This window comes from Pecten maximus, chromosome 19 (genome assembly GCF_902652985.1).
Source record: "Pecten maximus chromosome 19, xPecMax1.1, whole genome shotgun sequence".
In the NCBI taxonomy this organism is placed as follows: Eukaryota; Metazoa; Mollusca; class Bivalvia; order Pectinida; family Pectinidae; genus Pecten; species Pecten maximus.
In genome coordinates, this window is record NC_047033.1 from 1,430,744 (window position 1) to 1,533,315 (window position 102,572).

General features: G+C 35.0%; 3 protein-coding genes across 3 annotated transcripts; 2 read left to right on the forward strand and 1 right to left on the reverse strand.

Annotated features, from left to right (window-relative positions):
- Positions 1-702: 702 nt before the first annotated feature.
- LOC117317686 (zinc finger protein 26-like) lies at positions 703-10,891 on the reverse strand. The gene is made up of 4 exons (XM_033872559.1): positions 10,830-10,891; positions 8,856-8,966; positions 7,817-7,967; positions 703-7,286 (listed from the first exon to the last, which is right to left on the reverse strand). Exons 2-4 carry the CDS (start codon positions 8,943-8,945, stop codon positions 4,279-4,281), a joined length of 3,249 nt encoding a protein of 1,082 aa, XP_033728450.1. The 5' UTR covers positions 8,946-8,966; positions 10,830-10,891; the 3' UTR covers positions 703-4,278.
- Positions 10,892-14,342: 3,451 nt separating this feature from the next.
- Positions 14,343-33,858, forward strand: LOC117317608 (neuronal acetylcholine receptor subunit alpha-3-like). The gene is made up of 6 exons (XM_033872457.1): positions 14,343-14,506; positions 28,849-28,988; positions 29,522-29,566; positions 30,315-30,424; positions 30,818-31,350; positions 32,605-33,858. The coding sequence occupies exons 1-6, from the start codon at positions 14,464-14,466 to the stop codon at positions 33,072-33,074; spliced, it is 1,341 nt and encodes a 446-aa protein (XP_033728348.1). The 5' UTR covers positions 14,343-14,463; the 3' UTR covers positions 33,075-33,858.
- A 19,901-nt stretch (positions 33,859-53,759) lies between these two features.
- LOC117317610 (neuronal acetylcholine receptor subunit alpha-3-like) lies at positions 53,760-80,393 on the forward strand. The gene is made up of 6 exons (XM_033872458.1): positions 53,760-53,877; positions 75,268-75,407; positions 75,946-75,990; positions 76,748-76,857; positions 77,251-77,783; positions 79,158-80,393. Exons 1-6 carry the CDS (start codon positions 53,835-53,837, stop codon positions 79,625-79,627), a joined length of 1,341 nt encoding a protein of 446 aa, XP_033728349.1. The 5' UTR covers positions 53,760-53,834; the 3' UTR covers positions 79,628-80,393.
- Positions 80,394-102,572: the final 22,179 nt, after the last annotated feature.

Consider the following 102,572-nt stretch of genomic DNA (forward strand, 5'->3'; position numbering starts at 1 on the left):
CCTACAGTTTAGTAGTTTTACAGCTGTGATTAACCTACAGTTCAGTAGTGTTTAAAAGCTATGATTAACCTACAGTTCATTAGTGATTTAAAGCTGTGATTATATCACCAGCTACTTTTACGAGACTTTCACCAGTTACTACGAGGAAATTCACCAGCTACTATAATGTTACCCCAACCAACTTCTACAAGGAGACTCCAACCAGCTACTACAACGAGACTCTAACTAGCTACTACGAGACTCTCACCAGCTACTACAATGAGACTCTCACCAGCTACTACAACAAGACTCTCACCAGATACTACAACGAGACTCTAACCAGCTACTACAACGAGACTCTAACCAGCTAATACGAGACTCTTACTAGCTACTACATGGAGACTCTCACCAGTAGCGACAAGGAGGACAGAAGACTCTCACCAGCTACTACATGGAGACTCTCACCAGCTACTACATGGAGACTCTCACCAGTAGCGACAAGGAGGACAGAAGACTCTCTCTAGCTACTACATGGAGACTCTCACCAGTAGCGACAAGGAGGACAGAAGGCTCTCTCTAGCTACTACAAGGAGGCTTTCTTAACCAAAGGGACCCTCATGATCATAACCAGCTACAACGAGACTCTAAATAAAAAATTTCCTGTTTTTTTTGTCATGGGGCAATATATATAATTCCAGCAAACAATCAAAAACAAACAAATCACTGATTGCAGGTCTTAAGTTGTTTTCATTTATATATAGAATGTCATAAAATCACATTACAAACAAGACAAACAAGCAAATAAATCGATGAACAAGATTAATGGATTTCATAATTACATGTAAAGACCATCATATATCTAATTATAAATTACTGCAAGCGCCTTCTTTTGACAACACTTTGGTCCGATAGGTTTTTGAGGGATTGCATCTTATAATTCAATCTCGAGTCAACACTATCAGACCAAAGTGCCCTCAAAAGACAATGATGTTTTTAACACATCACACTTGCCCTTGACATTAATATTTCAATATTCAACTAAATATTTCACCACAGGAAGGCCTGTTAGCACCAGCAATGTTCATCATCTGCATCAATAAAACAGTAATAGTGACATTATGTATTTTGATTAAACATTCAAATTAAAGCACAACTCGTATTCAAGTTCAGAGGTCAAATTTAAACATTCAAATGTTTTCTTCTCATAAATTGTCTCTTCTTCTCACAGATTGTATACTATGCCTCATTGTCCCTAGCCTCATATATAATAAATAGCTAGAGCCAATCACGAATTCATTAAAATAACTCGGCCAAATGTAAATAATAATTGGTAAAAACATCATGGTAATTTTTCTAATTTATGCAAAAAATACATCATTGGTAACTAAACTGTAACATGATCAAGAGGCCCACATGGGCCCGCATAGCTCATGTACCTAGTATTCTCTGATTCACTTCTCTGATTTCAGTTAATATAAAGAACTTGAATCTAGGCCATTCTGTTAAGTCCTTCAAATGCCTTAACAAATTTTGACCCCTGTGACTATATAATGGGTCAAGGTCATGTCTTCTCACAAAGTTTGTTGGCTTTATCCCAGGAACCTACAAATACAGTGTATCATGATTATAGGCACCTTTTTCTTTGTGAGAAGAGATCATTTGAATGTTCAAATTTGACCAATGTGAATAGGAGTCAAGGTCACTCAAGGTCATTTCGTTTAGGAAACAACTTCATGGGGTCCACGAAATTAGGAAACTTCCAGCAAAATATTACAACTATAGCTATATATTCTATTGGTTTTTGAAGAGAAATAATTATATACATAATTTGAATGCTAAGCAAAGACCCTGTTATATAATTAACTTGAATATAGCTAGGTCAGGTTCATTTTATTATGGAAACTTTGTGGGGCTCAAGAACCTACCACTCAAATATGATTCAAGGCTTTTTGGTTTGTGAGAACTCATTTGAATGTTTTAACAAATTTGACCCTGTGACCTTATAAGTCAAGGTCATTTCTTTTTCAAACTTATTGGGGCTTCAACAAAGAAACCCATCAGTGAAATATCATGATGATTTTAGGCCTGATGGTTTTTGAGAAGTCGTTTAAAGAAAAAAGTTGATGTCAGGCAGAAAAATTTTGGGTCAGGTGAGCTAAAAATAACAATCACACAAATTATATAATACACATGTACACTCAGTTTTGGAAGCAAATCACATTATTTTGTATCTGTTAATATAACTAGCAACAAAAATGTAACAAGTGCATTGTACTACTACCATTTAATGTCCACAACTAGCTATAGACCACTGACAGGTCAGCATGGTTTCCATCTTATGACATTTTCCCTGGTCGGCCCAAAATCACCAAGAAACCATATGCATCTACCAGTACTCATATTACTGATGTTGTCATTTGAAATTCATATAATTAGACATATCTAAAACAACTGCAAGGAAGCAAAATATGCATTAAACATACGTACATCTACTATATAAATAATGTGACTCTAGTTTCCATTCACCTCAGTATTTACTGGGGTAACAAAAATCAAAATAACTGTGTAATCATTTATTAGCTTTGATTTTTTTTAACCTGAAATACAAGAGACAACATTGCTTCATAGTGTCATGAAATATCAATCAGCAGAAAGATATACAATATCTGAATTATGTAACCGTTCCTACATTAAAAATTTTCTGATTTTTAAAAGTCCTGATCCTCTGTATAAATAAGTAAAATGTTTTGTTTGAAAATATATCCTGTCAACCAAACTACATGCAAAATCTGATGACACAGGAAATTTGTAAATTATATACATCCCATTTGTCGTAACTACAGCGAATGCCACGTTAGGTCTAGATCTCCTGTATTACTATAACAGCTATTTGTCGTAACTACAGCGGGGGCCACGTCAGGTCTCCTGTATAACTATAATAGCTATTTGTCGTAACTACAGCGAATGCCACATCAGCTCTCCTGTATAACTATAATAGCTATTTGTCGTAACTACAGCGAGTGCCACGTCAGGTCTCCTGTATAACTATAATAGCTATTTGTTGTAACTACAGCGAGTGCCTCGTCAGGTCTCCTGTATAACTATAATAGCTATTTGTCGTAACTACAGCGAGTGCCACGTCAGGTCTCCGATATTACTATAATAGCTATTTGTCGTAACTACAGCGAGTGCCACGTCAGCTCTCCTGTATTACTATAATAGCTATTTGTCGTAACTACAGCGAGTGCCACGTCAGCTCTCCTGTATTACTATAACAGCTATTTGTCATAACTACAGCGAGTGCCACGTCAGCTCTCCTGTATTACTATAACAGCTATTTGTCGTAACTACAGCGAGTGCCACGTCAGCTCTCCTGTATTACTATAACAGCTATTTGTCATAACTACAGCGAGTGCCACGTCAGCTCTCCTGTATTACTATAATAGCTATTTGTCGTAACTACAGCGAGTGCCACGTCAGCTCTCCTGTATTACTATAACAGCTATTTGTCATTACTACAGTGAGTGACATGTCAGCTCTCCTGTATAACTATAATAGCTATTTGTCGTAACTACAGTGAGTGCCACATCAGGTCTCCTGTATAACTATAATAGCAATTTATCGTAACTACAGTGAGTGCCACGTTAGGTCTCCTGTATAACTATAATAGCTATTTGTCGTAACTACAGCCAGTGCCACGTCAGGTCTCCTGTATAACTATAATAGCTATTTGTCGTAACTACAGCGAGTGCCACGCTAGGTCTCCTGTATAACTATAATAGCTATTTGTCGTAACTACAGCGAGTGCCACGCTAGGTCTCCTGTATTACTATAATAGCTATTTGTCGTAACTACAGCGAGTGCCACGTCAGCTCTCCTGTATAACTATAATAGCTATTTGTCGTAACTACAGCGAGTGCCACGCTAGGTCTCCTGTATAACTATAATAGCTATTTGTCGTAACTACAGCGAGTGCCACGTCAGCTCTCCTGTATAACTATAATAGCTATTTGTCGTAACTACAGCGAGTGCCACGTCAGCTCTCCTCTATAACTATAATAGCTATTTGTCGTAACTACAGCGAGTGCCACGCTAGGTCTCCTGTATAACTATAATAGCTATTTGTCGTAACTACAGCGAGTGCCACGTCAGCTCTCCTGTATTACTATAATAGCTATTTGTCGTAACTACAGCGAGTGCCACGTCAGCTCTCCTGTATTACTATAATAGCTATTTGTCGTAACTACAGCGAGTGCCACGTCAGCTCTCCTGTATTACTATAATAGCTATTTGTCGTAACTACAGCGAGTGCCACGTCAGGTCTCCTGTATTGCTATAAACTCCCATGTGAACCATGGTGGCTTCCTGCATCAGAGATACAGCACTGATATTCTCCGGATTTATAGGAGGCAGACTAGCAGTTAGATTACCCCCTAGCGGGAGTGACGAGGTCACCATCTCATACGAGTCTGTCACGGAAGGGACCATCGGGTCCTGTGTCTCGCGAGGCAGAGGCTCCGTTTGAGTGATAACAGTGACAATGTTATCCACTGCTGGGACAATGGTTTCCTGTAGTGCTGTCTCTACTGTGGCATTGTCCAATAGAGGCACTCGTATTTTGTTGTTGTGTGATGCCATGTGTTTTTTTAAGTCTCGGTTAAACATGAATCCCTTACCACAAATCTGACACTTCTTAGACCGATCCCCGTTGTGATTTCTGATGTGTGAGCGTAAATTGCTTTTATCCGCGAATGTTTTTTGACAAATTTCACAACTGTAGGGTTTCTCGCCGGTGTGAGTACGCATGTGTCGTTCATGGTCCTGCTTTTCTCCAAACATTTTATTACAAACCTCACAAACATGAACTGACCACTTATACGACGCAACGTCCTCTGGCTTCAGATGGAAGGACACAAAATGGGAGTTAAGAGCACCAGATGACTTACAGCCCTGACCACAAACATTACACATGTGTGTAGGTTCATTGGAATGTGTGTGCTGGTGAGTTATAAGACAGGACTGCTGCCGAAACGTTTTTCCACAAGTATGACACATGAACTTTTTGAACTCACTATGCAGAGCCATATGATTCCTAAGTACATCCTGGCTACGGAAAGCCATTTCGCAAACCTTACATTTATGCGGCCGTTCCCCGGTGTGGATATACCGATGCTCCTTTAGTTGTTGTTGTGTACGGTATGCCTTTCCACAAACTTCACAAATGAATTCCTTTTTCTGTGTATGAACTAACATATGAGTGTCTAGATTTCTTTTCTCTGTACATCCTTTCCCACACACCGAACAGATGTAGGGTTTCACGTCCAGATGGTTTTTAGCATGTCTCCTTAAACTCTCTATAGAGTTAAACTGCTTCTGACAAGTTTTGCATGTGAACTTACCAGATGTGTCGTGAAGTTGTCGATGTTTGTACAGGGACAGGGACCTGAGGAATATTTTCCCACACAAGTCACATGCATACGGAGACTTTCCAGCAATGAAATGAATCTTCTTATGCTCTTTCAAAAACTGCTGTGATGGAAAATCTAACTGACATATTTTACATTTGAATTTCCGTTTCTTCTCATCATTATTTGGTTTGAGCTGGTCCGTTTCCTCAGTATTCGTAGTTTTTGTTCCCTCACAACTCTGGTTAGTAATTGTAGAGCTGATCTCTTCATTCTCCTCATTATACTCCACCCCAACGCACGACTCCAATACGGTCCCTACCTTATCACCAGCTGTTTCTGAGCTGTCTGTTTTTGTGACATTGTCTACGTCTGTTTCAGGTTCCTTTACCCGTAACTCCTCCACAGACACCACCTTACAATTGGCCATTTCCATGAGACTTCCCATCTTCTGTAACTGACTTTCATTATCCTGTTCGTGCCTGGCTTCGTGACGTACCAGGGTATGATAAGAACCCAGTATCCCCCCACAAAACTTACACTCAAACTTGTCCCTCCCGTACTTGCTCAGTCCTTTATCTCCGTGGGAAAATATTTTGTGCATCCTTCTGCCACTGCGAGACTTGAATGACTTTTCACAAATGTCACATTTGTATTGTTTATTGTCGTCTCCTTGGTGAGAGGACATGTGGGTTTTGAGATCCTCCCTCCGGCTGAATTCTTCCTCACAGATGTTACATTTGATGATGTTATTATCTAAATCTGTGTGACTCTTCATGTGATGTTCATATGATGGCTGACTCTTAAAATGCAGGAAACACAGATGACATTCGAAGTCTGACTTTCCCAATTTGCTGCTGTGCGTGAGCATGTGTTTCTCAAGTTGAAGCTGCATGGTGAACTTTAAACCACATTCCTGACATTCAGACTGATCCGTCACTTCCTCTTTGTCACCGTCTAACTCTGTATCATCACCATTGACAATACTGTTGTGCTCGTTTTTCTGGTGGTCAATAAGTTCACTTAATTTCAAAAACACAAACGGACATCTATTGCATGGATACTTGAGCACATCAAAACAATGAACAAAAATATGGGAATTTACCCCCTCTGTCTCTGTAAACTGACCACAAACTGGACATTTCTTGCTGTCTAATGTCCAAGAAATCTTCCTGGAGTTTCTCCTGCTTTTCTTCTCAAGTTCATGATCAGACAGAACATGTTTTACAAAACTGTCCTGGTTTGCCAAGACTGTGCCACAGGCAGGACACTCAACTGTTGTAGGATTAACATCTTTAGAATTTCTTCCTTCAGGACGAGAATTATCAGGATTGTCTTTGTATTTACTCTGTCGGCTGGTCTGTAGGCTTGTCTGTCTTCTCCCAGTCTTCCTACCCCCTGCTAGTCGACTAGATCTCCTCACATTCACAGTATCAACTTGATTATCAGTTTTCTTTATTTTCTCACAAATTTCTTTATGTTTTTCCTTTGCTAATGTCCTTCTGCCTTTTTGTGCTTTCTTAGATTTCACTTTAGTTAAAGTTTGACTTTCCAATTTTCCCTTGTTTAGATTAATAGTATTTATTATAGATTTTCCTTTTTCATCTGATTCATCAATATTTTCATCGCATGCATCCTCCTCATCGACAGTACATGCATTAGAATTGGAATTGCTTGTGTCATCACCTGTGATTTCCATACTTTGGTCAGCAATGTTGTTGACATGAAGTGTTTCATTTATTTGATTGTAATCAATATCATTTCTATGTTTAAAATCCTTGTTAACGGAATGCTTGACAGGAAGGTCAGAATATGTGTAGTGATCTTGACTGTCAGAAATCACCTGTTTATTTTCACTGATGAAGGTTTCCTGAGAATCTCCATCTGTTTGAGTATAGTATTCTGAAATAAAGTCAAAGAAACACCAGGTTAAATTGAGCATACTTATCAGTAACAAGGAAAATCCATTGTTAACTAATGAGAAAATCTGGTGACAAATTATTTCTATATGTTAAATGCTATATAAAGTTTAAGGTATTAAACTCGTCAAAATATATTATTTAAACTTTCTATCCTGTTGCTGTGGCAGGTAATTTTGTTTCAATAGAAGTCAGAATTGACAAAACACAGCCAAACTTTTTTATTTTCCAACTCTTATTACTTGAAGATCCTGCTTAATTTAAAGTAAAAATAAAATTTCAACAGAATTATATAATTAAAGTAGAAATTATTTAAAAAATATACTGAGTTAACTTGACTACTCAGAACATTAATGTGTTTTCATGGCCCAACTTACTCTGAGAAAACAAGGTAATTGGACTGTATTCTGTAGTGTTTTCCCAGATTACTCTTAGTATCCACTGAAGATATTCCTTTGTTATAATTATTAGAAACGAAAATTGCAGCTTTGTTACAAATAGCCAATAAATCACCTGCACAGAAGTTGATAAATTTTGTCAGGATCTCCGAGTTTCCATCAAGGAACATGGTACCGAGGGTGGAGCCGAATGTGGCTCCATCTCCACACTTCCTGTCTGCCGTGAGCACTACAAACTCTTTCCCAGTCACAGACAGTGTCTCCATCTGTAAGGAAGAAGTCCATTTTACGTTCAAGTGTTGCAGAGGGCTTGATAAATTTATTTCAACATCTCAACTGAAAATGTTCTCTCAAGCTGAATGCTATTTTGTAGCTTGTATATAACATACTCCCCCAACAGTGCAGAACTCATCATCAACCTTCCAGATGTTTAGCAATGCTTTCAAGCTAAGAATAATAAAATATGTCCATGAAAATGGTTACATCAAGATATGTCCTTGAAAATGATTTTATTGAGGTATGTCCTTGAAAATGGTTTTATTAAGACCTGTCCTAGAAAATGGTTTTATTGAGGAATGTCCTTGAAAATGGTTATATTAAGTTATGTCATTAAACATGGTATTACATTTTGTAATAAGAGCATTCCTTTTGTGTTTTTTTCACTTATAATGCTGGATTTGGTATACATAATGTGCATTACCAAACTGAAAAATTAATGTATTCTCCTCAAACTATCCCTGCGGTCTTAAATTATGCAATATTCACAGTTAATAGTAGTGCTAAGTATTTTCTCTGCCAAAGTTCACCATCAAATTAATAAGGTCTAAAAACTAGGCCATATTAAACTGTAGACTGCTGGAGCAATCTGGACATTTTAATTAATGCAAAAATGTTAAATGCATGTCTAATCATATTGATTCTATGAACACTGGTGGGAAGTTTACCATATCCATCCTCAAATAAGTCCTCTCTCCTAGTGTTGAAGTTAGTATCAAAGTTCGTGGAAGACTTATTTGTGAGTCACTTTAGCTGACTGTTTTACAACTGATGATTCCGCAGAAGAGAAGTGGCTTATTTGTTGGTAGGTAGGTACTTATTTGTGGATAAATATGGTAATTCAAATAAAAAATTATCGGGGTATTAGATATACCTACCAAACTTGTCCATATGTCGGTACTGATGGTGGGATCTGGTATAACTGAGGACTGTTGGTCAGCGAGTGGGGTTACAGTACAGACATCCATTTTACTGCAGTCTCAGCAGTTCTGTGAAGAGATCAGAGAGAGGATTAATACATTAAAATAACTTTCGTGACATACTACTTTTGACACTTACGGTTACCTGAAAATGTAAATTCATATTATTAGAGCAATTGTAGTATGTTTAAAGTGCTCATGAAGGTATTCTTCCCAACCTGAAAATGAATTAATAAAATTGGCACAGTTCATATAATAGCCAGGTCTTATACATATATGACCCAAAGCTCTACTGTTGTTTTCTTCCTAAATTTGTTAGCGAATCGGAAATATGAAAATGAAAATATCAGACATAGTAATGTTTTCTTTACTTAATCATCAGAATTTTTTTTTTATCAAATTGTTGATTTCTTATATAACTATTTTACTATCAAAAATGAAATATTTTCATTAATATCTAAACAAATCATTTTTTTAAGCATTGATAATAAATTATATAAATGATAAATTAAAATAATGGATTATCAATATTAATAAATTATCATTTATCAATATTATCAGATCATTTCTTAATTTCAATAAATAATCATTGAATGCTTAAAACCTTTTTTTATTATTGAAAGTTAATTATAAATAAATACAAAATGAATAAGTATTAATAAATGATTAATTAGTATAAGGAAATGATTTAACATTTAAAACCATTTTGATTCGTTAATATTAAATAAATCATTTCTTAATATTGATTATTCATTCATTGTTTTTTCCTGATTTTTCTTCAGGATTTGACAAAAGGCTTTTGATCATTTTACCCGTTACATTTACCAGGAAAGTAATGTGATGGAAAAATATGCCAGTAATTTATAGTTAAATATAAAAAAAAAATTAAAACAAAAAATAAAACAAAACATATATAAATATTATTATACAAGTTCAGCTAAGTCTCAGAAGCTGTCTTCACTGATATATAATTATATAATGTAACAGGAATCAGCAGGAGTTTTCACCAGTGTGCATCCACCCAGGGATCAAATCCGCAACCCTATACTTACTGGTCCGCCGCGCCGCTATACCGATTGGGTAAACGGGAAATTGTCCCTAGCAAGAATCTGGTAGTCGAGGCGACTCTTATCAATATAATAGTGAATATATTTATAAATGTAACGTGAACAGGGGGACAACGGAACGGTCACCCATCATAGAACTGACCACGCTCAACGTTGCTTAACTACGATACACAGACACGACACTCAACCGCACAGCCACAAAAGCTAGCTTTTGGACTATGCAGCTGAAATGCCCATATCCATGAACCATCACAAAAACTTGTCACCAAAGTACGAGTTACCTCCCTTACAACATTATCAATATGTTATCAATATTGTTTTATAAGCTAGGTTAAAATTTCATATTTATATTAAACTTGTAGCGTTTTATTATTGAAAAAAAAACTCTATTTTGTTTATCATGGTATGCATACAACTTCAATCAAATTGTATTAAATAATAAAATCTAAACAACAACCTGCCTGCTACTAGGCCAACCGTCACGGCGATAAATATTACGTGTAAGGCCACGGGCAAGAATGTCGTCAACTTACAAACAACCAAGCAAATGTCTATGGATATAATTTATGTTTTCTTTAAGGGAATATTAAAAGAGTGAGGATTTTTTTAGAATCCTATATTGTCCTGCTTCGACGAACCGAAAGCATCTACCAACATCACGAAGGCTATCTTAGAAATATCACGAGGAAGAAATGGGTGTGAATCGGGTTAAAAAACTGTCACGTCTCCAGTTCGACCGAGAACCCAGATATCAATTTATATGACATTTGCTATAAGTGTATGGGTATAAAATATTACATGCATAAACCATCGACAATAATGCACCGATTTCAATACACGGGGATAAAGAAAATAGCCGGACTACCTCTATATAGTTTAGTTCATTTCCAGGCAGGTTTCTCCGTCAACCAATATGGCGGCGGTGAAATTTGCAGGGTGCATTCGAGTACCGATATTCGTTGAGTGAGATTTTACGGTCTGTCCAGATTTCCCGTCAGTGGCCATGGCTAATCACAAGACAAAGAGTGTTCATAGAGATATGGGCTATGCAATTTTCTTTTTGTCTGGTAATATATTGCATAATTGATAACATAATTGTTGAATAAACTTAGATTTGTTTTATCTAACAAACCGGCATTATACAATGAACACTTGTATGAGTTTTAGCAGAGACCTAACATGCTATATTAATTTAGTAGGTCTCTGGTTTTAGCATGTATTGGCTTGGATATTCAGATCTACAGATGCTTTTACATGTCTTAGCTTTCCAAAAAGGGAAGAGGGGTACCAATGTCCTTATTTATTAGTAAGCAGTTTTAGTAAAGTTTGAGATAGATGGGTATGTAGAAGCTCGCGTAGTTCTACTGAAAAAATATTTATGAGAGATATAATTTGGTGTTCAATGTCAAAAGTATTACGCGGGCGAATTCAATAATAAACGATAAATATTTATTTGTTCGTGTGCTGGGTTTATTGCCCCCGAGAACAGCCGAGCACCTCTTGAGACGTGGTCTCCATGTAGTAGTTGGTGACTACCTCACTGAACAACATACGAGAAGCCCGTCGCACCTCATCGAGTGCAGTTCGGGTAAAGTGTCTTGTCCAGGGACACAAAAACGACAGCACACAATCCGACACTGGTTAGTAGCGTATGATAAATGTAATCATTATAAAAATAAATATTTTCCACACTCTCTGCATATGTCATGAAATCAAACGAGTAATGAACCATAATCTTGAAGGTGTAAATAAATGACCCAATAAATGATTAGTGACGTTTATTTCAATTAAACCAGACGTGTTATTTATTTCAACTATCTAAAAAGAATATAATTTGCAATTAATATTAGATGATAGTACTCTACATTTTTCAGTGCTGATACTAAATGGGATGACCATGTTGAAAATATTTGCATAAATGATACAAAAAGAATCTATGCCTAAGGACAATTAAAATATTGGTAAACTTGAACATTCAAAGTAAGATTGTATCCAAGCTCCTACCTATCATAGAATATATACGCACGTTGAACTTTGGAATAATCTATCAAAACTCACATTAAATCATTAGAAACAAGAAATATCTTTTAAAAAGATAAACGGCATGGTTTTAATGCTGGTAGTTATAATGTAAAACTGCTGGTGAAATAAATCAACGAACTAATTAATAAATGCACAGTTTCTGCACGGATAACAAAATGATATCAGTTTGAATCATTTTTGGTGATAAGAAGACTGCATTTGAATCAGGAATATGATTTTATTAATGTGTCATTTGAATAGATACATCCAATTATTCAGCTTGCATTCAATATTAATTTTGTTTCGTTTTTAACTGCATATCTGCATTTTGCATTTACCGCTACATTGACCAATCACATATTTCATCTTGACCAGTAACGCTACCTGTCGCGTCATATCCGGGAACAAAAGAAAATTATACGGCTATGCCGAAAAAAAACTTCAATTGGAAGCCGCCAGAGTAGTAACGGGCTAATTAGAATATGCATAAAGTAATCTCTGATGATTCTGAAACTGGGTGGGAATCTTTAAGTACAAGACGACAGCTGAGAAAGCTAACATTATTTTACAAAATGCATAACAAACTCCCTCCCTCATATCTGTTTACATTATTTTCGGGTTTAGCAGGTGACAGAACTCCTTGTCATCTAAGAAATAATAATAACTATACCACACATAACTATAGTCATATCTAATTGATACTAGATTATCATTTATACCAGCAACCACAGAAATTTGGAATAACCTTCCTGAATCTACTCTAAATAGTAGAGACCACAGTAAGACTTTTCACAAAAGTGCCATAGTCACAGATCATAATAATCTTCCTATCGTAGCCAACTTCATTATCACCTGTATCGTGTAAATTTATCAGAATCACCTTCCATCGTGGTTATTCATGTGAAAACTCTCTTCATTACTTTTTCTAATGTCCAAATTACATGAATGTTAGACGTGAAATATTTGATTAGCTGTTACACTAGCAGCCTAAACTTATTAACGTGTGGAAATGATGAATTGTCTACAGTTGACAATGAGTTTATTTTTGAAACAGTTCTAACTTTTATTCAATTAAGTGACCGTTTCTAAGTTAAACATTCGTGTGAACAGGTACATCTAAATATTTTTGCTTTTGTTTTTTCCCTACCTATGTCACTCTTAGAGTCTACAATTTGTCGATATTAATATTGTGATTGCTTTGTATGATAAGTATATAATTTACAAGCTATGATAGACCTCTGATGTATGGCATACGAATAAGAAATCTATAGAGTTCAGGAGTGACCCGATGAGGAATTTAAGAGATGTGTTTTTGTGGACAATGGATAAGTGACGTGTATTGCGTGTTTAGCAAGAACGTGTCATGCATTAGGTTACATTAGTTTTAATTAAAAGTTTAAAGATACATATTGTGGGCATCGTTTATGAACCTTGATTATTAGCATATCCTTACTATTTTTTCTTCCATTCTTCTTTGCTTTTCTTTCCTTATAATCATTATAAGTATACTGTGTCGCTATCACAATCTTTGTAATATATATTTGTGGAGAGGGCTTTTATAAGTTGTTAAAAACTTGTGCCTAATCCAATTGTGTTTAACAAAAAAATACGTTAAAATCATAGATATTTCAAAACATAGTCGAATTAGCAAAAGCATTAATACATTATAAACAGTTTGTTCTTATATCTTTGCGAAGCAGGTAGGGTTTTAACATAATCTCTGAACTAGAATATTATTTTCCTCCAAATAGTGTTACCACTATTAAAAGAAATTTGTTTGAAGGGACCATTCAATTCACTTTTTATAAATAAATCAAAGTGGTAAAGAAAAGAAAAAGTAGTAGAAACTTATATTGAATTCATCAGCTACATCTTCTGCAGAGAGCACGCTGTTGGGCTTGACGATTTCGAACACGTATTTGTGCTAATTCCGTATGTTTGGTGAGTAAGCTTTGTACAATATCCACGTGTGGTCAGATCATCTAACTTTGTCAACATGTATTCGGATCAGTTGTCGTTTAGTCGTAACGGTCATTAACATAGAAATTAGGATTATCATATGATTTTTTATCTAATGACATAAACTTAAATTTCTTTTCTCACGAAGTCGTTCCAGGTGAACCATGTAGACTGTTCTTACTGGAGAAAAAACGGATCCCTTTTAATGGTTTTAGAATATTTGTTTTATAGATTAAGCCCATTTTTAAATGGAAACATGACAGACAGATTCAAATAAATATCTTTAAAAGGAATGCATTCAACGACAGTGAAAATAATCTCTTGACCCATTTTGTCGTTAGTATATATACCTAATTGACAGTCGTTCTTTTTCATGTAGGTAGTGGACTGTATTTAAACTAACACATACATACATGTACAGATACCTATATACTACCGGGGGAGATACCAACACTCGAGAATCATACATAGAACAATCTCACGTGACTATAATGTATAGGTGATACGGAATTATCATCATGCATATTTCCAGGATATCAATATTAATACTGAGTTGTTTGGGTAAGTAAATTCATTATATGTATATTTTTATATTTTATTTCATTTTACCTATAGGATCAGGTCTACTCAGTTATTATTCTGTGGTAACACACAATCTTAGGTGTTGTTACATTTGATTTATTTTGACCATATGGAAGACTAGCTAAGTACTGATTGTCTGAATGTCTGAATTAACAATAATAATTTTGAACAAAGAAAAAGGGTGAAAAGATAGAAAAAGATTCAATTACATATATTCGTAAACATGATATGCGATACATCTATAATCAGATTTAAATGATATGTTATTCACAATATTGTGTGGTATCATAACAGTATGCATAGCAATACACATTATTGTGCTATTGTTTGACATTGGACAGGGACCAATCAGATATTGACTATAACATGACATCCATCATACTGACATTGGACAGGGCCAATCAGATATTGACCATAACATGACATCCATCATACTGACATTGGACAGGACCAATCAGATATTGACTATAACATGACATCTATCATACTGACATTGGACAGGGCCAATCAGATATTGACTATAACATGACATCCATCATACTGACATTGGACAGGACCAATCAGATACTGACTACAACATGACATCCATCATACTGACATTGGACAGGGCCAATCAGATATTGACTAAAACATGACATCCATCATACTGACATTGGACAGGACCAATCAGATATTGACTATAACATGACATCTATCATACTGACATCGGACAGGACCAATCAGATATTGACCATAACATGACATCCATCATACTGACATTGGACAGAACCAATCAGATACTGACTACAACATGACATCCATCATACTGACATTGGACAGGGCCAATCAGATATTGACTAAAACATGACATCCATCATACTGACATTGGACAGGACCAATCAGATATTGACTATAACATGACATCTATCATACTGACATCGGACAGGGCCAATCAGATATTGACTGTAACATGACATCCCTCATACTGACATTGGACAGGACCAATCAGATATTGACTATAACATGACATCTATCATACTGACATTGGACAGGACCAATCAGATACTGACTATACCATGACATCCATCATACTGACATTGGACAGGACCAATCAGATATTGACTATAACATGACATCTATCATACTGACATTGGACAGGACCATTCAGATACTGACTATACCATGACATCCATCATACTGACATTGGACAGGACCAATCAGATATTGACTATAACATGACATCCATCATACTGACATTGGACAGGACCAATCAGATACTGACTACAACATGACATCCATCATACTGACATTGGACAGGGCCAATCAGATATTGACTAAAACATGACATCCATCATACTGACATTGGACAGGACCAATCAGATATTGACTATAACATGACATCCATCATACTGACATTGGACAGGGCCAATCAGATACTGACTATAACATGACATCCATCATACTGACATTGGACAGGACCAATCAGATATTGACTAAAACATGACATCCATCATACTGACATTGGACAGGACCAATCAGATACTGACTATAACATGACATCCATCATACTGACATTGGACAGGGCCAATCAGATATTGACTGTAACATGACATACATTATACTGACATTGGACAGGGCCAATCAGATATTGACTGTAACATGACATCCCTCATACTGATATTGAACAGGACCAATCAGATATTGACCATAACATGACATCCATCATACTGACATTGGACAGAACCAATCAGATACTGACTACAACATGACATCCATCATACTGACATTGGACAGAACCAATCAGATACTGACTACAACATGACATCCATCATACTGACATTGGACAGGGCCAATCAGATATTGACTAAAACATGACATCCATCATACTGACATTGGACAGGACCAATCAGATATTGACTGTAACATGACATCTATCATACTGACATTGGACAGGGCCAATCAGATATTGACTATAACATGACATCCATCATACTGACATTGGACAGAACCAATCAGATACTGACTACAACATGACATCCATCATACTGACATTGGACAGGGCCAATCAGATATTGACTAAAACATGACATCCATCATACTGACATTGGACAGGACCAATCAGATATTGACTATAACATGACATCCATCATACTGACATTGGACAGGGCCAATCAGATAATTGACTATAACATGACATCCATCATACTGACATTGGACAGGGACCAATCAGATATTGACTAAACATGACATCCATCATACTGACATTGGACAGGACCAATCAGATACTGACTATAAAATGACATCTATCATACTGACATTGGACAGGACCAATCAGATATTGACTAAACATGACATCCATCATACTGACATTGGACAGGGCCAATCAGATATTGACTATAACATGACATCCATCATACTGACATTGGACAGGAACCAATCAGATATTGACTACAACATGACATCCATCATACTGACATTGGACAGGGCCAATCAGATATTGACTAAACATGACATCCATCATACTGACATTGGACAGGACCAATCAGATATTGACTATAACATGACATCCATCATACTGACATTGGACAGGGCCAATCAGATATTGACTATAACATGACATCCATCATACTGACATTGGACAGGACCAATCAGATATTGACTAAAACATGACATCCATCATACTGACATTGGACAGGACCAATCAGATACTGACTATAAAATGACATCTATCATACTGACATTGGACAGGACCAATCAGATATTGACTAAAACATGACATCCATCATACTGACATTGGACAGGACCAATCAGATACTGACTATAACATGACATCTATCATACTGACATTGGACAGGACCAATCAGATATTGACTAAAACATGACATCCATCATACTGACATTGGACAGGACCAATCAGATACTGACTATAACATGACATCTATCATACTGACATTGGACAGGACCAATCAGATATTGACAGTAACATGACATCCATCATACTGACATTGGACAGGACCAATCAGATATTGACTACAACATGACATCTATCATACTGACATTGGACAGGGCCAATCAGATATTGACTATAATATGACATCCATCATACTGACATTGGACAGGGCCAATCAGATACTGACTATAACATGACATCTATCATACTGACATTGGACAGGACCAATCAGATATTAACCACAACATGACATCTATCATACTGACATTGGACAGGACCAATCAGATATTGACTAAAACATGACATCCATCATACTGACATTGGACAGGACCAATCAGATATTGACTATAACATGACATCCATCATACTGACATTGGACAGGGCCAATCAGATACTGACTACAAAATGACATCTATCATACTGACATTGGACAGGGCCAATCAGATACTGACTACAAAATGACATCTATCATACTGACATTGGACAGGGACAATCAGATATTGACTGTAACATGACATCCATCATACTGACATTGGACAGGACCAATCAGATACTGACTATAACATGACATCTATCATACTGACATTGGACAGGACCAATCAGATATTGACGATAACATGGTATAAAACATCAAATGTCATAGCAAATTAACGTTTTTTTTTTCAAACTTTAGCAACATGTTGAAGACAGTTGCAAAGGTTGATATTAAAGTAGATAGAAATATATATATATATATATATATATATATGTCGAAATGTTACCGAGAGATGTGTGCTGTATTGTCTCGATGAGGATTGAGTTCTGGGCCTGACACAATATCTGGAGTAGAGACATGGAGTCGGAGCCAGAGTAAACTCAGGCTAGACAAAACTTTTATTCTGTCGGACCGAACGAAAGAGAAAGGAAGGGGGTTGTATTCGTTATTATACTAACAGTGAATGGTGTGCTACAGGAATATACCATGAACCACAAAGTATAAGATACTGTCAGTCTGGTGATCGCCAACATCATTTGAATGTTTTAATTTTACGTGAATGAAATGTAAGAAATGGTCAATCATAACAATCTACAAACCTGTAAACAGTGGAAAATATGCTGTATACGGTGGTATAGTTATAGTTATATATATATGATATCTTAGTAAACTTTATATCAATATTACAATAAGTTCATGTACAGTATGTCTAAAATAAATATCCTACTTTATTATTTTTTTTATTTAAAACTAATTTTATGAACAATGCGATAACCACAGCGAAGTAGTTTGATTGTCTGAAGGAATCGGAGACGATAAAGGACAACCAAATAGAACACTGTAAACTGAAAAGTAAATAAATATACAAGGTCGGGGACACGTCTCCAATTAAAATCTTAAATCCGTCAATACTGTTAACCAAATCGTGTGGTTGTTACTCAAATTACTCCCAACGCTGCCAATTAAGTGGTCCTTACCCGCAGGTCATTTAAAAAGCCAAATAACAATTGTAAAATGCTGTGATATGTGAGATTTTAAGATTATTGTACGTCGAATCAATATAGAGTTCTACCTGAATTATTTTTATCAAAACGTAATAAAGATGAAATCACGTGTCTTTTGTTGACATCGAATCCGTTATCCCCACATGTCTAATTTACACATATTAGACATATGTGTGGACATGTTGGTCGGCATCATACTGGTATCTACATGTGTATATTGAACATACACATGTATATTATCGACCTGTTATCATCAGTACGTACTGCTTAATGCTCACTGTATCCTATCATATCATTGTATATATCATATCACTGTATATATCATATCATTGTATATATCATATCACTGTATATATCATATCATTGTATATATTATATCATTGTATATATCACATCATTGTATATATCATATCACTGTATATATCATATCATTGTATATATCATATCACTGTATATATCATATCATTGTATATATTATATCATTGTATATATCACATCATTGTATATATCATATCACTGTATATATCATATCATTGTATATATCATATCACTGTATATATTATATCATTGTATATATTATATCATTGTATATATCACATCATTGTATATATCATATCACTGTATATATCATATCATTGTATATATCATATCACTGTATATATCATATCATTGTATATATCATATCATTGTATATATCATATCATTGTATATATCATATCACTGTATATTTTATATCATTGTATATATTATATCATTGTATCCTATTATATCATTGTATATATCATATCATTGTATATATCATATCACTGTATATATTATATCATTGTATATATTATATCATTGTATCCTATCATATCATTGTATATATTATATCATTGTATATATCATATCACTGTATATATCATATCATTGTATATATCATATCACTGTATATATTATATCATTGTATATATTATATCATTGTATCCTATCATATCATTGTATCCTATCATATCATTGTATATATCATATCATTGTATATATCATATTATTGTATATATCATATCATTGTATCCTATAATATCATTGTATATATCATATCATTGTATATATCATATCACTGTATATATTATATCATTGTATATATTATATCATTGCATCCTATCATATCAGTGTATATATCATATCACTGTATATATCATATCATTGTATATATCATATCACTGTATATATCATATCATTGTATATATCATATCATTGTATATATCATATCACTGTATATATTATATCATTGTATATATTATATCATTGTATCCTATCATATCATTGTATATATTATATCATTGTATATATCATATCACTGTATATATCATATCATTGTATATATCATATCACTGTATATATTATATCATTGTATATATTATATCATTGTATCCTATCATATCATTGTATCCTATCATATCATTGTATATATCATATCATTGTATATATCATATTATTGTATATATCATATCATTGTATCCTATCATATCATTGTATATATCATATCACTGTATATATCATATCATTGTATATATCATATCACTGTATATATCATATCATTGTATATATTATATCATTGTATATATCACATCATTGTATATATCATATCACTGTATATATCATATCATTGTATATATCATATCACTGTATATATTATATCATTGTATATATTATATCATTGTATATATCACATCATTGTATATATCATATCACTGTATATATCATATCATTGTATATATCATATCACTGTATATATCATATCATTGTATATATCATATCATTGTATATATCATATCATTGTATATATCATATCATTGTATATATCATATCACTGTATATTTTATATCATTGTATATATTATATCATTGTATCCTATTATATCATTGTATATATCATATCATTGTATATATCATATCACTGTATATATTATATCATTGTATATATTATATCATTGTATATATCATATCACTGTATATATCATATCATTGTATATATCATATCACTGTATATATTATATCATTGTATATATTATATCATTGTATCCTATCATATCATTGTATCCTATCATATCATTGTATATATCATATCATTGTATATATCATATTATTGTATATATCATATCATTGTATCCTATAATATCATTGTATATATCATATCATTGTATATATCATATCACTGTATATATTATATCATTGTATATATTATATCATTGCATCCTATCATATCATTGTATATATCATATCACTGTATATATCATATCATTGTATATATCATATCACTGTATATATCATATCATTGTATATATCATATCATTGTATATATCATATCACTGTATATATTATATCATTGTATATATTATATCATTGTATCCTATCATATCATTGTATATATTATATCATTGTATATATCATATCACTGTATATATCATATCATTGTATATATCATATCACTGTATATATTATATCATTGTATATATTATATCATTGTATCCTATCATATCATTGTATCCTATCATATCATTGTATATATCATATCATTGTATATATCATATTATTGTATATATCATATCATTGTATCCTATCATATCATTGTATATATCATATCATTGTATCCTATCATATCATTGTATCCTATCATATCATTGTATCCTATCATATCATTGTATATATCATATCATTGTATATATCATAAACACCGGGGCTATTTCCTATCATAAAATATAAAATAATGATAGTAAAAATATAACTCCATCTGATTCAAAAATAGCTGTTCGGAATAAGAGTTATGTTTTGCCTTTGTGCGTTGTGTATTCTGATAAGACTGGTAGTTCCGGTGTATATGACCACACTATAATGTAGAGCCAATGTATTGTGAAGATAGCTGTTCTTGTTATGACGTTTAACAATTTATCTGGGTTTACTTAGAAATGTAATAACGATATCCTTAATACAAACATCACAAAGACCGAGACGATGTGTAAACATTAACGGCCAATAGTCAGAATTACATTCTCTTTAATGTCAAATAATGTTTAATATTTGTTCGCGAGATGTAAAGATGGTCGATTACAATTACTACTTAAAGGGACATTTCTTCGTTCGGACATAAGAAACATATGACATTTCTATTGATGAAATCTATGTCCGAACGATGATTATATGAGTGTTTGTGCCTAAAGTTATGAAATCAACGCCAAAATGTACAGGAAAAATATAATGGTTATGTTTACTATAATGATGATAACCGGTAAATGTTTTGTTTTTCTTTGTCCCGATGGAAAACAGTATCTCCTCCCAACCACTAGTATAACTTAACCCTTACCTTCGGTGTTGAGACAAAAGTGAAATATTAGTAATATTAGCAGTATAACCTTAGTGCCTGGCCATTTGAGTAGAGAGTATCACATACATAAACCAGGAAGAAGGATTTATCATGACAATCGCAAACTTCGACTATTTTTCGTCTAGATGTATCCCTCAAAACCCCGTGGCGTAACTTGTCCCGTCAGCAGCTGTTATCGATTACGGTTGTCGTTATATTGAGAACAAGCTTTAGGGTATCGAATGAACTATGACACGTAAACATTATAGGGTGAGGAACCAGAGTTACATCATCAAACTTACGATAGCTTTGTTGTAACTTGTCAACGTAAGTTACGTTGTTTAAAAAAGATGAGGACACTTTGGTAAAAGTCCTTGATTTAATGCACTATAGATAATCCACATTTAGATAATAAGAATACTGTACTAATAATGAACGTCAGCCTAAAGTATCATAGCTTTATATATCTCGTTCTGAATTCAGTAAATTAAAATTCTGAACTTAACGCATATTTGATAATTGGTCGCCTGGTTTATGATAGTTTGTTTTTTAAAGTTTAAACATATTTTTATTGCTTCAAACTGTAAGCATGAGGATTGGGCACAAGTTATACAACTTATTAAAGCCCTCTCCTCCAAAATCTTTTTATAACATGTGACACAAAACAATGGACATTTACATTAATTTTACGATTGACAAATTAGAAAAGGACGACTAAAGAGAGAAAGTGAAGGGAATACAGATAATTATACAACATTTAATTTATGTCTAACAAAAATATTTGATTTCCACACAATAACATAATATAATATCTGCCTGGAACAAACTGACTACATATGCACGCTCCTTCATCTTATCATTGTCCTTTTATGCTCATTCCTTAATCGTTCTCCTTTAGATAATCAAGCTCCTGCTAGGTAACTTTTCATTGTGCCAGGCAGAATAATATTTACAGAACAAATAAAAAAAATTGGTGGACAGTTCATACAAAAATATCAATTCGTAACGTTCAAGAAAGGACGGTGATAGAATTGTGTAGGGAATTGATAGAAAGACAGGAATATAGGAGATGGAATACTAAGAGCATTTGTATGATATAATGTGTTTAAAATAGTCTCATAGTCTCACCTATTCTGCAGGGGTATATTTAAAATCTGTTACTAGCATGAATGTATTCTTGGACACTTTCAAAAATAATTTTGTTATAGTTTGTATTTCGAAAAAAAAATATATTCGACAAAAAAAGGAAACAGTGATTCGAATAAAAATCAGAAATCGATGATATATTATAGAATTGATGTTAAAGGGGTTTTAAAAAGTGACACATTTTCGTGATAACAGTCTAATTTGAATAAAGAGAAATCATATTTAATTGTATTTTAAACTAACCATGATAAAATCACGCGTGTTGAATGTCCTAAAATGGCGGTGATTAACAAGTTCCCATTCAGTCTTAAATGTGCTCATTCATTAAACACATACATCAGAACTTCAATCTGGTGTTGACAGTTATAGACACGAAATTGACATTTGTATTTAAAAACGTGACTTAAGGTTTAGAAATCAGTATTTATAAGCATCACAGGAACCTTGGTCGTATATGTTTACAAACAAACTAAACCATGATGATTTTCAAACTTTTGTAAGTCTAAATGTAAATTACACGTGTACGTTGGGTTTATTTTATTGCTGTTTTCTAATCGATCAAATCACACAGCGTAGCTCAGCACGAACGGATTCTGTACTCATTGTACTCAAGAGGTTTTGAGGTACTTCAGTACAAGTTCCATAGTGACAGTCTTATTGTAATCTAAACGGATATATATGTATGAGGAACACCTCTAACTACGCTATACATGTATATATCTGAATACTTCTGTTTGCACTTTCAAACAAGCTACAGAAGAAAGCTGGAGAGTAAATCAAAACGCAATTATAGTTCAAAATTTAAAAAATGACGAAAATTTTGAACAAATCATAAACTCAGACGAAACAATATTGATGTTAAAGATCTCGAATTTTCGTGATAATAGTCTAATTAGCGTGTAGAGAAATTATTTGTTATGAACTAACGTTCATAAAACCATTCTACAACCACGCGTGTTACATGTCCTAAAATGGCGATGATTAACAAGTTCCTATTCATTCTTTAAACGTACATATTTATAGAACACGTGGTGGAGGTCTTCAGGCTACAGAAATCGACACGAAATTGACATTTGTATCATAACACGAAAGACGTTACTCATGATTTAGAAATCAGTTCACCATTGAATACAATGTTTAATTATCAGTTCTCAGCATGGATATTTACATAGGATCCATTACGATTTTCAAACTTTGACACATACAACTGTATAGGTAATACTGTTTCGCCTGTATTCGATTTGTGTTGATGCTGGGACGTTAGTGTTGTCAAATCACCAAACGTAACTCCACCCGAATTTATCTTAGAGGATTTGAAATAATTATGATTAATAAAACCCCATAGTAGTTCCCTGATATTAACCTATACGGATATATAAATGTATCTAAATTCCACGTTTCATACTTAAAAAAAAACAAACAGGAGAAAGTCGACAGGAAAACCAAATCGTAATTATGAATCAAAGTCAATAGAACGAAGATAAAGTGCAAAAAGGACAAAATAAAAAAATTAAAAAGAATAAATTAAAATGAAAAACAAACAAGAATAAGCCCAGGTGTCTCGGAAGCGTAAGCGTCTTTTGTCTCATTGACGACACCCGCCATACAAATCTAGGTCACACTGACGACACCCGCCATACAAATCTAGGTCACATCCCAGTTAAGTCACATTCTCGAAATAAGAACTAGCGTGGTGACACCAGAACCACCAGGCAATTAGATTTTATTTTGAGGTCGATAATTTACAGTTTAAAAACATATTTGAAGTCGTTTTATGTTCTGTATACTTCAAACACTGACAAGGTCATACGATTTGTATTTAGATAGAGTGGCTAAGATATGAGTTAATTTCGAACTCAAGTGTGACATGTCACTTGCACAATTGCGTGTATCTGTGTATTTGAACTTGGGAAACTCATTTCAGTAGACAAACCCACCACAAATAATGATCACCCGTAGTGTGTAAACACTAAGAGGGAAGTACTGGGGGCACATGTCACAATAAATATATCATTAACACAATCTCACTTTTTGTAAAGTTCTCAAACTCAGAATATTTACCAAGTGAAATAGGAGATAATTTAAATACTCGGTCCTTTTCCCGGCCTAGGTAGACAGGCTGTTTATTTATCTGTTAAGTATTATTGCATGTTATGTTATATTGATTTTGCTCTCAGTTTCCATATAATACCAATACAGCTCGTATTACAACAAGAAAATATCCGAAAACAATTACCGTCAAAAAGTATCTATTTACTCACCAAACGATATCGGTATGATATATATGGCCATAATGTTCTAAGATGGCATTGGCTAAAAGGACAACATATTGCAGTTAAGGTAATCCAATGTTCATTAAAGGGGCATTCCTTCATTCGAACGGAAGATTCCGATTTCAGTGACCCAATTACTAATCGCTAACCCGGGTAGCCGTGTACGCCATTTTCGTTACTGTTCGTGAACTTGTCTGCATGTGCTCGTATTGATAGTTGTTGGCGGCGACTTCCGGTCGAAATTACATTTTAAAAACTTACATTTTTAAGAACTTTCGGTTATCTTCGGACTTTGAGCGTGGTATTACGGTCAAGTTTATAACTTTCACTGTTTGAGAAAAATATAAGATTCCTGTTTACTTTTAATTTTATAGCATGAATTCATTTCAACGACGGAATGCCCTTTAGTTAGCCTGTTCAAGGATAGGTCGCCCTGGAAATTAATGATCTTGTATTATTGATCGGACATTAATATATCTAATCACCAATGAATTATTTATTTTCTTTTGTAGTAAATTGAGTAACTGGTGAGCTTTGTGTCCCCGCTCAGGTGATACGTGAAATTCGGCCAGCTCTTAAACAGGGTATATTTACACACTTGGGAACTATACAGGCCACAGGGATTGGCTATAATTGTTACATCGCTGACAACATATACAATGATTCCAACCAAACTATAGCATCCACGGTCATAATCTCTTTAAGAAATATTTATCCACTTTGATTTTAAAAGATAATAACATATACTATGTAACTTTTGGATTTGTAAAGAAATATTTTATTATGGCCATTTTGTATTTCAATCGATAAAAAAATACTGTTTGTCGGTTAAAACAAAAAGAGAGTGAATGTGTATTGTTCTCGTCAATGCTTTAGTTATAGAGAGAGAGAGAGAGAGAGAGAGAGAGAGAGAGAGAGAGAGAAACAGACGGACCATTGCGAATGATATTGACAATAAGAAAACTGTTTGGTCCTGGGTTATTAACCTGGTGGTATCGTTATCACCCTGATTCTTACTTAGAGAACGTGACATCACTTGGATTTGATGTAGATGTACATATCGGATACCGTTTATGAAGCAGAAGAAACTTACCGTCAAGAATGCTGGATTTTACCTTCATTGTGCTCTTTCAAAAATCTAAATAAAAAACTTTGTTATCGTTATATTTTCCCTTTGTTTTTTTAGCTAGAATTACCGTTCGTTAATATGTTAGTATAAGTTAGGCGTTTTACATGCCTGAATTAACATTATGAGCTGATTGCATTTAAATGAAATGGTGAGATTTTAAGGCACTGTACATTATGGGTGCACTAACAGTTTAGCGCAAAAAACAAATTTAAGCACTACAATATAACCGATATCATGATTTAGCGGGATGCTTCCACCCAAACAATGGCCTAAAATTAACGGGGTTTTTTTTACGAAAGTGATAGCGTCATATTTAGGTTTAAAAAAATGGCGTTTTAAGAGTGAATACCCTCATCTTTTGGACAAGTTTTATGTTCAGAATGTATCTATATGTGTTAAGGCGTTTTTAGAGTGAATACCCTCATCTTTTGGACAATTTCAATGTTCAGGATGTATCTATATGTGTTAAGGCGTTTTTAGAGTGAATACCCTCATCTTTTGGACAATTTCAATGTTCAGGATGTATCTATATGTGTTAAGGCGTTTTTAGAGTGAATATTCCCATCTTTTGGACAATTTTCATGTTCAGGATGTATCTATATGTGTTGATCATATTTTGTTTATTGCCATTTAAACTAATAAGTGCTCAATTTTGACAATGTATGTCATGTATTTGTGTTTTTTTTATATAATTATGTCCAAAACATAGCAGATGATTACCTGTGTGCAGTCTTTATATGATACATCCATTAACATAACACAAAGGTATAGTTAAGCTTCGCCCCTGTTATAGCCATACAAAATAAAATGTCATTTGAAGACCATAAGATATACCACATATAAACAGGTGTCGACAGTAGAACTTAATAAAATCATCTAATATGTAAACTATTAATCATAAGGATTCAATCCAATATTTTACATGAAGATTACTTAAGCCTGACATTAACTCGACCATGACCGCTACCCGGTACCGACGTGTGATTGACAGAGGGCGATCCGATAATGTCTGTGTACAAAACACATACAAGTTTAACCCGATCAGCGAGACTTTCGACTACTGGGGAGCCGTGAATTAATTAAATTCGGTGTAATTTGAACTAGTTATTTTGTAACATAGACCGTGTTTATGTTTTGTATATGGTTTCGGATTTCTACCCGTAGGGACACTCTCACGTGAGGCCTTTACATCCAGTAGTTGTTGGTGTTATTTACATCCAGTAGTTGTTGGTGTTATTTATGTCCAGTAGTTGTTGGTGTTATTTACATCCAGTAGTTGTTGGTGTTATTTACATCCAGTAGTTGTTAGTGTTATTTACATCCAGTAGTTGTTGGTGTTATTTATGTCCAGTAGTTGTTGGTGTTATTTACATCCAGTAGTTGTTGGTGTTATTTACATCCAGTAGTTGTTGGTGTTGTTTACGTCCAGTAGTTGTTGGTGTTATTTATGTCCAGTAGTTGTTGGTGTTATTTATGTCCAGTAGTTGTTGGTGTTATTTATGTCCAGTAGTTGTTGGTGTTATTTACATCCAGTAGTTGTTGGTGTTATTTATGTCCAGTAGTTGTTGGTGTTATTTATGTCCAGTAGTTGTTGGTGTTATTTATGTCCAGTAGTTATTGGTGTTATTTACATCCAGTAGTTGTTGGTGTTGTTTACATCCAGTAGTTGTTGGTGTTATTTACATCAAGTAGTTGTTGGTGTTATTTTAGACCAGTATTAGCTATTTCAGCTAAGACGTAAATATTGAATAATACGTGGGTTTAGTACAATAACTACATGTATTCCAAAACAACGAAAATTAAAAACTGAAATAGATTGGAATTGGTACCAGAAGTATCTAAAATGAACAATGCTGGTTTTATCTGGTTAACTTACTTTATTCAGGATCTGACGCATAGAGACTATTGTAGAAACTATAGCGACCTGCTCTAAAATCCCACTTTAACGTAAGTTTATTCGACCATATAAGTATACCTCTTAGCCAAAGCTTCTTAAGTTAACCAAACGTCTGTGTTTCTCCAGGATGTGTGAGGGCTGTATTCAATACAACACTCGCCAACGACATCCACACAGCAGTGATGACCAATTATAACTACCTAGTCCGTCCTTCGGCCACGGTCACCGTCAGGGCCGAGCTCAGTGTGCTGACCATCAACGACGTGGTACGTATTCAGGGTTACGGGTAGTTTATCCTGATACAGGTTATTTCTATAGCAATTAAAGTGTAAAAAAATATTAACGGCGTGGTACGTATTCAAAGTTTTAATTTTATTCCGGTACAGGTTTTCTATGAAGCAATTCAAGTGTAAAAAGTCTATTAACGGCGCGGTAGTAGAGAGGAAATAATAACAGTTCCATGTTTACCTTTGGAAGAAGTAAGTAATTAATACGTATAAAAGAAGTTAACAGTGTTAAGAAACCAAGAAAAGGATGAAATTTTCTAAAAAGACATAATTAAGATAATATATGTTAAAGATATTAATTGTAACTAGAAAAGCCAAAACTCAAACCGAGGGGAAAAAAAGAACAAAATATAGATCAACAGAAATGGTTAGAAAATAATGCACAAGATCTAGGAAAGATTCTGTTCCCTCGATGACTTTATTGATTTATTCATATATATATATAATTTTTTTTTAAGTTTTCGTATTTTTTCCCCGCAACACTATGTTCATAAACGTATTACGATTTTCAGGATATTAGGGCACAGAAGATGTCCTCTTCCGGCTGGATATCGTTTGTAAGTATGCCTTCTCTGTTGTCTTTTTTTTAAACTTTTTTTTACATCTCCTTTCTTCACATCATTCTTTAGCTTTACTGTCGCCTACGTTACGGGGTATTTTGCATAATGGCAGCAAAAAAAGAAGCAAAATCTCCAGGAAAAAAGATGGCAGTAAAGTCTCCAGTAAAGAAGACGACAGTTAGGTCTCCAATAAAGACGGCGGCAGTAAATTTCTTTTTAGTATGCTCGTCTCGATGGACAGGGAAAGCCGCAACCTAATCTAGTAATCAAAGGACTGAAAGTACTGAGACGAAAAAAAAAAAGTTAATCAAAGTACTGAGAGTACTTACTGTAACGCAAGCCCTAATATGTTTATCAAAGTACTGGTAGTACCGAGACACAAACCCTAATCTGCAAATGATATGTTTATGGATTCATTTATTACATGCTAAGTCTGAACATCTGAAGTATGCACGAGGCCATGAATAGATTACTTTAACCAGATTTTGAAAGCCATGTGTTATATAAACGAAATACGTTTTAATCACACAGCCCTCAGGTATTCTGTGTCATCCATTTGTGCAAGCATTTATTTCAACAATTATAATAGGGCTTTGTAAAACATTTATATTTTTCAAAACATAAGTGGAAGCAATAAATGCTGTTAAATATATCAAATGTATCATAAATTTCTACTCTACAAAACCTAGATATTTGAGACAGTTTCTCAAAGTTGGATTATAATATACGCCGATATTTTATGCAGTACTGGACCGACAGTCGCCTTACCTGGACACCCGCCAGCTACGGAGATATAGAATACATATATCTAGCAGCCTCCAAGATATGGAAGCCCGAACTCGTCGTAGATAATACGTAAGTTTTCCGTTCATTAACTGGGTTGTGGAAACCACAACTCAGCCGCCTTATGGAAATACAAACGAGACGTTTATAGGAAACCGCAACTCAAACATTCTGCGGTCAAAACAAAAGCTAGTCACATAAAATTCTTTATATGTATATTATTCAGTCGATGTATGGAGACACAACTCGTCAGCTAGTTTATCTGCAGGTGCTGGCTGTGGCCTTTAGTGTCGTAATGATTAACTAATTTGGATTCAAAATATACAATAATTTGTTACTGGTTTTGTAGTTTACCTGTTTAGAACTTTAGAGAGAAATCATGCTACGCATCTCGAATACGTGCTCGATACGCTTAAATACCCACTTATTATTTTGAAATTGTGGGGTTTTTTATCATTAATTTAGTGTTGGCGAGATAGAGACCTTGGGTTCATCAGATCTTCTGTTTCGGGTGAAGTATACCGGCGAGGTGAAATGGGATCCACCTGGTGTGTATGAAACCCAGTGTGAAATAGACATTACTTGGTATCCATTCGACAAACAGAAATGCAGCATCGAACTCACGAGCTGGGGTTTTATATCAAATCACGTGACATTGGAACATCACGTGACCTACGTCAATATAGAGGATTACGAATCAAACGGGGAATGGAACCTCTTGAGTACGGAGCTTTCCTCCAGTACACTCACAGAGGAAGGGGAGACTTTCTCCCAGCTTGTGTTCTCCATGGAGATACAGCGGAGATCAGGGTACTACATCCTCAACGTCATATTCCCGATAACACTGGTCGCCGTGTTGACGACGGTGACGTTTTTGCTTCCGGCCGACTCTGGCGAGAAGATCTCTTACATCCTAACTATCCTACTCGCCCTTGCTGTTCTCCTGACGATCATAGCTGACGCCATGCCTACCACTTCCCTACACACCTCCGTGCTGGGTAAGTACTTCTTAAAATGTATGTCAAAATCTGACAATCATAGCTGACGCCATGCCCACCACTTCCCTCCATACCTCCGTGCTGGGTAAGTACTTCTTAAAATGTATGTCAAAATCTGGACGGGGGAAATGAAACAGTCCTATAATCAAATAAATATCGATTTTTTTTTAAGAAAAAGTTTTGCGACCTTACATGTAATTAAAATTAAATCAAAGGTCCTTAGGCATATCCAAGAGATATGATAAAAGAACGTACTTGAAAGATTTGCTAACACATGTACAGTAGGAATACCACGAGAGACAAATGACAAATTGTTATCCAAAACTGTTTTACAATGGTCAAGAAGAGCTATATGAGTTCTAATGGATTGTTGATTACCTGGAACTGTGAATTGTTGGATTTATAGACGTTATCAATCCCGGAGACACGGATAGAAAACGTATTAAAAGGGTCAGCTGTTTTAATATAAGTAATTAACATTGCTGATTTAATACACAAACTTGAATACAACTTAATTGTTATTGTGGATTATCTCTGTAAATTTATTAACCTTGTATAAATCATTAAATTGTGTTTTAAATGTAGCAGTCGGTTTTAATCTTTCTGTTATTACCACGTAACCGAAATTGGGGGCTGGTGTCCGGGAACAAATTCATAATCAGATTTAAAGATTTGAATTATTAACATAAAGTTCAGCTGCCGGTTTTAATCTTTCTGTTATTATTGTTAACAGCTTTTTCTTTCCGTAGTAATATCCATGATTTTGTATTTTTGACAGATGTGCGTTTGTCGGTAACCCTGATTTTGTATTTTTGTCGGTAACCCTGATTTTGTATGTTTGTCGGTAACCCTGATTTTGTATTTTTGTCAGTAACCCTGATTTTGTATTTTGATAGGTGTATTTTATCAGTAACCCCTTGTTTTGTATTTTTTTCACAGATGTGTACTTGTCGGTAACCCTGAATTTGTATTTTTGTCGGTGACCCTGATTTTGTATTTTAACAGGTGTTTTTTTTGTCAGTAACCCCTTGTTTTGTATTTTTGACAGATGTGTATTTGTCGGTAACCCTGATTTTTCTATTAACTACAGGTGTGTTTTTGTCAGTAACCCTGATTTTATATTTTTGACAGGTGTATTTTTATCTGTAACCCTGATTTTGTATTTTTGACAGGTGTGTTTTTGTATTTAATCCTGATTTTGTATTTTTGACAGGTGTGTATTTGTCAGTAACCCTGGTTTTGTATTTTTGACAGGTGTGTATTTGTCAGTAACCCTGAGCTACGCCATGATAGCGATTGTCATCACAGTCCTCACTCTCCGTCTCCAAGTAAAACCTGAAGGCACAAAAGTACCAAGATGGCTCCAGAAACTCTGTACATCCTGCTTAGTAAAGATAATATGCTACAAAAAGGACGATGTAGTAGAGCTAAATACCAAGGACAACCAGGAAACCGAGGATATTAAAAAAGAGACAAATATCAAAAAGATCATGAAAGAAAAGCTGAAGAGAAAACCAGTCACTTCGGCCTGGAACCCCGACGACGATACTGTGAAGGAGGTTGACGAGGAAAACCCGACAGACTTTGATGACTGTCCCTATAACAATAAAGATGTGGCGGAGATCATTGACCGCTTCTTTTTCTACCTTTACGCTGTACTAAACTTGTTGACAACAGCAGCATTTATGATTGTGCTAGGGGTGGGATCCGCCCAAGCCTCTTAGTACAGCTCACGAGTATCGAATGTACAGCCGACATGTTTTGATCAATCCACTTCAATTTACCTTCTTATATGAAGTGGTGTGTTGATTGCAATGCCACGTTATTTTTTTTTTGATTTAATCGCTGGACCGGCAAAACGGTAACAACATCTGGTAAAACATTTTTTGACATTCAAAATTTGAAACAGTTTATCATTTTCTAGCGATTTAGATGTAGTAGGTCTGTGATTAAGGAATGCTATCGATGACGTCACTATTCAAAATGACACGTCTGATGGCAACAAAGTGGAAAGTCACACAATGCATTTAGCGCCAAATGGCTAACAAAGATCATCGAAACACTTGCGTGTATTCCAGATTTGGAACATATATGCTGCCATAGTTTTGTAATTCGTAGTTTGTAAACAAGAAAGTCCATTAACTGGAAAAAAACCGTGTCAATATCTTATAATGCTGACGACCGTTTTTTCACACAATGTTGATTTTATCCAAGAGCCTGTTGATACAGCAACCAAAACTGGCGAATATGATCGTTTGTTGTATCACTGAACTGTTGTCTTTAATCACAAGTAATCTTGTAATCACAGTTTCCCGAACCCAAGATGAATTTTGCAGCTATTTTGTGGGTATCTTTTTTTTAACAACTTTGCTTCAATGTAACCGATATGCAAATTTAAGGAAATAGTTTGTAATAAAGATAGTAAATCGTTGTGCTCTTATGAAATCACCAATTGAATTACTCTTTCCAGAAAAAAATAAAGCTTGTGACCACTTCTAAAACTTTCTCCCCAAACATTTGTTTTTATCTTATTTTGTACTGGTGTTTATCAGACACACTGACAAGGCTTTACATCATGGTAGCCTGAAATGTATGTTGTGATGAGGATTTGTGGAGTCTACGAGAACAGCAGACAGGAAAGAAAGTATAAAAGACGTGGAATGGGTATAGTAGCTCTCTCCAAGTCACCCAATATATCAACCGTGACTTACATCTCCTCTCTAAGTCACCCAATGTATCAGCTGACTTACATATCCTCTCTAAGTCCCCCAGTGTATCAGGTGTGACTTACATCTCCTCTCTAAGTCCCCCAATGTATCATATGTGACTTACATCTCCTCTCTAAGTCCCCCAATGTATCAGATGTGACTTACATCTCCTCTCTAAGTCACCCAGTGTATCAGTTGTGACTTACATGCATTAGAAAAAAAAATTAATGAAAGTTTTTAAGGAGAGGTTGAATGATCACTGACATTCGCCGCTGTGACGTCACAGAATTAATTCGGTAATCTGACTTAGCCAACTTTCATTGAAGTTTGCCGGATTTTTTTTTCCAGACTGAAATGAAAATTATATATAATGTATTTTTGTGTAGTTGATTATTTACACGACGGCAAAGTAAGTTCACATGTAAAAAATAACGGAAACAGTAGGAATAAAAAGAAAGCTTGTACAGTCTATGAAAAATATATTAAGATATATATTCAAAAGATTTATAACTTCATGTATATAAATTCGATAGAAAATGATAAGTTAATAAATTCTTTACTACTTGTGTACCATTCTGTAACACAATGATATATTATCGCCCTGTTATCACCACTAAGTACTGTATCCTATCATATCATTGTATATATCATAAACACCGGGGCTATTTCCTATCATAAAATATAAAATAGTAAAAATATAACTCCAGCTGATTCAAAAATAGCTGTTTGAATAAGAGTTATGTTTTCCCTTTGTGCGTTGTGTATTCTGATAAGACTGGTAGTTCCGGTGTATTTGACCACACTATAATGTAGAGCCAATGTATTGTGAAGATAGCTGTTCTTGTTATGACGTTTAACAATTTATCTGGGTTTACTTAGAAATGTAATAACGATATCCTTAATACAAACATCACAAAGACCGAGACGATGTGTAAACATTAACGGTCAATAGTCAGAATTACATTCTCTTTAATGTCAAATAATGTTTAATATTTGTTCGCGAGATGTAAAGATGGCCGATTACAATTACTACTTAAAGGGAACAACCAACCAATTGAAAAAATATATTTTTGAAACAGCCCCTGTGTATAGAAAGTTGAGCCAAGGATAAAATGTCTGGCAGCCACTGATTGGTCAGTATGTTATGAAGCGAGAAAATAGATATGTAGCCTGATAGGTAACTATCAATAAGAAATGTTGATATTAATTTCGTAAGTCCAATTGATTTTTTTTCCAAAAAGTTCAGGTAATAATAATTAACAGGTAAACATTTAAGATTTTTGAGAATTTTTACTGCGAAATTCACCCATTTTCAAAATGGCTACCCTGGAGAAAATTTGAGCTGAAGGACCCAACTTTTTTTTTTATTAGGTGTTATATCAGACCCTAAACTTTTGTTATAAACCATAATTGTCATATTGAATTCAAGAATTTGAATGAAATACTCCAAAACGTTAACACTAAAGTCTATGGGAAAACAATTGGTTGGCTGGTCTCTCTTAAAGGGACATTTCTTCGTTCGGACATCAGAAACATGTACAATTTCTATTGATGAAATCTCTGTCCGAACGATGATTTTCGGAGTGTTTGTGCCTAAAGTTATGAAATTAACGCCGAAATGTACAGGGAAAGGTGTAGTGTAGAAAAATACCGCATGTTTTTGCAGTAATTAGTGATACTTCGGGCCGAATTCAGAATTTTCAGGACATAATACTCGAAGAACTTTGGTTTATCCTGAGAGTAAAACTGCCTTAATGACTGTAGAGATTATAACTTTTACTATTTGGAAAAAATACATAGTTTCCAGTAAATTTAATTTTGACGACCTAAACTTAATTCAAACGAAGAAATGCCCCTTTAACAGCAATTGTTATTGTCTCGTGACGGAGTTCCACGTTTATGGGTCTATTTCTTTGTAAGTAAGAAGATTTTTGAAAAGGAAAAATGTAATGTCTATGTTTACTATAATGATGATAACCGGTAAATGTTTTGTTTTTCTTTGTCCCGATGGAAAACAGTATCTCCTCCCAACCACTAGTACAACTTAACCCTAACCTTCGGTGTTGAGACAACAGTGAAATATTAGTAATGTTAGCAGTATACCCTTAGTGCCTGACCATTTGAATAGAGAGCATCACATACATAAACCAGGAAGAAGGATTTATCATGACAATCGCAAACTTCGACTATTTTTCATCCAGATGTATCCCTCAAAACCCCGTGGCGTAACTTGTCCCGTCAGCAGCTGTTATCGATTACGGTTGTCGTTATATTGAGAACAAGCTTTAGGGTATCGAATGAACTATGACACGTAAACATTATAGGGTGAGGAACCAGAGTTACATCATCAAACTTACGATAACTTTGTTGTAACTTGTCAACGTAAGTTACGTTGCGTAAAAAGGATGAGGACACTTTGGTAAAAAGCCCTTGATTTAATACATTATAGATAATCCACATTTAGATAATAAGAATACTGTACTAATAATGAACGTCAGCCTAAAGTATCATAGCTTTATATATCTCGTTCTGAATTCAGCAAATTAAAATTCTGAACTTAACGAATATTTGATAATTGGTCGCCTGGTTTATAATAGTTTGTATTTCGAAAAAAATATATTCGACTTAAAAAAGGAAACAGTGATTCGAATGAAAATCAGAAATCGATGATATATCATAGAATTGATGTTAAAGGGGTTTTAGACAGTAACACATTTTCGTGATAACAGTCTAATTTGAATAAAGAGAAATTATATTTAATTGTATTTTAAACTAACCATGATAAAATCACGCGTGTTGAATGTCCTAAAATGGCGGTGATTAACAAGTTCCCATTCAGTCTTAAATGTGCTTATTCATTAAACACATACATCATGACTTCAATCTGTTGTTGATATTGATAGACACGAAATTGACATTTGTATTTAAAAACGTGACTTAAGGTTTAGAAATCAGTATAATCATCACAGGAACCTTGGTCGTATATGTTTACAAACAAACTAAACCATGAGGATTTTCAAATTTTTGTCAGTCTAAATGTAATTTACACGTGTACGTTGGGTTTATATTATTGCTGTTTTCTAATCGATCAAATCACCAAACGTAGCTCAGCACGAACGGATTTTGTACTCATTGTACTAAAGAGGTTTGGAAGTAAAGAATAATATGCGTTCCCGAAGAGTGAAAATTTGACGACACCCATACGGTGACTGATTTGTGCCATTTCGTCCTTTCATCTTTTCGCCCCGAAACGACGAAAATTAACGAACCTTAAATTTTGACTTCTCGCCCCAAAAATTGGAGATCTCGATGTCGATCTCTACCAACTCCTGTTAGCAGTATAGACAACTATCATTGATTTCATGCTGCTTTATACTATTTACATTTTAACTCATTACAATGCTGTAGATAAAACTAAATGACATATTCATGTATTGTGGTTTCTATATATGATGTTTTGTGCTTTATAAAATTGAAATGGAACTGAGATCTATGCCAGTTATTGACATAAATGGATAAAGAGTTCCTGATCACAAGGTTAAACGCATGTTGTGTCTTTTTTTTTTTTTTTTTTTTTTATTTCAAATAATTTTATTGACAAAAATACAATTGTCAAAGGGATTAGACATCAGGCATTGCCTATATCAGTCTTCTCCCTAAGAACAACACAGTGGTACAAAATACAGACATTCATTAACAGTACACATACTCAACACACGACAAAACAATAATAGTCATCTAAATTAAAATGTAAACAATTGAAGGGAGATAACTCCAATATGATTATCATAATTAAATGGGATTTAAATGGTGTAAGAAAATAAATATATAATTCAAATTTTTCATTAACATAATAACTTGAATAAATGATTCAATTTTTTTAGTTGGTGATTATATTTTGCAAATATGTAGTGAAATTGTGGCCCCCTCCAAATACAGATACAGGCCAAGGACTGTCCATTTCACTTTAAGTAGGCCATCCACTGATGAGGAAGGAGACACAACTACACAAAACAGTTAGCTTTTTAAAAGGAATCAAGGTTTATTTAGTATTTTCGTTTCAATGGGACATTGTTTTTATAAATTTATATTGGAGTTTCACTTCATGAGAGTAAAAAACAAACAAAGAAAAAAGGTAACATGTAAATAACAATTTGAAATGAATAATTCATAACAATATGTATTATATTATTCAGTCTATTATAGAAATGAAAATATTTAAATAATGAATGAATATACCCATTGGAAATCTCGAAATAGAATTTCTGTACATGTGTTTTGTTAAAATTTTAAAATTTAATTGTATCAAAAAAGTGATTATTGTTGATTAAATGAATCTTTTTGAGCTTGTGATAAAGTTAGAGACAGCAGATAGAATATTCGTATTTTCATTAATAGTACACAATTCACATCCATTCAAAAGGATATTTAAAGAGAAGTGGTTATGATTTTCATTTTCATACATTATATTACTTATAGTATTATGTAAAATGACACGACAATTAGCGAAGTTAACACAATTAAAGAAGAAATGCGATGATGTTTCAGGACCATGACCACACGAGCATACAGCAGATTCAGCAAGGTGATCTTTATATAGATCATAGCTTAAATTACTACACCTATTCCTCAGTTGACAAAGAATAATATTAATATGACGATTACCACTGTATTTGAAAACTTCAGTGGTTTTAGACTTAATCAGCTGACTGGAAGAAATTAATTTCTTAAATTGTGAAAGAGATTGGATATTTTCAAGATTTGAAGCAATATTATTGAATTCATTAAGCATTGATGGGAAAAAAGAATTAAAGAAGTTAACTGTCCGACATAGTGGGGGATCAAATATTCTAGAACTACGTAAGGTATATCTGTCTAAAGAGGGGTCATGGATAAATGGTTCAATTATCTCTCTAAGATAATACGGAGTTTGATTGTTAAGAATTTTGTACATCATAATTAACTTGTGTTGTTTTCGTCTCTGTTCAAGAGGAACCCATTCTAATTCAGTATACAACAAATGTTGTGTCTTTACTTTGTGTTAAAACTAAATATAAATACGTAACTAAAAGGAAACAATTAGATTCGACCGAAAATCAGAAATCGATGGAATGTAACAATATTGATGTTAAAAGCCTGTTAACAAGGTTTTTAACATCTCGAATGTTCGTGATAATAGTCTAATTAGCGTAGATGAAATTAGTTGTTATGAACTAACGTTCATACAAACCATTCTACAACCACGCGTGTTAAATGTCCTAAAATGGCGATGATTAACAAGTTCCTATTCAATTTCCTATTTTATAGAACACATGGTGGAGGTGTTCAGGTTGTTGTCGACACGAAATTGACATTTGTATCATAACACGAAAGACGTTACTCATGATTTAGAAATCAGTTCAACAATGAATACAATGTTTGATTATCAAAAGTACTTAAGCATGTATATTTACATAGGATCCATTACGATTTTCAAACTTTGGCACTTATACATTGTAGGTAATAATGTATCGCCTATATTTGATTTGTGTTGATGCTGGGACGTTAAAGTCATCAAATCACCAAATGTACTCTACACGAATTAATCTTAGTGAATTCAAAATATTTATGATTAACACAACTCCATAATAGTTCACTGATATCAATATATACGGATGTATAAATGTATCTAAATTCCATTTTTCATGCTTAAGGACTCACACAACAAAATTTTTTTTTTCAGTTTTAAAAACTTTTTATTCATCCTTTTGCATATTACAAGTACATGAAATACATAGAAAAAAACCCCATCAATTATAGATACAGTTTTACAGCAGCACAATATCATTTTTGAGAAGAGCATCAAGGGTGACAATGAGTTGGTATACATAATAGCAACATTTTAGAAAATGCGTACATGTATATATATTGAAACAATGTTTAATGGCTAATAGAAATAAAGTAAGTATTGAACAATTTTGATAAATATGTACCATTGCTGAATTATATATAGCTTACAGTATTAAGAGGTTGATAAGTGTACATATATATGTATAGTAAGGTGACCATCATTTGTATAAACTGGTGTTGCATAGTATAGAATATATATACTGGTTTTAAGAAACAGCAGAAATGCAAGCTACCTGAGTATTATTTTGAGACTTGTCTCCCTTTGATTAAAAGCTATATCTGGATCTGTATATAATATAAAAAAGGCTAATGAAAGTAGTTATTGTTAATTATTGATTTTATGGCATGTACTTATATAAGGCAGTTAGTGAATATAGTAATAAAACAAGAAATAAAGGATTTTTTTTCTTATTATTTACAACATTTAATACAGCTTTCACACTCACTTTCACACATTTACTGAATGCACACACACACACACACACATATATATATATATATATATACTTATACAAATAAAAGGTGTATATTCAGTAAGAGAAAAATCTATTCAACTAAATAATTTACTATATGTTGTTACTAGTGACCTCGTCCTTTTATTCGCTCGTTTGAAGTTCAAATGATGTGAAACTTATATCAAATTAAAGTTTGAAGTTTTTTCTATCGGATAAATGTTGTTATTGTATAAGTTTAATGGCATATTAGAGCACACGGGTACTCGAAAGACAGTAACGGAAGAGTAAGCGTCTTATGCTCTAAAATGAGACAGTGACCACGAAATCATTACGCATATCAACAAGCATTGGACATGTCTGATTTCGGACAAGGAAATAGTACAAGGAGAATAGGGACAGATGCTCCGGAAGAGTTAGCGTCCTCTGTTTCATCAACAACGACACCCACCATACAAATATAGGTCACAACGACACCCGCCATACAAATCTATAGGTCACAATAACACCCGCCATACAAATATGGGTTACAATAACACCCGCCATACAAATCTATAGATAACAACGACACCCGCCATACAAATATAGGTCACAACGACACCCGCCATACAAATATAGGTCACAACGACATCCGCCATACAAATATAGGTCACAACGACACCCACCATACAAATATATAGGTCAAATCCTGGTTAAGTCACATTCTCGAAATGAGAACACGGGTGATGGCACCAGAACCACTAGGCAATTAAATTTTATTTTGAGGACGATAATTTACAGTTTAAAAACATGTTTGAAGTCGTTTTATGTTCTGTATACTTCAAACACTGACAAGGTCATACGATTTGTATTTAGATAGAGTGGCTAAGATATGAGTTAATTTCGAACTCAAGTGTGACATGTCACTTGCACAATTGCGTGTATCTGTGTATTTGATATTGGGAAACTCATTTCAGTCGACAAACCCACCACAGAGAATGATCACCAGGAGTGTGTAAACACAAAGGGGGAAGTACTGGGGGCACATGTCACAATAAATATATCATTAACACAGTCTCACTTTTTTAAAGTTCTTAAACTGACAATATTTAAATAGTGAAATAGTAGATAATTTAAATACTATCCTATTCCCGGAGCCTAGGTAGATAAAACAGGCTGTTTACCTGTTAAGTATCATTGTTTGTTATTTTTATATTGAGTTTGCTTTCACTGTTCCATATAATACCAATACAGCTCGTATTACAACAAGAAAATATCCGAAAATAATTACCGTCAAAAGTATCTATCAACGTGTAGCAGTCTACTCGTATCTCTCCAATTCTGACATCAATTATTGCTAAACCTCAACAACATGAGACATATGATACAATTTGTGAGGTTTACACTCATCCATTTGGGTATGATATTTATGTAAACTTGTCTGCATATGCTCGTATTGATAATCGTTGGCGGCGACTTCGGGTCGAAGTTACATTTTTAAAAACTTATAATTTTTAAGAACTTTCGGTTATCTTTGGACTTTGAGTGTGGTATTACGGTCAAGTTTATAACTTTCACTGTTTGAGAAAAATATAAGATTCCTGTTTACTTTTATTTTATAGCATCAATTCAATTCAACGACGGAATGCCCTTTAAGTTAGCCTGTTCAAGGATAGGCCGCCCTGGAAATTAATGATCTTATATTATTGATAGAACATTAATATGACTAATCACCAATGAATTATTTATTTTCTTTTGTAGTAAATTGAGCAACTGGTGAGCTTTGTGTCCCTGCACGGGTGATAGTTGAAATTCGGCCAGCTCTTTAACAGGGTATATTTACACACTTGGAAACTATACAGGCCACAGGGATTGGTTATAATTGTTACATCGCTGACAACATATACAATGATTCTAATGAAAAATTGCATCCACGGTCATAATCTCTTTAAGAAATATTTATCCACTTTGATTTTAAAAGATAATAACATATACTATGTAACTTTTGGTTTTGTAAAGAAATATTTTATTATGGCCATTTTTGATTTCAATCGATACAAAAATACTGTTTGTCGGTTAAAACAAAAAGAGAGTGAATGTGTATTGTTCTCGTCAATGCTTTAGTTATAGAAGAGAGAGAGAGAGAGAGAGAGAGAGAGAGAGAGAGAGAGAGAGAGAGAGAGACGGACCATTGCGAATGATATTGACAATGAGAAAACTGTTTGGTCCTGGGTGATTAACCTGGTGGTATCGTTATCACCCTGATTCTTACTTAGAGAACGTGACATCACTTGGATTTGATGTAGATGTACATATCGGATACCGTTTATGAAGCAGAAGAAACTTACCGTCAAGAATGCTGGATTTTATCTCCATTGTGCTCTTTCAACAATCTAAATCAAAAACTTTGTTATCGTTATATTTTCCCTTTGTTTTTTTTTTTTTAGCTAGAATTACCGTCCGTTAATATGTTAGTATAAGTTAGGCGTTTTACATGCCTGAATTAACATTATGAGCTGATTGCATTTAAATGAAATGGTGAGATTTTAAGGCACTGTACATTATGGGTGCACTAATAGTTTAGCGCAAAAACAAATTTAAGCACTACAATATAACCGATATCATGATTTAGCGGGATGCTTCCACCCAAACAATGGCCTAAAATTAACGGGTTTTTTTTTTTACGAAAGTGATAGCGTCATATTTAGGTTTAAAAAATGGCGTTTTAAGAGTGAATACCCTCATCTTTTGGACAAGTTTTATGTTCAGAATGTATCTATATGTGTTAAGGCGCTTTTAGAGTGAATACCCTCATCTTTTGGACAATTTCAATGTTCAGGATGTATCTATATGTGTTAAGGCGCTTTTAGAGTGAATACCCTCATCTTTTGGACAATTTCAATGTTCAGGATGTATCTATATGTGTTAAGGCGTTTTTAGAGTGAATACCCCCATCTTTTGGACAATTTCAATGTTCAGGATGTATCTATATGTGTTAAGGCGTTTTTAGAGTGAACACCCTCATCTTTTGGACAATTTCAATGTTCAGGATGTATCTATATGTGTTAAGGCGTTTTTAGGGTGAATATTCCCATCTTTTGGACATTTGTATGCTCAGGATGTATCTATATGTGTTAAGGCGTTTTTAGGGTGAATATTCCCATCTTTTGGACAATTTTCATGTTCAGGATGTATCTATATGTGTTAAGGCGTTTTTAGGGTGAATATTCCCATCTTTTGGACAATTTTCATGTTCAGGATGTATCTATATGTGTTAAGGCGTTTTTAGGGTGAATATTCCCATCTTTTGGACAATTTTCATGTTCAGGATGTATCTATATGTGTTAAGGCGTTTTTAGGGTGAATATTCCCATCTTTTGGACAATTTTAATGTTCAGGATGTATCGATATGTGTTGATCATATTTTGTTTATTGTCATTTAAACTAATAAGTGCTTAATTTTGACAATGTATGTCATGTATTTGTGGGATTTTTTTTATATAATTATGTCCAAAACATAGCAGATGATTACCTGTGTGCAGTCTTTATATAATACATCCATTAACATAACACAAAGGTATAGTTAAGCTTCGCCCTTGTTATAGCCATACAAAATAAAATGTCATTTGAAGACCATAAGATATACCACATGTAAACAGATGTCGACAGTAGAACTTAATACAATCATCTAATATGTAAACTATTAACCATAAGGATTCAATCCAATATTTTACATGAAGATTACTTAAGCCTGACATTAACTCGACCATGGCCGCTACCCGGTACCGACGTGTGATTGACAGAGGGCGATCCGATAATGTCTGTGTACAAAACAGAATTAAATTCGGTGTAATTTGAACTAGTTATTATGTAATATAGACCGTATTTATGTTTTGAATATCTACCCGTAGGGACACTCTCACGTGGGCCTTTACATCCAGTAGTTGTTGGTGTTATTTATGTCCAGTAGTTGTTGATGTTATTTACATCCAGTAGTTGTTGGTGTTATTGATGTCCAGTAGTTGTTGGTGTTATTTATGTCCAGTAGTTGTTGATGTTATTTACATCCAGTAGTTGTTGGTGTTACCAACACTAGAGAATCATACATAGAACAATCTCACGTGACTATAATGTATAGGTGATACGGAATTATCATCATGCATATTTCCAGGATATCAATATTAATACTGAGTTGTTTGGGTAAGTAAATTCATTATATATATATTTTTATATTTTATTTCATTTTACCTATAGGATCAGGTCTACTCGGTTATTATTCTGTGGTAACACACAATCTTAGGTGTTGTTACATTTAATTGATTTTGACCATATGGAAGACTAGCTAAGTACTGATTGTCTGAATTAACATGGCCGATTGTTACGATAATAATTTTGAACAAAGAAAAGGAAAAGAACAACAAAATATTAGTTTCCATTTACGTAAACATTATATGTGATACATTTATAATAAGATTTAAATGATATTATTCACAATATTGTGTGGTATCATTCCATTATATATAGCAATACACATTATTGTGATATTGTTTGACATTGGACAGGGCCAATCAGATATTGACTGTAACATGACATCCATCATACTGACATTGGACAGGGCCAATCAGATATTGACTAAAACATGACATCCCTCATACTGACATTGGACAGGGACAATCAGATATTGACTATAACATGACATCCATCATTCTGACATTGGACAGGGCCAATCACATATTGACTGTAACATGACATCCATCATACTGACATTGGACAGGACCAATCAGATACTGACTATAACATGACATCCATCATACTGACATTGGACAGGACCAATCAGATATTGACTGTAACATGACATACATTATACTGACATTGGACAGGACCAATCAGGTATTTCCTGTAACATGACATCTATCATACTGACATCGGACAGGGCCAATCAGATATTGACTGTAACATGACATCCCTCATACTGATATTAGACAGGGCCAATCAGATATTGACTGTAACATGACATCCCTCATACTGACATTGGACAGGGCCAATCAGATATTAACCACAACATGACATCTATCATACTGACATTGGACAGGGACAATCAGATATTGACTGTAACATGACATCCCTCATACTGACATTGGACAGGGCCAATCAGATATTAACCACAACATGACATTTATCATACTGACATTGGACAGGGCCAATCAGATATTGACTGTAACATGACATCCATCATACTGACATTGGACAGGGACAATCAGATATTGACTGTAACATGCACATCCATCATACTGACATTGGACACCGCCAATCAGATACTGACTATAACATGACATCCATCATACTGACATTGGACAGGGCCAATCAGATATTGACTATAACATGACATCTATCATACTGACATTGGACAGGGCCAATCAAATATTAACCACAACATGACATCTATCATACTGACATTGGACAGGGCCAATCAGATATTGACTATAACATGACATCTATCATACTGACATCGGACAGGGACAATCAGATATTGACTGTAACATGACATCCCTCATACTGACATTGGACAGGGCCAATCAAATATTAACCACAACATGACATCTATCATACTGACATTGGACAGCGCTAATCAGATATTGACTATAACATGACATCTATCATACTGACATTGGACAGGGCCAATCAGATACTGACTGTAACATGACATCCATTATACCACTAATATTACTTCAAACACTGACAAGGTCATACGATTTGTATTTAGATAGAGTGGCTAAGATATGAGTTAATTTCGAACTCAAGTGTGACATGTCACTTGCATAATTACGTGTATCTGTGTATTTGATCTTCGGAAACTCATTTCAGTAGACAAACCCACCACAGAGAATGATCACCAGGAGTGTGTAAACACTAAGAGGGAAGTACTGGGGGCACATGTCACAAATAAATATATCATTAACACAGTCTCACTTTTTGTAAAGTTCTCAAACTCAGAATATTAACCAAGTGAAATAGGAGATAATTTAAATACTCGGTCCTATTCCCCGGGCCTAGGTAGATAAAACAGGCTGTTAAATATTCTCAGTTTGAGAACTTTAAAAAAAAGTGAGACTGTGTTAATGATATATTTATTGTAGTTTAACCTGTTAAGTATTATTGTATGTTATGTTATATTGATTTTGCTCTCAGTTTCCATATAATACCAATACAGCTCGTATTACAACAAGAAAATATCCGATAACAATTACCGTCAAAAAGTATCTATTTACTCACCAAACGATATCGGTTTGATATATATGGCCATAATGTTCTAAGATGGCATTGGCTAAAAGGACAACATATTGCAGTTAAGGTAATCCAATGTTCATTAAAGGGGCATTCCTTCATTCGAACGGAAGATTCCGATTTCTGTGACCCAATAGCTAATCGCTAGCCCGGGTAGCCGTGTACGCCATTTTCGTTACTGTTCGTGAACTTGTCTGCATGTGCTCGTGTTGATAGTTGTTGGCGGCGACTTCCAGTCGAAATTACATTTTAAAAACTTACATTTTTAAGAACTTTCGGTTATCTTCGGACTTTGAGCGTGGTATTACGGTCAAGTTTATAACTTTCACTGTTTGAGGAAAAATATAAGGTTCCTGTTTACTTTTAATTTTATAGCATCAATTCATTTTAACGACGGAATGCCCTTTAAGTTAGCCTGTTCAAGGATAGGCCGCCCTGGAAATTAATGCTCTTATATTATTGATCGGACATTAATATAACTAATCACCAATGAATTATTTATTTTCTTTTTTAGTAAATTGAGTAACTGGTGAGCTTTGTGTCCCTGCACAGGTGATAGTTGAAATTCGGCCAGCTCTTTAACAGGGTATATTTACACACGTGGAAACTATACAGGCCACAGAGATTGGTTATAATTGTTACATCGCTGACAACAAATACAATGATTCCAACCAAACTATTACATCCACGGTCATAATCTCTTTAAGAAATATTTATCCACTTTGATTTTAAAAGATAATAACATATACTATGTAACTTTTGGTTTTGTAAAGAAATATTTTATTATGACCATTTTTGATTTCAATCGATAAAAAATTACTGTTTGTCGGTTAAAACAAAAAGAAAGAGAGTGAATGTGTATTGTTCTCGTCAATGCTTTAGTTATAGAAGGCAGAGAGAGAGAGAGAGAGAGAGAGAGAGAGAGAGAGAGAGAGAGAGAGAGACGGACCATTGCGAATGATATTGACAATGAGAAAACTGTTTGGTCCTGGGTTATTTACCTGGTGGTATCGTTATCACCCTGATTCTTACTTAGAGAACGTGACATCACTTGGATTTGATGTAGATGTACATATCGGATACCGTTTATGAAGCAGAAGAAACTTACCGTCAAGAATACTGGATTTTATCTTCATTGTGCTCTTTCAAAAATCTAAATAAAAAACTTTGTTATCGTTATATTTTCCCTTTGTTTTTTTTTAGCTAGAATTACCGTTCCTTAATATGTTAGTATAAGTTAGGCGTTTTACATGCCTGAATTAACATTATGAGCTGATTGTATTTAAATGAAATGGTGAGATTTTAAGGCACTGTACATTATGGGTGCACTAACAGTTTAGCGCAAAAACAAATTTAAGCACTACAATATAACCGATATCATGATTTAGCGGGATGCTTCCACCCAAACAATGGCCTAAAATTAACGGGTTTTTTTTACGAAAGTGATAGCGTCATATTTAGGTTTAATAAATGGCGTTTTAAGAGTGAATACCCTCATCTTTTGGACAAGTTTTGTGTTCAGAATGTATCTATATGTGTTAAGGCGCTTTTAGAGTGAATACCCTCATCTTTTGGACAAGTTTTATGTTCAGGATGTATCTATATGTGTTAAGGCGCTTTTAGAGTGAATACCCTCATCTTTTGGACAATTTCAATGTTCAGGATGTATCTATATGTGTTAAGGCGTTTTTAGAGTGAATACCCTCATCTTTTGGACAATTTCAATGTTCAGGATGTATCTATATGTGTTAAGGCGTTTTTAGGGTGAATGTTCCTATCTTTTGGACAATTTTCATGTTCAGGATGTATCTATATGTGTTGATCATATTTTGTTTATTGTCATTTAAACTAATAAGTGCTCAATTTTGACAATGTATGTCATGTATTTGTGGGATTTTTTTATATAATTATGTCCAAAACATAGCAGATGATTACCTGTGTGCAGTCTTTATATAATACATCCATTAACATAACACAAAGGTATAGTTAAGCTTCGCCCTTGTTATAGCCATACAAAATAAAATGTCATTTGAAGACCATAAGATATACCACATATAAACAGATGTCGACAGTAGAACTTAATACAATCATCTAATATGTAAACTATTAACCATAAGGATTCAATCCAATATTTTACATGTAGATTACTTAAGCCTGACATTAACTCGACCATGACCGCTACCCGGTACCGACGTGTGATTGACAGAGGGCGATGCGATAATGTCTGTGTACAAAACAGAATTGAATTCGGTGTAATTTGAACTAGTTATTATGTAATATAGACCGTGTTTATGTTTTGAATATCTACCCGTAGGGACACCCTCACGTGGGGCCTTTACATCCAGTAGTTGTTGGTGTTATTTATGTCCAGTAGTTGTTGGTGTTATTTACATCCAGTAGTTGTTGGTGTTATTTATGTCCAGTAGTTGTTGGTGTTATTTATGTCCAGTAGTTGTTGGTGTTATTTACATCCAGTAGTTGTTGGTGTTACCAACACTAGAGAATCATACATAGAACAATCTCACGTGACTATAATGTATAGGTGATACGGAATTATCATCATGCATATTTCCAGGATATCAATATTAATACTGAGTTGTTTGGGTAAGTAAATTCATTATATATATATTTTTATATTTTATTTCATTTTACCTATAGGATCAGGTCTACTCGGTTATTATTCTGTGGTAACACACAATCTTAGGTGTTGTTACATTTAATTGATTTTGACCATATGGAAGACTAGCTAAGTACTGATTGTCTGAATTAACATGGCCAATTGTTACGATAATAATTTTGAACAAAGAAAAGGAAAAGAACAACAAAATATTAGTTTCCATTTACGTAAACATTATATGTGATACATTTATAATCAGATTTAAATGATATTATTCACAATATTGTGTGGTATCATTCCATTATATATAGCAATACACATTATTGTGATATTGTTTGACATTGGACAGGGCCAATCAGATATTGACTATAACATGACATCCATCATACTGACATTGGACAGGACCAATCACATATTGACTGTAACATGACATCCATCATACTGACATTGGACAGGGCCAATCAGATATTGACTAAAACGTGACATCTGTCGTACTGACATTGGACAGGACCAATCAGATACTGACTATAACATGGCATCCATCATACTGACATTGGACAGGGCCAATCAGATATTGACTATAGCATGACATCCATCATACTGACATTGGACAGGACCAATCAGATATTGACTAAAACATGGCATCCATTATACTGACATTGGACAGGGCCAATCAGATGCTGACTATAACATGACATCCATCATACTGACATTGGACAGGGCTGATCATATATTAGTTAAAACTTTCTTTTATTCAGATATCAAAGTACATTACATTGCATACAATACAAAATAAAAGGAAAATAGAAACAAGTGTCTAAAACACTTATCTAGATCCATCACCTATGTATTGACTATAACATTATAGAAACATCATTTCATAGCAAATCAAAATTATCTGAAACTTGGGCAACATGTTGAAGACAATTACAAAAGTTGATATTTAAGCGGATAGACAGTATAAATTGGTCCCTTAGCCAACTGCATATTCTCAGGAAAACTTAACCTTGTATACATAAATTTGCTATATTTATTGGTAACTACGATAGGTATACGCCGACACATTTACAAATATCGAACTCATTACACTCATTCACAATTACACATATGTATTGGAACCTCAAATTCCACATTGAAAACATAGAATAATGCAACATATAAACCCAAACAATCCTGCTATAATATGCCACTATAAAACTACATTACTTGCTCGATATTAATACGACATCACTATGCATTGGTCGGGCCCGATATGACATAATGACATTCACTGCTGGACAGGAAAATCATATTGAAACATGACCAATAATTGCATGGAACGGCCATCAAAATACCACAACATGACATCTATCATACTGACATTGGACAGCGCTAATCAGATATTGACTATAACATGACATCTATCATACTGACATTGGACAGGGCCAATCAGATACTGACTGTAACATGACATCCATTATACCACTAATATTACTTTAAACACTGACAAGGTCATACGATTTGTATTTAGATAGAGTGGCTAAGATATGAGTTAATTTCGAACTCAAGTGTGACATGTCACTTGCACAATTGCGTGTATCTGTGTATTTGATCTTGGGAAACTCATTTCAGTAGACAAACCCACCACAGAGAGGGAAGTACTGGGGGCACATGTCACAATAAATATATCATTAACAAAGTCTCACTTTTTGTAAAGTTCTCAAACTCAGGATATTTACCAAGTGAAATAGGAGATAATTTAAATACTCGGTCCTATTCCCCGGGCCTAGGTAGATAAAACAGGCTGTTAAATATTCTCAGTTTGAGAACTTTAAAAAAAAGTGAGACTGTGTTAATGATATATTTATTGTAGTTTAACCTGTTAAGTATTATTGTATGTTATGTTATATTGATTTTGCTCTCAGTTTCCATATAATACCAATACAGCTCGTATTACAACAAGGAAATATCCGAAAACAATTACCGTCAAAAAGTATTTATTTACTCACCAAACGATATCGGTTTGATATATATGGCCATAATGTTCTAAGATGGCATTGGCTAAAAGGACAACATATTGCAGTTAAGGTAATCCAATGTTCATTAAAGGGGCATTCCTTCATTCGAACGGAAGATTCCGATTTCTGTGACCCAATAGCTAATCGCTAGCCCGGGTAGCCGTGTACGCCATTTTCGTTACTGTTCGTGAACTTGTCTGGATGTGCTCGTGTTGATAGTTGTTGGCGGCGACTTCCAGTCGAAATTACATTTTAAAAACTTACATTTTTAAGAACTTTCGGTTATCTTCGGACTTTGAGCGTGGTATTACGGTCAAGTTTATAACTTTCACTGTTTGAGAAAAATATAAGATTCCTGTTTACTTTTAATTTTATAGCATCAATTCATTTTAACGACGGAATGCCCTTTAAGTTAGCCTGTTCAAGGATAGGCCGCACTGGAAATTAATGCTCTTATATTATTGATCGGACATTAATATAACTAATCACCAATGAATTATTTATTTTCTTTTTTAGTAAATTAAGTAACTGGTGAGCTTTGTGTCCCTGCACAGGTGATAGTTGAAATTCGGCCAGCTCTTTAACAGGGTATATTTACACACGTGGAAACTATACAGGCCACAGAGATTGGTTATAATTGTTACATCGCTGACAACAAATACAATGATTCCAACCAAACTATTACATCCACGGTCATAATCTCTTTAAGCAATATTTATCCACTTTGATTTTAAAAGATAATAACATATACTATGAAACTTTTGGTTTTGTAAAGAAATATTTTATTATGGCCATTTTTGATTTCAATCGATAAAAAATTACTGTTTGTCGGTTAAAACAAAAAGAAAGAGAGTGAATGTGTATTGTTCTCGTCAATGCTTTAGTTATAGAAGGCACAGAGAGAGAGAGAGAGAGAGAGAGAGAGAGAGAGAGAGAGAGAGAGAGAGAGAGACGGACCATTGCGAATGATATTGACAATAAGAAAACTGTTTGGTCCTGGGTTATTAACCTGGTGGTATCGTTATCACCCTGATTCTTACTTAGAGAACGTGACATCACTTGGATTTGATGTAGATGTACATATCGGATACCGTTTATGAAGCAGAAGAAACTTACCGTCAAGAATGCTGGATTTTATCTTCATTGTGCTCTTTCAAAAATCTAAATAAAAAACTTTGTTATCGTTATATTTTCCCTTTGTTTTTTTTAGCTAGAATTACCGTTCGTTAATATGTTAGTATAAGTTAGGCGTTTTACATGCCTGAATTAACATTATGAGCTGATTGCATTTAAATGAAATGGTGAGATTTTAAGGCACTGTACATTATGGGTGCACTAACAGTTTAGCGCAAAAACAAATTTAAGCACTACAATATAACCGATATCATGATTTAGCGGGATGCTTCCACCCAAACAATGGCCTAAAATTAACGGGTTTTTTTTACGAAAGTGATAGCGTCATATTTAGGTTTAATAAATGGCGTTTTAAGAGTGAATACCCTCATCTTTTGGACAAGTTTTGTGTTCAGAATGTATCTATATGTGTTAAGGCGCTTTTAGAGTGAATACCCTCATCTTTTGGACAAGTTTTATGTTCAGGATGTATCTATATGTGTTAAGGCGCTTTTAGAGTGAATACCCTCATCTTTTGGACAATTTCAATGTTCAGGATGTATCTATATGTGTTAAGCCGTTTTTAGAGTGAATACCCTCATCTTTTGGACAATTTCAATGTTCAGGATGTATCTATATGTGTTAAGGCGTTTTTAGGGTGAATATTCCTATCTTTTGGACAATTTTCATGTTCAGGATGTATCTATATGTGTTGATCATATTTTGTTTATTGTCATTTAAACTAATAAGTGCTCAATTTTGACAATGTATGTCATGTATTTGTGGTTTTTTTTTATATAATTATGTCCAAAACATAGCAGATGATTACCTGTGTGCAGTCTTTATATAATACATCCATTAACATAACACAAAGGTATAGTTAAGCTTCGCCCTTGTTATAGCCATACAAAATAAAATGTCATTTGAAGACCATAAGATATACCACATGTAAACAGATGTCGACAGTAGAACTTAATACAATCATCTAATATGTAAACTATTAACCATAAGGATTCAATCCAATATTTTACATGTAGATTACTTAAGCCTGACATTAACTCGACCATGACCGCTACCGGTACCGACGTGTGATTGACAGAGGGCGATGCGATAATGTCTGTGTACAAAACAGAATTAAATTCGGTGTAATTTGAACTAGTTATTATGTAATATAGACCGTGTTTATGTTTTGAATATCTACCCGTATGGGTGGGGCCTTTACATCCAGTAGTTGTTGGTGTTATTTATGTCCAGTAGTTGTTGGTGTTATTTACATCCAGTAGTTGTTGGTGTTATTTATGTCCAGTAGTTGTTGGTGTTATTTATGTCCAGTAGTTGTTGGTGTTATTTACATCCAGTAGTTGTTGGTGTTACCAACACTAGAGAATCATACATAGAACAATCTCACGTGACTATAATGTATAGGTGATACGGAATTATCATCATGCATATTTCCAGGATATCAATATTAATACTGAGTTGTTTGGGTAAGTAAATTCATTATATATATATTTTTATATTTTATTTCATTTTACCTATAGGATCAGGTCTACTCGGTTATTATTCTGTGGTAACACACAATCTTAGGTGTTGTTACATTTAATTGATTTTGACCATATGGAAGACTAGCTAAGTACTGATTGTCTGAATTAACATGGCCAATTGTTACGATAATAATTTTGAACAAAGAAAAGGAAAAGAACAACAAAATATTAGTTTCCATTTACGTAAACATTATATGTGATACATTTATAATCAGATTTAAATGATATTATTCACAATATTGTGTGGTATCATTCCATTATATATAGCAATACACATTATTGTGATATTGTTTGACATTGGACAGGGCCAATCAGATATTGACTATAACATGACATCCATCATACTGACATTGGACAGGACCAATCACATATTGACTGTAACATGACATCCATCATACTGACATTGGACAGGGCCAATCAGATATTGACTAAAACGTGACATCTGTCGTACTGACATTGGACAGGACCAATCAGATACTGACTATAACATGGCATCCATCATACTGACATTGGACAGGGCCAATCAGATATTGACTATAGCATGACATCCATCATACTGACATTGGACAGGACCAATCAGATATTGACTAAAACATGGCATCCATTATACTGACATTGGACAGGGCCAATCAGATGCTGACTATAACATGACATCCATCATACTGACATTGGACAGGGCTGATCATATATTAGTTAAAACTTTCTTTTATTCAGATATCAAAGTACATTACATTGCATACAATACAAAATAAAAGGAAAATAGAAACAAGTGTCTAAAACACTTATCTAGATCCATCACCTATGTATTGACTATAACATTATATGAAACATCATTTCATAGCAAATCAAAATTATCTGAAACTTGGGCAACATGTTGAAGACAATTACAAAAGTTGATATTTAAGCGGATAGACAGATATAAATGTTCCCTTAGCCACTGCATCACTTCTCATAGGAAAAACTCAACTCTTGTATAAATAAATTTGCTTATATTTATTGGTAACTAGCGATAGGTATACGCCGACACATTTTACAAATACTCGAACTCATACACTCATTCACACATTACAACATCATGTATGTACTATAGACTTCAAATTCCCCACTGTGAAAATCATAAGAATTATGAAATGCAATACATATATTTTACCAATTAATCCTGTATACATGTATGCCATCTTATATAAAAATAAGCAATTACTTGGTCTCGGATATTAATTTGCGTATACACGTGTGTCGCCTCTGGTCTACCCTCGCTGAATGACACACGTTATACCTAACACTGTCGACTGCACGTGCAAATACCATGACGCCACCTATGAGAAAACTCGCAACCTAAGGGAAAATAATTTCCGTCTAATTCGCTCCGCTCAAACCACGGAAATTTTATTTCCCTTAGCCACTGCATCACTTCTCATAGGAAAAACTCAACTCTTGTATAAATAAATTTGCTTATATTTATTGGTAACTAGCGATAGGTATACGCCGATGAATCCAAAAGAACGGGAAATGCGAAAAATATGTATAACATTATAAACCTAAACTTTGAGAAACAAGCAATCTCTCACAAAAGGAATCTTTAACATAACCATCTTTAGCGTTTTCACTTACCCATCTACCATGTCGTTTAAAAAGTCTATCTCCTATTCCTCGATTGGCAGCTGCCGTAGCACCCCCAGAACGCAAAGAATGTAGACAATATTTGGATATATCGTTTACGTGGGACCTGAAAGCTTCTATGAACAATTCACGTAAAGTAGTATAAGACATCACTTTTTTGTCCTTCCTTAACTTATAACCATCTTTCAAAGCACTCAAATTACACAACAAATGTACATCGTCACTCTCATCCACACCAAGCCATTCAAAATAACGTTCAATATTTACAACTGGACACAACTTGGTCCCTGTCCGTGAAATCACAATCCAAGCACCATCTCGGTACTTATCGGTCTTACTAGATTCTATAAACACGCGCATATGTGTGGAATCCGTTACAATGTCAGACCGTTTAATTTTCAATAACTCTTCACTTCGTAGGAATCCCGCGTATCCCAATAAACAAGCACATATGATACGTTGATTTTTAATGTTACTCTCCATGTAGAGAAAATCAAACATATCACTCAACATACGAATGGTTACAGGTTCCTTCTTAATCACAGGACGAGCCAATTTCCGTTTGCCAGCCTCCAAAATATTTACAACTAATTTAGAGTCAGTTGGAGATTTAAAATCAAAAATATCATGAAACCACTTTAAACTATAAAAGGCATTAACCAATGGACTGGGTGAGTTTGCGGTTTGCATAATGGAAGTCAAATAAATTGCTACATGTAAAGGTTTTGCCGGTAAGGTGTCCCCAAAATTTATACCCGAATTAATGGCCCACTTTTTCCATCTGAGAAATCCCCTCTTGTAAGCCTTGCTTGTATTCACAGCTCGAGATCCCTCCAAAATCTCAGGTATCTGGGTCACCTTATCCAGCAGCACCTCCGGCAATTCATTGATCTCCCCACCGAAACTCTGCAAAAATATACGTATAAACAAAAATACATTATAATATATCAATTAAACTCTATACACAACTATCTTTCAACCTCATTAAACAAAAACACACAATTTGAAACCATGGTTCAATATTACATATCTTTGCAATATCGATGTAGTGAATTACTTCATATATTTAACAATCTATCTTAACTTTTATAAATTCCTGTTTATAATTTCCTCCGAAACAATGTCTCGACAAATTATCATGGCTTGCCAGCCTATATACATTTGTAACTGTCACGCATATTATCATGGCTTGTCAGCCGAGATAATCTCCAATTATCCCAGCAATTATCAAGGCAGCCACGCCTAACATTCACCATCAGCCAATTCAAAATATCAATTTCAATGCTAACATTTTGAATTTAAGGTCCTCCACACCAAAAATTCCACTTCCGTTTTTACACGGAACATAAAATTCCTTCTGCGATGGTAACTCTATACAATCCACTACATTTCTAATGATACGAGTGGCCAAAAACTCGCAGATCTCCACACGGGTGCAACCAATACACCTGACGCATGCGTACGCATCATCTGTCTTAATACTCTGGGTATTAAGAAAATTGGCGGGACAAACAGTCCGAATTTTCCGGTCCAACTTACAGTAAATGCATCAACACCGGCCGAATTTTCATTCCAAAATCTTGAATAAAACAATGCCTTTTTAGTGTTATGCTCAGATGCAAACCAATCTACTTCTAAACTGCCCCACTTCGTTTCAATCATGTTTAACACACTAAAAGATATACCCCAGTCGTCTCTGTCTACAATACGAGTCAGCCCTGTCATTCAGACTCCTAGGCAACCATTCCATTTCAATCGAAATTGATTTTGAAACACAAACTCGATGAATTTCAATCGCGACATCCTGTAATTCGCCTTTCATAGAACCTTTATGAACTATGCTGCACACTCCTGCATTGTCTGAAAACCATTTCAATCTGTGATCCTCTAATTGACCCTTCAAAGAAATTAAAACCCTCAACACGGCTACCAACTCTCTCCAATCGACGATTTTATACTTTCATCGACTGACCACATCCCATGAGCTACACTATCAACCGTATTCACTTCATAACCAGCAAAACCCGTTCCACTTGCGTCACTATAAATAATCTTGGAACAAACCCCCGTGTCACGTAATCGTCTGGAATTAAGTTTACTTATGGTTTGTGTCCAGAACTGTAGTTGTACGATACTCTCCTCAGACAATTTGATATACGAATTCCAACTATAAGCTGTATGTACATCCATAGAAAGATACCTAGTCATAATCTGTGAAACATTTCCTATAACTACGTTCATAGAAATAATCTGCCCTACGAAACTAGCAACTTTTCTCACCTGTACTCGGTTACTCTTCTGAATACTGCCCTCAAGTTCAGCCACTGTAGCTAAAGCCTTGTCAACTCTACGGACAGGAATATGTATTAACCCGTTTAACGCATCCAAGATTACACCTAGAAATTCTAATTCCTGAGTTGGTACCCACAAAGATTTTTCTGCCTTGGGTATAAAACCAGATTTCAACAAATCCTCCTTAATCTCATCTGCTGCTAATTGAGTGAGAGAGGCATTAGGACCACACCCAAATCCATCATCAAGAAACATAACAATCAGCTTACCCTCACCTCTCCATTTAGCTACCAATGGCCTTGTTATTTTCGTAAAAATATAAGGAGCTGTTGATAAACCAAACGGTAAAACCAAAAATTTGAAATAAACAATCTGGCCGTCCATCAACCAAGAAAAACCCAAATATTCAGTATGAGGCCCATAAATATCCACAAAATGATACGCTGAATGTATGTCAAATTTAAACATAAAAAATCCCTGTTCTAAATACATCAAGGCCAGCCTCAAATCTTCAAATTTCACAGACTGTTTCCACAAATGTTTATTGATCGACCTCAAATCTAATATCAATCTCTTCTTCTTATTATTTTGTACAGATACAGTTAACGGATTTACTACCGTTGGTACATGGTCACATTTTTTCACTAAGCCCCTGTCTAGCAGATCTTTAATAGCTTGAACCACAAACTCCTTCTCATTCAAAGCTGACATATTGTTGTTTAAAAATAAACTATCTGGCCGAGAATAAAAGGGAATTTTGTATCCATTAAAAATTGTATCTTTGATAAAATCACAAGCCCCTATTTCCTGCCAAAAGTCTTTTTAACCTTCCCTTAACAATAATATGTTTTTGCCCTTCCTCATATTCATAATAATCATGGGTAAAAACACTATCATCAATAGTCTCATACTCATCTTTGAAAGTGTTCGCATCAACGTTATCTACTTCATCACTTTTTGGTTCCCACTGATTGGTCCGTTCCTGCTCTGTTGGGTCCAATGTGGGGACAGTCCTTCCGGAAGTGGTTCCACTCTCCGCAACTGAAGCAGGCTCCACTCCTGGGCCCGCTGAACATACGAAAAGGCTGATCCATTCTGTATCCCGACCTGGCCGGTCCAAAACCATTAGCTCCCCCAGCTGCCGGTCCACTCCAATTAAACATAGGCACACTGCTACCGCCATTATTAAAAGTAACACCTTGAGTAGCGCGTTTTCCTTGACTTGGTTTTTTCTTAAGTCTATCTTTTTTCCTCTTAACGGCCCTAGCCTCTGCCCGATGAATCTTGTTTTCATCCTCCGAATCACTGGCCACAGGATTACTTTCATATTGCCGCACTGTCTCCCAGCCGCCTTCGGAAGTATCGGCGATACGAATGAGTTTATTACGTTGTTTCAGTTTATCTTCACACTCTGACAATACTTCCTTCAAATAGTCAACTTTACCGTTAACCAAAGCCCACTGTGCTTGCTTTACAATGTCAAGTATTTCAGTGTTAAAAGAATACTGTTTCTTGTTACCTTCGTATTTCCACGACAGCTCTGTTTCAGTTTTTAACTTTTTAACTTCGGAGACTACCGTCTGGGACTGACCACGCACCTGTTCCTTCAATTCATTTAGTTCAATTTTCTGGCTTCTGAATTCACTCAAAATCTTTTTCAGAGTAGCCGAAACTTCAGACTCACTTCCAAGCTGTGAACTCTCTTTGTTTTCCATACCCGTATACAGTAAAATAAGCAATTACTTGGTCTCGGATATTAATTTGCGTATACACGTGTGTCGCCTCTGGTCTACCCTCGCTGAATGACACACGTTATACCTAACACTGTCAACTGCACGTGCAAATACCATGACGCCACCTATGAGAAAACTCGCAACCTAAGGGAAAATAATTTCCGTCTAATTCGCTCCGCTCAAACCACGGAAATTTTATTTCCCTTAGCCACTGCATCACTTCTCATAGGAAAAACTCAACTCTTGTATAAATAAATTTGCTTATATTTATTGGTAACTAGCGATAGGTATACGCCGATGAATCCAAAAGAACGGGAAATGCGAAAAATATGTATAACATTATAAACCTAAACTTTGAGAAACAAGCAGTCTCTCACAAAAGGAATCTTTAACATAACCATCTTTAGCGTTTTCACTTACCCATCTACCATGTCGTTTAAAAAGTCTATCTCCTATTCCTCGATTGGCAGCTGCCGTAGCACCCCCAGAACGCAAAGAATGTAGACAATATTTGGATATATCGTTTACGTGGGACCTGAAAGCTTCTATGAACAATTCACGTAAAGTAGTATAAGACATCACTTTTTTATCCTTCCTTAACTTATAACCATCTTTCAAAGCACTCAAATTACACAACAAATGTACATCGTCACTCTCATCCACACCAAGCCATTCAAAATAACGTTCAATATTTACAACTGGACACAACTTGGTCCCTGTCCGTGAAATCACAATCCAAGCACCATCTCGGTACTTATCGGTCTTACTAGATTCTATAAACACGCGCATATGTGTGGAATCCGTTACAATGTCAGACCGTTTAATTTTCAATAACTCTTCACTTCGTAGGAATCCCGCGTATCCCAATAAACAAACACATATGATACGTTGATTTTTAATGTTACCCTCCATGTAGAGAAAATCAAACATATCACTCAACATACGAATGGTTACAGGTTCCTTCTTAATCACAGGACGAGCCAATTTCCGTTTGCCAGCCTCCAAAATATTTACAACTAATTTAGAGTCAGTTGGAGATTTAAAATCAAAAATATCATGAAACCACTTTAAACTATAAAAGGCATTAACCAATGGACTGGGTGAGTTTGCGGTTTGCATAATGGAAGTCAAATAAATTGCTACATGTAAAGGTTTTGCCGGTAAGGTGTCCCCAAAATTTATACCCGAATTAATGGCCTACTTTTTCCATCTGAGAAATCCCCTCTTGTAAGCCTTGCTTGTATTCACAGCTCGAGATCCCTCCAAAATCTCAGGTATCCGGGTCACCTTATCCAGCAGCACCTCCGGCAATTCATTGATCTCCCCACCGAAACTCTGCAAAAATATACGTATAAACAAAAATACATTATAATATATCAATTAAACTCTATACACAACTATCTTTCAACCTCATTAAACAAAAACACACAATTTGAAACCATGGTTCAATATTACATATCTTTGCAATATCGATGTAATGAATTACTTCATATATTTAACAATCTATCTTAACTTTTATAAATTCCTGTTTATAATTTCCTCCGAAACAATGTCTCGACAAATTATCATGGCTTGCCAGCCTATATACATTTGCAACTGTCACGCATATTATCATGGCTTGTCAGCCGAGATAATCTCCAATTATCCCAGCAATTATCAAGGCAGCCACGCCTAACATTCACCATCAGCCAATTCAAAATATCAATTTCAATGCCAACATTTTGAATTTAAGGTCCTCCACACCAAAAATTCCACTTCCGTTTTTACACGGAACATAAAATTCCTTCTGCGATGGTAACTCTATACAATCCACTACATTTCTAATGAATGTACTATCCGTAGAACTACTACATACGAGTGGCCAAAAACTCGCAGATCTCCACACGGGTGCAACCAATACACCTGACGCATGCGTACGCATCATCTGTCTTAATACTCTGGGTATTAAGAAAATTGGCGGGACAAACAGTCCGAATTTTCCGGTCCAACTTACAGTAAATGCATCAACACCGGCCGAATTTTCATTCCAAAATCTTGAATAAAACAATGCCTTTTTAGTGTTATGCTCAGATGCAAACCAATCTACTTCTAAACTGCCCCACTTCGTTTCAATCATGTTTAACACACTAAAAGATATACCCCAGTCGTCTCTGTCTACAATACGAGATAAGTAGTCAGCCCTGTCATTCAGACTCCTAGGCAACCATTCCATTTCAATCGAAATTGATTTTGAAACACAAACTCGATAAACAATCGCGACATCCTGTAATTCGCCTTTCATAGAACCTTTATGAACTATGCTGCACACTCCTGCATTGTCTGAAAACCATTTCAATCTGTGATCCTCTAATTGACCCTTCAAAGAAATTAAAACCCTCAACACGGCTACCAACTCTCTCCAAGTCGACGATTTTATACTTTCATCGACTGACCACATCCCATGAGCTACACTATCAACCGTATTCACTTCATAACCAGCAAAATCCGTTCCACTTGCGTCACTATAAATAATCTTGGAACAAACCCCTGTGTCACGTAATCTTCTGGAATTAAGTTTACTTATGGTTTGTGTCCAGAACTGTAGTTGTACGATACTCTCCTCAGACAATTTGATATACGAATTCCAACTATAAGCTGTATGTACATCCATAGAAAGATACCTAGTCATAATCTGTGAAACATTTCCTATAACTACGTTCATAGAAATAATCTGCCCTACGAAACTAGCAACTTTTCTCACCTGTACTCGGTTACTCTTCTGAATACTGCCCTCAAGTTCAGCCACTGTAGCTAAAGCCTTGTCAACTCTACGGACAGGAATATGTATTAACCCGTTTAACGCATCCAAGATTACACCTAGAAATTCTAATTCCTGCGTTGGTACCCACAAAGATTTTTCTGCCTTGGGTATAAAACCAGATTTCAACAAATCCTCCTTAATCTCATCTGCTGCTAATTGAGTGAGAGAGGCATTAGGACCACACCCAAATCCATCATCAAGAAACATAACAATCAGCTTACCCTCACCTCTCCATTTAGCTACCAATGACCTTGTTATTTTCGTGAAAATATAAGGAGCAGTTGATAAACCGAACGGTAAAACCAAAAATTTGAAATAAACAATCTGACCGTCCATCAACCATTTTTTCACTAAGCCCCTGTCTAGCAGATCTTTAATAGCTTGAACCACAAACTCCTTCTCATTCAAAGCTGACATATTGTTGTTTAAAAATAAACTATCTGGCCGAGAATAAAAGGGAATTTTGTATCCATTAAAAATTGTATCTTTGACAAAATCACAAGCCCCTATTTCCTGCCAAAAATCTATATGTCTTTTTAACCTTCCCTTAACAATAATATGTTTTTGCCCTTCCTCATATTCATAATAATCATGGGTAAAAACACTATCATCAATAGTCTCATACTCATCTTTGAAAGTGTTCGCATCAACGTTATCTACGTCATCACTTTTTGGTTCCCACTGATTGGTCCGTTCCTGCTCTGTTGGGTCCAATGTGGGGACAGTCCTTCCGGAAGTGGTTCCACTCTCCGCAACTGAAGCAGGCTCCACTCCTGGGCCCGCTGAACATACGAAAGGGCTGATCCATTCTGTATCCCGACCTGGCCGGTCCAAAACCATTAGCTCCCCCAGCTGCCGGTCCACTCCAATTAAACATAGGCACACTGCTACCGCCATTATTAAAAGTAACACCTTGAGTAGCGCGTTTTCCTTGACTTGGTTTTTTCTTAAGTCTATCTTTTTTCCTCTTAACGGCCCTAGCCTCTGCCCGATGAATCTTGTTTTCATCCTCCGAATCACTGGCCACAGGATTACTTTCATATTGCCGCACTGTCTCCCAGCCGCCTTCGGAAGTATCGGCGATACGAATGAGTTTATTACGTTGTTTCAGTTTATCTTCACACTCTGACAATACTTCCTTCAAATAGTCAACTTTACCGTTAACCAAAGCCCACTGTGCTTGCTTTACAATGTCAAGTATTTCAGTGTTAAAAGAATACTGTTTCTTGTTACCTTCGTATTTCCACGACAGCTCTGTTTCAGTTTTTAACTTTTTAACTTCGGAGACTACCGTCTGGGACTGACCACGCACCTGTTCCTTCAATTCATTTAGTTCAATTTTCTGGCTTCTGAATTCACTCAAAATCTGTTTCAGAGTAGCCGAAACTTCAGACTCACTTCCAAGCTGTGAACTCTCTTTGTTTTCCATACCCGTATACAGTAAAATAAGCAATTCCTTGGTCTCGGATATTAATTTGCGTATACACGTGTGTCGCCTCTGGTCTACCCTCGCTGAATGACACACGTTATACCTAACACTGTCAACTGCACGTGCAAATACCATGACGCCACCTATGAGAAAACTCGCAACCTAAGGGAAAATAATTTCCGTCTAATTCGCTCCGCTCAAACCACGGAAATTTTATTAATGGCGAAATGCTACAGAGAGACGTTTTGTGCATTATCTCGATCAGGATTAACCCGAATTCTGGCCCTGGCACAATGTCTGGTGTAGAGAGATGGTGTCCTGGCCAGAGTAAACTCAGGCTAGACAAATCTTATATCTTGTCGGACCGAACGAAAGAGACATGGGAAGGGGGTTGTATTCGTAATTATACTAACAGTGAATGGCGTGCTACAGGAATATACCGTGAACCACAAAGTATAAGGTCCTGTTGGTCTTCGATCGACCACATCATTTGAATGTTTTAATTGTACGTGAATGAAATGTGGTCAGTCAGAACAATCCACAACCCTGTCAACAGGGGGAAATATGCATTGTGACACATCTATGATATCTTTATTGTGAACTTTATTTCAATATTACAATAAGTTCATGTACAGTATGTCTGAAATGAATATCCTACTTTGTTTTTAATTGAAAACTACTTTATGAATTATGCGATAACCACAGCGAAGTAGTTTGATTGTCTGAAGGAATCGGAGACGATAAAGGATAAATAGAACACTGTAAACTGAAAAGTAAATAAATATACAAGGTCGGGGACACGTCTCCAATTAAAATCTTAAATCCGTCAATACTGTCAACCAAATCCTGTGGTTGTTACTCAAATTACTCCCAATGCTGTCAATTAAGTGGCTCTTACCCGCAGGTCATTTGAAAAGCAAAATAAAAATATAAAATGCTGTGATAGTGAGATTTTAAGATACATGTACACCGAATCAATATAGTGTTCTACCTGAATTATTTTCATCAAAACATAATAAAGATGAAACCACGTGTCTTTTGTTGATATCGAATCTGTTATCCACACGTCTAATATACACATATTAGACATATATTTGTTTGGTTTGTTTTTGTTTAACGTCCTATTAACAGCCAGGGTCATTTAAGGACGTGCCAGGTTTTGCAGGTATAATGCTTGTGTATTAGACATAATTTTATAATAAATAATGTGTAAAGGTTTAATGTAAACTGAGGTAGCCGAGCCGGATCAGAAATCAGTATTGTCAATATATGTTGATACATTAGAAAAAAAAATGAATGAAAGTTTTTAAGGAGAGGTTGAATTATCGCGGACATTCGCCGCTGTGACGTCACAGAATACATTCGGTCATCTGACTTAGCCAACTTTCATTGAAGTTTGCCGGATTTTTTTCCAAATTGAAATGAAAATTATATATAATGTATTTTTGTGTAGTTGATTATTTACACGACGGCAAAGTAAGGTCACATGTCAAAAATAACGGAAACAGTAGGAATAAAAAGGAAGCTTGTACAGTCTATGAAAAATATATTAAGATATATCTTCAAAAGATTTATAACTTCATGTACATAAAATTGATAGAAAATGATAAGTTAATAAATTCTTAACTACTTGTGTACCACTCTGTAACACAATGATATATTATCGGCCTGTTGTCATCAGTACGTACTGCTTAATGCTCATTGTATCCTTTCATATCATTGTATATATCATATCATTGTATATATCATATCATTGTATATATCATATCATTGTATATTGTATATATCATATCACTGTATATATTATATCATTGTATATATTATATCATTGTATCCTATCATATCATTGTATATATCATATCACTGTATATATTATATCATTGTATATATTATATCATTGTATCCTATCATATCATTGTATATATTATATCATTGTATATATCATATCACAGTATATATCATATCATTGTATATATCATATCACTGTATATATTATATCATTGTATATATTATATCATTGTATCCTATCATATCATTGTATCCTATCATATCATTGTATATATCATATCATTGTATATATCATATTATTGTATATATCATATCATTGTATCCTATCATATCATTGTATATATCATATCATTGTATATATCATATCACTGTATATATTATATCATTGTATATATTATATCATTGTATCCTATCATATCAGTGTATATATCATATCACTGTATATATCATATCATTGTATATATCATATCACTGTATATATCATATTATTGTATATATCATATCATTGTATATATCATATCACTGTATATATTATATCATTGTATATATTATATCATTGTATCCTATCATATCATTGTATATTATATAATTGTATATATCATATCACTGTATATATCATATCATTGTATATATCATATCACTGTATATATTATATCATTGTATATATTATATCATTGTATCCTATCATATCATTGTATCCTATCATATCATTGTATATATCATATCATTGTATATATCATATTATTGTATATATCATATCATTGTATCCTATCATATCATTGTATATATCGTATCATTGTATATATCATATCATTGTATATATCATATCATTGTATCCTATCATATCATTGTATCCTATCATATCATTGTATATATCATATCATTGTATATATCATAAACACCGGGACTATTTCCTATCATAAAATATAAAATAATGATAGTAAAAATATAACTCCAACTGATTCAAAAATAGCTGTTCGGATAAGAGTTATGTTTTCCCTTTGTGCGTTGTGTATTCTGATAAGACTGGTAGTTCCGGTGTATTTGACCACACTATAATGTAGAGCCAATGTATTGTGAAGATAGCTGTTCTTGTTATGACGTTTAACAATTTATCTGGGTTTACTTAGAAATGTAATAACGATATCCTTAATACAAACATCACAAAGACCGAGACGATGTGTAAACATTAACGGCCAATAGTCAGAATTACATTCTCTTTAATGTCAAATAATGTTTAATATTTGTTCGCGAGATGTAAAGATGGTCGATTACAATTACTACTTAAAGGGACATTTCTTCGTTCGGACATCAGAAACATGTACAATTTCTATTGATGAAATCTATGTCCGAACGATGATTATATGAGTGTTTGTGCCTAAAGTTATGAAATTAACGCCGAAATGTACAGGGAAAATATAATGGTTATGTTTACTATAATGATGATAACCGGTAAATGTTTTGTTTTTCTTTGTCCCGATGGAAAACAGCATCTTCTCCTCCCAACCACTAGTATAACTTAACCCTTACCTTCGGTGTTGAGACAAAAGTGAAATATTAGTAATATTAGCAGTATAACCTTAGTGCCTGGCCATTTGAGTAGAAAGTATCACATACATAAACCAGGAAGAAAGATTTATCATGACAATCGCAAACTTCGACTATTTTTCGTCTAGACGTATCCCTCAAAACCCCGTGGCGTAACTTGTCCCGTCAGCAGCTGTTATCGATTGCGGTTGTCTTTATATTGAGAACAAGCTTTAGGGTATCGAATGAACTATGACACGTAAACATTATAGGGTGAGGAACCAGAGTTACATCATCAAACTTACGATAGCTTTGTTGTAAATTGTCAACGTAAGTTACGTTGTGTAAAAAAGATGAGGACACTTTGGTAAAAGTCCTTGATTTAATGCAGTATAGATAATCCACATTTAGATAATAAGAATACTGTACTACAATATGAACGTCAGCCTAAAGTATCATAGCTTTGTATATCTCGTTCTGAATTCAGTAAATTAAAATTCTGAACTTAACGCATATTTGATGATTGGTCGCCTGGTTTATGATAGTTTGTTTTTTAAAGTTTAAACATATTTTTATTGCTTCAAACTGTAAGCATGAGGATTGGGCACAAGTTATACCACTTATTAAAGCCCTCTCCTCCAAAATCTTTTTACAACATGTGACACAAAACAATGGACATTTACATTAATTTTACGATTGACAAATTAGAAAAGGAAGACTAAAGAGAGAAAGTGAAGGGAATACAGATAATTATACAACATTTAATTTATGTCTAGCAAAAATATTTGATTTCCACACAATAACATAATATAATATCTGCCTGGAACAAACTGACTACATATGCACGCTCCTTCATCTTATCATTGCCTTTTATGCTCATTCCTTAATCGTTCTCCTTTAGATAATCAAGCTCCTGCTAGGTAACCTTTGATTGTGCCAGGCAGAATAATATTTACAGAACAAATAAAAAAAATTGGTGGACAGTTTATACAAAAATATCAATTCGTAACGTTCCAGAAAGGACGGTGATAGAATTGTGTAGGGAATTAATAGAAAGACAGGAATATAGGAGATGGAATACTAAGAGCATTTGTATGATATAATGTGTTTTAAATAGTCTCATAGTCTCACCTATTCTGCAGGGATATATTTAAAATCTGTTACTAGCATGAATGTATTCTTGGAAACTTTCAAAAATAATTTTGTTATAGTTTGTATTTCGAAAAAAAAATATATTCGACAAAAAAAGGAAACAGTGATTCGAATAAAAATCAGAAATCGATGATATATTATAGAATTGATGTTAAAGGGGTTTTAAAAAGTGACACATTTTTGCGATAACAGTTTAATTTGAATAAAGAGAAATTATATTTAATTGTATTTTAAACTAACCATGATAAAATCACGCGTGTTGAATGTCCTAAAATGGCGGTGATTAACAAGTTCCCATTCAGTCTTAAATGTGCTTATTCATTAAACACATACATCAGAACTTCAATCTGGTGTTGACAGTTATAGACACGAAATTGACATTTGTATTTAAAAACGTGACTTAAGGTTTAGAAATCAGTATACTCATCACAGGAACCTTGACTTATATGTTTACAAACAGACTAAACCATGAGGATTTTCAAACTTTTGTAAGTCGGTAATTTACACGTGTACGTTGGGTTTATTTTATTTTGCTATTTTCTAATCGATCAAATCACACAACGTAGCTCAGCACGAACGGATTTTGTACTCATTGTACTCAAGAGGTTTTGAGGTACTTCAGTACAAGTTCCATAGTGACAGTCTTATTGTAATCTAAACGGATATATACTGAAACGAAAAAGAAACGCAACATGGAAAATTGTGATTAATTTTGTATTAAATATACATATCTGTATAAAAATCGCGGAAATAAACATGCACCCTGCCTAACACCCATACAATCTTCAAAATCACCCAAGTGTGACTAGAGACCTATGCACTTCCGGCGCGGTAAAAACATCAAAAACCGTGCCTGTACAAACATATGCGTTCTTTTTTCATTCAAACCAGTATCAATTCATCACTAACATTAAGCCACATCATTGCCAATACTTTTGCAAACAATAATTCCTTTTACAATTATGCCACGGTTATCAAAGGTTGATAGAGGACGTGCTATAGCGATGCTTCTGGCAGGGAACACGCAACTTCACGTCGCTCGACAATTCAGAGTTCACAAATCGACTATTAGTCGATTAGTTTCACGTCTTAACGCAACAGGAAGAGTCGATGACCAGCCGAGATCAGGACGTCCACGCGTAACGTCGCGACGTCAAGACCGGGTTCTTAGGTTGGCACACCTGCGTAACAGGAGATTAACGGCCGCTGAAACGGCAAGGAATACGATTGGTAATCATAACCGTCGAATTCATCCCCAAACAGTGATCAACAGACTGCGTGAGGCTAATTTGCGTGCAAGGCGACAGTACGTTGGTTTACCACTAACACCGCAACGTCGAGCACGTCGTATGCAATGGGCAACGGCACATATGCCCAGACGTTTTCCTATGAGACGTTGGAGGTCTATGCTCTTCACCGATGAATCTCGATTCACGTTATTTCGAGCAGATGGCCGTCAACGTGTGTACCGGCGTCGAGGCGAACGTTTTGCTGACGCCTGTGTTTTGGAACACGACCGATTTGGGGGTGGATCAGTTATGGTCCAAGAATGGAATAACATTCCAATACGGAAAGTCAATGCCCTGATGAACTCAATGCAACAAAGAATTAGAGATGTGATAACTGTTCGAGGAGGACACACACGATATTAGGGCACGGTTTCAAAACTGCTGCCATTTCAACTTGGATTCACGTAGGGTACTACCAATCATGACCTTCTAGCAAAGTGACCTGTTCTTAAAAATCTCTAAACATTTAAAGGATGTTACATCAATATTCAATATTAACTATTACATATGAAATTTAAACATAATGCTCACAAGTATTATTTTATTAAACCTACAATTTGAAGTTGCGTTTCTTTTTCGTTTCAGTATATATGTATGAGGAACACCTCTAACTACGCTATACATGTATATATCTGAATACTTCTGTTTGCACTTTCAAACAAGCTACAGAAGAAAGCTGGAGAGTAAATCAAAACGCAATTGTAGTTCAAAATTTAAAAAATGACGAAAATTTTGAACAAATCATAAACTCAGACGAAACAATATTGATGTTAAAAATCTCGAATTTTCGTGATAATAGTCTAATTAGCGTTCATAAAACCATTCTACAACCACGCGTGTTACATGTCCTAAAATGGCGATGATTAACAAGTTCCTATTCATTCTTTAAACGTACATATTTATAGAACACGTGGTGGAGGTCTTCAGGCTGTTGTTTACAGAAATCGACACGAAATTGACATTTGTATCATAACACGAAAGACGTTACTCATGACTTAGAAACCAGTTCACCATTGAATACAATGTTTAATTATCAAAAGTTCTAGACATGGATATTTACATAGGATCCATTACGATTTTCAAACTTTGACACATACAACTGTATAGGTAATACTGTATCGCCTGTATTCGATTTGTGTTGATGCTGGGACGTTAGTGTTGTCAAATCACCAAACGTAACTCCACCCGAATTTATCTTAGAGGATTTGAAATAATTATGATTAATAAAACCCCATAGTAGTTCCCTGATATTAACCTATACGGATATATAAATGTATCTAAATTCCACGTTTCATACTTAAAAAAAACAAACAGGAGAAAGTCGACAGGAAAACCAAATCGTAATTATGAATCAAAGTCAATAGAACGAAGATAAAGTGCAAAAAGGACAAAATAAAAAAATTAAAAAGAATAAATTAAAATGAAAAACAAACAAGAATAAGCCCAGGTGTCTCGGAAGCGTAAGCGTCTTTTGTCTCATTGACGACACCCGCCATACAAATCTAGGTCACACTGACGACACCCGCCATACAAATCTAGGTCACATCCCAGTTAAGTCACATTCTCGAAATAAGAACTAGCGTGGTGACACCAGAACCACCAGGCAATTAGATTTTATTTTGAGGTCGATAATTTACAGTTTAAAAACATATTTGAAGTCATTTTATGTTCTGTATACTTCAAACACTGACAAGGTCATACGATTTGTATTTAGATAGAGTGGCTAAGATATGAGTTAATTTCGAACTCAAGTGTGACATGTCACTTGCACAATTGCGTGTATCTGTGTATTTGATCTTGGGAAACTCATTTCAGTAGACAAACCCACCACAGAGAATGATCACCAGGAGTGTGTAAACACTAAGAGGGAAGTACTGGGGGCACATGTCACAATAAATATATCATTAACACGGTCTCACTTTTTGTAAAGTTCTCAAACTCAGAATATTTACCAAGTGAAATAGGAGATAATTTAAATACTCGGTCCTATTCCCCGGGCCTAGGTAGATAAAACAGGCTGTTAAATATTCTCAGTTTGAGAACTTTAAAAAAAAGTGAGACTGTGTTAATGATATATTTATTGTAGTTTAACCTGTTAAGTATTATTGTATGTTATGTTATATTGATTTTGCTCTCAGTTTCCATATAATACCAATACAGCTCGTATTACAACAAGAAAATATCCGAAACAATTACCGTCAAAAAGTATCTATTTACTCACCAAACGATATCGGTATGATATATATGGCCATAATGTTCTAAGATGGCATTGGCTAAAAGGACAACATATTGCAGTTAAGGTAATCCAATGTTCATTAAAGGGGCATTCCTTCATTCGAACGGAAGATTCCGATTTCAGTGACCCAATTACTAATCGCTAACCCGGGTAGCCGTGTACGCCATTTTCGTTACTGTTCGTGAACTTGTCTGCATGTGCTCGTATTGATAGTTGTTGGCGGCGACTTCCGGTCGAAATTACATTTTAAAAACTTACATTTTTAAGAACTTTCGGTTATCTTCGGACTTTGAGCGTGGTATTACGGTCAAGTTTATAACTTTCACTGTTTGAGGAAAAATATAAGATTCCTGTTTACTTTTAATTTTATAGCATGAATTCATTTCAACGACGGAATGCCCTTTAGTTAGCCTGTTCAAGGATAGGTCGCCCTGGAAATTAATGATCTTGTATTATTGATCGGACATTAATATAACTAATCACCAATGAATTATTTATTTTCTTTTGTAGTAAATTGAGTAACTGGTGAGCTTTGTGTCCCCGCTCAGGTGATACGTGAAATTCGGCCAGCTCTTAAACAGGGTATATTTACACACTTGGGAACTATACAGGCCACAGGGATTGGCTATAATTGTTACATCGCTGACAACATATACAATGATTCCAACCAAACTATAGCATCCACGGTCATAATCTCTTTAAGAAATATTTATCCACTTTGATTTTAAAAGATCATAACATATACTATGTAACTTTTGGTTTTGTAAAGAAATATTTTATTATGGCCATTTTGTATTTCAATCGATAAAAAATTACTGTTTGTCGGTTAAAACAAAAAGAGAGTGAATGTGTATTGTTCTCGTCAATGCTTTAGTTATAGAGAGAGAGAGAGAGAGAGAGAGAGAGAGAGAGAGAGAGAGAGAGAGAGAGAGAGAAACAGACGGACCATTGCGAATGATATTGACAATAAGAAAACTGTTTGGTCCTGGGTTATTAACCTGGTGGTATCGTTATCACCCTGATTCTTACTTAGAGAACGTGACATCACTTGGATTTGATGTAGATGTACATATCGGATACCGTTTATGAAGCAGAAGAAACTTACCGTCAAGAATGCTGGATTTTACCTTCATTGTGCTCTTTCAAAAATCTAAATAAAAAACTTTGTTATCGTTATATTTTCCCTTTGTTTTTTTTAGCTAGAATTACCGTTCGTTAATATGTTAGTATAAGTTAGGCGTTTTACATGCCTGAATTAACATTATGAGCTGATTGCATTTAAATGAAATGGTGAGATTTTAAGGCACTGTACATTATGGGTGCACTAACAGTTTAGCGCAAAAACAAATTTAAGCACTACAATATAACCGATATCATGATTTAGCGGGATGCTTCCACCCAAACAATGGCCTAAAATTAACGGGTTTTTTTTTACGAAAGTGATAGCGTCATATTTAGGTTTAAAAAATGGCGTTTTAAGAGTGAATACCCTCATCTTTTGGACAAGTTTTATGTTCAGAATGTATCTATATGTGTTAAGGCGCTTTTAGAGTGAATACCCTCATCTTTTGGACAAGTTTTATGTTCAGGATGTATCTATATGTGTTAAGGCGCTTTTAGAGTGAATACCCTCATCTTTTGGACAATTTCAATGTTCAGGATGTATCTATATGTGTTAAGGCGTTTTTAGAGTGAATACCCTCATCTTTTGGACAATTTCAATGTTCAGGATGTATCTATATGTGTTAAGGCGTTTTTAGGGTGAATATTCCCATCTTTTGGACTATTTTCATGTTCAGGATGTATCTATATGTGTTGATCATATTTTGTTTATTGCCATTTAAACTAATAAGTGCTCAATTTTGACAATGTATGTCATGTATTTGTGTTTCTTTTATATAATTATGTCCAAAACATAGCAGATGATTACCTGTGTGCAGTCTTTATATGATACATCCATTAACATAACACAAAGGTATAGTTAAGCTTCGCCCCTGTTATAGCCATACAAAATAAAATGTCATTTGAAGACCATAAGATATACCACATGTAAACAGGTGTCGACAGTAGAACTTAATACAATCATCTAATATGTAAACTATTAACCATAAGGATTCAATCCAATATTTTACATGTAGATTACTTAAGCCTGACATTAACTCGACCATGGCCGCTACCCGGTACCGACGTGTGATTGACAGAGGGCGATCCGATAATGTCTGTGTACAAAACACATACAAGTTTAACCCGATCAGCGAGACTTTCGACTACTGGGGAGCCGTGAATTAATTAAATTCGGTGTAATTTGAACTAGTTATTTTGTAACATAGACCGTGTTTATGTTTTGTATATGGTTTCGTATTTCTACCCGTAGGGACACTCTCACGTGAGGCCTTTACATCCAGTAGTTGTTGGTGTTATTTACATCCAGTAGTTGTTGGTGTTATTTATGTCCAGTAGTTGTTGGTGTTATTTACATCCAGTAGTTGTTGGTGTTATTTACATCCAGTAGTTGTTGGTGTTATTTACATCCAGTAGTTGTTGGTGTTATTTATGTCCAGTAGTTGTTGGTGTTATTTACATCCAGTAGTTGTTGGTGTTATTTACATCCAGTAGTTGTTGGTGTTGTTTACGTCCAGTAGTTGTTGGTGTTATTTATGTCCAGTAGTTGTTGGTGTTATTTATGTCCAGTAGTTGTTGGTGTTATTTATGTCCAGTAGTTATTGGTGTTATTTACATCCAGTAGTTGTTGGTGTTGTTTACATCCAGTAGTTGTTGGTGTTATTTACATCCAGTAGTTGTTGGTGTTATTTATGTCCAGTAGTTGTTGGTGTTATTTACATCCAGTAGTTGTTGGTGTTATTTACATCCAGTAGTTGTTGGTGTTATTTACATCCAGTAGTTGTTGGTGTTATTTATGTCCAGTAGTTGTTGGTGTTATTTACATCAAGTAGTTGTTGGTGTTATTTACATCCAGTAGTTGTTGGTGTTGTTTACGTCCAGTAGTTGTTGGTGTTATTTATGTCCAGTAGTTGTTGGTGTTATTTATGTCCAGTAGTTGTTGGTGTTATTTATGTCCAGTAGTTGTTGGTGTTATTTATGTCCAGTAGTTGTTGGTGTTATTTATGTCCAGTAGTTGTTGGTGTTATTTTAGACCAGTATTAGCTATTTCAGCTAAGACGTAAATATTGAATAATACGTGGGTTTAGTACAATAACTGCATGTATTCCAAAACAACGAAAATTAAAAACTGAAATAGATTGGAATTGGTATCAGAAGTATCTAAAATGAACAATGCTGGTTTTATCTGGTTAACTTACTTTATTCAGCATCCGACGCATAGAGACTATTGTAGACACTATATCGACCTGCTCTAAAATCCCACTTTAACGTAAGTTTATTCTACCATATAAGTATATCTCTTAGCCAAAGCTTCTTAAGTTAACCAAACGTCTGTGTTTCTCCAGGATGTGTGAGGGCTGTATTCAATACAACACTCGCCAACGACATCCACACGGCAGTGATGACCAATTATAACTACCTAGTCCGTCCTTCGGCCACGGTCACCGTCAGGGCCGAGCTAAGTGTGCTGACCATCAACGACGTGGTACGTATTCAGGGTTACGGGTAGTTTATCCTGATACAGGTTATTTCTATAGCAATTAAAGTGTAAAAAAATATTAACGGCGTGGTACGTATTCAAGGTTTTAGTTTTATTCCGGTACAGGTTTTCTATGAAGCAATTAAAGTGTAAAAAGTCTATTAACGGCGCGGTAGTAGAGAGGTAATGATAACAGTTCCATGTTTACCTTTGGAAGAAGTAAGTAATTAATACGTATAAAAGAAGTTAACAGTGTTAAGAAACCAAGAAAAGGATGAAATTTTCTAAAAAAACATAATTAAGATAATATATGTTAAAGATATTAATTGTAACTAAAAAAATCAAAACTCAAACCGAGGGGAAAAAAAGAACGAAATATAGATCAACAGAAATAGATAGAAACTAATGCACAAGAACTAGGAAAGATCCTGTTCCCTCGATGACTTTATTGATATTATTCATATATATATATATTTTTTTTTTTTAAAGTTTTCGTATTTTTTCCCCCGCAAAACTATGTTCATAAACGTATTACAATTTTCAGGATATTCGGGCACAGAAGATGTCCTCTTCCGGCTGGATATCGTTTGTAAGTATGCCTTCTCTGTTGTCTTTTTTTAAAACTTTTTTTTACATCTCTAGTTTCTTCACATCATTCTTTAGCTTTACTGTCGCCTACGTTACGGGGTATTTTGCATAATGGCAGCAAAAAAAGAAGCAGCAAAATCTCCAGGAAAAAAGATGGCAGTAAAGTCTCCAGTAAAGAAGACGACAGTTAGGTCTCCAATAAAGACGGCGGCAGTAAATTTCTTTTTAGTATGCTCGTCTCGATGGACAGGGAAAGCCGCAACCTAATCTAGTAATCAAAGGACTGAAAGTACTGAGACGAAAAAAAAAATGTTAATCAAAGTACTGAGAGTTCTTACTATAACGCAAGCCCTAATATGTTTATCAAAGTACTGGTAGTACCGAGACACAAACCTAATCTGTAAATGATATGTTTATGGATTCGTTTATTACATGCTATGTCTGAACATCTGAAGTATGTACGAGGCCATGAATAGATTACTTTAACCAGACTTTGAAAGCCATGTGTTATATAAACAAAATACGTTTTAATCACACAGCCCTCAGGTATTCTGTGTCATCCATTTGTGCAAGCATTAAATTTATTTCAACAATTATAATAGGGCTTTGTGAAACATTTATATTTTTCAAAACATAAGCGGAAGCAATAAATGCTGTTAAATATATCAAATGTATCATAAATTTCTACTCTACAAAACCTAGATATTTGAGACAGTTTCTCAAAGTTGGATTATAATATACGCCGATATTTTATACAGTACTGGACCGACAGTCGCCTTACCTGGACACCCGCCAGCTACGGAGATATAGAATACATATATCTAGCAGCCTCCAAGATATGGAAGCCCGAACTCGTCGTAGATAATACGTAAGTTTTCCGTTCATTAACTGGGTTATGGAAGCCACAACTCAGCCACTTTATGGAAATACAAACGAGACGTTTATAGGAAACCGCAACTCAAACATTCTGCGGTCAAAACAAAAGCTAGTCACATACAATTTTTTACATGTATATTATTCTGTCGATGTATGGAGATACAACTCGTCAGCTAGTTTATCTGCAGGTGCTGGCTGTGGCCTTTAGTGCCGAAATGATTAACTAATTTGGATTCAAAATATACAATAATTTGTTACTGGTTTTGTAGTTTACCTGTTTAGAACTTTAGAGAGAAATCATGCTACGCATCTCGAATACGTGCTCGATACGCTTAAATACCCACTTATTATTTTGAAATTGTGGGTTTTTTTATCATTAATTTAGTGTTGGCGAGATAGAGACCTTGGGTTCATCAGATCTTCTGTTTCGGGTGAAGTATACCGGCGAGGTGAAATGGGATCCACCTGGTGTGTATGAAACCCAGTGTGAAATAGACATTACTTGGTATCCATTCGACAAACAGAAATGCAGCATCGAACTCACGAGCTGGGGTTTTATATCAAATCACGTGACATTGGAACATCACGTGACCTACGTCAATATAGAGGATTACGAATCAAACGGGGAATGGAACCTCTTGAGTACGGAGCTTTCCTCCAGTACACTCACAGAGGAAGGGGAGACTTTCTCCCAGCTTGTGTTCTCCATGGAGATACAGCGGCGATCCGGGTACTACATCCTCAACGTCATATTCCCGATAACACTGGTCGCCGTGTTGACGACGGTGACGTTTTTGCTACCGGCCGACTCTGGCGAGAAGATCTCTTACATCCTAACTATCCTACTCGCCCTGGCTGTTCTCCTGACGATCATAGCTGACGCCATGCCAACCACTTCCCTCCACACCTCCGTGCTGGGTAAGTACTTCTTAAAATGTATGTCAAAATCTGGATGGGGAGATGAAATAGTCCTATAATCAAATAAATATCGATTTTTTTGAAGAAAAAAAATCTGAACCGTGCTATTATCCAAATGAATTAAAACGTGACAAGCAGATTACATTACGATTAAACCAGGAGACTAAAGTCAATCAGAAGAATCTACCCCGCATGAATACCACGAGAGACAAATGACAAATTGTTATCCAAAACTGTTTTGCAATTGTCAAAAAGAGCTATATGAGTTCTAATGGATTGTTGATTACCTGGAACTGTGAATTGTTGGATTTATAGACGTTATCAATCCCGGAGACACGGATAGAAAACGTATTAAATGGGTCAGCTGTTTTAATATTTAAGTAATTAACATTGCTGATTTAATACACAAAGTTGAATACAACTTAATTGTAATTGTGGATTATCTCTGTAAATGTATTAGCCTTGTATAAATGATTAAATTGTGTTTTAAATGTAGCAGTCGGTTTTAATCTTTCTGTTATTACTACGTAACCGAAATTGGGGGCTGGTGTCCGGGAACAAATTCATAATCAGATTTAAAGATTTGAATTATTAACATAAAGTTCAGCTGCCGGTTTTTATCTTTCTGTTATTATTGTTAACAGCTTTTTCTTTCCGTTGTAATATCCATGATTTTGTATTTTTGACAGATGTGCGTTTGTCGGTAACCCTGATTTTGTATTTTTGTCGGTAACCCTGATTTTGTATTTTTGTCGGTAACCCTGATTTTGTATGTTTGTCGGTAACCCTGATTTTGTATTTTTGTCGGTAACCCTGATTTTGTATTTTTGTCGGTAACCCTGATTTTGTATTTTTGTCGGTAGCCCTGATTTTGTATTTTTGTCAGTAACCCTGATTTTGTATTTTGATAGGTGTATTTTATCAGTAACCCCTTGTTTTGTATTTTTGACAGATGTGTACTTGTCGGTAACCCTGAATTTGTATTTTTGTCGGTGACCCTGATTTTGTATTTTAACAGGTGTTTTTTTTGTCAGTAACCCCTTGTTTTGCATTTTTGACAGATGCGTATTTGTCGGTAACCCTGATTTTGTATTTTTGTCGGTAACCCTGATTTTGTATTCACTACCGGTGTGTTTTGTCAGTAACCCCTTGTTTTGTATTTTTGACAGATGTGTATTTGTCGGTAACCCTGATTTTGTATTAACTACAGGTGTGTTTTTGTCAGTAACCCTGATGTTATATTTTTGACAGGTGTATTTTTATCTGTAACCCTGATTTTGTATTTTTGACAGGTGTGTTTTTGTATTTAATCCTGATTTTGTATTTTTGACAGGTGTGTATTTGTCAGTAACCCTGGTTTTGTATTTTTGACAGGTGTGTATTTGTCAGTAACCCTGAGCTACGCCATGATAGCGATTGTCATCACAGTCCTCACTCTCCGTCTCCAAGTAAAACCTGAAGGCACAAAAGTACCTAGATGGCTCCAGAAACTCTGTACATCCTGTTTAGTAAAGATCATATGTTACAAAAAGGACGATGTAGTAGAGCTAAATACCAAGGACAACCAGGAAACCGAGGATATTAAAAAAGAGACAAATATCAAAAAGATCATGAAAGAAAAGCTGAAGAGAAAACCAGTCACTTCGGCCTGGAACCCCGACGACGATACTGTGAAGGAGGTTGACGAGGAAAACCCGACAGACTTTGATGACTGTCCCTATAACAATAAAGATGTGGCGGAGATCATTGACCGCTTCTTTTTCTACCTTTACGCTGTACTAAACTTGTTGACAACAGCAGCATTTATGATTGTGCTAGGGGTGGGATCCGCCCAAGCCTCTTAGTACAGCTCACGAGTATCGAATGTACAGCCGACATGTTTTGATCAATCCGCTTCAATTTACCTTCTTATATGAAGTGGTGTGTTGATTGCAATGCCACGGGTTTTTTTTTTAATTTAATCGCTGGACCGGCAAAACGGTAACAACATCTGGTAAAACATTTTTTGACATTCAAAATTTGAAACAGTTTACCATTTTCTGGCGATTTAGATGAAGTAGGTCTGTGATTAAGGAATGCCATCGATGACGTCACTATTCAAAATGACACGTCTGATGGCAACAAAGTGGAAAGTCACACAATGCATTTAGCGCCAAATGGCTAACAAAGATCATCGAAACACTTGCGTGTATTCCGGATTTGGAACAGATATGCTGCCATAGTTTTGTAATTCGTAGTTTTAAACAAGAAAGTCCATTAACTGGAAACAAACCGTGTCAATATCTTATAATGCTGACGATCGCTTTTTCACACAATGTTGATTTTATCCAAGAGCCTGTTGATACAGCAACCAAAACTGGCGAATGTGATCGTTTGTTGTATCACTGAACTGTTGTCTTTAATCACAAGTAATCTTGTAATCACAGTTTCCCGAACCCAAGATGAATTTTGCAGCTATTTTTTAACAACTTTGCTTCAATGTAACCGATATGCAAATTTAAGGAAATAGTTTGTAAAAAGGTTGTAAATCGTTGTGCTCTTAGGAAATCACCAATTGAATGACTCTTTCCAGAAAAAAATAAAGCTTGTGACCACTTCTAAAACTTTCTCCCCAAACATTTGTTTTTATCTTATTTTGTACTGGTGTTTATCAGACACACTGACAAGGCTTTACATCATGGTAGCCAGAAATGTATGTTGTGATGAGGATTTGTGGAGTCTACGAGAACAGCAGACAGGAAAGAAAGTATAAAAGACGTGGAATGGGTATAGAAGCTCTCTCCAAGTCACCCAATATATCAACCGTGACTTACATCTCCTCTCTAAGTCACCCAAATGTATCAGCTGACTTACATATCCTCTCTAAGTCCCCCAGTGTATCAGGTGTAACTTACATCTCCTCTCTAAGTCCCCCAATGTATCATATGTGACTTACATCTCCTCTCTAAGTCCCCCAATGTATCAGTTGTGACTTACATTTCCTCTCTAAGTCCCCCAATGTATCAGGTGTGACTTACATCTCTCTAAGTCCCCCAGTGTATCAGGTGTGACTTACATCTCCTCTCTAAGTCACCCAATGTATCAGGTGTGACTTACATCTCCTCTCTAAGTCACCCAATGTATCAACTGTGACTTACATCTCCTCTCTAAGTCCCCCAATGTATCAACTGTGACTTACATCTCCTCTCTAAGTCACCCAATGTATCAGGTGTGACTTACATCTCCTCTCTAAGTCCCCCAGTGTATCAGGTGTGACTTACATCTCCTCTCTAAGTCCCCCAATGTATCAGCTGACTTACATCTTCTCTCCAAGTCACCCAATGTATCAGGTGTGACTTACATCTCCTCTCTAAGTCCCCCAATGTATCAACTGTGACTTACATCTCCCCTCTAAGTCCCCCAATGTATCAGGTGTGACTTACATCTCCTCTCTAAGTCCCCCAATGTATCAGGTGTGACTTACATCTCCTCTCTAAGTCCCCCAATGTATCAACTGTGACTTACATCTCCTCTCTAAGTCACCCAATGTATCAGGTGTGACTTACATCTCCTCTCTAAGTCCCCCAGTGTATCAGGTGTGACTTAGTCTCCTCTCTAAGTCCCCCAAAGTATCAGATGTGACTTACATCTCCTCTCTAAGTCACCCAATGTATCAGATGTGACTTACATCTCCTCTCTAGGTCCCCCAGTGTATCAGGTGTGACTTACATCTTCTCTCTAAGTCCCCATTGTATCAGTTGTAACTTACATCTTCTCTCTAAGTCACCTAATGTATCAACTGTAACTTACATCTCCTCTCTAAGTCACACAGTGTATCAACCGTGACTTACATCTCCTCTAAGTCACCCAATGTATCAGTTGTAACTTACATCTTCACTCTAAGTCCCCCAATGTATCAACTGTAACTTACATCTTCACTCTAAGTCACCCAATGTATCAGCTGACTTACATCTCCTCTCTAAGTCCCCCAATGTATCAGGTGTGACTTACATCTCCTCTCTAAGTCACCCAATGTATCAGCTGACTTACATCTCCTCTCTAAGTCCCCCAGTGTATCAGGCGTGACTTACGTCTCCTCTCTAAGTCACCCAATGTATCAACCGTGACTTACATCTCTCTAAGTCCCCCAGTGTATCAGGTGTGACTTACATCTTCTCTCTGAGTCCCCCAATGTATCAGGCGTGACTTACGTCTCCTCTCTAAGTCACCCAATGTATCAGGCGTGACTTACGTCTCCTCTCTAAGTCACCCAATGTATCAACCGTGACTTACATCTCTCTAAGTCCCCAAGTGTATCAACTGTGACTTACATCTCCTCTCTAATCACCCAAGGTATCAACTGTGACTTACATCTCCTCTCTAAGTCCCCCAATGTATCAGATGTGACTTATATCTCCTCTCTAAGTCACCCAATGTACTAGCTGACTTACATCTCCTCTCTAAGTCCCCCAGTGTATCAACTTTGACTTACCTCTCCTCTCTAAGTCACCCAATGTATCAGCTGACTTACATCTCCTCTCTAAGTCCCCCAGTGTATCAGGTGTGACTTACATCTCCTCTCTAAGTCCCCCAGTGTATCAGGTGTGACTTACATCTCCTCTCTAAGTCATCCAATGTATCAGCTGACTTACATCTCTCTAAGTCACCCAATGTATCAACTGTGACTTACATCTCCTCTCTAAGTCCCCAGTGTATCATGTGTGACTTACATCTCCTCTCTAAGTCCCCCAGTGTATCAGGTGTGACTTACATCTCCTCTCTAAGTCCCCCAATGTATCATCTGTGACTTACATCTCTCTAAGTCCCCCAGTGTATCAGGTGTGACTTACATCTCTCTAAGTCACCAAATGTATCAACTGACTTACATCTCCTCTCTAAGTCAACCAATGTATCAACCGTGACTTACATCTCCTCTCTAAGTCACCCAATGTAACTGACATCCCTCATACTGACATTGGACAGGGCCAATCAGATACTGACTATAACATGACATCTATCATACTGACATTGAACAGGACCAATCAGATATTGACCATAACATGACATCCATCATACTGACATTGGACAGGACCAATCAGATACTGACTACAACATGACATCCATCATACTGACATTGGACAGGACCAATCAGATATTGACTATAACATGACATCCATCATACTATCATTGGACAGGACCAATCAGATACTGACTATAACATGACATTCATCATACTGACATTGAACAGGACCAATCAGATACTGACTATAACATGACATACATCATATTGACATTGAACAGGACCAATCAGATACTGACTATAACATGACATCCATCATACTGACATTGAACAGGACCAATCAGATACTGACTATAACATGACATACATCATACTGACATTGGACAGGGCCAATCAGATATTGACTATAACATGACATCCCTCATACTGACATTGGACAGGGACAATCAGATAATGACTGCAACATGACATCCATCATTCTGACATTGGACAGGGCCAATCACATATTGACTATAACATGACATCCATCATACTGACTTTGGACAGGACCAATCAGATACTGACTATAACATGACATACATCATACTGACATTGAACAGGACCAATCAGATACTGACTATAACATGACATACATCATACTGACATTGAACAGGGTCAATCAGATACTGACTAAAACATGACATCCATCATACTGATATTGGACAGGGCCAATCACATATTGACTAAAACATGACATCCATCAATCTGAGATTGGACAGGGCCAATCAGATATTGACTATAACATGACATCCATCAATCTGACATTGGACAGGGCCAATCACATATTGACTATAACATGACATCTATCATACTGACATGGGACAGGGCCAATCAGATGTTGACTGCAACATGACATCCATCATACTGACATTGGACAGGGCCAATCAGATATTGACAGTAACCTGACATCCATCATACTGACATTGGACAGGGCCAATCACATATTGACTAAAACATGACATCCATCAATCTGAGATTGGACAGGGCCAATCAGATATTGACTATAACATGACATCCCTCATACTGACATTGGACAGGGCCAATCAGATATTGACTGCAACATGACATCCATCATTCTGACATTGGACAGGGCCAATCACATATTGACTAAAACATGACATCCATCAATCTGAGATTGGACAGGGCCAATCAGATATTGACTATAACATGACATCCATCAATCTGACATTGGACAGGGCCAATCAGATATTGACAGTAACCTGACATCCATCATACTGACATTGGACAGGGCCAATCACATATTGACTATAACCTGACATCCATCATACTGACATTGGACAGGGCCAATCAGATAATGACTATAATATGACATACATTATTCTGACTTTGGACAGGGACAATCAGATATTGACTATAACATGACATCCATCATACTGACATTGGACAGGGACAATCAGATATTGACTATAACATGACATCTATCATACTGGCATTGGACAGGGCCAAGCACATACTGACTAAATCATAACATCTATCATACTGACATTGGACAGGGACAATCAGATAATGACTGCAACATGACATCTATCAATCTGACAATGGACAGGACCAATCAGATATTGACTATAACATGACATCTATCATACTGACATTGGACAGGGCCAATCAGATACTGACTATAACATGAAATCCATCAATCTGACATTGGACAGGGCCAATCAGATATTGACTATAACATGACATCCATCATACTGACATTGGACAGGGCTAATCAGATATTAACAGTAACATGACATCCATCATACTGACATTGGACAGGGCCAATCAGATATTGACTATAACATGACATCTATCATACTGACATTGGACAGGGCTAATCAGATATTAACAGTAACATGACATCCATCATACTGACATTGGACAGGGCCAATCAGATATTGACTATAACATGACATCTATCATACTGACATCGGACAGGGCCAATCAGATATTGACTATAACATGACATCCATCACACTGACATTGGACAGGGCCAATCAGATATTGACAGTAACATGACATCCATCATTCTGACATTGGACAGGGCCAATCAGATATTGACTATAACATGACATCTGTCATACTGACATTGGACAGGGCCAATCAGATATTGACTATAACATGACATCCATCATACTGACATTGGACAGGGCCAATCAGATAATGACTATAATATGCCATACATTATACTGACATTGGACAGGGATAATCAGATATTTACTATAACATGACATCCATCATACTGGCATTGGACAGGGCCAATCAGATATTGACTGCAACATGACATCCATCATACTGACATTGGACAGGGCCAATCAGATATTGACAGTAACATGACATCCATCATTCTGACATTGGACAGGGCCAATCAGATATTGACTATAACATGACATCCATCATACTGACATTGGACAGGGCTAATCAGATATTGACTGTAACATGACATCCATCATACTGACATTGGACAGGGCCAATCAGATATTGATTACAACATGACATCTATCATACTGACATTGGACAGGGCCAATCAGATACTGACTATAACATGACATCTATCATACTGACATTGGACAGGGCCAATCAGATATTGACTATAACATCACATCTATCATACTGACATTGGACAGGGCCAATGCGATATTGACTGCAACATGACATCCATCATACTGACATTGGACAGGTCTAATCAGATATTTATTACAACATGACATCTATCATATTGATATTGGACAGGGCCAATCAGATATTGACTGCAACATGACATCCATCATACTGACATTGGACAGGGACAATCAGATATTGACAGTAACATGACATCCATCATTCTGACATTGGACAGGGCCAATCACATATTGACTATAACATGACATCCATCATACTGGCATTGGACAGGGCCAATCAGATATTGACTATAACATGACGTCCATCATACTGACATTGGACAGGGCCAATCAGATATTGACTATAACATGACATCTATCATACTGACATTGGACAGGACCAATCAGATACTGACTATACCATGACATCCATCATACTGACATTGGACAGGACCAATCAGATATTGACTATAACATGACATCTATCATACTGACATTGGACAGGACCAATCAGATACTGACTATAACATGACATCCATCATACTGACATTGGACAGGACCAATCAGATATTGACTATAACATGACATCTATCATACTGACATTGGACAGGACCAATCAGATACTGACTATACCATGACATCCATCATACTGACATTGGACAGGGCCAATCAGATATTGACTAAAACATGACATCCATCATACTGACATTGGACAGGACCAATCAGATACTGACTATAACATGACATCCATCATACTGACATTGGACAGGACCAATCAGATATTGACTAAAACATGACATCCATCATACTGACATTGGACAGGACCAATCAGATATTGACTGTAACATGACATACATTATACTGACATTGGACAGGACCAATCAGATATTGACTATAACATGACGTCCATCATACTGACATTGGACAGGACCAATCACATATTGACAACAACATGACATACATCATTCTGACATTGGACAGGGCCAATCAGATATTAACCACAACATGACATTTATCATACTGACATTGGACAGGGCCAATCAGATACTGACTATAACATGACATCTATCATACTGACATTGGACAGGACCAATCAGATATTGACTATAACATGACATCCATCATACTGACATTGGACAGGGCCAATCAGATATTGACTATAACATGACATCTATCATACTGACATCGGACAGGGACAATCAGATATTGACTATAACATGACATCCATCATACTGACATTGGACAGGGCCAATCAGATACTGACTATAACATGACGTCCATCATACTGACATTGGACAGGGCCAATCAGATATTGACTGCAACATGACATCCATCATACTGACATTGGACAGGGCCAATCAGATATTGACTATAACATGACATCCATCATACTGACATTGGACAGGGCCAATCAGATATTGACTATAACATGACATCTATCATACTGACATTGGACAGGACCAATCAGATACTGACTATAACATGACATCCATCATACTGACATTGGACAGGACCAATCAGATACTGACTATAACATGACATCTATCATACTGACATTGGACAGGGCCAATCAGATACTGACTATAACATGACATCCATCATACTGACATTGGACAGGACCAATCAGATATTGACTGTAACATGACATACATTATACTGACATTGGACAGGGCCAATCAGATACTGACTATAACATGACATCCATCATACTTACATTGGACAGGACCAATCAGATATTGACTGCAACATGACATCCATCATACTGACATTGGACAGGGACAATCAGATATTGACTATAACATGACGTCCATCATACTGACATTGGACAGGACCAATCAGATATTGACTATAACATGACATCTATCATACCTGACATTGGACAGGACCAATCAGATACTGACTATAACATGACGTCTATCATACTGACATTGGACAGGACCAATCAGATATTGACTATAACATGACATCCATCATACTGACATTGGACAGGACCAATCAGATACTGACTATAACATGACATCCATCATACTGACATTGGACAGGACCAATCAGATATTGACTATAACATGACATCCATCATACTGACATTGGACAGGGCCAATCAGATACTGACTATAACATGACGTCCATCATACTGACATTGGACAGGGCCAATCAGATATTGACTGCAACATGACATCCATCATACTGACATTGGACAGGGTCAATCAGATATTGATTACAACATGACGTCTATCATACTGACATTGGACAGGGCCAATCAGATATTGACTGTAACATGACGTCTATCATACTGACATTGGACAGGGCCAATCAGATATTGACTGTAACATGACATCCATTATTCTGACATTGGACATTTTAAGATACATGTACATCGAATCAATATAGTGTTCTATCTGAATTATTTTTATCAAAACGTAATAAAGATGAAACCACGTGTCTTCTGTTGATATCGAATCTGTTATCCACACATGTCTAATTTACACATATTAGACATATGTGTGGACGTGTTGATCGGCATCATACTGGTATCTACATGTGTATATTGGACATACACTTGTATATTGGACAAATGTGTATACGGTCAGAATCATACTGGTATCTACACGTGTTAAACAGGCAAAATTCCTTCACGTAAATTCCATGTGAATCCGAGTTTTACGTGAAATCCACGTGAAATGCTCGTTATTCACGTGATTGGTTTGTTTGTTTTTGTTTAACGTCCTATTAACAGCCAGGGTCATTTAAGGACGTGCCAGGTTTTGGAGGTGGAGGAAAGCCGGAGTTCCCGGAGAAAAACCACCGGCCTACGGTCAGTACCTGGCAACTGCCCCACGTAGGTGTGGAACTCGCAACCCAGAGGTGGAGGGCTAGTGATAAAGTGTCGGGACACCTTAACCACTCGGCCACGGCGGCCCCCGTAATTCACGTGAATTTCACACGAATTTCACCTGCAGGTATAATGCTTGTGTATCAGACATAGTTTTATGATAAATAATGTGCAAAGGTTTAATGTAAACCGAGGTAGCCGAGCCGGATCAGGAATCAGTATTGCCAATATATGTTGATGCATTAGAAAAAAAATTAATGAAAGTTTTTAAGGAGAGGTTGAATGATCACTGACATTCGCCGCTGTGACGTCACAGAATTAATTCGGTAATCTGACTTAGCCAACTTTCATTGAAGTTTGCCGGATTTTTTTTTCCAGACTGAAATGAAAATTATATATAATGTATTTTTGTGTAGTTGATTATTTACACGACGGCAAAGTAAGGTCACATGTCAAAAATAACGGAAACAGTAGGAATAAAAAGAAAGCTTGTACAGTCTATGAAAAATATATTAAGATATATATTCAAAAGATTTATAACTTCATGTAGATAAAATCGATAGAAAATGATAAGTTAATAAATTCTTCACTACTTGTGTACCATTCTGTAACACAATGATATATTATCGCCCTGTTATCACCACTAAGTACTGTATCCTATCATATCATTGAATATATCATAAACACCGGGGCTATTTCCTATCATAAAATATAAAATAGTAAAAATATAACTCCAGCTGATTCAAAAATAGCTGTTTGAATAAGAGTTATGTTTTCCCTTTGTGCGTTGTGTATTCTGATAAGACTGGTAGTTCCGGTGTGTATGACCACACTATAATGTAGAGCCAATGTATTGTGAAGATAGCTGTTCTTGTTATGACGTTTAACAATTTATCTAGGTTTACTTAGAAATGTAATAACGATATCCTTAATACAAACATCACAAAGACCGAGACGATGTGTAAAGATTAACGGTCAATAGTGAGAAATACATTCTCTTTAATGTCAAATAATGTTTAATATTTGTTCGCGAGATGTAAAGATGGCCGATTACAATTACTACTTAAAGGGAACAACCAACCAATTGAAAAAAAATATTTTTGAAACAGCCCCTGTGTATAGAAAGTTGAGCCAAGGATAAAATGTCCTATGTCTGGCAGCCACTGATTGGTCAGTATGTTATGAAGCGAGAAAATAGATATGTAGCCTGATAGGTAACTATCAATAAGAAATGTTGATATTAATTTCGTAAGTCCGATTGATTTTTTTCCCAAAAGTCCAGGTAATAATAATTAACAGGTAAACATTTAAGATTTTTGAGAATTTTTACTGCGAAATTCACCCATTTTCAAAATGGCTACCCTGGAGAAAATTTGAGCTGAAGGACCCAACTGTTTTTTTTATTAGGTGTTATATCAGACCCTAAACTTTTGTTATAAACCATAATTGTCATATTGAATTCAAGAATTTGAATGAAATACTCCAAAACGTTAACACTAAAGTCTATGGGAAAACAATTGGTTGGTTGGTCTCTCTTAAAGGGACATTTCTTCGTTCGGACATCAGAAACATTTACAATTTCTATTGATGAAATCTATGTCCGAACGATGATTATATGAGTGTTTGTGCCTAAAGTTATGAAATTAACGCCGAAATGTACAGGGAAAGGTGTAGTGTAGAAAAATACCGCTTGTTTTACAGTAATTAGTGATACTGCGGGCCGAATTCAGAATTTTCAGGACATAATACTCGAAGAACTTTGGTTTATCCTGAGAGTAAAACTGCCTTAATGACTGTAGAGATTATAACTTTTACTATTTGGAAAAAATACATAGTTTCCAGTAAATTTAATTTTGACGACCTAAACTTAATTCAAACGAAGAAATGCCCCTTGAACAGCAATTGTTATTGTCTCGTGACGGAGTTCCACGTTTATGGGTCTATTTCTTTGTAAGTAAGAAGATTTTTGAAAAGGAAAAATGTAATGTCTATGTTTACTATAATGATGATAACCGGTAAATGTTTTGTTTTTCTTTGTCCCGATGGAAAACAGTATCTCCTCCCAACCACTAGTACAACTTTAACCCTAACCTTCGGTGTTGAGACAACAGTGAAATATTAGTAATATTAGCAGTATACCCTTAGTGCCTGATCATTTGAATAGAGAGCATCACATACATAAACCAGGAAGAAGGATTTATCATGACAATCGCAAACTTCGACTATTTTTCGTCTAGATGTATCCCTCAAAACCCCGTGGCGTAACTTGTCCCGTCAGCAGCTGTTATCGATTACGGTTGTCGTTATATTGAGAACAAGCTTTAGGGTATCGAATGAACTATGACACGTAAACATTATAGGGTGAGGAACCAGAGTTACATCATCAAACTTACGATAACTTTGTTGTAACTTGTCAACGTAAGTTACGTTGCGTAAAAAGGATGAGGACACTTTGGTAAAAAGCCCTTGATTTAATACATTATAGATAATCCACATTTAGATAATAAGAATACTGTACTAATAATGAACGTCAGCCTAAAGTATCATAGCTTTATATATCTCGTTCTGAATTCAGTAAATTAAAATTCTGAACTTAACGAATATTTGATAATTGGTCGCCTGGTTTATAATAGTTTGTATTTCAAAAAAAATATATTCGACTGAAAAAGGAAACAGTGATTCGAATGAAAATCAGAAATCGATGATATATCATAGAGTTGATGTTAAAGAGGTTTTAGACAGTAACACATTTTCGTGATAACAGTCTAATTTGAATAAAGAGAAATTATATTTAATTGTATTTTAAACTAACCATGATAAAATCACGCGTGTTGAATGTCCTAAAATGGCGGTGATTAACAAGTTCCCATTCAGTCTTAAATGTGCTTATTCATTAAACACATACATCAGAACTTCAATCTGGTGTTGATATTTATAGACACGAAATTGACATTTGTATTTAAAAACGTGACTTAAGGTTTAGAAATCAGTATAATCATCACAGGAACCTTGGTCGTATATGTTTACAAACAAACTAAACCATGATGATTTTCAAACTTTTGTAAGTCTAAATGTAATTTACACGTGTACGTTGGGTTTATATTATTGCTGTTTTCTAATCGATCAAATCACCAAACGTAGCTCAGCACGAACGGATTTTGTACTCATTGTACTAAAGAGGTTTGGAAGTAAAGAATAATATGCGTTCCCGAAGAGTGAAAATTTGACGACACCCATACGGTGACTGATTTGTGCCATTTCGTCCTTTCATCTTTTCGCCCCGAAACGACGAAAATTAACGAACCTTAAATTTTGACTTCTCGCCCCAAAAATTGGAGATCTCGATGTCGATCTCTACCAACTCCTGTTAGCAGTATAGACAACTATCATTGATTTCATGCTGCTTTATACTATTTACATTTTAACTCATTACAATGCTGTAGATAAAACTAAATGACATATTCATGTATTGTGGTTTCTATATATGATGTTTTGTGCTTTATAAAATTGAAATGGAACTGAGATCTATGCCAGTTATTGACATAAATGGATAAAGAGTTCCTGATCACAAGGTTAAACGCATGTTGTGTCTTTTTTTTTTTTTTTTTTTTTTCATTTCAAATAATTTTATTGACAAAAATACAATTGTCAAAGGGATTAGACATCAGGCATTGCCTATATCAGTCTTCTCCCTAAGAACAACACAGTGGTACAAAATACAGACATTCATTAACAGTACACATACTCAACACACAACAAAACAATAATAGTCATCTAAATTAAAATGTAAACAATTGAAGGGAGATAACTCCAATATGATTATCATAATTAAATGGGATTTAAATGGAGTAAGAAAATAAATATATAATTCAAATTTTTCATTAACATAATAACTTGAATAAATGATTCAATTTTTTTAGTTGGTGATTATATTTTGCAAATATGTAGTGAAATTGTGGCCCCCTCCAAATACAGATACAGGCCAAGGACTGTCCATTTCACTTTAAGTAGGCCATCCACTGATGAGGAAGGAGACACAACTACACAAAACAGTTAGCTTTTTAAAAGGAATCAAGGTTTATTTAGTATTTTCGTTTCAATGGGACATTGTTTTTATAAATTTATATTGGAGTTTCACTTCATGAGAGTAAAAAACAAACAAAGAAAAAAGGTAACATGTAAATAACAATTTGAAATGAATAATTCATAACAATATGTATTATATTATTCAGTCTATTATAGAAATGAAAATATTTAAATAATGAATGAATATACCCATTGGAAATCTCGAAATAGAATTTCTGTACATGTGTTTTGTTAAAATTTTAAAATTTAATTGTATCAAAAAAGTGATTATTGTTGATTAAATGAATCTTTTTGAGCTTGTGATAAAGTTAGAGACAGCAGATAGAATATTCGTATTTTCATTAATAGTACACAATTCACATCCATTCAAAAGGATATTTAAAGAGAAGTGGTTATGATTTTCATTTTCATACATTATATTACTTATAGTATTATGTAAAATGACACGACAATTAGCGAAGTTAACACAATTAAAGAAGAAATGCGATGATGTTTCAGGACCATGACCACACGAGCATACAGCAGATTCAGCAAGGTGATCTTTATATAGATCATAGTTTAAATTACTACACCCATTCCTCAGTTGACAAAGAATAATATTAATATGACGATTACCACTGTATTTGAAAACTTCAGTGGTTTTAGACTTAATCAGCTGACTGGAAGAAATTAATTTCTTAAATTGTGAAAGAGATTGGATATTTTCAAGATTTGAAGCAATATTATTGAATTCATTAAGCATTGATGGGAAAAAAGAATTAAAGAAGTTAACTGTCCGACATAGTGGGGGATCAAATATTCTAGAACTACGTAAGGTATATCTGTCTAAAGAGGGGTCATGGATAAATGGTTCAATTATCTCTCTAAGATAATACGGAGTTTGATTGTTAAAAATTTTGTACATCATAATTAACTTGTGTTGTTTTCGTCTCTGTTCAAGAGGAACCCATTCTAATTCAGTATACAACAAATGTTGTGTCTTTACTTTGTGTTAAAACTAAATATAAATACGTAACTAAAAGGAAACAATTAGATTCGACCGAAAATCAGAAATCGATGGAATGTAACAATATTGATGTTAAAAGCATGTTAACAAGGTTTTTAACATCTCGAATGTTCGTGATAATAGTCTAATTAGCGTAGATGAAATTAGTTGTTATGAACTAACGTTCATACAAACCATTCTACAACCACGCGTGTTAAATGTCCTAAAATGGCGATGATTAACAAGTTCCTATTCAATTTCCTATTTTATAGAACACATGGTGGAGGTGTTCAGGTTGTTGTCGACACGAAATTGACATTTGTATCATAACACGAAAGACGTTACTCATGATTTAGAAATCAGTTCAACAATGAATACAATGTTTGATTATCAAAAGTACTTAAGCATGTATATTTACATAGGATCCATTACGATTTTCAAACTTTGGCACTTATACATTGTAGGTAATAATGTATCGCCTATATTTGATTTGTGTTGATGCTGGGACGTTAAAGTCATCAAATCACCAAATGTACTCAACACGAATTAATCTTAGTGAATTCAAAATATTTATGATTAACACAACTCCATAATAGTTCACTGATATCAATATATACGGATGTATAAATGTATCTAAATTCCATTTTTCATGCTTAAGGACTCACACAACAAAATTTTTTTTTTCAGTTTTAAAAACTTTTTATTCATCCTTTTGCATATTACAAGTACATGAAATACATAGAAAAAAAACCCCCATCAATTATAGATACAGTTTTACAGCAGCACAATATCATTTTTGAGAAGAGCATCAAGGGTGACAATGAGTTGGTATACATAATAGCAACATTTTAGAAAATGCGTACATGTATATATATTGAAACAATGTTTAATGGCTAATAGAAATAAAGTAAGTATTGAACAATTTTGATAAATATGTACCATTGCTGAATTATATATAGCTTACAGTATTAAGAGGTTGATAAGTGTACATATATATGTATAGTAAGGTGACCATCATTTGTATAAACTGGTGTTGCATAGTATAGAATATATATACTGGTTTTAAGAAACAGCAGAAATGCAAGCTACCTGAGTATTATTTTGAGACTTGTCTCCCTTTGATTAAAAGCTATATCTGGATCTGTATATAATATAAAAAAGGCTAATGAAAGTAGTTATTGTTAATTATTGATTTTATGGCATGTACTTATATAAGGCAGTTAGTGAATATAGTAATAAAACAAGAAATAAAGGATTTTTTTTCTTATTATTTACAACATTTAATACAGCTTTCACACTCACTTTCACACATTTACTGAATGCACACACACATATATATATATACTTATACAAATAAAAGGTGTATATTCAGTAAGAGAAAAATCTATTCAACTAAATAATTTACTATATGTTGTTACTAGTGACCTCGTCCTTTTATTCGCTCGTTTGAAGTTCAAATGATGTGAAACTTACATCAAATTAAAGTTTGAAGTTTTTTCTATCGGATAAATGTTGTTATTGTATAGGTTTAATGGCATATTAGAGCACACGGGTACTCGAAAGACAGTAACGGAAGAGTAAGCGTCTTATGCTCTAAAATGAGACAGTGACCACGAAATCATTACGCATATCAACAAGCATTGGACATGTCTGATTTCGGACAAGGAAATAGTACAAGGGGAATAGGGACAGATGCTCCGGAAGAGTAAGCGTCCTCTGTTTCATCAACAACGACACCCACCATACAAATATAGGTCACAACGACACCCGCCATACAAATCTATAGGTCACAATAACACCCGCCATACAAATATAGGTTACAATAACACCCGCCATACAAATCTATTGATAACAACGACACCCGCCATACAAATATAGGTCATAACGACACCCGCCATACAAATATAGGTCACAACGACATCCGCCATACAAATATAGGTCACAACGACACCCACCATACAAATATATAGGTCAAATCCTGGTTAAGTCACATTCTCGAAATGAGAACACGGGTGATGGCACCAGAACCACTAGGCAATTAAATTTTATTTTGAGGACGATAATTTACAGTTTAAAAACATGTTTGAAGTCGTTTTATGTTCTGTATACTTCAAACACTGACAAGGTCATACGATTTGTATTTAGATAGAGTGGCTAAGCTATGAGTTAATTTCGAACTCAAGTGTGACATGTCACTTGCACAATTGCGTGTATCTGTGTATTTGATATTGGGAAACTCATTTCAATCGACAAACCCACCACAGAGAATGATCACCAGGAGTGTGTAAACACTAAGGGGGAAGTACTGGGGGCACATGTCACAATAAATATATCATTAACACAGTCTCACTTTTTTAAGGTTCTTAAACTGACAATATTTAAATAGTGAAATAGTAGATAATTTAAATACTATCCTATTCCCGGAGCCTAGGTAGATAAAACAGGCTATTTACCTGTTAAGTATCATTGTTTGTTATTTTTATATTGAGTTTGCTTTCACTGTTCCATATAATACCAATACAGCTCGTATTACAACAAGAAAATATCCGAAAATAATTACCGTCAAAAGTATCTATCAACGTGTAGCAGTCTACTCGTATCTCTCCAATTCTGACATCAATTATTGCTAAACCTCAACAACATGAGACATATGATACAATTTGTGAGGTTTACACTAATCCATTTGGGTATGATATTTATGTAAACTTGTCTGCATATGCTCGTATTGATAATCGTTGGCGGCGACTTCGGGTCGAAGTTACATTTTTAAAAACTTATAATTTTTAAGAACTTTCGGTTATCTTTGGACTTTGAGTGTGGTATTACGGTCAAGTTTATAACTTTCACTGTTTGAGAAAAATATAAGATTCCTGTTTACTTTTATTTTATAGCATCAATTCAATTCAACGACGGAATGCCCTTTAAGTTAGCCTGTTCAAGGATAGGCCGCCCTGGAAATTAATGATCTTATATTATTGATGGGACATTAATATAACTAATCACTAATGAATTATTTATTTTCTTTTTTAGTAAATTGAGCAACTGGTGAGCTTTGTGTCCCCGCTCAGGTGATAGGTGAAATTCGGCCAGCTCTTAAACAGGGTATATTTACACACTTGGGAACTATACAGGCCACAGGGATTGGCTATAATTGTTACATCGCTGACAACATATACAATGATTCCAACCAAACTATAGCATCCACGGTCATAATCTCTTTAAGAAATATTTATCCACTTTGATTTTAAAAGATAATAACATATACTATGTAACTTTTGGTTTTGTAAAGAAATATTTTATTATGGCCATTTTTGATTTCAATCGATAAAAAATTACTGTTTGTCGGTTAAAACAAAAAGAAAGAGAGTGAATGTGTATTGTTCTCGTCAATGCTTTAGTTATAGAAGGCAGAGAGAGAGAGAGAGAGAGAGAGAGAGAGAGAGAGAGAGAGAGAGAAACAGACGGACCATTGCGAATGATATTGACCATAAGAAAACTGTTTGGTCCTGGGTTATTAACCTGGTGGTATCGTTATCACCCTGATTCTTACTTAGAGAACGTGACATCACTTGGATTTGATGTAGATGTACATATCGGATACCGTTTATGAAGCAGAAGAAACGTACCGTCAAGAATGCTGGATTTTACCTTCATTGTGCTCTTTCAAAAATCTAAATAAAAAACTTTGTTATCGTTATATTTTCCCTTTGTTTTTTTTAGCTAGAATTACCGTTCGTTAATATGTTAGTATAAGTTAGGCGTTTTACATGCCTGAATTAACATTATGAGCTGATTGCATTTAAATGAAATGGTGAGATTTTAAGGCACTGTACATTATGGGTGCACTAATAGTTTAGCGCAAAAACAAATTTAAGCACTACAATATAACCGATATCATGATTTAGCGGGATGCTTCCACCCAAACAATGGCCTAAAATTAACGGGTTTTTTTTTACGAAAGTGATAGCGTCATATTTAGGTTTAAAAAATGGCGTTTTAAGAGTGAATACCCTCATCTTTTGGACAAGTTTTGTGTTCAGAATGTATCTATATGTGTTAAGGCGCTTTTAGAGTGAACACCCTCATCTTTTGGACAAGTTTTATGTTCAGGATGTATCTATATGTGTTAAGGCGCTTTTAGAGTGAATACCCTCATCTTTTGGACAATTTCAATGTTCAGGATGTATCTATATGTGTTAAGGCGTTTTTAGAGTGAATACCCTCATCTTTTGGACAATTTCAATGTTCAGGATGTATCTATATGTGTTAAGGCGTTTTTAGGATGAATATTCCCATCTTTTGGACTATTTTCATGTTCAGGATGTATCTATATGTGTTGATCATATTTTGTTGATTGCCATTTAAACTAATAAGTGCTTAATTTTGACAATGTATGTCATGTATTTGTGGTTTTTGTTATATAATTATGTCCAAAACATAGCAGATGATTACCTGTGTGCAGTGTTTATATAATACATCCATTAACAGAACACAAAGGTATAGTTAAGCTTCGCCCTTGTTATAGCCATACAAAATAAAATGTCATTTGAAGACCATAAGATATACCACATGTAAACAGATGTCGACAGTAGAACTTAATACAATCATCTAATATGTAAACTATTAACCATAAGGATTCAATCCAATATTTTACATGTAGATTACTTAAGCCTGACATTAACTCGACCATGGCCGCTACCCGGTACCGACGTGTGATTGACAGAGGGCGATCCGATAATGTCTGTGTACAAAACAGAATTGAATTCGGTGTAATTTGAACTAGTTATTATGTAATATAGACCGTGTTTATGTTTTGAATATCTACCCGTAGGGACACTCTCACGTGGGGCCTTTACATCCAGTAGTTGTTGGTGTTATTTATGTCCAGTAGTTGTTGGTGTTATTTACATCCAGTAGTTGTTGGTGTTATTTATGTCCAGTAGTTGTTGGTGTTATTTATGTCCAGTAGTTGTTGATGTTATTTACATCCAGTAGTTGTTGGTGTTACCAACACTAGAGAATCATACATAGAACAATCTCACGTGACTATAATGTATAGGTGATACGGAATTATCATCATGCATATTTCCAGGATATCAATATTGATACTGAGTTGTTTGGGTAAGTAAATTCATTATATATATATTTTTATATTTTATTTCATTTTACCTATAGGATCAGGTCTACTCGGTTATTATTCTGTGGTAACACACAATCTTAGGTGTTGTTACATTTAATTTATTTTGACTATATGGAAGACTAGCTAAGTACTGATTGTCTGGATTAACATGGCCAATTGTTACGATAATACTTTAGAACTTTAAAAAAAAGTGAGACTGTGTTAATGATATATTTATTGTAGTTTAACCTGTTAAGTATTATTGTATGTTATGTTATATTGATTTTGCTCTCAGTTTCCATATAATACCAATACAGCTCGTATTACAACAAGAAAATATCCGAAAACAATTACCGTCAAAAAGTATCTATTTACTCACCAAACGATATCGGTTTGATATATATGGCCATAATGTTCTAAGATGGCATTGGCTAAAAGGACAACATATTGCAGTTAAGGTAATCCAATGTTCATTAAAGGGGCATTCCTTCATTCGAACGGAAGATTCCGATTTCTGTGACCCAATAGCTAATCGCTAACCCGGGTAGCCGTGAACGCCATTACCGTTACTGTTCGTGAACTTGTCTGTGGATGCTCGTATTGTTAGTCGTTGGCAGCGACTTCGGGTCGAAATTACATTTTAAAAACTTACATTTTTAAGAACTTTCGGTTATCTTCGGACTTTGAGCGTGGTATTACGGTCAAATTTATAACTTTCACTGTTTGAGAAAAATATAAGATTCCTGTTTACTTTTAATTTTATAGCATAAATTTATTTTAACGACGGAATGCCCTTTAAGTTAGCCTGTTCAAGGATAGGCCGCCCTGGAAATTAATGATCTTATATTATTGATAGGAAATTAATATAACTAATCACCAATGAATTATTGATTTTCTTTTTTAGTAAATTGAGCAACTAGTGAGCTTTGTGTCCCCGCTCAGGTGATACGTGAAATTCGGCCAGCTCTTAAACAGGGTATATTTACACACTTGGGAACTATACAGGCCACAGGGATTGGCTATAATTGTTACATCGCTGACAACATATACAATGATTCCAACCAAACTATAGCATCCACGGTCATAATCTCTTTAAGAAATATTTATCCACTTTGATTTTAAAAGATAATAACATATACTATGTAACTTTTGGTTTTGTAAAGAAATATTTTATTATGGCCATTTTGTATTTCAATCGATAAAAAATTACTGTTTGTCGGTTAAAACAAAAAGAAAGAGAGTGAATGTGTATTGTTCTCGTCAATGCTTTAGTTATAGAAGGCACAGAGAGAGAGAGAGAGAGAGAGAGAGAGAGAGAGAGAGAGAGAGAGAGAGACAAACGGACGGACCATTGCGAATGATATTGACAATAAGAAAACTGTTTGGTCCTGGGTTATTAACCTGGTGGTATCGTTATCACCCTGATTCTTACTTAGAGAACGTGACATCACTTGGATTTGATGTAGATGTACATATCGGATACCGTTTATGAAGCAGAAGAAACTTACCGTCAAGAATGCTGGATTTTATCTTCATTGTGCTCTTTCAAAAATCTAAATAAAAAACTTTGTTATCGTTATATTTTCCCTTTGTTTTTTTTAGCTAGAATTACCGTTCGTTAATATGTTAGTATGAGTTAGGCATTTTACATGCCTGAATTAACATTATGAGCTGATTGCATTTAAATGAAATGGTGAGATTTTAAGGCACTGTACATTATGGGTGCACTAACAGTTTAGCGCAAAAAACAAATTTAAGCACTACAATATAACCGATATCATGATTTAGCGGGATGCTTCCACCCAAACAATGGCCTAAAATTAACGGGTTTTTTTACGAAAGTGATAGCGTCATATTTAGGTTTAAAAAATGGCGTTTTAAGAGTGAATACCCTCATCTTTTGGACAAGTTTTATGTTCAGGATGTATCTATATGTGTTAAGGCGCTTTTAGAGTGAATACCCTCATCTTTTGGACAATTTCAATGTTCAGGATGTATCTATATGTGTTAAGGCGTTTTTAGAGTGAGTACCCTCATCTTTTGGACAATTTCAATGTTCAGGATGTATCTATATGGTGTTAAAGGCGCTTTTAGAGTGAGTACCCTCATCTTTTGGACAATTTCAATGTTCAGGATGTATCTATATGTGTTAAGGCGTTTTTAGAGTGAGTACCCTCATCTTTTGGACAATTTCAATGTTCAGGATGTATCTATATGTGTTAAGGCGTTTTTAGAGTGAGTACCCTCATCTTTTGGACAATTTCAATGTTCAGGATGTATCTATATGTGTTAAGGCGTTTTTAGGGTGAATATTCCTATCTTTTGGACAATTTTCATGTTCAGGATGTATCTATATGTTTTTATCATATTTTGTTTATTGCCATTTAAACTAATAAGTGCTCAATTTTGACAATGTATGTCATGTATTTGTGGTTTTTTTTTTATATAATTATGTCCAAAACATAGCAGATGATTACCTGTGTGCAGTCTTTATATAATACATCCATTAACAGAACACAAAGGTATAGTTAAGCTTCGCCCTTGTTATAGCCATACAAAATAAAATGTCATTTGAAGACCATAAGATATACCACATGTAAACAGATGTCGACAGTAGAACTTAATACAATCATCTAATATGTAAACTATTAACCATAAGGATTCAATCCAATATCTTACATGTAGATTACTTAAGCCTGACATTAACTCGACCATGGCCGCTACCCGGTACCGACGTGTGATTGACAGAGGGCGATCCGATAATGTCTGTGTACAAAACAGAATTGAATTCGGTGTAATTTGAACTAGTTATTATGTAATATAGACCGTGTTTATGTTTTGAATATCTACCCGGAGGGACACTCTCACGTGGGGCCTTTACATCCAGTAGTTGTTGGTGTTATTTATGTCCAGTAGTTGTTGGTGTTATTTACATCCAGTAGTTGTTGGTGTTATTTATGTCCAGTAGTTGTTGGTGTTATTTATGTCCAGTAGTTGTTGGTGTTATTTACATCCAGTAGTTGTTGGTGTTACCAACACTAGAGAATCATACATAGAACAATCTCACGTGACTATAATGTATAGGTAATACGGAATTATCATCATGCATATTTCCAGGATATCAATATTAATACTGAGTTGTTTGGGTAAGTAAATTCATTATATATATATTTTTATATTTTATTTCATTTTACCTATAGGATCAGGTCTACTCGGTTAATATTCTGTGGTAACACACAATCTTAGGTGTTGTTACATTTAATTGATTTTGACCATATGGAAGACTAGCTAAGTACTGATTGTCTGAATTAACATGGCCAATTGTTACGATAATAATTTTGAACAAAGAAAAGGAAAAGAACAACAAAATATTAGCTTCCATTTACGTAAACATTATATGTGATACATTTATAATCAGATTTAAATGATATTATTCACAATATTGTGTGGTATCATTCCATTATATATAGCAATACACATTATTGTGATATTCTTTGACATTGGACAGGGCCAATCAGATATTGACTGTAACATGACATCCATCATACTGACATTGGACAGGACCAATCACATATTGACTAAAACATGACATCCATCATACTGACATTGGACAGGGCCAATCAGATGTTGACTAAAAAATGACATCTATCATACTGACATTGGACAGGGCCAATCACATATTGACAACAACATGACATACATCATTCTGACATTGGACAGGACCAATCAGGTATTTCTTGTAACATGACATCCATCATACTGACATTGGACAGGGCCAATCAGATATTGACTGTAACATGACATCCATCATACTGACATTGGACAGGGCCAATCAGATACTGACTATAACATGACATCCATCATACCGACATTGGACAGGGCCAATCAGATATTGACTGTAACATGACATACATTATACTGACATTGGACAGGACCAATCAGATATTGACTATAACATGACATCTATCATACTGACATCGGACAGGGCCAATCAGATATTGACTGTAACATGACATCGATCATACTGATATTGGACAGGGCCAATCAGATATTAACCACAACATGACATCTATCATACTGACATTGGACAGGGACAATCAGATATTGACTGTAACATGACATCCATCA

Bases quoted from the DNA above. Each gene is read 5' to 3' on its own strand.
- LOC117317610 (XM_033872458.1), top strand. From the start codon at position 53,835: ATGCATATTTCCAGGATATCAATATTAATACTGAGTTGTTTGG. The intron at 75,408-75,945 runs GTACGTATTCAG...TACAATTTTCAG, and splicing joins TGCTGACCATCAACGACGTG to GATATTCGGGCACAGAAGAT. The intron at 77,784-79,157 runs GTAAGTACTTCT...TATTTTTGACAG, and splicing joins CCTCCACACCTCCGTGCTGG to GTGTGTATTTGTCAGTAACC.
- LOC117317686 (XM_033872559.1), bottom strand. From the start codon at position 8,945: ATGGATGTCTGTACTGTAACCCCACTCGCTGACCAACAGTCCTCAGTT. The intron at 7,968-8,855 runs GTAGGTATATCT...TCTTCCTTACAG, and splicing joins CCGACATATGGACAAGTTTG to ATGGAGACACTGTCTGTGAC. The intron at 7,287-7,816 runs GTGATTTATTGG...ACTTTATTTCAG, and splicing joins ATTTATCAACTTCTGTGCAG to AATACTATACTCAAACAGAT.
- LOC117317608 (XM_033872457.1), top strand. From the start codon at position 14,464: ATGCATATTTCCAGGATATCAATATTAATACTGAGTTGTTTGG. The intron at 29,567-30,314 runs GTAAGTATGCCT...TATTTTATGCAG, and splicing joins CTTCCGGCTGGATATCGTTT to TACTGGACCGACAGTCGCCT. The intron at 30,425-30,817 runs GTAAGTTTTCCG...TCATTAATTTAG, and splicing joins GAACTCGTCGTAGATAATAC to TGTTGGCGAGATAGAGACCT.